At 41.2% G+C, this 112,492-nt stretch overlaps 2 protein-coding genes and 2 long non-coding RNA genes across 9 annotated transcripts; 2 read left to right on the forward strand and 2 right to left on the reverse strand.

Moving 5' to 3' along the window:
- Window positions 1-5,425: 5,425 nt before the first annotated feature.
- LOC117664875 (uncharacterized) lies at window positions 5,426-41,536 on the reverse strand. Its single transcript, XM_034416248.3, has 11 exons — window positions 39,420-41,536; window positions 37,086-37,199; window positions 29,236-29,288; window positions 28,276-28,318; window positions 25,866-26,023; window positions 24,773-24,811; window positions 22,697-22,894; window positions 21,904-21,945; window positions 10,377-10,421; window positions 8,502-8,537; window positions 5,426-5,528 (listed from the first exon to the last, which is right to left on the reverse strand). The coding sequence occupies exons 1-11, from the start codon at window positions 41,484-41,486 to the stop codon at window positions 5,489-5,491; spliced, it is 2,835 nt and encodes a 944-aa protein (XP_034272139.1). The 5' UTR covers window positions 41,487-41,536; the 3' UTR covers window positions 5,426-5,488.
- LOC148114132 (uncharacterized) lies at window positions 20,170-26,066 on the forward strand. The gene is made up of 3 exons (XR_015734222.1): window positions 20,170-20,288; window positions 21,403-21,468; window positions 25,512-26,066. It is a non-coding gene; the product is annotated as an uncharacterized LOC148114132 (long non-coding RNA).
- Window positions 27,288-36,997, forward strand: LOC117664876 (uncharacterized). The gene is made up of 3 exons (XR_015734220.1): window positions 27,288-27,514; window positions 28,312-28,407; window positions 36,574-36,997. It is a non-coding gene; the product is annotated as an uncharacterized LOC117664876 (long non-coding RNA).
- A 13,221-nt stretch (window positions 41,537-54,757) lies between the features above and the next one.
- On the reverse strand, window positions 54,758-94,004 carry PLEKHM1 (pleckstrin homology and RUN domain containing M1). Of its 6 annotated transcripts, none has more exons than XM_087894017.1 (14): window positions 93,953-94,002; window positions 92,749-92,820; window positions 88,606-88,648; window positions 77,893-77,988; window positions 75,347-75,591; window positions 73,217-73,855; window positions 71,780-72,200; window positions 70,115-70,355; window positions 69,006-69,926; window positions 63,838-63,983; window positions 62,870-63,063; window positions 61,838-61,901; window positions 58,887-59,044; window positions 54,758-55,537 (listed from the first exon to the last, which is right to left on the reverse strand). In XM_087894017.1, the coding sequence occupies exons 4-14, from the start codon at window positions 77,944-77,946 to the stop codon at window positions 55,420-55,422; spliced, it is 3,201 nt and encodes a 1,066-aa protein (XP_087750143.1). In that variant the 5' UTR covers window positions 77,947-77,988; window positions 88,606-88,648; window positions 92,749-92,820; window positions 93,953-94,002; the 3' UTR covers window positions 54,758-55,419. The 6 variants fall into 6 exon arrangements, with proteins under 6 accessions (XP_087750143.1, XP_034272143.1, XP_034272142.1 ...); XM_034416252.3 differs by lacking the exon at window positions 93,953-94,002 and adding an exon at window positions 93,508-93,560; XM_034416251.3 differs by lacking the exon at window positions 93,953-94,002 and adding an exon at window positions 93,047-93,560.
- Between the last annotated feature and the right edge of the window lie 18,488 nt (window positions 94,005-112,492).

Below are 112,492 nucleotides of genomic sequence, written 5' to 3' on the forward strand. Positions count from 1 at the left end.
TGAATGGCGGATAAAAGACTTGGAAAAGAGAGACTTTCACTTTGCAATTAGAGATGGCAGCGAGGTGAACCAGACAAGAGACATTGTAAGCAGATATCAGAAGTATACATTGAATCCCTCTTGTAAAAAGATACAAGCGAGAGACTTTTTTTTTCTTTTTTTTCTATTGAAGAACTGGAAGATACTGACTTTATTTAACACAAATCTCTTTAAAACTGCTAAAATTGGAGTGATAAGATGGATTGAAGAATGAAGAAGGAAGATCACGAAAGTAAAATCCAACTGTTTAAACGTGATATAGTGGATAAATTTTATCTATTATATACTTAACAATATATGTAATTAGTTCATTTTATTTTTATTTACTTTATATATTTAAACATAGAGTTTATTCAATTTTGCTTAAGTAAGTAACATAAAACAACAACAATAATAAGAAATATTGTAAATTATATATACTCATAAATAATTCTAGATATTGAACGATTGATAAAATAATAGTAACAAGTGTCATATCTGTTCAGATAGTTAACTATAAACTTTAGATCTAGGTATTGATATTGCTTAACAATTAGAGCTATTATAGTACATACTAATTAGATGGTTTAATATTATCTTTTTCTACTTTCTCCCCTTTTCTGGAAGTAATTGGATAATTTCTATAGAAACATATTGATTAATTGAAACTGTTTAGATTAAAATTATATATACTTATATAGATATTGTTTAGACATAATTTTTATAGCAAAATTAAATAATTGTAAAATAAGCTAATTGAAGGTTCTAGATTGCATACAAAAATCATTGATAATTAATTGTTTAGAATAAAAAGTGTGATTTATTAATCTTATCATCTGATATATAAATATTATACTGAATAGGGATAAGAATAGAGTAATGAATTGCTGAACTATTGTACTTTCCCCCTACTCCTCAACTGATTTACCTAACCCTTATATAACGATATTTTCAAGTGAAATTATCAGAGATACACAAACTAGTCACTACAGAACAAAAAAGTAAGAAAACAGACAAGACATTTCATATACAGACTCCTTCCCTCATTCAATACAGTGTATGAGAATTTGGGAAATTGTAAAGCGAAAAATAAAGATGACAACAACAGCCCCATCAACAATAACCAAGACAGGGAAAAAATTAATATCAAATCAGACAGCCACAATATCCTCACCAGCACAACAAAAAACAATTGACACAATGCTATCTTCAGATAAAGAAAAAGCCTCCACTACATTCAATATACAAAACATCCAATCGGTCTTAGCCATGATCCAGGAGGGGATGAATAAGATGCAAGAAACGATAGTGAACAATCACGAGGAAACAAGAAGGAACCACGAAGAATTGAAATTAGATGTAGGAGAAATAAATGACAACATTTAAAAAATGGACGACAAGATTGAAAAAATACAACAAAATATTGTAAAGGCAACTTCTCTTTTCTGAACATATTATGTTCATCTTTGAAAAACCCCTTTCTGCTTCTGCTGAAATTACAGCAATTGTTCTGATAATATTTTGAACACTTTCAGGAATTGCATATTTCTGGGAATTTTAAAAAACATTTATCTCGATAAACATTAATATCAATTTGGTAATTAAAAATGTTATTAAATTCAAGCAATTGTTCTTCAGCTGCTTTACATGGAACTACTACTTTTTCAATATTCAATATTCCAGTATTCTGGCTCCAAAAAATTGAGAAATTGTAATTTATTCCTGTCTTGAAATTGGCTACAACTTGTTTTTAAATGTTCACAATCCATTAGCCTTTTATTCAAATTTGTTATGATGTTTTCTAAAAGTCTTTCCTGAGGAAGCCCAACAAATCGATGATTTTGTACAAATTTTATATTTTTGAAGGTTTCTGAAATAATTAATTCGTCAACTTTTTTTTCCATACGAACCCTTTTACTTTCCAAGCATTTGAAATGCTTTGACAGATCTTATTACAAGTTTTTCTGCCTTTATTATGTCTACATTTCATGCTTGCAGTGCATTTGAAAGAAGAAGAAAATTGTTTAAAATATCAATAATCAATGCCAAATCAGTTATAAAATATATATTTGCAAGACGGGCTGCCATACCTAAGTACTTTTCATTTGAATGAAAATAGTGACATAGCTCTGGATAATCAACCACACAGCTAGGGTTGACCTTAAACTATGGGCAGCGCATCTTGGTCCTAAAACTCTACCAATCTTTATAATTTCAATTCCAAGTTGTTCGGATATTTTGGTAAGTTCAATTTGGTTCGTATTGGATTGATGAAATATACATACATACCAAGTATACATACTTAGGTCCCAATTTCTTTGATTTTTGGGTAGTCTCTAAGTACTTTGTGAACAAATATACTTTATCAACTTCCATGTTTATGCTGGTTTATGCACAATACTGAAAAAAGGAAGAAACTCCCCCGGAAGAAGAAATAATAAAGAAAATCTTGACTTGTGCAGAAATGGACAAGCTGACACTAGAACTCAAAATAAGGACGAGACAGAAATACTATAGAATTTGGAACGAAGTGTACCAATGGTTGGAAAGGAGAAAAGGAGTTGGAACAAAAAAGAATTTGGATTTTTAAAATGGATACTGGATAATATTTAGACAAATATGTAAATGAGGACAAGGACAATATGTATATAAGAACAAAATTGTAATGTATGTTAAATAGTAATTATTTATGTTTTGTTATGTTAAAAATATGTATAGACATGATAAGACCGGGATGGTCACGCTATGCCCAATGTTTTTAATGTTTGTTTAATAAAAATTATTTTTTAAAAAAACTTCCAGTGTTGCTCCCTCCCACTGGTATGCAAAGCCAAAAAGGTTGGGGAACTTTGTCTTAAATGATAAAGAATATAAAGGCATTGACCTCATTTTACATAGGATCAGAAACTTCCTGTCAGAACAGCAATTCTGCTCAAAACAAGGTATCTCTAAACCTATTTATAAATGTAATTTTCCTTCATTTTAGACTAGAACTAATATTTAGGGCTGCAGAAGAAACAATTACAACTGTCTGCCTTTCATTGAAGACCTCTATACTGCACGGGTCAGAAAGAGGATTGAGAACATATCTCCAGACTCCTCACATCCTGGACATAAACTGTTTCAACTTTTCCCCTCAAGATGCTGCTATAGGGCACTGTATGCTAAAACAACTAGACACAAAGACAATTTTTGCCCTCATGCCATCACTCTACTAAACTGCCCGAAGATGTCTCCGTGGTCATGTGACCGGCATGACTAAATGGTAAAGGTGCACGGAATGCTGTTACCTTCCCACCAAAGGTGGTCCCTATTTTTCTACTTGCATTTTTTACCTGCTTTTGAACTGCTAGGTTGGCAGAAGCTGGGACAAGTAATGGGAGCTCACCCTGTCACGCGACACTAGGGATTTGAACCCCTGAACTGCCAACGTTTTGATCGACAAGTTTGGCATCTTAGCCACTGAGCCACCACATCCTTATAGTGGATGCTTAAGAAAGGTTTATTAATGAGCAGAACCAACAACAGCATGTAGTTCTGAGTCCTTCCCTGGATGAATGGATGGATTTTTATACAGTTCTAAGATGCTCCAGAGGGTTGCTTATTTTCAAGCCTAAAAGAAAATAAGTCCCGGAGAAACACAGCAATAAAGCATAAAAAATGCAAATAGTCCAGATTTTTCTGCAGACCACCAACATTTTCTCACAGAGCACCAGTGGTCGACGGACCACCAGTTGGCAACCACTATTTTAAAGCATCCAGATCTATGCACATGGTCTATTTTATTGGAGGATGGGTGAGTTTAGCTGCAGGCCAAGCTGCACACAAAGTAATGTAGTGAGGTCAGAACATTCATACATAGAAGCAAAATTGCAAACGTTTATCCAGGGCAAAGAAATCAGAGCCTTGCCAAAAGTAACTCAGAATTTAGAGGCAAACCAGGGGTGGGGATGGGGTGATGGGGGGGAGGAGATGGGTTGTCAGTAGAGGACTCTAGCAGAGATACAGAATTATTTTCATTTGGAAACCAGGCACCCTCTCTGCTGCACAGCTGCAGTTATAACTGAATACCTGGGATGCAAAATCAACAAAGAAGAAAAACAACAACAACAGTGCAGCCCAAAAATGGAAGATTACATTGGAAAATAAGACCAGCAAGTTGAGATCGGATGCAAGCAAATGTTGGAAGAAATATTCTTCTGAGTTCAGCTCCAAGCGGGGAAAAAGACATTGGATTCATGGAAGTTGCTTGGAAAGAAGGTTTATTGATGAACAGGATCACATGGCTGAGTTTCTACTTGAAACTCAGCTCCCCAGATGAAAGAAAAGTAGCTGAAGAACAAGAAGGAAAGAATACCTAATCAAGAAATATCACTTAGAAACAAAGAAGATCAAGGAAGCACTGGAATAATAAAGCAGCAAATAAGTGCTATAGTTAAGAAGATCAACTGTAGTTTCTGTGTTTCTTTTCCTGACTTCAGATAATTTTCTGGGATTGGGGAGGGGAATGAAGGGGAGATGGGAAATGATCTTGTTACGTAGGTTCAAGGATCAAGCCCAATAACTCATGGAAGTCATTTCTTTTCTAATAAATATATTTATGGTTTCTATTTTTCTTCTTAACAGGTATCATGACAGGAGAGATAGAGCAAGGTGAAGGAGCAGGATGGGGCTTTTATACTAAGGAGGCGGAGTTAAGGTAAGGAGGAGTTATGAGGGGATGGTTATTGGAAAAGGGAATTAATATTTACATTCTCTCTCTATATATATATCAATCAATCACAGGGTTAGTCATTTACATATGACAGATCTTACTACAAAAGCTTTATCAAAGATTTCAGATGATCCTGACATGTGAAGTGAGGAAAATAGAATGTTTTCACTGAAAAAAGAGAATATATAGCTAATTTTGTTATTTTGCTATCAAATGAGTATTGTTTTATTCCCCAGTCTTTTTTAATATGTTACATTTTTATTTTGAACTGCAAATGTGAAATCTTAGTCACACTGTGAGTCTTATTTCACTTCCTGCTACTTTTTTTATGTTACAGTTTATAGTCATAATTTTAGTTAGATATAAAAAGACCTGATACTGTATTCCACATTTGGGAATCTAAACATATTATTGAAGATTTTACAGAGATCCAATAAATAAATGAATGCATACATATGAGGGTAATCCTGCTGCTACACAAATGTCATGTGAATTTTCTATACATTTGTAAAACATCATTCTGGCACCAGGAAACCTATAGATTTTATCATTGGTAGTCACTGGGACCATGAGTAATAAGTACCTTAGCCCAACACAATTGCAGTTGCTCCAGATGGGGGAATGGCTATTCTGAAACATTTTTAAGCCTCAGGATAAGGATAACAATAAAAAAGGTACAAGTCAAATAACATATTTAATTAAAAATTGTGCTTTAATTAATGTACAACTTATATCCAATTTATATGCAAAGTATGGTTAGTATTCATCTTCCTCTTCGTCTTCCTCTTCTGAACTTCTGTAGATATAAAAGGAATAAAAGATGATATTACAATGTGTTTATAAAGCTACATATTCTAGAAAATAGAATGGACATGTTGGTGTTAAGAAGCAGAGAATCAGCAGTGTTGTCACGGTTTGCTTTTCCTACCAGTTTTTCCTATTGGTGCTTATCTTGTAAGAGCTTTGTTTGTACAACACACAGCCTCATGGGAAGTGAACTCATTTACTGAATTAGCCCAGTTTCCTGGGTGGGCACAACACATGGCACCATAAACTAGCCAACCACATTTTGACCTAGTATCTCAAGTGAACCCAGTTGAAATATGGTTGCCAAGAGGACAATTTAGATCCTGACTAGATATTAACAATTCTAGGAGCTGTTCTAAGAGGATTCTAACACAGAACGCAGGATGAGAAGCAATTTCAACAACACTCTGGTAGCCCACCTCTCTAAGAGAAGAGGGCTCAATAACCACCCATAGTATCTTCTCACAACAGCTACTTTTAGTCTGGCAGCATTATTTTCTATCTATGATAGGGATAGGATAAGGGATAAGTTAAACCCTAAAGCTGTGATGGCGAACCTATGGCATGCGTGCCAGAGAGCCCTCTCTGTGGGGATGTGCGCTGTTGCCAGCTGCTCTTTTGGTTTCTGGCACATGCATACATGCTGGCCAGCTGTTCTTTGTGCGCACGGAGTCCCAGAAACCCAGAGACCAGCTGGCCGGTGCGCATGCGCATGCATATGTGCGTGCCAGCCAGCTGGTCTTTGGGTTTCCAGTGCTCTGGTGTGCACATACGTGCACACGTTCTGGTTTGGGCACTTGGTGCCGAAAAGGTTCACCATCAGTGCCCTAAAGTGAGCATAAAACAAGATTCCAGAAGCCTCACACTGGCCTTCCAACAAGACTGGGGAAAAAAACTACCATGCTCCAACTTCTCTATCTTGACAAACTTGAATAAAATTGATTGTTTATAACTTTAATAAATGTTGTAAGCCACCTGGAATTATCTATATGTGAGTTGGGTGGCTGTAAACATTTGTTTAATAAATAATAAATAAATGAAATGCATGACTATTTCTATGTCCTAGCAAACAAATATCTGTCTAAATAAAAGTTATCTCAATAGGTAGGAAGAATAAAATGCAACTAATTTTATTTAGTTGGATGCAACTAATAAACAGAGTACTGTTTATTCCTAATAAACCTGTGTTTGGAAGGATTCTTTTTCTGGCATCCAATTGTAAATTTACTTAGGAGTAAAACACATTATATTCCCAGGTGTTTATCCGTGAATTGATTATAAAGGTCAGGATATGTATTTTTGTGTCAAACCCAGAATTGTAGCAGGCAGAACATAATACTATATTACATACTGAGATATTTTAACGAGTCCTTTGAGTTTTTTTTGTTTATTTGTTTTTCACTTCCTACCCTTTTTTAACAGCCCTGACATCTTTTTTTTTAGTTTGCCAACTCAGCCTCATTTCGCACCTTGCAGTACTTTCTCTCCTGAGTAGTACAGCTAATCAGTAGGATGCAGTATTGCAGGCTAACTCTGCCCACAGCCAGGAGTTACATCCTGACCGGCTCAAGGTTGACTCATCCTTCCATCCTTCCAAGGTCAGTTTGCCCCAACAATATTGTTGGGGGGTGTTATTCTGACACTATAGACATCTTAGAGAGTGCTGTAAAGCACTGTAGGATGGTATAGAAATCGAAGTGCCATTGCTTCTGCTAAATCTGTTGCAAGATTCTTTGCTAGAAAGCAGCAACCGATTTCTCCATTTCCAGATTCTATTAAGCCAAGCTAATATGAAAATATCATTATATATTTTAACATACATTGGAAAATATGATCCCCTGAACTGGATATATTAAGAAAATCTGGAACATCAGGTATTCATGTGCAAATTCTTACATTCCTTTGCCAAATTGCAGTGTTGCTAGGCTAGATTTTTCAAAAAGGACTTACATTTTGTCTGAGGAGATCTAGATCTAATTTTTCATATCCACCAAATATTCTTTTACTTTGTATGTCCTGAATTCTAACAAAGAATTCTAGGGAAAAAAGCCTCCATCCCTTCTTCATACAGTATTTTTATCCATTTGAGATAGAGAGGAATAATAGTTTTATTGCTTTATGTTTTATTTTAGATTTCATGCTATTTTAATTAAGCCATGCTCTAGCAGAGGGCTTTATTAATATATCAAGCATTTCCATTTCTAAAAAGAGCCATTTGTCCATAAATTACTGTGAGTTTTCTGACTGTTCTTCAAAGAGCCTTGATAGCACAGGGGTTTAGTGCACCCTGTAATTAACACAGCTGCCTGCAATTTCTGCTGGTTCGAATCTCTCCAAGGCTCAAGGTTGACTCAGCCTTCCATCCTTTCTAAGGTAGGTGAAATGAGGACCCAGTTTGTGGGGGCAATAAGCTGACTTTGTATAAAACATACAAAAGAATGAAGGCTATTGCTTAACGCATTGTAAGCCGCCCTGAGTCTCCGGAGAAGGGCGGCATATAAATCAAATTAAAAAAAAAAAAAAATTAAAAAAAAAAAAAGAGCAAATATAGGATCCAATTAAAACACAAATGCAAAAGCAAAACTGAAAAAGTTTTGACATTCTGGTCCTTAACTGAGGACAATAAGTGCTATGGTCTAACTTCAAGAAAACAAAAATATTGTCTCAGTTCCTTAATCTCTGCCATGAGCTTTAAAACTTGATGTGGTCAAAAATGTCCACTGCTCTTTCCGAAATTGCCAATCTTTTAATATGAAGGTTGCTTCTGCTCTTTTCTAGTTTTTCTCCTTCCTTTTCCTATTTCCTACTAGAACATCTTTCTATTGTTGCACACTGAAATAAGCAAGTTATGAGATGTTTTACACATTAAGTATCCTACAAATGTGGATCAGAAGATGCATTTTGAACCACTTCAGAAATTCTTAAGAGATATAATTCTGATTTGTACACTGTAGCTACTTACGTTTTCTTTGAAGTGCCTTCTTCTGTTTCTGAAGTGCTGTTAAAGAAATTAAAAGCAGAATTTAATATTGCTCTGGCAGCAGTTGAATAATTTATCATTCCCTTGGCCTAGTCATTGATTTGTTTATTTATTCAATTTAATTGCCACCTGTCTTGTTTCAAAGCGACTCTGGGAGGCTGAAAGCATTAAAACTGTAAAAGATAAATATTTCTAAGATAATAAAAATGGTTATAATCAAAGACAAAGTTAATAAATAAAAGATAACTAAAAGATAAAAGATGGGAGGGATAGAAAAGGATGTATAGTGGGAGAGATGATGGGTTGTCTCTTAATTCATTAACCACCTCCAGTTAAATTCTCTCCTGTTGGAGCCCCTAGCCATCTGCCAGAGCCAGGTCTTCAGGTCCTTATGGAAGGTCAGAAAGGTGGGAGCTGATATCACCTCAGGAGATAAGATGTTCCAATGGGGAGGAGCCACAGCAGAGGTGGTTCTTCTCCTGGACTCTGCCAGCCAAACTTCCTTGACTGATGGGGCTTGCCGCTTGCCTCTTCTGTTGGCATAGGTGGGGTGGGCTAGCCTCAATGGGGTGAGACTGTTCCTCAAGTGCCCTGGACCTATGCCTGGTCTTTAAGGATAATAACTAATACTCTGAACTGCATCCCCAAGCAAACCAGCAACCAGTACAGTTCATAGAGCAGTGGTATAACAGGGCCCCCAAGAACTGCATTCACTTACAGCACTTATACCTGTAGACTCTTGTAAGTAAGCTTGCTTTTTGTATGGGTCCTCCATGCACTGGATCTACCACTTTAGTCCTTTCTTTTCAAATACTACTTGTTATGTATCTAATTTTGGAGGGAAAATTAAGCGGGAAAATAATACGATGTTGATTGGCCAGCACCCTGGCCAAGATACTATATAAAGGGAGCTGTCAGCCTGCACAATTGCTGGATTCTCACTGTATAATAAAGAGCTGTTGTTATTAATGACCTGGCTCCTGGCTCCTCACTCGCCCAATTTAACACTACTGCCATTAGACTTGCAAAAATATGTCTTTAATCTCACCGTGTGGTCTTTTCTGTTGGGTTTGGGGGAAAGTCAACTTCATATTTAAGCCTTCTTATCCAAGCCCCGGCCAAGTTGGAACATACTTTGCAGGTAAATGAATTTGTGGCAGAAGAGGTCAATCCTTTTTTATGCCCAGCATCACAAACATTATGCAAGGCATTTCTCCAATCCTCCATTGTGCCAGCAAGCAAATCAATTTTGTAGCATCATTAACTCAATTAACTTACAGCTAAAGAGAGTAAGAGGATATCATAAAATCTTTCTTAATGGGCACAAAAATTAATTAAGATTTATTGGTGTGGAGGTGCTCTCTGCTGTTCGAATTTGGGCAGCAAATTATTTTGGGAGTTTCCTGTACTCAGCTAGGAACTTTCATTTGGGTTTGTGAGGAGGGGAGCTCTGGAAAGAATGCTGATTTTTGCCTTGTATTTTCAACCAGGTTAGCGAGTGGTAGAACTGGGAGCAGTCTCTGCTTCCTAGTTCTGCTTCCCCCGATCTGAATTTTTAACTCAAAATGCTCTTAGAAGCTGAAATATTTCAGCTACTAAAAACGGACCCTTTATTTTTTTGTGATGATTTTATACTTATGGTACAGGAGAAATTAGGATATTAAAATTCTGTAGGCAGTGCATTTTATATTTAGTTTGTATATGCAAAGGTTTTTGGGTGTGTAAAGTTGTTAATTTTAATAACAATGAAACTGCAATAATCACAGTATAAATTAGATGTTGTTTTAAACAAATGTCTCATGTAGAAGTATCTTAGAGGAAAAACAGTTATGTTAAAGAACAGACTGAACTACTCACTCAGTCTTTGGAGTGGCTTCACTAGTGGGCGACTCTTTTTCAGACCTGACAAAGAATAGACAAACATTTTAACAGAACAGAGATTAAAAATAAATGTGTCTAAGCTTATCTCCCTCCCAGGATGGGAAGGAGGGATGGCTCATTTGTTTTCAAACTTCTTAAAATAGAAGGAAGTTTTATTTTTTTAAAAAAAAATATTTTTATTGTACTTTTTTTTTTTTTTTGCAACACAATTTCAAGTTTGGAACAGTGATATACTGGTTGTATCCACAATTTTTTACAATATGCATACAATTATTCCTCCTAGTTGTGGCCATTTAACTCTTATACATACGATATCGTATTTATATCTATTGTTTCCATATTTCTTACATAAATCTCTATATATTTTATCATTCTAAATATTTTAATTTACACTTTTGTACCATCTTGCCATTGTATTGCTTACAGTAAGTATTCTTCTATTTATCATACTTCTATTTATTTCTGGTTCGTTGATCATCTTTCATCATTAATTTTCTAAACTTTGCATCTATTGTCTAACCAATTGTATCATACATCCCAAATTAAATAATATTCTGTTTCTCCTTTGTCTTTAATTTCCATCGTCAACCTATCCATCTCAGGGCAATCTAATATTTTCTTTATTACCATTTCCTCTGTGGCTATATTTCCATTTTTCCAATTTTGTGCATACATTATTCTAGCCGCGGTTATTACATGTAGCATAAAACACTGAGTTCTTTTATTATATTTCCTTGGTAGTATGCCACATAACAATAGGTCTGGCTTTAAGTCTATTTGTTGTTTTACCATTTCCTCTGGCCACTTTTTTATCTTTGCCCAATACTTTTTCGCCGATGAACAGGTTCACCACATATGGTAGTATGTTCCCTATGTCTGTTTACATTTCCAACATTCTGGTGACCTATTGGAGAACATTTTTGCCAATCTTGCTGGTGGTAGATGCCATCTATAGAACATTTTATACAAGTTTTCTCTATATGCTGCAGACATTGTCAATCTGTAATTTTGCTCTCACAGTTTTTGCCAATTACCTAGTTCTACAGTATAGTGTACCCAAAATTTTTGCCCACATTATCATAGTTTCCTTTACTATTTTTTCTTCCATTTTAAACCTCAATAAGTAGTTGTTAATTTTTTTATCAGTTTTTCATCTGTCCCCTGTAATACCCTGTTTAATTCTTGTGGTTCACTATAAAATCCATAGTTTTCTGTATCCTTCTTGTACATCATCTGTATTTGCATATAATGCCACCAATCCAAATCAACTCCCTGATTTTTTAATTCCTGTCTCATTTTTAATTTCTCTTGTTCATTTAGTATATCTTTATATCTTGAAATTTTATCCAGATCCAACACTATTAGGAAATGGCTATTTGTTATTGGTCAGGCAATATATAATCCAACAATGTATGTTTGCAGTCAAAAAGGTATTATATTGCTTTAAGACTGTATTGCATCATCCTGTATCCTGATTGGCTAAGCCAGTGGTTCCCAACGTTCCTAATGCCGCAACCCTTTAATACAGTTCCTCATGTTGTGGTGACCCCCAATCATAAAATTATTCCTAAAACCATTGAAAGTATGTGTTTTCCGATGGTCTTAGGTGACCCCTGTGAAAGGGTCGTTCGACCCCCAAAGGGGTCGCAACCCACAGATTGAGAACCACTGGGCTAAGCTCTGTAGCCAATGTACTTAAGGGAAGTCTGAATCATGGCTTGTGTGGACACTACACCATTTTACCTGCTTATTTGCTGTAACTCTCTACCTGATCTCTCTGCATGATCACTGTTTGATCATAGCTACATGTTGCTTTCTACTATTTATTGAATGTTTTTGTATTGAACTTGTTCCTGTTTTGAAACTCAAGAAGAACTGTTTTATTGTGTATGACTACAACTGGTAAGAAGACTTTGTACTTGAAATATCCCTGGATTGATCTTTTAACTCTCGTCCTATCTGTCTATGACTTGGATTGTTTTTGGACTTTGCTTTACTTTTTCTTAAAAGTAAAAGACTACCACAACTCAGTGTGTTTGTATGTTAACTGTGATTGTTCATAACCACTCCCAGTCACTTTCATGCGTATACTCAAAGGGTACTCTGCTCAATAACCCACAACATCGGTTATGAGCCAAGAATATCCTTAACAAACACGTTCGGCTATATTAATGCTTCCATTGTTGATAGCCAGACTGGTATTTTGCTATAGTGGTTCTGTTTGATTTCTTCCCCATATTAATAACAGAGCATTTCTAGTTTGATGTCTTTGAAAGTAACTGTGTGTTTTGCTTTTTCTGTCCCATATAAATGTGTGCCATCCCAGTTGTAAATCATGTCCTTCTATTGCAAAAATTCTTTTGTTCTTTAAATTTATCCACTCCTTTACCATGTAAGGGCTGAGGCTTGATAGTACAGCTCCCAGTCTGGTAGCCAGTGGTGGGATTCTGCCGGTTCTAGGCGGTTTGGCCGAACTGTTTGTTAAATTGCTGGCTCACCCCACCCCTTGCCCCGCCTCTCCACACTACTATTTATTGCCAATAAATAGTGGTGGGCGAGGGGTGGGTGAGCCAGCAATTTAACAAACGGTTCGGTATTTTTTTGTAATTTTATTGGCCCCCGGAGCTTCAGCATAGGCTAATTAGCCCGTTGATTAGATCGGCCTCCCGACTCTCAGCTGATTTTCTCTCAGCTGTTTTGCTCAGGGCTCTGCTGCTTGCTTGCAAAGAGTGCTGGAGCAGATTTTTTTTCCCCCTAGCTATGCTGAAAATCGAAACTGAAAGTAAAGCAGGCTGTTGGCTTTGCTGTTGCTGCAACGTTGGAAAATTAGGTAGGCAGATTTCTTTTCTTTTTCCTCACAAAAAAAGGTAGGTGCAAACAATGGGAAATTTAGGGCAAAAGAGGAGAGTTCAAGATTTTAAAACACAAAAGAAAAAAAGCTCTATTTAACTAAGGAATTGTAATAATTGAGATACTATTAATTGTATATTGTGTTGAAAGCAGAAATTGTAAAGTTGTGGTTTGGAGGAATATATGGGGGAAATTATTTGGTTTATTATTATTGGTAAATATAATTAATTGACTTGTAAGAAATTGGATTGCATGGAAATAATTGGAATATTCATGTTCATATTGATTAATATACAAAAAAGATAGTTATATAACTAATTGATTTATATTAAAATGTTGAATTTATATTAAACAACTGTAGTATTACATAATTAACCAATGTGAGGATGGATATAAAAATAGATGACAATGGGAAGGGGTATAATATAGAATAGAAGGGAAAAATTGAATTTGATTAAGATTAGAGATGAGGATGAAGGGTAATATTGTTTTTTAAAAAAAATACTGTAGATAAGGAATAAATATGGCAAAAAGGAAATATAGAACTTGTAAATTTAATTAAAATGACTAAACACTGTTTAAATTTGTGAACTGGCCAAATATTCTGTTCAAAGAAAATAAATTGTATGTTTGTGTGTGTGTTTCTAATTATTGCTATTTATTCATATTTGTTGTCTTTTATTCTTTAAAGTTTAACAATTCATTCTTTATCTTAATATCTTTATATTTGTTTGGGTTGCCTTTCTTCCCTTTCATCTTTTTTATTGTACAGCAATCTTTTTCCTCAAACCTACCACCCCTCTCTTTTCTTTCCTTCTTACTTTCTTTCCCCCCCGCTTCTTCTCCTCCCTACTTCCTCTTCCTTTCTCCTTCTCCTCCTCTCTTCCTCCCTCTCTTATCCTCACTCCTACTCTAATTTCCCTTCCCTTCCTTCCTCCCTTCTCTTCCTTCCCTCTCTCTCCTTCTTTCTTCCATCTATCTTCTCATTCCTTCATCCCTCTCTATTGCTGTATCCTTTTGTGCATATGGATTACACAGAGGGCTGAAAAAGTTATTTTTGACTGGTCCTCGCACTTTTGACCACTCCTTGAACTTATGACTGTCCTCACATTTTACGTTTTTAGCCCTATCTTGTCACCATGGTGAAGAGAAGTAGTGGTGAAATGACTGACACAGTTGTTAAGAATGCCACAACAGGCATAAATGTGATGAAGGTCATAAGTGCGAGGACCGGTCAAAAATGTGGGAGGACCAGTCAGAAATGACTTTTTTCAGCCCTCTGAATAGTCCCTATGTGCATATGGACTAGTCAGAAGGCTGAAAAAGTTATTTTTGACCAGTCCTCGCACTTTTGACCAGTCCTTGAACTTACGACTGTCCTCACATTTTATGTTTTATGCCCTATCTTGTCACCGTGGTGAAGAGAAGTAGTGGTGAAATGACTGACACGGTTGTTAAGAATGCCGCAACAGGCATAAATGTGAGGATGGTCATAAGTGCGAGAACCAGTCAGAAATGACTTTTTTCAGCCCTCTGAGTAGTCCCTATGCACATAGCCACACCCACCCAGTCACATAATCTGCTAGCCATGTCCACCCAGTTACATGACCACCAAGTCACACCCCCATCTAAGCCACGCCCACAGAACCGGTTGTTAAAAAAATTGAATCCCACTACTGCTGGTAGCCCATCTCCTCCCTTATTTTTGCTGTCCTGTAGCATTTTTAGCTTAATTCGTGGTTTTTCCCCTAACCAAATAAATTTTGTTATTAGTCTATTTAAGTCTTCAAAGAAGTTCTTCCCTAATTTTAGCGGAATTACTTGGAATAGGAATAGAATTTTCAGTAGAATATTCATTTTAATTGTAGCTGTTCTTCCTATTAATGAGAGTTGTAGTTTTTTCCATTTATCCAAATCTATCTTTATTTGCTGCATTAATTTAGTATAGTTGTCGTCTTTGATTGATGTACATCTTGCTGTTAACCAAATTCCCAAATATTTGTCTTTTTTGGTCACCTGCATGCCTATCTTTTCCATCAATTCATTTTTCTGTTTATTTGTAAGGTTCTTTGTTATTATCTTGGTCTTATCCTTATTTATTTTGAGTCCTGCCACTGTGCCAAATTCTTCTATTTTTAAAACTAATTTAGGTCCTGTTTCTAATTAGGGAGGTCTGGAAAGACTAATTAGGGAGGTCTGGAAAGAATGCTGATTTTTGCCTTGTATTTTCAACCAGGTTAGTGAGTGGTAGAACTGGGAGCATGTTAAGGGTGTTCAAGGATCGCGCCCAATAACTCCAGCAAGCAGGTATTCATCAAATCAAGTAGTATTTATTAACAAAGCATCTTATCATTACAGGTACAGATCTGGAACTGGTACAGGACCGCATGGCTGACCCTTAAGTACCCCCTGGGCGTGACTAAGGTAAGGAGAGGTTATTGGGTTAGGGTGGACCTTGGGGGTTGGCTTGTCCAACCCGCCTGCCTCTAGCCCTGGGTCTGAGGCAAGGCATTTATTCCTGACAAAACCCCCTCTAAATGCCTGGCCGAGGTGCTCTTGGATGGTGTGTACCTGGGATGTCCTTTTTGAGAGGACACCCAATTTTGATGTCAGATATGTATGCTGTTTGTTTTGCAATGGTTTTGTTAGAATGTCCGCTGTCTGTTCTTCTGTGTCACAATGTATAACTCTTATGAATCCTATGCTTGCGAACTGTCTAACGTGTTTATACTTTATGTCGATATGCCTCGACCTCTGACCAACTGCTTCAGCCTTTGATATTTCCACAGCGGCTTTATTGTCCTCGTGTATGGTAATTGGATAGTTGGGTTCAGCCCATATGTCCGTGAGCAGGTCATCAAACCAGACCAGGTTGTTGGCAGCTTTGGACAAGCATATGTATTTGGCCTCTGTTGTGGATGTGGCTACCAGATCCTGTTTGCCCGTGTACCAATGTACTGGGCTGTTGTTGAGGAAGAATACGTAACCTGAAGTGCTCTTCCTGCTTTTCACGTCCCCAGCCCAGTCAGCATCAGCGTAGCATGTGAGTGTGGGTCTTGTGGTGTTCTCGGGCTCTAGTGATAGGCAGGCATCGGCGCTATGCTTTAGGTATTTCAATACCCTTTTGATGGCTTCCCAGTGATATACAGTGGGGTTACCTACATGTCGAGATAGCAAGTTAACTGGCAGGGCGATATCGGGCCTTGTCCAGTTCGCAATGTATAATAGGGAGCCTATGGTGGATCTGTATAATGTGTTGTCTTTAAATGCCTCAGCCTCATTGTACATGTCCTTTATGAAGTCTGGTTGCATTGGTGTCTCACATGCTTTGGCGTTTGTCATATTGCATTTGTGTAACAGTTCCAAAATTTTGTCTTTCTGTGATAGTTGGAAACCTTTGTCAGTCTTTGTAATTTGCACCCCCAAGTATTTATCCACCTTACCCAATATTTTCAGTGAAAAATGTTTCCCCAGCTCATTGGCGAAGTCATTGCATTTGCTAGACTGATCGCCGATATACAGTATGTCGTCCACGTATATCAGGACATATTCGAGAGAGTTGCCTGACTTCTTAGTGAAGAAGCAGTTGTCGGCCGAGGTGGCTGAGAACCCCATGGATTTCAGAGTCTTAGATAGGCATTCGTACCAGCATTTCCCCGATTGTTTGAGTCCATACAAGCTCCTGTTCAGGACCCAGGTTTCCCCCTTCCTGGTGCTTTGGCTAGGTGGCGCTCTCACGTATATCTCCTTGTCGAGCTCAGCGTGCAGGTAAGCGGTTTGTACATCGAATTGGTGTACTTCTAGCCCAAGTAGTGATGCAATTACCAACGCACATTTTACGCTCTCAGCCCTGACTGTGGGGGAGTATGTCTCAGTGTAATCATCAGGGTACTTTTGAGCGAACCCTTGTGCCACCAGTCTAGCCTTGTAGAGGACTTTATTTCCCTCTAATGTTTTGACTTTGTAGACCCACCTGGTGCCTATGGGCGTTTTATCTGCTGGGACTTCAGAGGGGGTGTATACGTTTAGTTCCCTCAGGCTGTTCATTTCCCTTTCCATGGCTTGTTCCCATTTTGCTCTTTCTCCCTCTGGTAATTTCAGCACATCCTCATATGTGTTGGGAGTTAATTGGTTAGTGTGGAGGGATAACACGTAGTCCCCTAACCTTTTTGGCGCTTTGCCCCTGTTTGCCCTGAATGGCCTGGCAGGGGGTGTCTCGGTGTCATGTAGATACCTAGCTTCTTTCTCTGTGAGTGAGTCCACTTTGATGCATGGGTGGTTCTCCTTCCACTCCTTCACTTGTACTTCCTGTCTCTTGGGTTTGCCCTTTTCCTGCTCTGTGTCCTTTCCTGTGTTATGCCATATCTCCTTTTGGCCATCCCCTGGTCCTTCCTTGCTAAGGGACACCTCGTTGAGGTGTATCTTGGACCAGTTGGTATTTTCGTGGAAGACAGCTGTTTGTGATACCACAAACCTGTTATTGCTGTCTATGAATCTGTATCCCTTCATCCCTGGTTCGTATCCCATGAACCTCAACCTTCTGGATACTTTGTCTCCCTTGTGTCTCAATTGCTTGGGGATGTGCACATCTGCTGTGACCCCGAATATATGTAAGTGTGACACCTGTGGTTTTCTTTGGTACATCAACTCATATGGAGTTTTATTCAGTACGCTGGACCATAGTCTGTTCAACGTGTAGTTTGAATAGATGAGCGCTTCTGACCAGAAGTGCTGCCCTAAACCGGCATCCTCTAGTGCGCACCTCATCATGGTCTGCAGTGTTCCATTTTTTCGTTCTGCGACGCCATTTTGGAAGGTGGAGAACGGCGAAGTCGTGTAATGTACTATCCCGCGTGCCTTCAGCCATCGCGAGAAGTCGCTCGACAAGAATTCAGACCCCCGGTCTGTCATTATTTGTCTGATCCTAGTGTTATGTTGTGTTTCCACCCTTGCATAGAATTCCTTAAATTTTTGGAATACCTCGTTTTTGTGCTTTAGAGTGTACACGAAGCCATAGCGGCTGAAATCATCCACTATGGTCAGGAAGAACCTCTTCCTGTATTTGATGGAGGGCCTTAGTGGCCCCACTAGGTCCATATGTATGAGTTGGAAGATTGAATTGGTCGTGCGTACTGACTTTTTGGGCCTGGGTTTGGTTCTTAATTTGGAGCTTTTACAAATAGAACACTCAAGATAGTTCTCACAATTTTTTATTTTTACACCTTCGGAGCATTCCATCATTTTCTGTACCACAGGGAAGCTGATGTGCCGTAGTTTTCTGTGTAATAGGTGTGCACAGTTGTCATGCATTAGCTTCCCTATCGCTGGCTTTTCCTTCCTAGATGTCCCCTGCTCACTTGAGTCACTAGTGGTGTGAGTGTGGCTGACCCCCTCTGCTTCCTCACTTGTGTTGTCTGGGTTGTTGGGTTTTGCTTTCCGGTGGTTGTTTACCTTGGGTTGTGTGTCTCTGACTGGGTGGAAAAATGGCAGGTCCCCACTGATCACTGTTTTCCCTATGCTTTTACCCCCTCTAGTTACATGTGCCTTTCCTTCTTTGAATGTCACCTCGACATTGTTGTCCTTGCTCAGTTTTAGTGTGGCAAGGATATTATAGGGTATATTTGGCACTAATAGCACCTCCTGTATTATCCCTATCCCTGGCACGTATGCGTTACCTTCCCTGTCACTTGCACATTGTTCTGGTTAGCCACTTTTATTATAAAGTTTTCTTCTGTGAATGAGGTTAGTGAGTTACGGTCATATGTGGTGTGGTTTGTGGCTCCTGAGTCCAGTAGCCATGTGCCTTCCTTCCTGTCCTGATCTTTGTGTTGTTCTTGATCTCCCAGTCCATACAGTGACCCAGTCTGGCTCTCCCTGGAGTTGTCCCTGTGATTTCTTCTGTCCCTGGGGCTAGGGGAGTCTCTGCGCCTGTGTCTGTCCTCTGGTGAGCGTCTGTCACTGTATCTTGCCCTTTGTTCTGGTCTGTCCCTTCGGTGTGACCTTCTCCCTGTCCCCTGCGTTTCTAGGGCAGTCCCTTTTGTAATGGTTTTTTGACCCACATATGTAGCACTCTGTGTTACTGTGGCTCCTACCCTGTGGCTCAGTCCTTCTGCTGGGTCTCTGCTCCCTGCGGCTTAGTGAGCGGTCTTTCCTGATGCTGTCTTCAGCTATGAGTTTGTTTGTTAGTAATTCTAGTGTGAGTTTCCCTGACCCTAGGTTGTCTATCTGTGTGATGAAGGTGTCCCAGCTGGGGTCTAGGGAATTCACAATAATGCTTATCATGGTTCTTTCACTTATGACCTCCCCCCTTTGGGTCAGCTGGGCCCTGGTGCCATTTAGGGACAATAAATGCTCGCTCATTGGGGTCCCTGCTTTGAGTTTGGTGGCATAGAACTCTCTGGATAGTCTAGTGGTGCTTGCTACGTTTTGACAGTAAAATAGTTTGTGCATCCTCTGTATTACCTCTAGAGCAGTTAAGTGGTGGCTAATGCTAGGGTAAATGCTGGGGGTAATGCTAGCAATAACAATATAATATGCTTTATGGTGAGTGCAATCTAATTCAAAAGTCCAGGGTTTTTCTGGGGGATCAGTGACTAGGGATAATAGGTCTTCCTTCAGCAGGGTGACTTGGAGCTGCTGGTTCCAGTCCAGGAAATTCTCTCCATCTAGTCTTAGTTTGGGAAAGTCACTTGGCAAAGTCCCTGAATTGTAAGTTAAATTACTTACATTGTGTCGCTGTCCATGGTTCCTCACATGAGGATGATCGCAATAAGGCAGGGGGATGACTGTGGCAAGTCTGAACTGACTTGCTTCTATGTGCTTGCATCGCTATAGCTCTATGTCTCGCTTCGTTTCTCTTGCAGGGAGGCATTGCGCATGCCTGAAGTTCATTCCAGTCCAGCCGCCGTTGAGTGAGGAGCTCGTCTCGGCGGCTCCCGGGTGAAGGCCCCAATCTTCCGGATGGACCTTCGGTTCTTCCTTGGTCGGCCTCGCTTGGTCAAAGTCGTCGCGGATCGCCGTCTGGAGCCTCGAAAAGCGGTGAGGATTGCTGGGGAAGGTCGGAAGTCCCGCTGGGGCCGCGAATGGTCCCGGATGGCCCGGCCTCACGTGGGTGTCGCCTCCGGGTGTCGGGCCGAGTCCCCTGCCCGCCGATAGATGTCCCCTGCCTGCGGATGGTCCCGCGAGTCCTGGACCTGGTCCCGGTCGTCGGTCCGGTGAGTGGTCCCATCACCCTCGGTGTCCCGTTCCTATGGGTGGGCTTCCTGGGAGTCCTGGGTAGTGTTGGGTCTGCGCGGTGGCGATCTGCTCCCCTGGGTGGGCTCCGGTGCTGGCCCTCCTCGCGTTAGGGTCCCCTTTGCGCTTTGGCTTGGCACCGGGGTGTGTGTCTGGTAGCTTCATTTTGTCCCCTAGGGCCGCGGTGATTAGTTCGATTGCTTGGTTGGCCTCGGGCTCGGTAGGCGGGCCCGTAGGTTTAGGCTTGGGGCTTTCCTGTTTGTTGTGGTAGTTTTGGGTGTAGGCCCCGATTCCCGCCATGAGATTTAAATCTCGGGAATCTATTGGTGGTTGGTCGGCCATCTTTGGTGACGTCACCTCCCAAGATGGCCACCGTAAAAAAGGCGCGAATTCTTCTTTGGCCTTTTCGGTGGGTTTCTGGTGGGGGCAGTCCTTTCTTACCGCGTCTTCGTCGCTGTAGTCGGACTCGTCTTCATCTTCCTCACTCGCTGCTTTGCAGCCTTTGACCAGGCTTCGGAGTTCCGCGATGAGATCGGTGTTGCTTTGTGACTAGTCTATCAGCTTCAGAAGTTTTCCTTTTAGGTCATGCATTTCTCCTGTCGGGCTCTCGTGTTCCTTCCACCCCTCGTCGCATCTGGTCGGGGTGCATGGGTGGTGGAGTAGGCCGCTCATTTTGGGTGCCTCTCCTTGCGTGTCTTCGGGTTGGGCAGGCCGTTCTGCCATCTTCTTGGTGAATGCCCTGGTGTTCACCCTGTCTGTTGTGGTCCTTTGCATGTTCTGGAGTATTAGAATTGGGCTGTTAAACCATCCTCTGCTACCATATTGTTAAAGGTGTTCAAGGATCACGCCCAATAACTCCAGCAAGCAGGTATTCATCAAATCAAGTAGTATTTATTAACAAAGCATCTTATCATTACAGGTACAGATCTGGAACTGGTACAGGATCGCATGGCTGACCCTTAAGTACCCCCTGGGCGTGGCTAAGGTAAGGAGGGGTTATTGGGTTAGGGTGGACCTTGGGGGCTGGCTTGTCCAGCCCCCCTGCCTCTAGCCCTGGGTCTGAGGCAAGGCATTTATTCCTGACAGAGCATCCTCTGCTTCCTAGTTCTGCTTCCCCCGATCTGAATTTGTAACTCAAAATGCTCTTAGAAGCTGAAATATTTCAGCTACTAAAAATTTTTTTTGTGATGAATTTACACTACCAGTGCAGGAGAAATTAGGATATTAAAATTCTGTAGGCAGTGTATTTTATATTTAGTTTGTATATGCAAAGGTTTTTGGGTGTGTAGATTTGTTAATTTCAATAACAATGAAACTGCAATAATCACAGTATAAATTAGATGTTGTTTTAAACAAATGTCTCATGTAGAAGTATCTTGGAGGAAAAAAGTTATGTTAAAGAACAGACTGTACTACTCACTCAGTCGCTGGAGTGGCTTCACTAGTGGGCGTCTCTTCAGACCTGACAAAGAACAGACAAACATTTTAACAGAACAGAGATTAAAAAGGAATCTTCTGTGGCTAAACTTGTGTCCTTAAAGGATGGGAAGAGGGGATGGCTCATTTGTTTTCAAACTTCTTAAAACAGAAGGAAGTTTTAGACTGGTTTTTCTGAACCTCAGGAACTTTAAGACATTAATATTAAGCATGGCTAGGAAATTCTGGGAGTTGACATTCACATGTCTTAAAGGTCCTGTGATTGAGAAATTCTGCTGTAGATAAATTGTCCTCTGGAACATGGCTAGCATGGGCTCCAATCTATTGGAGAATTTTTTTCTTCTTGACAAATTAAACAAAATATCATTTTATCCAATTTGCTTGCCTATAGATCAGGGCTTGGAATTTCAAGAGCCCTCTCTTAGTATAGCAACTATGAAGCATAACCATTTTATAGAAATAACATTTATAAATTCAATAGCACCAAGACTTCTATATCGCTTTATAGTGTTTTACAGTTTTCTCTAAGCAGTTTATAGAGTCAGTATATTACCCCCAACAATTGGAATTCTCTTTTTACTGACATTAGTAGGATGGAAGGTGAAGTCAATCTTGAGCCAGTCAGGCTCGAATTCATGGCAGTGAGCAGTGAGCTAGCCTGCAATACTGCTTTTTAACCACTGCGCTACCATGGCTCTTTCATAAATTCAATGAATTAGTGGATGTATCTTCAAGTAAATAAATAATATCCCACACATAATGCTGTAGATACTCACAGTTTCTTTGAACTAGCCTTTTTAACAGGCTCTGGAGCTGGAGCTGGAGCTGGAGCTGGTGCTGGTGCTGGTGCTGGAGCTGGAGCCGGAGCCGGAGCTGGAGCCGGAGCCGGAGCCGGAGCCGGAGCTTCAGCTTCTACTGCTGCTGGTGCTGGTGCTGGTTCTGGTTCTGGTTCTGGTGCTGGTGGCATTAGATCTCTAGAAGACAAAATAGAAACAGTGATTAATCCAAGTTTCAATAGGTTTATAAAGATAAAAGTTGTACTCTTTTGTTTCCTTATGTGAACCCAGCATTTCACATTTTCTCTAAAGGGAGAAAATAATGTAATTGCTTATGAGCATCCCAAGATGGCTTTGCTGCAAAACCCAGGTGTTGCCTGCATGTTAGAGAATGCATTTGTGCACCACAAGTCTCACCTTCATTGCATCTCAAGTCCAGCTTTTCCAAAATGTCTAAGCAGACTTTTCTTCTCCCCCCACAAGCCTTTGATTCTTATACACATTTATTTATTTCATGTATTGTCATTCTGCTTCATATTCTCATTCTGCTTCACCTCATTCTGCTTAATTCATAGTTGAGAGTGGGAATTTATTAGTCCAATTTATATATTTTTTATTAGTCCAATTTATATGCTGCCCTACTCCATAGACTCAGGGTGGCTTACAATGCATTATAGCAATAGCCTGCATACTTTTTTGTATATACTTGCTTATTAGGGCTTTCGCCCCCTCCCCCCCAAGTTGGCTTATTGCCCCCACAATCCAGGTCCTCAATTTACCTACCTCGAAAGGATGGAAGGCTGAGTCAACCTTGAGTCTGGTGAGATTCGAACTTGCACTAATTGCAGGCAGCTGGCAGCTAAGTGCTAGCACTTAACAGCACTTTAGTCCACTGCACCACCAAGGCTCTTAATTAAATTAAATGATAACTGGGTTAAACTGTTGGACCAGGTATGGGGAGACCCACATTCAAATCTCCACAAATGTCATGGAGTCCTCTGAGTGATTTGGCGCCAGTCACTTCCTGGGATAAACCTACCTCACAGGACTCTCCTATATGCCATCTTGAGTTTACAAGAAAAAAATGGTAAAACATATATCGAACAAATAAAAACATAAACAAATATTTCCTTAGCATTGGTACCAGAAGCGGATTAGCTGAAAAATGTTTCTGCCTCTTCTACATCTCAAGATCTCCTGTTAACAATCCTATAGGAGAAGATGCAATAAAATAATAAACTCATTTTAGCCAATATAAATAGGTATTTGTTACTGAACAAAATAGGGTCTCTGGTTTTGGTTTTGTTGCTGATCCAAACATAAAGGTCTTCTATTGCAGTTCCTTTAGAACTGATATTGAGCCTGAAAGCTTTTACTAGTTGAAGGCACATCTGTTCACCCAGATGTTTGTTTAATTGGTTCTGCACCCTTGCTGCTCTAGGTTAACAGGTTCTGGGGGATTTAAATAAAGTTGTGGGGCAGATTTATTGATTTAACAATCTTTATTTGCGTGCGAGTCTTCATATTGATGCTCATTCCTGAGAACTGCCTGGACTCGTCCCTGCAGTTTTCTTGGAAAGTTTTCAGAAGTGGTTTGCCATTCCCTCCTTCCCAGAGAGTGACTGCTCAAAGGTCACCCAGCTGGCATAATGCCCAAGGTGAGACTAGAAATCACCATCTCTTGGTTTCTCTCTTGGTGCCTAAACCATGGCACCAATCTGGATCTCTATCAATTGTGGCTGTTTCTAAAATGTTAATTTAATTTTATACTTGCTAAAATATGAGGCAAATATAGTTACATTTGGAAATGAAATACTTTATTGCAGGGCATAAGCCCCTATAGACATAGCATAAAATACCTAATATATTCAAAATTACAAAATTCAATGAAGTACCATAATTTATTCTTACAATACCTTTAACTCTGCTCAGTTACAAAATTAGGTTGGAAACAATACTCTAAGAACTTCTAATAATTTCCTCTCAACAAAAATGCAGAAGGCTTGCTATGGTGCTTGAAAGTTTAAACAGGAAAACAATATTAGTAACCCTTTTGTAGCACATGTAGTTACTTACAGTTTTTCCACGGGAAGAAGCTCAGGGATTTGTGGAGGTCTGATAAATAAAGAAAAACAGAAAAACCAATAACTATAAGACCACAAAATGAAAACGAAAACCAATCTTCTCAGTCATCCCCTTGGGATGTACCACCATCAGTTTCAGATATTCTTTTTCCATCCCTGCACCTGGATAAAAGCACAGGTACTGACAGCCTTCCAAAAGGCTTAAAGAGTGAGGGCTTGCTAAATCTTTTGGGGGGAAGTATTCCATAAGGTAGGGGTAGCCACAGGAAAAGGCACACTTCCAAGCTTCCACTAGAGGGCAAGACTTCAGGGAAGGGACCTGGAGCGTCCCCACCCTATTTGAGTGGTAGGATGGGCAGGGAGAAATGACCTTGCAAATATCCTGGTCGCTGCCATGTAGGGATTTAAAGGTGACAACCAGCACCTTGAATTACATCCAGAAGAAAGCTGGAAGACAGCACAGCTCATACAACAGAGGTATAACATGGGCAAACATAGGAACATCCAATAGTGCAGATGCACTGGTGCTTTTTGGATCAGTTGTAGCATCTGAGTTGCCTTCAAGGGCACTTGAAATGATCTTCAAGGGCAGCTCCATGTAAAGTGCATTGCGATAATATAAATTTGGACAAATCCAAATATGCCCAAAGAATTTTGTAATGAAAAAAATAAAAATGTTCTCTAACTCATAAAATGGGACTATTCTCTCTGTAATTTTACTTGTCATGCAGGGGCATTTACTGGAGAAAGCAAAGATATATTGGAAGAGGTAGTGGTAAAAGGATGCCAGGCCATCAAAGAATACAGTGGCTGGACACCATCAAACCTGACATTAGCCAGAGCAGACAAGATCAGAAGATGTGGAGAAACCTGGCCCATAGAATCAAGAAGAATTGGACACGACTGAATGCATCATGATCACCATGCTCATATTTTTTCAGTTTTTTTCTTGTAATATGTGCTAAGGAAAAAAAGAAAAGAAAAGGAAGGGGAGGGGAGGAAAGGAAAGGAAAGGAAAGGAAAGGAAAGGAAAGGAAAGGAAAAATAGAAGAGGAGAAAAGAAAAGAGAAGAGAAGAAACAATACCTTGCGCTAGCCCATGTATATATGTTTTCCTCTTCGGAGGACACTTCTGAGGACTCTTCATCATGTAATTTATTAATCATGCCTTTTTTATTTACTTCCTCTATAGGTTGATACATATCTTTAAACCAAACAGGTTTTTCAAATGATGATGCTGAAGTCTGAGAATGAGGAAAGAATATTAAAAATGATCATAAAATTTCAGTCTGAGATTTTAATTTTTGCATTGCATTATCATTTTATTTGTATCTCAAATTCCAGTTCCTGGAATAGAGGCTTTAGCTGAAGGAATATGTGGCTAGCAAATTAGAGTAATTGTTAACTCCTGATTAGGTGTCCAATTAGACAAACACTAGTTTTATCTCTTATGGTAGAGAATCCTGGAACATATTTTGTACTTCTGCCAATTAATGTTAGTAGCCAGTAAGCTTAGTAGTTAGTAGCTGTAGTTAAAAGTATTCCCAAGGCCTAGCATTCCTAAACTTTGCAAGTGGTCTTGGGCTTAATATGTGTTATTTAGTTATGATCTATGAAAGAAATGTATGCCTTAATATTGTTTGGGAATGAGGCTTTTATCAATTATAGAATAACAGAGTTGGAAGGGACCTTGGAGATCTTCTAGTCCAACCCCCTGCCCAGACAGAAAACCTTATACTACTTCAGACAAATGGTTATCCAACATCTTCTTAAAAATTTCCAGTGTTGGAGCATTCACAACTTCGGCAGGCAAGTTGTTCCACTTATTAATTGTTCTAACTGTCAGGAAATTTCTCTTTAGTTCTAAATTGCTTCTCTCCTTGATTAGTTTCCACCCATTGCTTCTTGTTCTACCCAAATGAACCAAATTCATTTGGTTGATACAACTCTGGTTTAAGTGAGTTGTGTGCATCACTATTGTGTGCATCACTATTATTCCAATGGGATCTTTTCAAAAGACTAGCTTTGCTTCATGCACACAATTTTTCAAGTTTATAGATTTGAAAGAGCTGGAAAAGATGTTTACAGTGTACAAAACCTCCACAAACCATGTTTGTTAATCTTGTTATATTTAAGTTACAACTGGTTGTAGCAAAAATTTTCTTCTGAAAAGATTCCATACGAATAATAATTGTGACATATTCCAGAAATAATGTTCTGATCATCCACTGTTTGGCACAATGTGGGAACTACAGTATGTCATAAAAATGTCTTTCAAAATGATTCAAAATACTGCTTTTTTTCTAAATGATCTAGCATATGTTTGGATATTTGAAATTGTCAGTCATCTAGAAATCACAGGTGTAGGGCAGGCTGGGCTCAAAACCATTGACTATTACAATGGCCATCTTCTCATTCTACACAGAGAAGCTAGAGTGGTTCTGAGTTACTTCTACATGAGCAAAAAATAAGGGTGCCTCCTGTTCCTGAAGGCAACTGATTTTCTTACAGGATCCAGAACAAATGGTGAGAAATGGGGGAAACTGGCAAATTCAGGAGCAACAGCTGGGAAGCTGCCATCTTTATCCACATTACTGTCAAAATGGAGTGATGGCTTAGATGACTTCAAAACAGAAGTAATTTTAAAACAGGAACAGTACAGAGAGTATAACAGATGGCTCTAGACATCAGTTGTCAAACACTGCAACACAATCCTAACATCTATGTACTCAGAAGTAAGCCTCATTGAGTTTAATATACTCCCAAAATGACAGGATTATTATTCATCCATCCATCCATCCATCCAGCTAACCAGCTAACCATCTAGCTATCTATCATCTATCTATTTAACAAATATATGTAACTGTCCGACTCACAAATAAGTGATTCCTGGGGGTTTGCAAAATTTTAAAAAACCCACCACCCTGTCACATTTTCATTTTTATTATTATTATTATTATTATTATTATTATTATTATTATTATTATTATTATTATTATTTAATCTTTAGTGAGATTCACAGCCTTTGAGGCTGGTTAATAGCTCAGCAGCTCGAGTCCTAACCAAGGACCTAGGAACTGTTAAGGTATCGTCGGAGGATGTAAGCTGTTCCGAGTAAGGTGGTTTTTTGTAGAGTCAAAATGCTCAAGTCCGCCAAATTTAGAATTTCTAAATAGCGGGGTAGCCCTTTGGGTATTGCTCCAAGGGCTCCAATTACAATCGGGACAACACACGATTTCTTTTTCCACAGTCGCTCAACTTCAATTTGCAAATCCAAATTTGCAAATATAATAATAATAATAATAATAATAATAATAATAATAATAATAATAATAATAATTATTATTATTATTATTATTATTATTATTATTATTATTTAATTCAGGCTTTCCTAAGCCATATTTGTAATACTTTTGGAAATGTGGGGCCATGCTTTTCAGATCCAATAAGACAACTAAGTAGCAGATCACCAGTGGTTGCTTCTGCATTTACAGACCTGTTTTTCAAGTGTACCTTTCTCCATTCTATCCAGAGGTGTCCTTAAACAAATAATTAAAAAGAAAAATAGTGAGATCTTAGCCTGGATAAGAACCCTTTGGCAATGTGCAAACAAAATATGGCATCAGTGGTGAGTTTCACATTTTTTTACTACCTGTTCTGTGGGCATGGCTTGGTGGGCATGGCTTGGTGGGTGTGGCAGGGGAAGGTTACTGCAAAATCCCCATTTCCTCCCAATCAGATGGGACTTGGGAGGCAGAGAATAGGTGGGGGGGGGGCAGTCAGAATTTTTACTACCGGTTCCCCAAATTACCCAACATTTCCGCTACCGGTTCTCCAGAACTGGTCAGAACCTGCTGAAACCCACCTCTGTATGGCATACATTTCTGTGGCGGAGTATACAAACTCTTATTTAAATGAAAGATGTATTTATTTCCATTTCTCAAACTGGAGTCAAAAAGGCCTTTTCAGTCACAAGAGTCTTCTGTGCATGTACAAGCAGTGTGCAGGCAGTAGAAGGCTTAAGTGCCTGGTATGCTGAAGCACACACCTGCAATTGTCTCCAAAGATTAAGAGTACATGTTGCAGGTAACCATGCATCTTTTTGGGGCTTTACTTATTTTTGGCTTTGTTAGCATGCATGCCCACCTGGCAATCTCAAGTTTAATGTTTGTTCAGCACTGAAAATAGTTTAAAGTTGCCAAGACGAGAGGGGAACATATAGTACCAGTTGAGGAATATAACAGGAAGCCAATGCTTTACATACAAATTCAGCCAGCAAAAAAACAGATAATTCAGCCATGTTCTCAGTGTTTTCAACTTTTACTGTGCACTAAAACCTGTTTTTAAAAGTGAAACTCACAGGTGCTTTGCCAAAAAATCTTGAGACTGGTCCTCATAAAGAGGATTTTCAGAGCAGAGAGTTGCAAATAACTAAGTATCTCCAGGCAAGAGTTACCGTTTTTCCAGAGGGGTCCCTTCCAGTCCTTTGGCAGTTCGTTGACAATAGATCTGTTTAATCCAAAAAGAGAGATGTGATTGTGAGGGATAAATGTAAAGATTTTTCACAGCGAGGAAAAAGAATCAACGATTGGCTAGAGAATAATGTTTTTTTCTCTGTTTCTCAGTAAGAAACTCTTCCTTTTCTCCATCTTCTGTGCGTAAAAAGGTCCACGGTCTCCAACATGGTTTGATAAGCCTCATAAGAAGGTCTTATGGACCAAATCAAGCCTACCAACCCAAAGTTCCCTATTGGACTTGGAGGTGAAATGAATCCAACTCTACACACCCATTTAGTTATCTCTATTTGACCCCCTCACCAATAATTTTAGAAAAACCAGTCCCACCCTTTCTTGTGATGTTGCTATGTCACTGTCACATCTGCTGTGGCTCTTTGAGGTTGAATGTATTATATTAAATCCTGCTGCAGGACTGTGATCTCCCTGAGTTAATGTTTAAGGAAATGTTAGCTCTTCACGAAAGCAATATTTTGAAAGTTGGAAAAGTTTATTTATTCATTACTGGGCTTTGCGATATAGTGGGTATAATGTATATGGTTTTGGGGGAGATTTGAAAGACAATGGGTCAATTGTGATTGGTTAGCTTCTGGCCCAGCAAGGTATATAAAGGGAGCTATGTTACTGTATCTTTGCTAAAGTCACACACTATATTAAAGAGCTTTTGTCACGCACTACCTTGCTTCTGCCTCCTCAATCGCCCAATTTAACATTGCCGATGAAGGTGGGATTGAGACAACGAGAAGCAAGCTGAGAAAGAGCTGACAACGACGGATTCAGCCAGGCGGACGAGCCCCATACAGAGCAGGACTACCACGATGTCTGCGTATGTACCACTAACGCCTTTCAATCCAGCCAGAGAGAAGTGGGGGTCATATATGGCTTGGTTCGAGTGTTTCCTGGAGGCCAGCAATCTACGGGCCTCTCCAACAACAGGAAGCGAGCACTATTCCTGAGCCACTGTGGACCAGAGGTTTTCGACATGGCTGACTTGCTATCGGAACCGACCCTGGTCCAGACGGTATCGTGGCAGGCCTTGCTAGCTTCACTGAAGGCCCACTACGCCCTGGTACCCTCCAAATTCATCCAGAAGTACGAGTTCCGGCAATGGCTGCAGCGAGAAGGCGAACCGATCAGCACTTACATGGCCACCCTGAGCAAGGGAGCGACGCACTGTGAGTACCGAGACCTTGATGATGCGCTCCTAGAGCAACTAATCTGCAGTGTTAGAGATATTCCCCTACAGAGAAGACTGCTTGCCAGGTCCAATCTAATGCTCCACATCGCTCTTGACGAGGCAAGAGCACACGAATCCTCCACCAAGGCTGCAGAGACCCTGCAAACGGCCAGCACCATTGCAAGCGATGTCAAGGTCAACACGGGTGCACCGCGAGGCAACCCAGACCGACAACAAGGAAGAGTCCAACAAAGACGTCTTCCAAACAGAAAGGCACAAAAGGGAGCAGAAAGAGCGTCGAGAGAACTGTGCGAGCTGCAGAGGTTCCCATCAATGACAGAATTGCAAGTTCAAGGGCGCCATTTGCACTGTGACAAAAGGGGACATTTAGCAAGGGTCTGCCGGGCGAGTCTATCATCCAACCACAAGCAAAGGAGCGGAGCCAGCCAATCAGAGCCGGTGCGGCACAAGAGGACCAACAAAGATGGTGATTCAAAAAAGGGTGCGAACTTCTGGAATCATGAGACCTGCAGCACCAGGGTCGGCCAAGCCAGCATGTAGACCAAAAAGAAAGTCCACACCATGGTGGAGATAGAGGGGAGCCCTTGCGAAATGGAGATCGATACCGGATCATCTCTATCCATCATGTCCTGGACCACCCTGAAAGCGGCGATGCCCAGCTTGAAGAAGGGTCAACTACAGCCTCAGCGGCTTCGGGACTACCAAGGAAACCACATCCCTGTGGAAGAAGTAGGCACGTTCCAGGTTGAGTATGGAGAGCACCGAAAGAAGCTTCCCCTCACCGTGGTCAGCGGGCATCTACCGAGCCTCCTGGGTCTGGGCTGGTTTAAGGCCCTTGGAATGGGATTCACCAGAGTCCACAGTGCAAGTGGCGAGCCAGCAAGGAGTGGCAGCAGCCTGAGAGACAACCTGATGCAAGAGTTCCAGGACGTGTTCGACAACCAGCTGGCAAGTACGTGGGGACCCCTATCTCATTTAATCTAGACCCTAATGTAGCCCCAATCCGACTTAAGGCTAGACGAGTGCCCTTCGCACTAAAGCCTAAGATAGACTTGGAACTGGACAAACTAATTAAACAGGGGGTCTTAGTTCCAGTAGACCACACCATATGGGAGACCCCTATCATAATACCCATCAAGCCTGACAGGTCTGTGTGCATCTGCGCTGATTACAAATGCATGATTAATAAGGCTCTCCAACAGAGCATTTACCCTATTCCAATCGTGCACCATTTACTCCATTCGCTGGGTCCTGGCAAAATCTTTGCTAAACTTGATCTTGCGCAGGCATACCAGCAACTGCCAGTAGATGGTGCTACTGCAGAGGCACAGACTATAATAACTCACAGAGGTACCTTCAAATGCACTAGGCTACAATTCGGAGTCAGCATAGCCTCTGGCTTATTCCAAAGCATGATGGAGCGCCTGTTACAAGGACTTCCAGGGGTAGTCCCCTATTTTGACGATGTCCTTATCAGTGCCATAGACGAGAAACAACTAGGGGACTGACTAAGGCTAGTGTTAGACAAATTTAGAAGCGCTGGCCTCAGGGTCAAGCGAAACAAATGTATGATAGCAGTACCCTCTGTTGAGTTCCTGGGGTACCGGGTGGGCGGAACTGGCATTCACCCCCCCCGAAAGCAAGATTAGGGCCATCAAAAATGCGCCAACCTCCCAACACAAGTTGGAGCTACAAGCCTTCCTGGGCCTCCTTAACTTCTATGCCATATTCCTGCAAGACAAGGCAACGGTAGCTGAACCCCTACACAAACTATTAGCCAAAAAATGCACCCTGGGTTTGGGGAAAGACTGAGACTGCCGCTTTTGCCGCCATGAAAAAACTTTTGTCAGCGGACAGTTTTCTCATCCAGTACAATGTGACGCTTCCACTTGTACTAGTCTGTGACACGTCCCCTTTTGGAGTAGGGGCCGTCCTGAGCCACAGACTATCAAATGTACTAGAGGCGCCCATCGCTTACTATTCCCACACCCTGTCCAGTGCTGAGCGGAACTACAGCCAGCTGGACAGCCAGCTCCCGTCTCGGGAATAAAGAAATTCCACGAATACCTGTTTGGGTGGAATTTCGAACTTGTCACGGACCACCGGCCACTTTTGGGCCTCCTGGCAGGGGATCGGCCACCCCCACTGCCTTGTCTCCACGAATGACTTGCTGGACCATCTTTCTAGCAGCATATTCCTACCAATCCAGACTGAGTTTGGGGTATGCCAATGCCCTCAGCCGATGCCCGCTATCGGACATCCTGGAAGACTCAACCCCGGGAGCACCAGTCCTACTCATTGACATTTTGGACTCAGCACCTCTCACTTCTGCCAAAATGGCGAGAGCCTCGGCTCGGGACTCTGTTCTAAAGACTGACTTCCGGTTGGCTCTGCGAACTTCGCTGACACTCCTTTGTGGGCGCCCGAGCCTCGGCACCATAAAAGCCCTAGAACAGCCGAAAAACAGCTGTCTGGGGCTTGGAAACCCTCTCCCCAGGCAAAGGGGAGAGAGAAGAGCGGACAGGCAGAGGCAGAGCCCCCCAAGCGCCCTAGGAGAAATCTTGGGGCGCGAAAGGTGAAAGCTCCCTAGAAGCCTGTCAATCTGCTCTGGACCTTGGGACGACTCCGCTAAAGCGGAGCTAGAAGCCGCGACCATTCCAGCAACACAATTTTAAATTTGGGCTTGGAGTGCTGGCAGAGCAAAGCAGGAGAAAAAAGAAAAAAAATGCAAGTAATACTTTAACTCCGTTTTTAAAAATGCAGAAAATGGCGCCTAAGGGCGTAAGTAAAAGCTACTAGTGAAAGTGCTTGTTAACGCTTGTTAATGCTTGTAACATTGATACAGCTACTGGATTACATCCTAAGAAAAAGATTTAAAGTGGAAGCGGCATGGAAAAGAACTTGGTATTGACCTCAATTAATTTATACCTTCATACTGTGTGGAAAATAGTTGGATTTGTCGACCTGATAGCTGGATAAATATCCCATCCTCTCAGTTTTAATTGAATTTGGTTTTAATTGGGTTGTTTTTAATATCTTGGGCCGAAATTATTTAATTGTTTTTTAAATTGTTTTTAAATTTTATATGCAATGTTTTATCTTGGCTGTACACCGCCCTGAGTCCCACAGGAGAAGGGCGGTATAGAAATAAAATTATAATAATAATAATAATAAATATAAAGTGAAGACTGAAACATGGCTGACATCTGGGCTGGAGAGTCACTGTTTGGTGAATCAGCAAATTCTCAAGTTGTGACCGTAAAGGTTTTTCAAGAATTATTAGACTCTTTTAATTCTGTTCTTTTGGAAATAATTGAAAGAATTTTTCAAAAATGTAGCTTGGAGAATTGTAATGATTTGCTGGCTGAGAAATAGGAGGAAATTAAACAGAGGATTTTGATTCCGGAGGACAAAGACACTGTCAGGCTGGAAATGGAGGTTGAAACAGACGCTTCCACTCAATTAAAAGAAAACCAACAAGTAGACTCTTTATTGCAAGTTGACAAACTTTATGGCAACAACTCTTGGTTTTACAGACAAAGGAATGAAATGATTGATTATACAAACAGGAGGAGTCGAAATGGGGGTCTTAAACCAGAGAAAATGATTTTAAGAAGAGAGCGAGTTTTCAAGATACATCAACCTCACATCAAAATTCAAAAATTTTTGAAGAGAAGATTAGGGGGAGGAGCAATGCTGAAAGAATTATTGAAGAAGAAGGATTGGAAAAAATATAGAAAGAAGGGAAGAATAGAAGATTAATTCTTTTTGGGGGGAGGATTTTAGTAATAAATTCAAAATTTTAATTAACTGGTATTTTTAAAGGTTATTCTAATTATTCTAAGATGATATATATCATTCTAACAATGATATAAAGGAAGTGTTTTCTTACAATTAGTTTTGGATATAAAAACGATTGCTTTTTAAAAGTTATGGAAGTATTAAAATGGTTAAGTGAAAATTTGAAGGATATCTTCCTGCAGGTTTTGAAATTTAATTGTGAAATAAATTAAGAATGTTTTTTTGATGTATTAAGAGATTTTTAAAATGTTTAAAATAAGATTATAGTATCTTAAAAGGTATATGAGAGAAAATGTCTAAGGTTTGAAAATGTTCAATTTTATGAAGGATTAAAGAGGATAAATGTTAAATTTAGAATTTTATTAGGGAGTAATGCTGAAAAGGAACGGTGTTTGAGGCTGAGGAAATGAAACTTATCTATGATTTTTAATGTTGGTAATATTGTAAAATTATTGGATTATACATCCAAAAAAGGTCTTTATATTTAGGAAGATATAAAAGGGAGGTTGATGAATTTGTAAAAGAGGAGTTAAAGAGTGTGAGGGTATTTTGAACTCTGTAGTTGGTTAGTATATTTTAGCTTATGCTTGTTAAATGTAATACCCTGTTTTTGCCCTGGGAAGTCGGGGGTGGGGAGGGAGGGATAAAGGTTGGGTTGGGAATAAATGAATAAATCTGAAAAGAAACTGAAAGAAAGTATCTACGATTAGAATACAGGAGTTGCTCAGATACTAAAGGAGGAGAATATTCCACAGCAAAGAAGTTAGAAAGGAGAGAGGAGGAGAGGGTAGGAAGAGGAGAGGGAGGGAGACGAATGGAAGAAAGGAGAGGAGGAAGGGAAGGGGACAGGAGTAGGAGAGAAGGTGAGAAGGGGGAAAAGAAGAGAGAAGTGGGGGAAAGGAAAAGGAAGTAGGATGAGGTAGGAGAGGAGGAAGGAGAAAGTAGGAGAGAAGAGGAGGGAGGGAAGGGAAAGAAAGGAGGAGAAGAAGGTTTGTTGTGGAATGAGGGAAGAAAGAGAAGAAGAGCAACTCCGAATGTAATTAAAATGCCTTATTTTAATGCTTTCTTTAAGGGAAACATGTATATGTAGGATTTATTATGTATAAGAAAATGTACATTTTCTATTATGTGGGGAGGGGGAAAGGGTGGGGGGGAGAAAATTGTTTGTATTTCTTATAAAACTTTTCAATTAAAAAAAAAAAGACTGTCATGAGTTGGGTCACAAGGGGGTGGCCGGGAAAGACTGAAGGCGGGGTATTTAAATTGTTTGCCTCCAAGAGGAATGAATTGTCTATGCAAGGGGGGTGTTTATTGTGGGATGATTGTGTCGTTGTTCCCTTATGCTTAAGAGAAAAGGTTTTGCGCATGTTACATGATGGGCACCCCGGGATCGTAAGGATGAAGGGGTTAGCTAGGAGTTATGTTTGGTGGCCACGAATGGACAACATCATCACTGAGTAGGTGGGGAAGTGTCAACTCTGCCAAGAGTCCAGGCCAGATCCCCCTACAGCACCAGTCAGGGAATGGGAATGGCCCCAAGGTCTCTGGGAGAGAATCCACATAGACTTCGCAGGCCCTTTTCATGGCCAAACATTCTTAGTGATCGTCGATGCCTATTTGAAATGGCTCAAGATCATCCTCATGCAATCCACAACCTCCGAAGCAGTAATCAAAGTGCTTTGGAAGCTCTTCACCACCCATGGACTTCCCGATACCTTAGTATTGGACAACAGGTCCCAGTTTACCGCAACCCAATTCGAGGGGTACCCAGCAGAGTTGGGAATCAGGCACGCACTCTCTGCACCTTTCCATCCAGCCAGTAACGGGCTGTTTGAAAGGTTCGTGAGAACGGCCAAAGAGGCACTCTCACGGTTGGATGCAGGAGACTGGCAGGCCAGGGTAGATAAATTTCTGGCTGTCCAGCATGCCACACCATGCAAAGCCACAGGGCACAGCCCGGCCAAGCTCCTGATGGACAGAGGGTTGCGGTGCATTCTTGACTGACACCCCAACTATTCCCCAGACGGGTTCAAGGGGGTGGACAAGAAGTTGAGGGAATTCCAGATAGGAACACCAGTGTTTGCCAGAAACTACACGAATGGGCTCCTATGGGTAGCTGGGACGATTTCGGATAACAAAGACCCCAAGTCATATACCGTAGACATGGGAGATGGGAGGATCTGGTGAAGGCATATTGATCAACTCCGGAGAAGGTTGGCCATCGAACCAGAACTGCAAATCCAAAGTCCAAGCCCTAACTACCAAACTCTTCCCACAACAGTTAGCTCAAACCCGAGGAGATCGGAAGACTTATCTGGGAACTTCGATGTCCAGCGATGTCCCAACGAGATTCCTCCCCCAGCCGAAGAGATCAACGCCCCCAAAGTAATCCAGGAGGTTCCATTGGCGGAGCTGGGAGAAACAACGTCCCTCTGACCAGCTCGACGCCACGCCTCAGACTGAACTGCGCAGGTCAACTAGGCGTAGGGAACGCCCTGGTCACCTGCACGATTTTGTATGCAAATATACACTCTGAGTGCCTTCTGGGAGGGGAGGAGTGTAATGTATATGGTTTTGGCAGGAGATTTGAAAGACAATAGGTCAATTGTGATTGGTCAGCTCCCAGCCCAGCAAGGTATATAAAGGGAGCTGTGTTACTGTATCTTTGCACTTCACACACTATATTAAAGAGCTGTTGTCACACACTACCTTGCTTCTGCCTCTTCGATCGCTCAACTTTACAGTGGGTTAATAAGTTAATACAAGGATCTCTAGTAAAATACTTTATCTTACCTTAATTAAAATCAGCATTGCAATAATAATCATTACCAATATTGTCAGAGAAAAAGCCAATTCGAAATGAGTAATGTTGCCATTCCCGTATTTTGGAATTCTCTTCCTTGCTATCTGCAAGGTTAAACAAAGTGAAATAGAAGATGTGTTCATGTATTGCAACATTTTCTTCATCCTGACTAATGATATAGAGGACAACTTGTACTCATCAGTATATATCGGACTATTCTGTAACACCTTAGTTCTCAGATAATGTTAAGCTAGAACTTGCTTAATTTGAATGTCTTAGCCCAGTGATGGCTAACCTTTTTGCCATTGCGTGCCAAAAGCGGGGGGAGTGCAGGGAGGGAGCGTGTGCGTGTGCCCACACCCATAATTCTATGCGCCCTGCCCCCATGCATGTGCGCGTGCGTGACCCCTTGCGCTCCCCCCACTTTTGGCATGCGATGGCACGGTGGGCCCAGTAGGCCCATTTTTTGCCCTCCCCAGGCTCCAGAGCCTTTCTTCCGGAAGTTGGCAAACGGGCCATTTCTGGCCTCCAGAGAACCTCGGGGGTGGGGGAAGGCCATTTTCGCCCTCCTCAGGCTCCTAGAAAGGCTCTGGAGCCTGGGGAGAGAGAAAAACAGGCCTTCCCCACACACACACCCCAGGCCCTCCGTAGGCAGGAAACTGTCTGTTTCTCTACTTCTGGTTGGCCCAGAAGGCCTGAAAATCAGTTGGCCAGCGCGCGCATGCACACTGGAGCTGAGTTCGCGTGCCCACCAATATGGCTCTGTGTGCCATCTGTGGCATGCGTGCCATAGGTTCGCCATCACGGTCTTAGCCCATATCCCAATATAAAAATTTAGCAATAACTATAATCGAAACCCATTTCTTGAAGATACTGTACTAATCCATAACATGTTTTTAATTATGTTTTATTATCTTGAACTTAGAATCCTGATTTATTATTCATTTATACTTTGCCATACCAGAGGCCCTTACCAATTCATAGTAAACTCAAGACAAGACAAAGGCAAGTTTCAGAACTTTTGTTCCCCTCCATGCAGTCTTGTAATTTTCCTTGGCAAGTTTTCCCCATCTATCTTGTCTGCTGAATACCAGACAGATGGAAGAGTCAGAAGTCTGTATGCCAAAGCATCTATTAGCTCCACAAAAACTGACAAAAAACCCATTGGATTATATCAGAAAAAATAGGCAGAATCTTAAAAATGCAAGTTCATAATAAACCCACTTTGGAATTATTACAGTGAACACACAAATCATATATTTTATTAAAAATAAGTTTATAAAACATTAACAAAATGTTCATAAACCACTTACTAAAGTGGTTTACTTACTATAAATATAGATGGGAAAAGTATTGTTGCTGCTAGGACATGGGAGAAAACATATGTGTCAGGGTAAAAAATATTTTTTAAAAAGTAGCCAGGAATTAGGTAAACAAGCGGTGATTATTTCTTTATGTACAATGCTGTATATGGATTATTACAAAAATCTCAACTAAAGTAAACCTTATTTATTATTGTTTGAATAGAGATATGTACTGTATATTATTGTTCAAGTTTCATTTTTACCTACTGTTTAGGAAACTTTTGTCAAATTTACTATTAAAAAGAATTTAGATGTTTATTACAGCATCCATTTTGTCCCTTTAAAATAGTGTGTCAAAATTCAAAAACAGAAATTAAATTGATAAAACCAGCCAGAGACAATGGCCCACCATCATCTTGTGCAGGAAACATTTGACTCTACCATTGTTCGGTAAATCTTTTTTCTTTAAAGACCAGTTATCATTGTTACACAAAAGATATTGCAGACTCTTGCAATTCTTTCAATCCATAAAAAGGTCCTTTCCCCAGGGGGGAAAAAAAGTGCCATATATTTGGGTCTACTTACCCTTTAAAAACAGTTCTACCAATCCAGTTTTCTTAAAACCATATAATTTTATCTGAAATCTCTGTTTTAATTCTGGTGAACCCCATTCTGCTTTTCTTAGTTTTCACATTTCAGTTACTTTACCTTTGTGCTATATGCCACTCTCCCCAGATGCTGATTAGCATCTGTAAGAACTTTACATAAATACACATGTCGCTTTTGCTTGAGAATAGACATGGGAATCATACAGAGAAATGGTGTTTGCACATTACTATAAGCCATCTAAAAGGGGTTTTACTCTAGAACAGTAACTGCTTTTACAGAAATGAATGTGCAAATAATTTACACCAATTTGGTCTCCTGGAAAGAAAAAAAGGAGACATTTCTAAGTAATCAAGTCTTGGTCAGACTCCTAAGAGTGCACTTGTTAGGACTACTTATCTAGATTGATTTTACCTTATTAGGGGGCTTCTTCATTTTTCTGGAGCTTGCTGTAGGAATATTGTTTTCATTTTTAGCCGGCAAAAATGGAAACTTCCTCAGAGCAGATAACCTCTTCAAATCTGCTGATCTAACAAATTTTGTCAGGAAAAAACCAATTGTATTGAACAGTTCAGGACAAGACTTCTGGATATTGGGTTCTTTGCAGTCTATTTTGAGGACACGCATAAACCTGACAAATGTGTTCCTGACAGCCTCATTGGGAAAGATAGTTGCCAATCTTTTTTGCCACTCAGATTCAAAGGCATAACGCCGAAGAAGAAAATTATTAGTGGTTGACAAAAAATCAAATGAAGGTGGAGCAGAGGTAAAGTGTCCATGATGCTCCCAATATGTCTCATCAGGCAACAGTTTGTTCAAAGTTTCAGACCCCTTAGTAGTAATTCTGTGCTTGCTTCCTCTAATCATTAAGTGTTTGAGAAGATTTTCCTTTCTTCCTGAGTCTTCTTCTTTCTCCGAAAGTTCCTTCTCCAAAAGTTTGTCAGTTATTTGTTTGTTCTGAGTGTTTTTCTCTTTTGCCTGTTTGCTGATTACAAAGTGCTTTACATGGCTGGGCCTTGCTGACCTGTTGCCAGATTTCAGAATAAAGACCACTTTACCAGGCTGTTCCTCACCACCATCATCCACCATAATAGAAGAAGTCAAAGTGGGCAGCTTAGTCGGAAGATGTAAAATGGAGCGTTTCTGTAAGGAGTGAACTGATGTTTCAGGAAACCTGTTAAGGGATTCCATTTGGATCTTCAACTCTGGAGTTTTCTCTTTGTTTTCTCTTATTTTTTCTTTGAGAGTCACCTTCGGCCACCTCTTAACCTTCAGACCTTCTGAAATATCAATAGCCACTTCCATTTGGATCTCAAACTTGGAGGTTTTCTCTTTGTTTCTTCTTATTTCTTTGGGAGTCACCTTTGGCCACCTTTTAACCTTCAGAGCTTCTGAAACTTCTGTAGACACTTCCTTTCTAATATCCAACACTGGAGCTTTCTCTTTGTGTCTTCTTATTTTTTCTTTGAGCATCATCTTCGGCCATCTCTTAACCTTCAGAGCTACTTGTCGCCCTGCAGAGATCCACCATTGTTGAACCATTTTATGTGAAGCACTTTTTTCTTGCTCTCGTAGCGGTTTTCCAATGGTTTCTGCAAATTGTAGACCATTTCTTACCAAACAAAGAAAAAAATCCTTTTCCCTTGAATTTTTTCCACCCTCCTGATCTTGCTGTATTTTTCTTTGATACCACTTTAATCTTTTCAAAGGGTTTTTAGTCCTGAGCCTTATTTCACTGGAAGTTTCTGAAATTTCTTTAACTACTTCCTTCGGGATATCCAACTCACGAGTTTTCTCTTTGTTTTCTGCAATTTTTGCTTTGGTAGCCAGAAGCACTTGTCGCCCTGCAAGTTTCCACCGTTTTTCAGCTATTGTATGTGAATTATGTTTTACTTGATCTTCTGCAAGTTTTCCTGTGGTTTTTGCTAATCCTCGCCTCTTTATTGGTAACCTAACAGTTAAGTCTTTTTTTCTTGGATTTTTTTGAAGCCAATGATCTCTCTGTACCATATTCTGATGGTTCTTTAACCCTTCTAGATAGCTTTTAGTCCTCAGGCTGATGTCCCTAGAAACTTCCAACATTTCTGTAGTTAAATCCTTTTGGACTTCCAACTCTTGAATCTCTTCCTTTTTGGTTATTTTTGCTTTGGGTGTCACTTGTAGGACATTGGATGATTTGTACAGTTTTTTCAGCAGAATTTCATGAGATCCCTTTTCATCTAAATATTCATGAGGGTTTGATTTAGTTAATCTACTCCATAATTTTAAAATTGATGACCTAAGAAATTCAATGGAATGACCAATTGTCTCCTGAATATGCACATTGTCATAACCAGGAGAAATGGTATTCCCTTTGCAATTAATGTTTGAGGCTGGGCTTGGAAGTATGAATCCATCCAATCTTTCAAAAAATACCAGAATTTCAACCAGGAAAATTTGGGTCACCAAGGGGGCAACACATCTCATGATACTCTTGCTCATTTTACTCAAGTGAGGGATGCCTTGGAATATTGCAGCCAACAATTGAAATGATTCTATGCAGTTACCAAGCAACCACATGTTATTCCATATGGAGGCTGCAGGACAATGCCACTTTTGTGATATCAGTTTACCATGATTCCCGACATCATAGAATTCTCAGAACCATGACAACCATATAGGTAGTGGCCTCTTTTATAAGTAATGAGTTGATTTTATGAGATCACACAGATATTTGTGATTAATGTTTTTGGATCAGAGTCACAGTAGGGAATACCATCTGCTTCCACTGGAAAATCAGATTGTAAGGCCTGGCTATCATTCTCCAGCTACTAAAACAAATTACTACACATTACTTATAGCTAGAAAAAAAGGGGAATATGCAGCTGAGGAAGGAAAGTAGTAGGACTTTAGCTTATATACCTCCCCATAGTGCTTCACAGCACTCTCTGGGCAGTTTACAATGTCAGCATATTGCCCCTAACAGTCTGGGTCCTCATTTTACCAACCTTGAAAGGATGGAATGCTGAGGAAATTCTGAGCCGTTCATGATCAAATTCCAATTGTGGACAGAGTTGGCCTTCAATAGTGCACCTAAGATAATCATCCGTAGATAAACATAAATTCCTGTGAAACACACAGCTGTCTTCCTTCACCCAAAGTTTATTTATTGTATTTGTGTCACATTACAAGCAGCCCAAATCCTGGGAGTTTATATGATAAGTACATCTGTGGGACAATTTACAATAGTCATGGTAAATCTAAGAAACATAAAATCAACCTTGAGAATATTAAAAATGACAACTCAGGAAGAAAAAAAAAAAAGCAGTAACAGCAAAAGTGACCCAAAGTAATTTAAATGTCTGAATAAAATCTGGGACATCAGCCTGATTTCCAAAGGAAGACTTTTCCAAAAAATCAGTTATACTGAAAAGCAATCCCTCCTGGTTTCATATTTATCTCAGGGATATTTGTGGAGAAGAGGGAACATGATGATGGTATGTGCATTTAAGTGCCATGGCAAACAGAAACACCATTTTATCAAATGTCCTAACTAGTAAATGATTGCCGGTGGCTTTGGGGTGATTAAATCATCACATGCTCATCATTTTCCTATAATTGCTTTTGATACACATACCTCCCCAGAATTAACCTTTGAAGAAAAGGAAAAGCCAGCACAGAAATAAATAATTAAGGACTTAATTTAATGACTAATTTAAATTACTTGCCTGCATAATAGATTGCCTCCATTTAAACATTGACTGATCTATATCCCTGACAATTCGTATATCGAAAAACTTCTCTCACACACATAAACACAAGCATACAGACCCTAGCACCCCCATACAATTCTTTCTTAATCCTGACAAGAAAAAGAGGACAATAGAGGACAACAGGGGAGCTAGACTGGAGAGAAAGGTGAGGGAAAAGCTTGGAGAAAGGAAAGGAAAATGTAACTGGAAAGGGAGAAAAGATGTTACAAGAGGGGATTTCAGCCCAATTGACTTTACCAAGCCTAATCACAAGGGCATCCATACTTTTCAATAGCAGTATGTGCATCTCTTTCTGTTCAATAGTTTCCACTATTCTTAGTAGCCCATTCCCTCAATTTGCAATGAACTGGGTGTGGGTGTGGGGGAAATAATCGCCCTATTGGATATTTATGATAGAAAGCTGTTATCTATTTTATTGAAAATATTTGCTCTTTGTGAAAAAAATATATGGGGCCAAGTATATTTCTATTTCTATTAGTAAGTAATTTATTAGAAAAATATAAAAATAATACTATCCACTCAATCATTATTCATTATAAGTAGGCAATTAGTCTTTTTTTTGGAAGAGTGCTATCTTCTATTGGTAGCTTGCATTTGGTAGCTTCACCACCCAAATGCTCTAAAAACAAGAAGAAACAATCTCCAGTCTGGATAATGTGCTTAGGAGAGAAGAGGATAACTTTCTAGATCAACAAAAAGGAAACAGAATCTTTGTCAATAATCTGCTATTCTCCTTCCATGTTAAAATCACACAAGATCTTCTTTTCTCCTACAGGGTCTAACTGTGAAAATGACTATTCAGTTGCCTAGGAAGAGAGAGAAGAAAGATCTTGATAATTTATTTTACAAAGGCTGAATTCTTCACTTCTCACAGATTTTTAATACAGTAGATTTCTAAACATTCCAATCTCTTGGTGCTTTCTGCAGAGTTTAACAGAAGCTGCAAATCGCGGAATGGGCTCCTTCCATTCTTTTTCCATCAACTTTCTCTATAAATTTTCACATGAATTTCTTGGATTGACATAGGATATTATCTATTGTTGAAAGAAAAATCAATCTGTTCAGTTCCAAGCCGGGAAAGGGGCACTGGAAATAAAATAGAGGCTAGCTACTTAGGAAAGTAGGTCCATTTATTTATGTTGACCAGAACCACCAACAGCATGCATTTCTGGGGCAGCTGATTAACTGGTTGAATCAGTGGATGCTGCTGAGGGTTGTGCAATGTCTGAAATGCCCCTATGAGTTGTGCAATGTAGTGAGCTCTGTGTCGTTTGCTATTCTAATGGTGGCGGCTTAATCATATTATTTCCTAAAGATCACGTCCTGGTCTTAGAATTTGGGTGGAGAAGGAAGTAAATTTTAATCCCATCACTGGAGGTGAAGGTGTGTTTTGTTTGTGAATAGGCACATTAAGAAAGACTGGCTATAAAAACATGTTTCTCCTTTCCTCCTTTGGGGAAGTATGATGTTTTGCTTCTTAATATTCCCCAAAATATTTCATTCTCAGAGGGCGGGTGGGAGGGATTCCTATACTATGAAACACAAATTCTCTGTCTTTCAGATAAAGTTTGGTTAAAATATCATACAAAACATCTGTAACTATTTTAGTATGTTAATCAACCCATCATAGTTTATAAACTGTAGCAGATGCAATTACTACAATTGCATTAAAAAGGGGCTTCTCATTCAGGATTTTTGAACTAAAATTAACAGTACTTATTGTTTCTAAAATGCAAGAGTGTTTATAATCAATGACTATAATCTGTTTATAATCTGGTTAAAAGTAAGATTTAGAATTAATTTAGGTGTGATATGAAAAAATCACCTAAATTATGGCTAAAGTTGGTTCTCAGAAACAATCAACAATAATGTGCCCCAGAAATGGGAGATTCAGTGAAGGAATAAGTCAACTGGAAAATATTGGCGTAAGCATAAATATCAGCAATGTAAATAAGCCAACAAAATGAGCCAGGAGTTCCATTGATGCAGGAAAGATGAGAGGAGCCAGGGGATTAAATCATTTTGTGATTTATGATGTGGATAAAAACAAAGTTTCTACAAAGGCAAATAGATAACAAGGCCCAGAGAAAGGGTATGTGGAAGCATTAAATTAAATGCATTGGGAAGAAAAAGTAAAAGTGTAGAGCAGATAAATATGTTCACAATAAAGAAAAGAATATATTAATTCAGGCCGTTCAACTTCTACTCTCCAACTCGTCAATGATGATATTCGTCTATTGTATTCGAAGAGGACCTTGACATCTAACAGGTTGTGGGCTACCCACGATGTGTCTGCAGGTGGCTGGTAAGGCCTATATGGGCACAAAATGTTCTGCCAGGGCAGACATGTGTGGGCACGATTGTTGCAGCATTGCAGTTCTGGCTTTGTGGAGTGCTCGCTTCTCTTGTGCTATGGTTATTCTTCTGTCCTCTGATGTCTGGCAGCCTTGGTGGATCAGCGTGCGCCATGTTGATTAATCTTGTGCCAGGGTTTCCCAGGAGGTGGTGTCGATATCCAGGGACTTGAAGGAGGCTTTCAAAGTGTCTTTGTATTGCTTCTTTTGTTCCCCTTAGAGCAATTCGCCAATAGCTGCTAACTGGAATAACGGAAGCTCTGGTCCAACTCATTGGGAGGCTGAAAATGCTACTTTAGGTGACATGAACAATATCTGAGGCAGAGTAAAAAGTTTTAGAGAAAGTGTGTATAAAATAAATTTAAAGGCCTGCTTTTATGCAGTATGTTAAGCTTCAGACAAACCAGGGATGGGTTCTACTTACCTTTACTATCAGTTCTCAGTGGGATTGCACATGCATGCTCACTCGCACACACACACTTCTGCGCATGTGCAGATCGCTTATAATGATATCCAGGGCAGTGGACTAAGCCTCCCGCCAGTTTTACTACTGGTTCTTGCAAACCGGTCCAAACGGGGGCAACCCACTGAGACAAACCATATACAAATATACAAATTTAGAGCAGGGGTGTCAAACTCAATTTCATAAAAGTCTCCAAACTTGGAATGGTGTGTGTGTGTGTGTGTGCATGTATGTATGTATGCACAGCACGCCAAAGGAGATGTTCTTCTCCCAATCCCAGACATTGTTGGCATTTCCCTGTCTGGTGCATCCTCCCAGCAAAGGAGGAGGCAGAGGACACTGCTGCTGTGTGTGGAACTGTGGAGGAGAAAGTTTGCAGGAAGCAGTTTCCTTTGCCTTGAAAAATCTCTGGAGAGCAAGAGCAGGCAGCAGGGGAGCAAGGCTCCCTGGTCCTGCATGAGGGAGGCTGGCTCTTGTTTCCAATTATGTGTTCTTTAAAGCACATGTATTTACAATTCTTTACTAATGCTTTATTAAGTTTGGGGAAATTATTGGATTGTATAAATATGATTATGTGACAAAAGCAAACATTTCTTTCCAACATCCAAGAAGCCCAGAAATAGAGTTCAAAATGTCTGAAATTTCCATCCAAAGTTTAGTTTTTGCAGGCAATGCTGGTTAGATCCCTAGGGCCTCCTTGTGGGGCTGTCCTTTGGGGGGAGACCAAAGCACCCATCCATTCACTTCCAGATATTTTCCACAAAGCCTTAGAGCATAGTGTGCTTTGGTGGCCCAGGGGGCAAGGGGATGGGAGTTCATGGGAGAGGATGCCCATCAGATGTTGGGTGTCAGTGATTTAACATGTGTGGTATGCCAATGAAAGGTTTTGGCTTTTGGGCTTCTGGTGGGTATCTCCTGTGCCACCCTCACTGTACCCTGGAGCAAGGCCTTCCCCTTTGTACTTCCATTCCAGAGCCCTGGGCAGCGGTGGGCAAGCACCCAGTCCAGCCCTCCAGCACTGGGATCCTGCAGCTGACCCCATCCCATTCCAGTCCAGCTTCCTCAAGGGGGCATTGGCTTACCTCCTTCCATAAAGGCAAAGCTGTTGCCAGAGCTGGGATGCCATTTTTTCCTCCTCACATCAAAATATTTCAAGTTTGCCCTGAAATTCTATTTTGTTTTTCCTTTTAAAATAGATGAAAGTAATCCAATATGTTTTTCCTTCCTAGCATTTCAGACTTTTCCCTCCCTGCTTGGCTTGTTCTTCTGCTTGTACTTTTGCCAAACTACATGATGGTTAGAAAAACCTTTCTTTTCCTTGCAATTCATTCATTATTTAAGCTGTTTTGGAGCAGCCTTTGAGATTTCTAGCTGGCTTGCAAAAGATAAATCAACACTTTCCTTACAATAAAATATAAATTTTAATGGTGAAAATGTCAATGAGCAAGTACTGGAATTTCTTCCATATAGATTATCTTCCCATCTAGAAAATAATGTGTTTAAAATTAATTTCTTTTGGAAATTTCTTTTAGAAACTCTTTCACCATCAACTAGAGCAGAGGTTTCTAACGTTAGTGGGACTGGGTCTTTCTCTGGTTTTGCATACTAGATAAGAACAAAGTTCTATTTGACCCAGAAATTTGTTTTAAACTGGCTGAATAAATCCTGCTAGAAGTTTACAAGCAAGATAGCATTCTTAGTTTTTCTATTTCTTTTTAAAATAGAGTTTAGAATTGTATATCTACTCTGCAGTTTTAACAATACAATTTACAATTACCATATAGCTTTTCTTGTCACCTCCATAGTCCAATTATGTATCAAAGAAGCCAAAGATTTATATAGTAAAACACTAAATATTTTATATTTTCCATTTTGTTGACAGTCATGAGCTATTAACCAACACCTAATTAAATATCCTGATCACTCTGATCATTTTATTTAAACTTTTATTTTCAGATTGAAATTATTTTATTTCTTTAAGAATGCCCTAATTTTGTCAAGTAACATGTAAGATATGCAGCAGTTTGATTTGTTTATCTAATTGGCTAATCAATATCAGTTTTAGGTATGTAAGGTGCTTTATAGTCATTGATTGAATAAAGATTATTTTTCATTCAGAAGAAATAAAATTGAAACAATATAATACCCAAAAATTTATCTCCCCCCAATACTTGTTTTCTCAACTATGTAAAATGCTGAAATAAATTTTTTGAACAAAAAGTTAATACAATTTATTTTGCTATTGTATTTAGATTACAAAAATCACTGAATGTCTTTCAGCTTAATGCATAACATTGCTCTCTTAGAAAAACTTACCACTTCCCCATAGAGGAAGGCTACTGATGTCAGACACCACTTTCCTTGTATTGCTTTGTTTCATGAAACAATGAACTGAATTTGGCTACTCTAATAAAGAGACAGAAAACACATGCCTTCAAATGGGGAAATTTTTAAAAAAATAAATCCATGTTGCTAGGGTAAAAATGTATTTGTAAACGTACTCAGGCTTAAAAGTTACAGAAAATGTACAGTTGTATACAAAAAGAACTCTTTTAGAACTTTCCTTATAAATCTGGCTTTTGGACAAGTACATACAATGGATAGAATCAGGTATGCATTGTTGTACACAAGGAATTTATTTATTGGATGAAAATGAAATGTCTTCAAGGAAAAACAAAGTCCATTATAGGCTAATTCCCCCCCCCCACCTTTCCAAAGGGCAATTGGACTTTGTTTTTCCTTCATTACCTCAGTAGCAAAAAGTTCTAAATATCTCTTTACTGCCATCTATTGGCTATCTAGATATTTGCAAATTCAATATCCTGGCCCTACTGCAACAATCCTTGAAAGCCTGCTGTGAAGGAAACATCGTATATTACACTGGAGGGAGGGGGGGGGCGGATATAAATTAAATAACTAACATAAAAAAGTAAAACTGGAGGCAGATTAGGTGAAATGTGAGGAATATGTAAATTCCAGAATCACCTACAAAATCTAGTTAAAAGAAAAGCAAACAATTTGATATAAACAGGATGAAAACAATTCTTTCAGATGATAAAACAAGGATTTTATAGTACATTCAGCCTCCATTTGGTACTGTGTAAACTCTGCCATATCTCACAGCATCAGCTGTAATGCTGGCTGTAAAATGTCTCCAGGAACACTGACTTGAAATGATTGGGTGGAGGGTACAATTTCAAAGTCAGGTTTTCATTGGCAATCATATCTGAAGTCACAGAGGAAATCTCCCTTCTAGACAGTTTATGACGTTTTGCTTGTGTCTTGAGAATAGGGCTGGCTGGTTACCTGCTAATAGTAACCTTGCAGCTAGAACTTGGTAACTTTCTTCAGCTGGATAGCTTCCAGATATTGCAGGTTCATTGATTTCCAGCCAGGACATTAGCTACTGCTGATGCATCCAGTTTTCGGTTTCAGCCCTCACATACCATTTTCAGTGCAATTGCCCAGCTTTAAAGGGCATTTCCTCCAGACTGCACACAAACTTCACTTCCTGCCTATGTTTGGCAGGTGTTGCCATTAAAACCACATCATCTTCCTATCTAACTCAATGCTGTATGAAGCCAATATTAATATATGTTTCTTTGTATTTCCTAAATTCTTAACATTATTTAATAGCTTTCCTGACATATTGGCAACACTATGGGATTTTCCGAATGCTTATTTTGTTTTCTCCCTGTTAAAATCAGACTTGCTCTAATAACAGTAATAAGGAACTGCTAAAATTGAAGTTGCTCTCAAATTGAGCTCAACTTCGGGTGCTGTCATGGATGCAACCACATTGTTTTCAAGCAGTGCCATGGAAGTGGCTATCATTGCTGCTTTCTCAGCTTTCCCCTTCTCCCACCCCACAACTTCTCTGTCTAGTCTAAAGCCCTGGTATTTTAGCAGTCTCCATCCAGATCCAACTCTGCTTAGCCTTTCCAATCCCTCAGACAGCTAGATAGTGCCTCTTTAATGGAAACTATCCTTGAAATCTGCTGTCACTTTGAAAGTCCTCTTCCCAAGTATCTAGCAGGCAACATTTCTCAGTTGTTAGCTTTTATCACAAGTCAATTTTCCCCCTCTGTGAATGAATGGATAATGCTAAAGTGTTGCATAACTTTGCAGGCTACTTTGGAGACTTGTTCCTAATGAGGCAATGTTGAGTCTTATCCACATGTACCACCCTCCCTGCTGCAATGTTTCTTAATCTCAGCAAATTTAAGATGTGTGGACTTCAGCTCTCCAAATTCTCTAGCCAAGATGCTCGAAGTTTTTGTTGCAATTTCAACTTAAAACTGGAAGTTGCAAGCAGATCCATCTTTCTGCAGATCAAAGGTGAAAACGTTATTTTAGAGCAGGGTGGGCAAGCTTTTGTGTGGCAGCGACTACTTTGCTGTCAAGTGGTATTCTAGGGATGAACTCAAGAAACAGATGTAGTCAAGAACAGAATTGTGGGCAAGAGTAGATGGGAAAAAGTGAAAAGTCAACCCCCCTTCTCCAAACACACATCCCCTTCATTGAACCAAAACAAAATTTCAGAATTGAGTTCCTATTTTGATTGCCACTAGCGATAAAAAAAAAATCACACATCCAAACAGTTGTTGCCTGATGGCAGGTAGATTCACACAGCCAGGTTATGAAAACTTATTAACCAACAATTCAATCTCATGAATATTGCACAGATATATCAAATGCATTTGAAGATATTGTTATTTTGTCATTGGTACATAATGATCAAAATAAGACCAAAACTCATTGGCTGATAAATTTTTTGGCAGGTGAAAAAGGAAGAAGAGGCAAATCTTAGATATATGAGGTACAGTCTGTAGATTAGAAAACAATTCCTTTTGGAGTTATGTATGTATGTATGTATGTATGTAGCTTCTATGCTGCCCATTCCTAGGCATCTTAAAATCAATAAAAGCAACAAGGTAAAGCATTGAAATAATAAATATTTAAAAATTGACAAAGATGGCAAGGAAAGGAGAAATATGGGAAGTGAGGTCTTATCTTAGTCCACTAACCACTTCCAGAATGACATGTTCACATTGCGGCCCCAGTTAGTTGGCAGAGCCAGTTCTTCAGACCTTTTTGGAAGGCCAAAAGGGTTGATGTGAGTCTCACCTCAGGGGCATTAACTTCTACAGGGTGGAATCCTCAGCAAAAGACACTCTTCAGTTGGAATTCCTTGACTGAGGGGGGTCTGCAGAAATATGATTGGCAACATATCCTAATAAATGTTGAAATTCGTACTTCATTTGGGAGTTCTTTTAATGGAATGTCAATTAAAATATGGATATAAAATTATATGCATGACTACTTTCCTCTCTTTCTTTCCTGGAGGAACTCGAAAATCTGTTTGAAGAACTCCACAATATAACTATATAACTTTGGAATTAAATTTAATCACGTGATCTAAATAAGATGGAACAAGGAACGGAAGTGTATATAGGAATATCTGTGGGTGTGTCTTTTTCTCTGCGTAGACTGTCTATTAATTAAAGTTAATATAATACCTTATTTTGTACATGGATCCTTGAGAAAATTGTACTCCCCAAAGCAAATTGCTGACAGATGCAGAATTGGAACCCAAACTAATACCATTTATCATATGGTGTTTCCTGTTTCTTGACTGAAGCTATGTAATTAGCTTTGCTTTATGGAAAAAAAGGAAGTTTGTAGGAATACAAAAATAAATTCTTTAAAAATATATGGGTGATCATCAATGGTGGGTTGCCCCCAGTTCGGACCGTTTCGCAAGAACCGGTAGTAACACCGGCGGGAAGCTCCGCCCATCGCCCCGGATGTCATCATCGGCGATCTGCGTATGCGCAGATAACACTGGCAACGAGGGTGGGATGAATGGAACGGAGGTTGCATTGCTGATTATTGTGAGCTGACTCACTCAGAGCTGACTCACAGGAGCTGATTTAGTTGTTGCCATAGATGCCTAAACCTAGATTGCCTGGGGCTTAAACTGGTTCCAAGGAAAATGGCTGCATTATTATCATTTGCTCCATGCAACCCAGCCTCTGAGACATGGGATTCCTATCTTGTTTGTTTTGACTACTTCCTTGAAGCAAATGATTTTGCTGAGATCACTGACAATAGGAAGAGGGCACTTTCCTAAACTTAGGTGGCCCAGAGATTTTTGAGATGGCCAGGGCTCTCCTCGCTCCATTGACTGTTCAGTCTGTGCCATGGGACGTGCTGCAGAGCAAGATATGGATGTATATAAAATACATACTTATGTACATTACATATATATATACACATACACATACACATACACACACACACACACACACACACACACACACTGCTCAAAAAAATAAAGGGAACACAAGCAGAAGACATCCAAGATCTGAATGAATGAAATAGCCTTATCAAATACTTTGTTCGTTACATACAATAGTTTTGTGTTCCCTTTAGTTGTTTGAGCAGTGTATAAACTACTGTATGTAAAGAACAAAGTATTTAATAAGGCTATCTCATTCATTCAGATCTCGGATGTCTTCTGCTTATGTTCCCTTTATTTTTTTGAGCAGTATATATAAAACATAAAATTATAATTATAGATAGATACATACACACACACACATATACATATGTATGTGGTGGGTTGCTACCGGTTCACCCCGAATCGGGCGAACTGGTAGCGGTGGCAGTGGGAGGCTCTGTACAGAAGCGTTGTGTGTACTCATGCATACCCGCCCACAAGCAAATCGGTAGTGACAGACAAGTATGTTGCTGCCCTTTGGAAGGCAGCCCTGTATTGTGAGTTATTTATTTTATTTATTTATTTTATTTTATTAAATTTCTATACCGCCCTTCTCCCGAAGGACTCAGGGCGGTGAACAGCCAAAAGATAAAACACAGAGATACAAAATTTAAAATAGATTAAAACAGATTAAACAATTTTGCTAAATTTTAAAAATATCCCATAATTAAACAAATTAAAATTAGTGTTTAAAATTTAAATTTTAAAATTTTAAAAGGGAGAAGATTTAGTTCTGGGACCTAGGTGATGCTCTCTTGGACAGAGTGGTCTATGGTGTGAGGAATGCCAAGCTACAGCGGCGCCTCCTTACAAAAACAGACCTCACCCTGCAGATGGCACTCGACAAGGCACAAGCAACTGAGATGTCTGATCAGTCAATGGTTGAGATTCAAAAATCAATCAGCCTACTAGCATCACGGAAACCAGTTACTGTGCATCACGAAGATGCTAGCCACTATGAATCAGCAGATGAGGACGATGATGTTCATTGCCTCAAATACTCCAAGGGGAGGAATGTGGCCACAGGAAAGAGGCAACCAGCATGTGTTGGTTGTGGTGGCAATCATCCGCAAAGGACATGTAAGTTCAAGAATGCCATCTGCCAAAGATGTGAAAAGAAAGGACATTTGCCTAGGGTCTGCTGTGCAAACCAACTGACAGCTACCACTGCAAGCCCAGAAAATTGCCCTAAGAGAATGCAGAAAAGACAAAAGAGATATGGAGAGGACTGTTTCACCATTTCCAGAGGCACCTCTAAGGCAGAAACAGTCATATTTCAGGCTAACCTCTCCTCCTGCAAGAAGGTCCATGTCACGGTCGTGATTGAGGGGTCCCCTATGGAGGTGGATACGGGGTGGTCAATGACCATCGTATCTTGGAGTACATTAAGGGGACTGATGCCTAAAATCTCAAAAAGACATATGGTGGACTTCCATCATATTCGTCTCTGAGATTACCAGGGGAACAGCATCCCTGTCGTTGACCCTGGCACTTTTAGAGTATCTTTTAGGGACTTTTCAGGCCCACTGCGACTGCTCGTCGTGGATGGCTCCCTACTGAGTCTCCTAGGATTGGACTGGTTTTCCATTTTGGGTCTGGGCAGATATACGGGCACACCCATCTCATTTAACCTTGACCCCCCCCAAGTTGCTCTGATCCGAATGAAGTCACGAAGAGTACTATTTGCCTTGCATGCAAAGGTTGATGAACAACTTGACAAGCTCATCAACCAAGGAATTCTGGAATCTATTGACCATGTAAAATGGGAGACTCCAATAGTGACCCCTGTGAAGCCGGATGGTTCTGTCCGCATTTGCACAGACTATAAATGTACATTAAATAAAGCACTATAGCAAAATGCATACCCGGTGCCTGTGGTCCAACATCTACTGCACTCTTTGGGTGAGGGTAAGGTCTTCGCTAAACTGGATCTGCCAAGCCTATGAACAGCTACCAGTTGATGATGCCACAGCGGAGGGTCAGATGATTGTAACACATTGAGGAGCTTTGAGATGTCGCCAGCTACAATTTGGGATGAGCATGGCACCAGGACTTTTCCAGAGCCTGATGGAGCATCTCCTGCAGGGCATCCCAGGTGTTATCCCCTATTTCGATGATGTTCTAGTGTCAGCGGCCAACAATGCCGAACTTCCTCGACCATTTCCAGGAAGTTGGCCTCAAGCTTAAAAAGAAAAATGTAAGATCGCTGTTCCACAGGTAGAGTTCTTCAGCTACCTTATTGATGCCCCTGGGTTACACCCTACACAGAGATAATTCTGGCCTCACCTCCATTCTTCACCCAGAACATAACATCATTTTGAATCTTCATTTTTACTTAATCAGTTTGCTTTTGAACTTTTATTGGATTTAGAGAACCCTTGGAATGGACATGGTCAATGATTGAGGCTCTTCCAGTTTTACAGTTTTTAAGAGGCAAAATATGTGTCCTACTTCTGTAGAAACCTGAGACCAATCTTTTTACTATAATACTCTCTAGGAAAGGCAAGTCCTTCCTATTCTGGCTGTAATATCATCATCTGCCTGGGGACAAGCATGTGCAGGGACCTGTTTTTTGCTTGTGCTAGTGATTGTAGGATAAATTTCTCAACTGCTATGTATTTTAATTTTTGTATTGCTGTAATTGTTGGTATTTGAAGTATTTTAAATTTGTTCACTGACAAGAGTCACTTATTGAGTAGGGCAGTTGTACTAATTGAATGAATGAATGAATGAATCCAGTTTTTTCCAGAATCTAGGTTTCAACTTTTTCTCTTTAGTCTTATTAGGATTGTCTGTGGCACACATTCCTGAATACAGGATGTTATTGATCTCTGGGTGAACATAAATCCACAAGAAGCCTATAGTTACTTTGCAAATAAGTGTTGCACAGAAGTAATAGATTCGTAAAAGACATCTGTTATTTATTCAATAAAGTTAATTATCTGCATAGGAGAATAAAAGAAAATATTAAAATCAAGTTTGAAATATGCTGACTGAGCATTTTTTAAAAAAGGAGGAGAATAATAATAGCTTATTTATAAGAAGGTCACTTTGCTTGAGGAGGACACCAAGGATGGCATGCCTTTCTAAAGAATTCAGCAGCTATTTTGGCACAAGACATTTTAAGAGCAGTCTGTAAAGTGTAGAAGGCACAAGAAATCTGTTGGAAAGTGCATTTGTTAAAAGTAAAACAACATTCCCTTTTTCCAGCAATTTAAATCAAGAGACATCCACTAAAGTCAGTCTTCTTAGGAGTTCTTGCTACGTATGCCTTTAATATCCAGTATTCACCAAATGTCAGGATAAGGATGAATTTGCTTGGGAAGGAAGGAATAAATGAAGATTAATGACAATAATGGGTGAATTCAAGGAAGTATCTCTGTGGGTTCCTTTCCCAGAGCTGATGGCAAGGTGGTTGTTAGGACTATAATCCAGACAGAAGGTGTCCAGCTGGCAGTATTTTTCCATTGCTCCTAAGCTTCTGTCTTCCAATTGCCTTCTGGAGAATTCCAGAATCTTATCCAATTCCAAAATCTTATCCAAAGGACTGGCACAGTTGAGATCATTTCCAAAGGAATTCTTGCAGTTGCTGGTGATATTTCTGCCGACGGACACAACGAGGGCAGAAACTGACAGTTGCCTGACAACTATTGTGGAAGACAGTCTTGCACTCACTACACCTGCAAGGAAGAAGAAGTATAACAATTCTAGAAGCAACTCATCATCTGTGAACAGATCACAGGTTCTTGAGAAGGTCACATTAGAGCTCAACAGCCAAGTTGCAATTGTAGTACAACCTATTGGAAGACATTAGATATTCTCTTTCTGTATTATTGGCTCCAAAGGCCAGCCTCCCTCTTATAATATCTTTACATCTCAAGCATGAAACTGGAATCACAAATAAAGTTGTTGTATCCCTGCTGCTAGACTTCCTCGACTGAACTCTTGAAACAACTTTCCACTCAAGAGATTCCAATTATGTAAGAAAATAAGGTTGGAAAAAACCTATGTTTTTCCCTTTGGTACTCAGACATCATTTCTCGGGAGACAACAGATAACTTTACATAGTGTTTCTGTCGCAATCATTATCAGGTCAAAAGGAATGATGGGGCAGATATAGAAGGAAGCCCCGGACAGCAGCTGATAGGGAAAAAGCAGAGTCTAGGGCTGTAAAAATTGCATTTTTAATAGCACGTAAGGGGAATATGTAACTAGAAATTCAGCATATTACTTAAAATGCATTTCAATTACATTAGCTATGAAATAAAATGTGATGAAATTTAATTTTGGTTAGTTTGGAGAGTATGCACCCTCCAGGGTTACATTAGGTCAGTGTTTTTCAAACTTGGCAACTTTATGATGTGTGGACATCAACTTCTAGAATTTCCCAGCCAAATATGCTGGGAGTTGAAGTACACATACTTTAAAGTTGGCACATTTGAAAAACACTCTGTTAGATGGTTAAGTAATTTTACTAGCTATAAGGCAACTTTAAAACTATTTAACAGGTAGAGGGATAAAAGTTAGATAATTATATAGCTGCCTCTTTCTTCACATTTAGGCTTACATGCTGCTTAACTTTTTTCCTCTGGGAACTCTCCTTCTGCCTGACAGCCAAGAAGGGATTTTGAGATTACTTCCTGTCTAAGCTGTGTTTATTAAAATAACAGATCATCACTGCCTATCATTCCAGAAGGGTCCCTCAAATGATGCATACCTTTTGGTTGACTTTGCTGGCCACTGAGTGTGGTTGTGCCTCTGGCTGAGGAGGTATGCACAAGAAAATTATCGTATTTTTCAGAGTATAAGATGCACTTCCCACCCCTCAAAAGAGGCTGAAAATTTGGATGCGTCATACTCTAAATGTAGCCCCGCTCACCTCCGCCTACCCTTGCATCCTCTTCCTGGCTGCAGATATTGCCACAGAGAATGGTTTGCGTTTTTGGGCTCTGCGCTTCAGGTTTTCAGCTTCCCAAATGCTCTGTTTGAGGGTTTGAAAAGGTGTGGCACGTAGCCCAAAATGACACTGGAACAGCTGCTTATCAGCCCCAATGCTGTGCGTACGAGCACAGCAAACTCCCTCTGATGATCAGCTGTGCTTTATAAATTGCTTATTAGCCCCACGCTAATAGCACGCACGCTCACAATCAGCAAACTAATGTGCTGAAGCTGACCAGGCTAAGGACGCTAGTCAGATGAATACCTGATAGGCAGAGGCAGAATTCCCCCCCCCCATTTTCCTCCCCAAAAACTAAGGTGCATCTTATACTCTGAAAAATACGGAATCTCCAGCTGCCAACTAGGCAGAATGATGATTAAGGAAGTGGCTATTGCTGTGCTGCTACCAGAATCAAAAACACTCCCCAAAGTTACCATAAAGAGGCTTCCAAGAACATCCTGTTTCACAGGTAAATTGTCTGGCTCAGGAAGCAGGAAGTAAGTTTGTCTGAGCTTGGAGACACTCTTCTTGCTCTAAGACAGAGCCAAAAGGGAAGATCGGCATGTGTGTCATTGCAGTGTTGTAGTTGTGGGGGATGAACAATTATATCTAAAGGCTACTAAAAGACGGATCTGGTGAATGAAATCTTTTCAGGATTTTGACTGCCTCATGGAAGGTGAATCAGCCTTCTTCTGATTGCCTTCCCCAAACTGGAGACTCTCTGGATGTGCTTTGTTACTGCATATATAATCTAGTGGGCTAAAAACATGCCAAGCTGGGGAAGGATTTCCTACAAAACTGGAAAAAACATGGTGGGCTACGGCAATTCTTTTAATTTTTTTTGTATCCTCTCTGTAATCTCTGTCAAAAGGCCTGACCCCAACTTGAACAAATAAATGTTTTCTAAGAATGACATTTATATGTTTATAAGCATTCGGTTACTTATCATTATAACAAGTTTTAAGGACTTCATTAACATTTTAATCAACTATCCTGACTCTTACCTGTTCTAATTCTGAATATGCTATGGAAATATGGACTTATTTATTTGCAAATGTACCATATTTTTCTGAGTATAAGATGCACCTTTTCTCCCCTAAAAGGGGGTGACACCAAATGTAGCCCCGCCCACCTACTGGCTCTCACCCTTTGGCCTCTGCCTCGCAGCAGTTATCTCCTTGCAAGCAAAGAGCAAAACAAAACAGCTCCTTTCAACTTCAGCACAGCCTAATTAGCACAAGTTGATTGGATCGGCCTCCTGACTCTCAGCTGATTTGCTCTCAGCTGTTTTGCGCAGGACTCTGCTGCTTGCTGCAAAGAGGTAAATTGCTGGAGCAGATTTTTTTTTCCCTTGTGCTAATCAAACTATGCTGAAAACAAAAATGAAAGTAAAGGAGGTTGTTTGCTGTTTGCTGCAACCAGGCAAAATTGCTGGGAGGCAGAGGGAGATTTCTTTTTCTTTTCCTCATCAAAAAAGGTAAGTGCATCTTATATTCCGAAAAATACGGTATTCACAAATATACCGCCCCACCTGGACAATGCTATTCTGATCAGCTTATTTAAAAAAAAAGAAAAAAGAACCAAAATAAAACTACCATGAATAGCAATAATAGATAATAGGCAACTTGGCTAACATTTGTACCCTCTTCTAGTGGTACATACATTGTCCCAATGGGCAAATGACCATGTTTTTTAAATTTTTCTAAAGGCCAGCAGGATTTGGGTCAATTCAGCATTTTGTATGTGTGTGTATGGTGGTGGTGGTAAGATCATCCCAAGGCACTGCTATTGAGAAGGCATGCAATCTAGGTCCTATCAGATGGCACTACTTCAAAGAGGGGATCCAAAGTCTGCCTACCATATTAGAGCAAGTAGGACAGGCAGCTGTCTTTAGGGATGTCATGGGTACTGTCCTAAGGGGTAATTCAAATAACTCAGTCCTGTACTATGTAGAGTCAAAAATCACCTCCCGATGTGCTAACATAATGAGCTCCAAGATATGGTCAATATATACAGGAGAACGCAATTCTATTTTAGTTTTCTTAAAATGTGTATTCAGTTTTAGAGGAAGGGACATGTGTAACACTTACCTGCTGGTTGTATCAAATTCAAAGGGAAAGATGATATCATTCTTGTTGCATATTTGACAGATGAAGCCCCTCTGAGTACAAAGATCACAGCTGTACACATGGTGGGAAGCAAATTGGATCAGCGACTGAAGAAAGGTTTCAAATATACCATCTGCTATCTAAGAAGAGAGAAGGGCCATGAGCAGTTGGTGGGGAACAGGGAAATCACTTCACATTTCTGCCTTTGAACTCTCAAAATATGGAATACATGTTGTTCAGCAAAAAATGGCCAAGGGCCTTATGAGTTAAAACACTTGAAAGGCATGAAACAGCTGATTTTGGCTGGTCCATGTCAAAATCAGAATACATTGCGTTTCATGTGTTTTTCTTCATGCATGAATTTTAACTTTGTAATATATATGGTCATGTCCATGTAGAAGTAGTTCAGAGGAGGTTAGGTAAGGAATATGGAATGGACACAGGCAGCAGCTGATTGCTGGCAGGGAAGGGATGGTGTTGAGAAGATTGGGGATAGGATGGCAAAATATGCCATGGTAGAATAAGAAACAGATGCAGAAATAAGTTACATTAGCAATGATAGCCAAGATGACAGAGGTAAGGGAAAGCACATGAAGGATTATGGAGGAAGATATTAGGAGTGGGTCGGAATAGTACAACCCACTGCGGCCAAGTTGCCACAGCAAAGTTGCTGTGGGACAAGTCGCAGAGGAAACTCACCTTTGGGCAGTTCCACATGGGGTAACTCAATGCCTTGCTCCTACCTAGCAAGCCTTCCTGGTTTCACTGCATGGGAAAGAGGCCTAAGGAATTTGGTCCTCCTTTTCATGGAAGTCCCCAGCCCCCGTCCCTCATTGTCTAGACAGGCAAATTAATGAAGCATTGACCCTCTAGTGAGGGTTCCCCAGAAATTGTGCTTCACACACCCACCCCTTGGATGGCTGTGTTGCCCTCACTCCCTGCTGGCGCCAGATGGATTTCCTCAGTTCATCCCCCTAATTACCTCAAACAGAATTGGCAGAGCAGTGCCTTCCTTTTCACCCAGGCAAGCGGTGTCCTGATGGACTGGGTTGGACTTGGGGAGCCCAGATCCATCCCCTCCTGGTCTCCTTTTCTTCCTGTAGCCAGGAGTTCCAGAGGCTCTGGGGAAGGGAGATCCAGTGTAGGCAGGGAACGAAGGCAGCAGAGCCAGGTGGACAAAGTGCAATCCCTGGGGAGCACTTGGGCAGGGTGCAATTCTTCATTAATTTGCCCATCTAGACAGTGGCAGTGACTTATCAGCTCTGGCACCGCCTCTCTGAGCCAGACTGCAGTGTGGGAAGATGGGGTACCCCTGGATCCAGGGATTGACCTGACTCACAGTGGAAGAGAAGGAGGTTCAGCATTTTCCCACAGTCTCAGCATGGCCAGGGCTCTCAGGGTGATCTGGTAGGGCTTGGGGGAGGGGATTCAAAGGTTGGAATAGCCTCAGGATCTTGATACTTCTCTCCAGAGGCACAATGCCCACGGGGCTGGGGTCTTCCATGAAAAGGAGGACCAAATTCTCCAAGCGTCTTTTCCATGCAAAACAACCCAGGAAGACTTGCCAGGTAGAAGCAAGGAGTTGAATTATCCCACATGGAATTGTCCCACAGCAAGTTGTCTTGTAGCGAGTTGGCTGCACTGACATGGCTGTGGCGAATTGTCCTAGACTTGGAATGGGTAGATTAGTGGAACATGTTGATCTTGGACATTGGCAGCAGCAGCAGGGAATGCAGGCAAGGGAAGATGCTGGAAAGGTAAGAGGGATTGACGGTATGCGACATACTATACAGCGAGTTAAGAAAGAAAAAAGAGTGAACTCTTTTTGCCCTGTAAAAGAAACAGGCATCCTTTCAGATTTTATTTCATCCAAATCCCATAAATGGTGTGGGGATGGTGCAGTGACTCAGTGCTTAAGACGCTGAGCAGGGAAGCTGACAACCCATGTTCCAGACACAAATGCCATGTAATGGGATGAGCTCCCAACTTTGCCCCAGGTTCCTTGCTAACCTAGTAGTTCGAAAGCATACAAATATAAGTAAATCAATAAGTACAAATTTGATGGAAAGGTAACAGTGCTCTGTGATGTCATGCTAGCCACATGACTGTGAAAATGTCTTTGGACAGCGCTGTTTCAATGGCTAGAAACAGAAATGAGCAGTGCCCCCTATAGTCGGCATCAACTAGTGGAATAAAATCTGCAGGGATTTCTTAAACCCTCCAAAGAACTAAAAAATATTCTGGGTTTTGTTTTTGCTAAACTGAAGCTGTTCCAAAATGGTTGGCAGAACTTCCAGAACACAGAAATTTGTTCTAAAATTGAAACAACTTAGTTTTTCCATTTTGTACATACATACTTATATTTAAAACCATTTCAGCAGCTGTTAATGCAGAAATTAGGGCGTGTCAATTTTTTCAGTTTTCAATTTCCAAACATTAGGGGTGTTCAAAAGTTGTGACATGCCTTGGGGATTGTAAGGATATTTTGGTTACTTTAATATAATTTAGATGTGCTTGGTAAGTAATTACATAAATATCATAATTTTTTAACATTGTTTCATGCAGATCCAATGCAATTAGCAAAAAATTTGCAATATACAGGACTAGGAAAAAAATTGGTAAGTAGAAGCAAATTGGCCAGAGAATTCCTGGAGAGTTTAGCTGTCTATTTGCTATACTCTTCAGATAGGACAAAGTTATATTGCATCCGAACATACACAGACCAGCTCTCAAAAGCTTCCTGCTTCCTGCTCTGCACTGAATGATACAACATCTAATGGTGCATCAAATAATTTCTATGTACTAATTTGAAGATTGCTAGGCTGTGATTTTGGGGGATCCAGCTTAGAGGGTGAAAAAATGGGTAATATTTTCTTGAACTGAATTTCCACTTGCTTATAGATTGAAACATTTCTTTTTTCTGGATCTCCTACCTGCCTCAGGTCAGCCACACTGTATTTATGGGGACACTCCAGGAGATAGTGCCGGTGGTCAAGCCTTCAAAGAACAACATCATTAGTATATTAAAATTTGTTCTCCACTGCATCCCAGGAGTTTTATACAACATAAAATAAAACCCTGATGAGACAACAAGAACTTTTGCTTCATTTCTCATGCTCCATTTCTGCGCACAAGCTGATCTCTTAGGCTTTTTCGTTCATTCTTATTTTACTGGGTGCCTCTCTTCCCAACCCTTACCTTCATCAAGCCATTGTATCACAAGATACTTGACCCATATTTCTTGATCTCAGAAATATATCACTGCTCTACCCCTGTGCTGGTTTCTCTCCATTTTTCAGAGATCACAAGAAACATGCCGACAGTACTCAGGGCCAAACTAGATACTGATACATTGGGATTTTTTCTTTTAATTTTCTAGCAACATTTTTTCTACAATGAGAATGCACACTATATACATCAAATTACACCAGTTTGGGATTAGCAAACCAGATCCAACAACACCCCCAGAAGTCTTTTGTGTCATCCAATACAGGTCCCAATCCTCCTGACTTGAAGATATGGAAACAATATTGCTCTTCTTTTTTCTCTCTCTCTCTCTTGCAATGCTTCTGGAATCCATTTGGGACCAGACCACTTTTCAGAGCGAAAGAGACAGAAAGAGATAGCAAAAAACTAAAATTTTGCTATGTCCAAAACAGCCAACACTGAAACAGAAGTATTCCACTGCTCTTGCTGAGTAACCACGTGTGATGAGGATGGCAATAAGCTTGGCAATGTGTACATAAAAGAACTTCTGTGGAGGCAGCTGTATCTATCTGATGAACAAAAGTGGTGCAAAAGGCAGCTCCATGTGGTGGTGAGCATCCAGATCCACATACAATCTCTGACTGAATAGCCAGCATCATTTGGAAGCAGAATGCTTACTTATTCTTGTGTCGGAAGGCTGGAGTCAATTCAGACTAATATACTGATTTGTAGAAGGCCCTTTTATGCCTCTGGCTCACCTCTTACTGATCTCCTTCAGGGCACCACTGCGACAAAGGACAAGATAATCACCCAGTAGCTTCAGCTGCTCGCGATTCTGATAGATCTGTTTCATTTGCTCTACATGGTCATAGAGGGTTTCATTCACCAGCTTCAGGTCAATCAAGGGTTGATTTTGAATTTTGGCTAGGAATTTCAGAGCCTGGCAACAAATCTGACAGAGACAACAAGATGAGAATGTTCTTGTAAAAGCCCCTGAATGACATCTAGGAAATGCAAAAGAATATTATAATTTATAAAGAGAAATTCATTGGCTCACATTCCAGTAAGTATCTTCTTATAATTTGAACTGAAGGTTTGTTTGTTTGTTTGTTTAATTAATTAATTAATTTGCTGCTCATGTCGCTGTGGGGCTATTCCAGAGAGTTTATAATAATAAAAGGGAAGAAAATGAAAAGAGCCGAGATTGTGCCTTGAGAAAAACATACTTTTTCTTTTTACTGAGCTTGGCCATAATTAGGGGATATAAAAAAAAAACCCAGAGTAACAGCTCAGAAGTTGAAAAATCCTAACCGGAATGGTACCTTACTCATAGATTTCTCACTTTATGGTCCTTGAGTTAAATCAGTGTTTCTCAACCTTAATAAATTTAAAGTGTGTGGACTTTGGTTCCCAAAATTTCCCAGCCAGCACTGGGGAATCCACCTGCTAAGGATGAGAAACACTCAGAGGGAGGGAGGGAGGGAGGTCACATTTTGCTAGTCTGCTTTTTTAAAACCTGCACTTATTTGCGCTCACTTGCAATGCAGATAGGGCACAAAGGAAGGAGATCCTTACAGATATTCTCAAGCTTTTCTCTTTCATAATGAAAACTACGGTCATTTTGTGACTATAGTTGTGCAGGTGGGATTAAAAGAGACATGAGAGACAATTTCACATAACAGAGTTTATATACTTTATGCCCCTCTCCCACCATAACAGGACGTACCGGATATCTGGAAAGATCCCAGTTATGAATTAGACGTGAAGGTATCACAGACTCTTCATCTTGGTGGCAGTTGTCACAGTAATAGAGGCCAGTGAATGAACACAGCTTAGGCTTCATAAAGAAGAAACCAATCTGCCTGGAGCAGCCTGGAAAGGAGAGACAAAAAGTAAGATCATCTTAAATTGCCGGAATCTGACTGTTGGGTATTGGAGAAACTTCTGTATTTAGACAGCCTCTTCCCCAGCTGCTGTCTCCAGAAAAGTCAGTTTTCAGTTCCTGTAATTCATTTGCTGACTAGGCCACTGCCTATAGTAAGAGGAAGATATTAGAGCTGAACCAAGACTCAGCTATTGCTCAGCCTTGATCTCTAGATCTTTGTTTCTCAAGTATGGATGTGCCTGTGTGTAATACGTATACACACACATTCACACAGACCTCCTGCCTTTATTACACAACCACATATTTTTATCTACTGCTTAATATATACCAAGCAAGAGCCCTCCTTTTTATTTTATTTTATTTTATTTTATTTTATTTTATTTTATTTTGTCGAGTGCATATTAGATAACATATATAAGTATAAGAATAAGCATGAATTGAATACATAAAATGAATACAATTAAAGGGAACATTAGGACAGGGATGGTAGGCACACTGATGCTGTTATGCACACCCCTTACAGGCCTCTTAGGAATGGGGTGAGGTCAACAGTAGACAATCTTAGGTTAAAGTTTTGAGGGTTTTGAGATGAGACCACAGAGTCTGGTAGTACATTCCAGGCATTAACAACTCTGTTACTGAAATCATATTTTCTGCAATCGAGTTTGGAGCGGTTCACTTTAAGTTTGTATCTATTCTTTGCTTGTGTATTGTTGTGGTTGAAGCCGAAGTAGTCATTGACAGGTAGGACATTGTAGCAGATTATTTTATGAGCTATGCTTAGGTCATACCGAAGGTGGCGTAGTTCTAAATTTTCTAAACCCAGAATTTCAAGTCTGGTGGCATAAGGTATTTTGTTGCAAGCAGAGGAGCAGAGGACTCTTCTTGTGAAATATTTCTGGACATGCTCAATTGTATAAATGTCCGATATGCAGCGCGGGTTCCAGACAGATGACCTATATTTGAGAATTGGTCTAGCAAATGTTTTGTATGCTCTGGTTAGTAGTGTAATATTACTGGAGATAATATATAATGTAATATTATATATTACATTATATAATATATAATATAATATATAATGTAATATTTTTCTTGTGTTACGTTTTTTATTTTTAGCAGAAAGAAAGCCCAAGGCCAAAACTATCTTTGGAACAGAACTATTTGTTGTTCTGATTTTAGTGGCTAGAAATATAATAATGTATTTTACTGTAACTGAAAAGAAAGATATATCGCTTCAGAGATCATGAAATTTGGCCTGACCTTTCATAAAAGTGTACCTCTTGTCCATTATTTAGTTTTATTATCAGATTTATTACTAAAGGTGTAACCCTTAATTTTTCTCTTGTTCACGAAATTATCTTAGGAATAAAATGGATCCCAATATTTTCTGATTAATAGAAATTCCTGCACTTCATTGTAAGAGGCTCATAGGCATTATCTCACCTCTAGACTGAGCTCTATACTGAAGGATTCTTGGACCTTTCTCAGTTATCGAAACTGGATATTTGTTAAATAATTATAGATACAGAAGTCGTCCAATGTGTTCTGTCCCCGTCACACAGACACAGACACAGACACACACACACACACACACACACACCGGCAGTGGACCAAGAGTTAAAATAAACCAGCAGACAAGAATTTCCTTTGATAACATAATTGGCAGCAACCCAGTGACTGCTTGTCAAAAAGGGAGGTTTATCTCCTCCGACCGAAACATCAAAGTAAGTCCACAAAAGCCAAAGAATTGTCAAGTTCAGTCCAAAAATCAATCCAAGCAGAGCATATAACAGTGATGGCTAACCTTTTTGCCATCGTGTGCCAAAAGCGGAGGGAGCAGTGGGGTCACACGCACGCATGCCCACATCCATAATTCTATGCGCCTCGCCCCCCCATGCTCCTCCCACTTTTGGCACGCCCAGTAAGCCTGTTTTTCACTCTCCCCAGGCTCCAGAACCTTTCTAGGAGCCTGGGGAGGGTGAAAATGGCCTTCCCCACCCCCCCAGAGGCCCTCCGGAGGCCAGAAACAGTGTGTTTCCTGACTTCTGGTGGGCCCAGAAGGCCCCAAAATCAGCTGGCCAGCGCACGCAGGCATGCCGAAGCTGAGCTCGCGTGCCCACCAATATGTCTCTACGTGCCACTTGTGGCACCCCGTGCCATAGGTTCACCATCACGGGCATATAACAAAGTTTCAGAAATGCAGAATGACTTGCTAGCTTTCAGTTTTGTCCGTCACAAAGCCTCAATGGCCACCACACCCCCTTTTATCCCGTGGGGTGTGGTCCAGTGACTCAGTTTAATCTCTGGCACGCCTCCTTCTCTGCTGCGCGCGCTTGTCTTTCCAACGCTGTCGGGGATCCAGCCAAGACTTATCTCTGTCGCTGTCTAACTGTGGCTGCTCGGAAGTGCCTGGCTCCTGGCCTATCTCTTGGCCTTCGGAAGACACCTGAGGCATTGCCAGAGAGGAGGGTCCTGGGGAGGGAGGCCTTGCCAACTCCTCTCCTTCACTTTCGGAGTCTTCTCCCTCCGATAAGACGGGCTCAGGGGTCGGAGTCACAACACAATGTAGTCCAATGCAAGCAATGAAAAACTAAAAGCCAAATGTGTTATTCATTCATTCAGTCAAACAAACAAACAAACAGAGAAAAGTGCAGTCAAGTCACCAAGTAGATTAATCTAGTCTACTTAGAGATGACAGTGAAGATTATGAACTAGAGAACAGTATCCACAGATGACGTCACAAACTGCATTTGCTCATAAAACCTGCATGTCACACATTGCCTGACCTTCCTACATCTTTCTTCTTGTGGACTTATAACCGCTGAACTGTAAATAGGCCAGCTTTTCGCTGAGTCAGAGATGAGTTCATGTTAATTAGAGATACACAAAGTCACTTCCAATAATCTATGCATGTGCCTTTACGATTTTTCAAACTTTACTTTACCATCTTCTCTGGCAAATAGCCCTGAAATCAAAGTGTAGTTTTGGCATTCAAAATGAATCAATTACAAAAAAAACAGAACAATCAGACATTTCAGGACTGACTCCACCCCCCCTCAATTATCGCAGCTTAAGAATTTCTTATTATTTCTATTAGTTAAATTAATATTTGGTCATAAGAAGAATGAAGAGATCTAGTGAAACAAAGGCTTACAGTAATAATTACAGTGGGGCAAAAAAGTATTTAGTCAGCCACCAATTGTGCAAGTTCTCCCACTTAAAAAGATGAGAGAGGCCTGTAATTGTCATCATAGGTAGACCTCAACTATGAGAGACAAAATGAGAAAACAAATCCAGACAATCACATTGTCTGATTTGGAAAGAATTTATTTGCAAATTATGGTGGAAAATAAGTATTTGGTCACCTACAAACAAGCAAGATTTCTGACTCTCTCAGACCTGTAACTTCTTCTTTAAGAGGCTCCTCTGTCTTCCACTCATTACCTGTATTAATGGCACCTGTTTGAACTTGTTATCAGTATAAAAGACACCTGTCCACAACCTCAAACAGTCACACTCCAAACTCCACTATGGTGAAGACCAAAGAGCTGTTGAAGGACACCTGAAACAAAATTGTAGACCTGCAGCGGGCTGGGAAGACTGAATCTGCAATAGGCAAGCAGCTTGGTATGAAGAAATCAACTGTGGGAGCAATAATTAGAAAATGGAAGACATACAAGACCACTGATAATCTCCCTCGATCTGGGGCTCCACGCAAGATCTCACCCCCGTGGGGTCAAAATGATCACAAGAACGGTGAGCAAAAATCCCAGAACCACATGGGGGGACCTAGTGAATGACCTGCAGAGAGCTGGGACCAATGTAACAAAGGTTACCATCAGTAACACACTATGCCGCCAGGGACTGAGATCCTGCAGGGGCAGACGTGTTCCCCTGCTTAAGACAGTACATGTCCGGGCCCATCTGAAGTTTGCTAGAGCATTTGGATGATCCAGAAAAGGATTGGGAGAATGTCATATGGTCAGATGAAACCAAAGTAGAACTATTTGGTAGAAACACAACTCGTTGTGTTTGGAGGAGAGAGAATGCTGAGTTGCATCCAAAGAACACCATACCTACTGTGAAGCATGAGGGTGGCAACATCATGCTTTGGGGCTGTTTCTCTGCAAAGGGACCAGGACGACTGATCTGTGTACAGGACAGAATGAATGGGGCCATGTAGCGTGAGATTTTGAGTGCAAACCTCCTTCCATCAGCAAGGGCATTGAAGATGAAACGTGGCTGGGTCTTTCAGCATGACAATGATCCCAAACACAACAAAGGGGTGGCTTCGTAAGAAGCATTTCAAGGTCCTGGAGTGGCCTAGCCAGTCTCCAGATCTCAACCCCATAGAAAACCTTTGGAGGGAGTTGGAAGTCCGTGTTGCCCAGCGACAGTCCCAAAACATCACTGCTCTAGAGGAGATCTGCATGGAGGAATGGGCCAACATACCAGCAACAGTGTGTGCCAACCTTGTGAAGACTTACAGAAAACGTTTGACCTCTGTCATTGCCAACAAAGGATATATAACAAAGTATTGAGATGAATTTTTGATATTGACCAAATACTTATTTTCCATCATAATTTGCAAATAAATTCTTTCCAAATCAGACAATGTGATTGTCTGGATTTGTTTTCTCATTTTGTCTCTCATAGTTGAGGTCTACCTATGATGTCAATTACAGGCCTCTCTCATCTTTTGAAGTGGGAGAACTTGCACAATTGGTGGCTGACTAAATACTTTTTTGCCCCACTGTACTTGTTTAACACTTTCAGTTTAAATGATTTACCACTACCCAGGATTAATCTGAAGTTATGTTAGCATTAACACTGCAATAACAAAGACCACCAATATCTTGTGTTCTAAAATCACATTAACTACAAATAAACACATGCAGAAGTAAAATCCTCAATCTCAGTTGTTTAATTGAAAGAGAAAATACATTTTAACTTACTAAAAAAAAGGCTTTGTGTAAGTTATCTTTTTGTAAGCACCCAGATATCCCTACCTGCACATATGAAACTTTGGCAGTCCAGGCCTTTCTCCATGGGGATGGCAACCAGATACTGCAGCAAGTATCCATTTTCCTTAACAGTATTCTTCAGGATTGCCTGTGAATTGCCATCCAGATTGCCCCCAAGTGTGAGGGCCTCCTCAGCCATTTCCAGGTAGGACATGAGCACCCGGCGGACCAGGTCTCGCCAATCAGTTGCCTCCTCTGCATTCTCAGCTCTCAGCTTTAGTACTGCTTTTGAAGTGATGATCTTGAAGAATGCAGGTCCACCCAAGCTCACATCTGGCAGGATATCCTGGATGGTCTCAATTCCAAAGCTGTTGTTCAGTATCTTTTTATCATTTTTGGCTTTGAAGCATTTCAAAGCTTCTAAGGACAAGGAGAATACCAAAGGGACCCATGCTTTTTCAACCTCCAAGTACAAGACAGATTCCTTGACTGCATCTAACTCAGGGTTCAAGGCACATGACCAGTCCAACTCAGTTGGGCCAGTTCTACTGTACACCGAGAAGGAAGGCAAGTCACCAGGTGGTCCACCTCCAAAGAAATCCTCAGAATCCTCTGCAGCCTCAGGGCACTCTAGAGTTTCCCATCCTTCATCCGGCTGTAGCCTATACTTTTTTAGGGCCTCATGCAGCCGGTCCAACCAATCCTCTGCTTCATCCCAAGAGGAAGCCCGAAGATACAATCGTTTGTTGGAAAAGACCAGCTCAAAGCGCCCATCACTGTGAGCCCGTCCTAAGGACTCACATCTTAGCAGAGAACAGTTTTCTACACATACTCGCTTCTCATAGTCTACAAATAGCCGTAACTCTAGGGGTGAGAGCTCACAGAAAAACTCTTTCCAGATGCCCATAGCTCCTCGACGTTCCAGGGTCCCCAACTTCAGCAGACCGCGAAATGGATTGGAAAGACCTACAAGTGAGGAGAGGAAAAGCTTTATGTACTCTCTAGCACAAATGACATTTCTGTAAAGCAGAAATTTCTGTAAATTTCTGTAAAAATGGATGATGCTTCCATTATTATAAATTCTTTTAACCACCATAGAAATCTCTCCTCCCATTCCACTTCATCCTTTCTCTCTTAGTCAAAACACAAGTTACCTATTTGTCTCCGATGAACAACGCTAAAGCCCTTCAGCTCCTTCCCAGGAGGCAGTTTGGGTTTGCTGAGCTCTGCTGAAGATACAGAGAGCTCGCCTGGATCTGGGACTCTCAATGGCATGGCAGGTTGGCTACTGGTAAGCCTCTCTAGTGAGGTGCTGGGAGAACTGGAGAGGCTTTTTTCGGTTTCCTCAGGAGGGGAAGGAAGGTAAAAATCATCCTCAGTGATCCAGCTTCTTTTCTGTTGGGAAATAATAAAGAAGCAAGATAACATTTGTGCTATTACCCAAACAAGTATTCTTCTGGTTTTCAGTTTATTGAATTCAAGCAGCTGGGCTGATGCAAGAAAATATTGTCCTTTGCAGGACAGCCTCCTCTTATTGCTATCATGGAAGTCTGCACAGAATGTATTTATTTTTCGCATTGCTCAGATTTGATAGCGCCCAAACCTACAATTTAAAGCACCAAGAAAAATGGCCATCCAATTTAAACAACTCTCTTTAAAAAATTCAGCCTGTGACAAATTACTATTTAATTTTTAAAATTCTATTAATTTTGAATACTTTAAACACGCAGAAATATAAGTAAAACTGAAATCTGTTTTTTTTTTAATTTTCATATCATCAGGAATAATTATTACAGACATTTGGGAATGCCTGGGAAAATATTAGACAGTCTTACAAAGGTATTCCACAGTTTTTCTTCTGTCAGTGGAATAGATGGGTGATATTTGGGAAAAGTGATTTGGGAACGGTGACATCATTTCCTATTAAATATGACATACAGACTGGCTCAAAAACCAGGAATAAGACACTGTAGCTAGGAGGAAATGAAGCCAAGGACAGGAAGTTTCAGTGCAGCTGCAGGAAAAGCATTTCCGGAGCTGTAAAGGAACTTCTTGATCAACATAATTCGTTTGTCATGAGGTCCCTAGCTGGTGAATGTGACAGATTTGCCATTTCTCATTTTTATAAAAATAAAATAAAAATATGGTAATGTTTACATGTATGCTAAATCTATACACGTACAGGAAGTGTCTATTTGTATTTAAATAGATTTGTTTGTAATTTTCATATCTTTTTTTCATCTTAGATTTGTGTTAATTTAGTTACCTGATAGTGTTTATTAATCATAGTTCATTAAATACCATTTTTTTAAAAAAATTAGGGAGATATGATGATGTTCTCAGGTCCCCAAACAAGGAATTAATATCCCATGATAAACAATTCACTCAACTTCCAATGGGCTGTTTTAGGGAGATTTTTAAAAATCATTTTTTAAAAAAAAATTAATGCTTTTGGGAAGCTATTGAAAATTAATGTCTATTTGGCATGCTGGAGGTACACATTTTGGCAACATAAACAGCCTTCCAGAACTTATTGAACTATGGCAGAAATACGAAGGATGGCCAAGGACCACCTTATTATTTAAGGAGAGCCAAAAGCCTCACCAGACAAGGCAATGCAGAGAAGCGTACCAATTTTTTTAAAAATGTAGAGATACAAAGATGTTCTCAGGTCCCCAAACAAGAAGTTAATATCCCATGATAAACAATTCACTCAACTTCCAATGGCCTGTTTGTTACTGCCAATTTTTGGCAATGTGGCCAGAAAGAGCCTCGGAAGCTGCAAAAACATATCACAGAACAAAACAAGTAGTTCTTACAGGGCAGTTCACTGGTGAGACTGGTGAAAGAAGCTGGTCTGTTCCTGGAAAACTTCCTTCATAACCATTGACTTCACTGGTCCAGGTTTTAGCTCCTCTCTTGATGTTGCAATGAATTTGGGTCACATCCGCAGGTTCTTTGGTCACAATTATTGTGGCTGGCGTAGAGGTCTGTTGGACACTGGTACTACGAACAGATTCTCCACTCTTAGGTAAATTGGGAAGCTGTGAATTTGTCATTATTGCAGGTACCGTGATGTCAACCGGACCTTTTGCCATTACAGTATGAGGAAGGTGCACAGTGCAGAAACTGGTGACAGGGCAGGGGCATTCTGGTGGGGAAGACTGAGAGACAAGGTGTGCTTCATGAACTCCTACAGATTCCAACTTTCTCTGTGTCCTGGTAAATTCTGCTAACACTCTGGAAAGAAATATAAAGATTTAAAACATTTGCAAGAGAGAGATCATCTCCAGTAATTCTATCTCTCAATGTACCACATGGAGTCCAGAGATAAGTATCAAAGATGACTGAGGTTTAGTCACATATAATTTAACACATTCAATAACTGTTAATTTGCTCTTTCAAGCATCACAATAAACTGTTTTAATACATGAATAGAATTGATGCATTCTATACTATGTGTTAAGTTGGTCTAAAGCACGGGTGTCAAACTTGTGGCGTCATGTTGACATCATGTGATGTATCGCAATATTTCCCCCCTTTGTGGAGCTGCGGTGGGTGTGCCCTGCGTGTGACACAACCAGTCCGTGGGCTGCCAGTTTGACACCCCTGATCTAAAGGATTAGAATAGACAAGTTAAATATCCAGCATACACAGTATTTTGAGAGTGAAGCTTCTAGGTGCAGACAAAATATATAGGAAATTGGCCATGTGTTCAAATTGCCCCTTAGTTGTGGATTTACTGAGTGAATCATCCAGACAAGAGTACAGCTTTCTCAAGCTTTGAAAATGGTGCCACTGTCAAACCTATCATTGATAAACTCTTACTGTCATATATAAACATTAAACACTTCCAATGTTTGCTTGTAGATAATGTAACATATTAAGTATAAAAAACCCCATGAACTACTGATTATGCTTCTGTGAGGTAACATAAATGCTGAAAAGAAAATCAGAACAGTTGTCATGAATGAAATGGAAAGACTGTTTAACCAAGGGAGCACCTCATGCGTGGTCAAAGAAAATTTGCAGAAACAGGACCAATGATAGAAGCAAGTCTTTTGAGCAAGCCTCCATCTGAGGCTTAGAAAAAAGGCAGAAAAGATATGCAGGTTGATTTCCCATATTGATATGCAACCACATTATTAAGAATCTAGGAATTGTTATTCTAATATGCTGAATCCCACTAAAATTCTGCCTTAATTTTTGCAGAGTTAAGGTATTACATAGTATATCACTTTCACTATTATACTCACTCTTGGAGGTCCTGGTCCAAGTCTGCTGTTGCTGTTGTCGTGTCAACCTCAGAGTCATTGGAGATGGGCTCTTTCTCCCTAGCTGGGCTGGTAGTGCTTGGAGAATTGGCTGGGAGAAGAATGTCAGAGTCAAGGCTGGAAGAGAGCTGTGAGGAACCAGTTGTGCTGATGCTCAAGTTGGAAGCTGTGAGTTTATCTGCCTGTTGATTTTTAGGGACAGGCAGGATGGCTGGGTGAGCTTCCACTTCATGAGAGCCAGAAGATTGTGAGAGAAAACTAAGTGACTCCTTTCTTTGAGATTCCAGCCCCACAAGAGGGTCCAACAGTTCCCAGGCAGGACAAAGGCCTGATAAGGATAAAGGTGTGATGGTCCACTCATTCAATACTGCTGACTTGTAGGAGAGGTCAAAAGCCAGAGAAGACAAGCCCTGCAGATAGCTGAGGAGAAATTCAACCTCCTCAGTATCCAGAAGCAGAGCAGGTGAATGGTAATATTCAGAGAGTTGAGACTTTTCATGAAGCAAGAGTTTTAGGTAACACTCCATCAGGCCATCATTCAGAGCCAGCCTCAACCACGCACGACATCGTCCCACATCTGTATTGATGAAGACCAAGTTTTCCAGTTCAGAAATTATGTTTCTGAAAGAGAAGAAATAGCCAGGGAGGGGAAAATACAACATCCATTAAAAGGATAGCTCCCAAAGACAAGAGAAAACAGAGTTTTGGCCAGTGGTAAAAGTTGGGTTTGATGCATTCTTGTCTGATGAAAACATCAAGAGGTAAAATGGTAAAGGAATCCCCCTGGCTTTTACTCCACTAATCATTACCAATGCTTATCTTCCATTTCAACAATTATTGTGCCAGTGCTTCCCAAAGACATTTCAATGATGTGGCCAGCATGATGTCATGGAGCGGTTATCTTCCCACTGAAGTGGTACCTATTTATCTAGTCACATTTGCATGCTTTCAAATAGCTAGGTTGGAAAGAACTAGGGCAGACATGTCAAACGCAAGACCTGCAGGCTAAATCCAGCCCGCGATGTGGTTAGATCTGGCCTGAGGGGCCACCCTGGAGACAGTGAGGGGCCGGCCCCTGCCACCTTGGCCCCAATGCGCCCCATGGCTACATGTCTCCATGGGCCAGATCTAAGGCTGATCGTATTCCTGCCTGCATGGCCGCCACAAAGTTGTAGTAGAGCAGCACATAGAGCCCCAGCAGTGCTGCGTCAGGCAACAGTGCCTCCGTTGCCTCCTTGGTCTGCGCCAGCCCGGCCTTGCAGTCCGCAAGGCTTTCCTTTCACCGGAACCGGCTCTGCCCCCGAATGGGAAAGCCACGGCTACACTCTCTCCCCTCATCCCTTCCTGTGGAGGGAGGAAGGAAAGAAGGAAAGAAGGAAGGAGATGAGAATGAGAAGAAGGAAGGAATAGTTAAGTCTGTTCACTAGGAAGAAGCTTATGGAAAAGTTTGCCTGCAAATATAAATACAAATGACATGTGAATGCTTGCCTTTCAAACAGGAGGTAGATAAATGCTTGTCGTTAGAAACATTTCCATGCATTTATATTAGGCTGTACTCTAAAAGACCTTTCAGACAAATATGTCATCAAGATATTCAAAGCAATGTAATCCTATCCCATTTCATCTATCAACAGCACAGATTTAATATCTTACAGCTGTGTGTGTCAGAATATTCAGGCAGATTAGCCAGCTGATAGCAAAGTAAGGAGGAAGGAGTGGGTGTGAGAAAGAAGGGCTTGTCTTTAACCTAATGAGAAATGCAGAAGGAAGGAAGGAGGGAGAGAGGGAGAGAAGGGAGGGAGGGAGGGAGGGAGGAAGAAAGGAGATGGGAATGAGAAGGAGGGAGGCAGGGAAGGACACCCCTGTTTTAACCAATGAGCCATTTTGCTGCCCCATCAAGAGGTAACTGAGGCACATATAATTACACCATGGGTTTTTTTTAATCTACTAAACCCATAAAGATGAGACAAGTTCTCTAGCATTCCACACATCAGATGATTTTCTGCACCCAAAAATCTCACTCTTACGTCATACTATATACTCACCATGTAAATAAATATTGAACCCTACTGTAACTTCCCAGATCAAAATTGCAGCATTTCTCAGTCTCACCTGTGAGTAATAGATTTTAGCAGAGTCCAAAACACTGGCTGAGGAAGTCGTCGCTCTCCATGTTTTTTCCCTTTTGCTCCAACCTCTGCTTTGATGTGCTTAGCGTTCAAACCATGCACAAACACAGCCTCCAATACACAACAAAGAGTATTAGCATCTTGATCATCACTTGTTACAACAGCATCAGAGGTCACATAATGCTTCTGCAGGGCCTTGATGGAGTTCACCAGCTGCTTCTTGATCAACTAAAGTAACATAAATGCAGGACGTCTTAGGTTGCACCAAGATTAAATAAACCATCCCACTTCCAAATTACTATTAATACTGTGCAAACACTGGCATATCTCAATGGGTGAATATAGTAGTAAGGTCTGGGCAATGCAGTTCAAGAAAGATGCTAAAAATAGAAAGTATATGAAAAACAATAATGCAGCAAATAAACTAAGTCTTATTTGAAATGGATCATTTGCTTTAATTTTGATGCAGCATGGGTTGGAAACATTCAAAGTTTTGGTCTCAGTTAATAAAAATACTTTTAAAAATTATTATATTATGAATGATCTCTTGAGGCAGAAGACAGGAAGCTGATTAAAGACATTTCAATAAGAGCCAGTATCCCTGGCTCTTATTTTCTTAAAGGTGATGCAGACTAAAAGCACTATTTCCAACATCTACTCTTTCAAGTTATGCAAAGTGCTTCACTTGGAGCCGATTTTTAAAATACCACATTGAGCAACGTGTTTTAATCAGCTTCCATTTCTTTCCAAAGTTACAGTACAATTCATAGATTTTCTGCTATTGGAAAACCAGTTGTTTTTATTGACAAGTAATAAATAAATAAAAAGTGGTGGTGGGGAAGGTAAATTTTGTAATTGTACCTAATTTTCCCTATTCACACTGTAACCCCATACTGCAGTTTTCCTCATTTTCCTCTGTCATAATGTTGAAGCCCAGTAATATAATAGTCCCTTTGTTCCCTTTTCCCATCTTACTCACTTCTCTTGTGGGAGATTGGGTTGTTGCTTTGATAATGGAGCACTCAGTTGGTGTGGGTGGAAAACTATGACCATCCTAGACCAAGCCAAGTCCAAAAACGCTAGGGAATTTTTAGAAATCTAGCAGTCTGACAAGTTAGCCATTAATAGACACATAGACATAAACAATATCTATATACTATGCAAAAGAGACAATCAACAAGCCAAAAAAGGAACAAAAAGACCAGAACACTTCCCCACCATCAATCCAAACCCAGATAAGCATGGTTAACTCCAAGATTAACATCAGACCAACAATCAAGTAAACAATAGTTCAATCTAGGAATTGCAAACAAGTCAACAGTAAACAGCTCAACAAAAGAACCTCTAAGACCACGCCCACCAACAATGACAAGATAAGCCACCAGAATATAAACAGAGAGCAAGCCCCACTCCTTACTAGCACTGATGATGTTGCCTAGTTCGGGTAATGAAACATCTGCAAGAAAACAAGCTCAGAAAGCAACAATGACCTCTAATAATAGTGTTGTAAAAAAAGGTGGTTTAGATGATGAAGATGGGCTTTAGAGGAAAATACATGAAGGTATTAATGGGAACATAAGAAAATTAGAGAATAACTACCAATTAGCAATACCAATTAGTACCAATTGGTATTAATAACTACCAATAATGTTAGGCTTTGCTTTGAAAACTGGAAGGTGACCCAATGTGCTGTGTCCAGAATAAATCGATCTTTAAGATTGAATTATGTATAATTGACAGAAATATCAAATTCTTCGACTTACGACCACAATTGAACCCACAGTTTCTGTTGCTAAGCAATATAGCGGTGATAGTTAACCTTTTCGGCACCAAGTGCTGAAACTGGAGTGTGTGCGTGTGTGCCGGAACCCATAAGACAGCAGCTGGTTGGTGCGCATGTACTCTTCTGCATTCCGGACAATGGTCTCTTCCAGGTTCTGGTGCGCACATGCACCAGAACCCAGAAGTGCAGCTGGCGACGGCGTGCCTGCCCACAGAGAGGGCTCTGCGTGTCACCTCTGGCACGCATGCCATAGGTTTGCCATCACGGCAATATAGTAATTAAGTGAGTTGCATGACCTTTTACAATCTTTTTTGCCATAGTTGTTCAGTGAATCACTGTGGTTTTTAAGTGAATCTGGCTTCCTCCATGATTTTGCTTGCCAGAAGCCAGCTGGGAAGGTTACAGTGATCATATGACCCCAGAACAGTGCAACTGTCATAAGGACATGCCAGTGGCCAAGTGCCCAAATCCTGATCATGTGACTATGTGACCATGGGGATGCTACAGTGGTTTTAAGTGTGAAAACTATTCATTAGTCACATTTTCAGTAATATTGTAACTTTGAATGTTCACTTAACAAATGGTTGCACATCAAAAACTACCTGTATGCCATCTATCCTTAGAAATTATACCATTTCCATGTTAAACTCAGCTCTTTAATCTGACGAAATTCTTCACCAACTGGGCATGTCCCTATATCCAAAACAGCCTTTTTTCCAGATATCAGTTCAAGAATCTGTACTCACCTGGATAACTTCCTGTGCTCGGCAGCCATTCCTAGTTGTGTGGTTGGAATGCATGTCTAGCTTTGTTTCTGTCTCACACTGACATCACATGATAACCTGAGGAAAAATAAACACAGAGTAGAATTTTTACCAGAGCGCCACATAAGCAAAGCATAATTACTAGTAAATAGTCTAGGCTATGTGTCACTTTCCTACTTATTTACCCAAAAGTAGATATTAGTGAGTGAATATACATTTGAGTATGGATGGGGAGAGAAGAGTTGGCAAGATCTTTCCAACTGTCCTTCCGATTTAGATTTGCTGAGTTGTGACAGAAGCGTCTTTATTTGTGAAGAATAAAAAGAAATATTTTCCATGATGGTAATGACTAAAAAACCTGGCTTATTATTGAGAGTTTGATTAGACAACTTTTTGGTTCTTCTTAATAAAGCTTTTAATGACCAGTAATAATTCCTCTCTCCCTTAAGAAGAATAAAAGAAACTGGCCTAAAACATGCAGGTGCCACAACATTATAAGCAGAACATAAATCAGCCACAGAAACACATTTATGAAGCAACAGTTCTAGGTGACTCAAGCAAATGTGCACTGCCCTATATAGTTTATCCCAAAATCAACCAATAATAAAATTGTTTCACCACCCCAAATTTCATGATTTGACAGAAACCCACTTGAAGAATCTAGAAGTATTTGAAATGTGGATTTACAGATGGCTGCTATGTATAAACTGGGTTAACAAAATCACAAATGAGGAGGTGATAAGCCACCTGGGAAAGCAAAGGGAAATCATCAAAGCCATTAAAAAGCAAAAGTTAGAATATTTTGGATGTGATGCGACACCCAGAAAAATATGGCATCCTTCACTTAATCCTCTAGATTGAAGGCAAATGAGGTCCAGGAAGAAGAAGAACAGCATGGCTTCAAAACCTAAGGGACTGGTTTGGACAAAACTCAGCACTTTTTCATGCGCTGTTGACAAAAATAGGATTGCCAACATCCAATGATGGATATGGCACAAGAAGAGAAACATACTTCCAGCAAGTTTTTCAAAATTCCTGGGAACTTGATTCCCCACAATACTTAGTAAAGTGTTAAATTTCTTGTTACATTACAACTCCCTTCCTTTTTTCCCTCCCTTTATTTCATTTCCTCTGAAGCCCACTTACCACAGCTAGAGCCCCAGGATGTTACAACTCCTTTCCATTCTAAAACAAAACACAAACTGATACCATGATGATCGAACACCATGTATTTCATTGAGATGGGTGAGTTGTCTGAATAGGGTCACAGAGGCTCAGGAGACCAAGGGCAAAAGCTGCATTGCTCCTCTGGAGTAGGGGTAGAATGGAGAAAATAAGCCCCTGATCTTGAGGTTCATCTTGTCACAAGACTTCCTGAACTCTGAACACTGCAGTTTTAAAAGCTGAGCGCAGCAATCACACTGTGAATTTCTTTTAAACTCTGACCTCCTATTGATGGAAAGAAACTTCACCTCTTCATATTTGCACAGACTAGGTTTCCTTCCATGGACAGCAAAAACATAATGTAGTATAGTGCTCACATCTTTGGAACCTCACAAATCCAAATTAAAATCTGTTCCTGGCTGATTCACTGGATGGGCTTTTAAGACTACCCCCCCCGTCCCCACCGCTTTCCATTAAAATATATTTGCAGCAGAATTGCTGATAGGTTTATTTTCCAGCATTATGGGAAAAATTGGGACCATAGTCAAGTGGTAGAATGCTACTCTGCAAACAGAAAGCGGAGTTCAATACTTAGCAACTCCAGCCATAATGCTTTGAAAATCTCTGAATAAAACCTAGTGATTTCCTGCACAGATTGGCACCTAGGCAACTGCCAGCTACTTTAAACTTCAACTCCTGTCAAACCACTCAGTCCAGTCAATGGCAAGGGAATGTGGGAGTCATTCATCATGAGGACCCAGTTTGTGGGGGCAATAAGCTGATTTTGTATAAATATACAAAAGTATGAAGGCTATTGCTTAACGCATTGTAAGCCGCCCTGAGTCTCCGGAGAAGGGTGGCATATAAATCAAATTAAAAAAAAAAAAATCATTCTAAATAGCAAGAAATTGCCTAGTCAGGCCTGGACAGTATTAATCTAGATAGATCATTGACAGAAAGCACTCACAGCACTTTTTGAACAGGTAGAGAGAGCAAAGGTTGGTACTTAATGACAATGCTCCAAATTTTATTTTCCGGGTCTTAAATCTAATAGAGGAAAATGTATTATGAAAATGTATCTGTAAGCATACAGGATGATTTTCTTTCCCATCCCCCAACTATACTCATTTTATTTACCGAATTAAATTGCCTACACAATTTATATTTTCCTGACAGCCTCTTTTCTGCCACGCACAAAGACATGACAAAGCAATTTTGAAACCTTTGTGCCCAGTTTTACAACACTTTTTGAAATTGTTTCCTTGAACAGAGTTCAAATTTGAACTATTTGTAGTTCAAATTTGTGCAAAAATCTCCACAATTTTTTCTTTATTATTCTCAAGTACTGACTCTGAATACTTATAATTAACATTATGTTATTATAAAGTAGCCAACATAGGATGAGAATCTAGGGAAATCCATTTGGAAGAAAGGACACTGAATGCCCATAGATCTATGTATTTACATATGTTACTTGGAAGAAATGATATTCAGTTACTTAGATAACTTTCTGTAAACTCTCAAAAACTAAGCAGGGTCAGACATGTTTAACACTGAGATGAGAGACTGAGATTAGAGATGAAAATTGAGGCAACAACCCCAGAATAATGTTGCCAACAACATGAATCCTGAGATTCCAATTTGAGATAGACTATGTTTTAAGATCCAGGTATAAAACACACTGCACACAAAAACTCTGTCCCAAAATACATGAGCAATAAGCAAACCAGTATCTTTCCTCCATTATTTCAGATATATTATCACACATAACAAGCTTGTTTTCAGGATGCATTTAGGTCCTATCTACACACTCCAGACACATCTGAGGGCCCTTTTAAATGTTTACGCATGAACAGGGATGAGAACATATGCTGCTTGACACAAACACTTGTGGTTTGTGAACTGCTGAATGTATTGACAAATCTGGAATTTCTTACTGTTATCTTGGCTTCTCATTCTGAAAAACACCAGGCAAAATGCCAATACGAGCAACAGCTCCAAGGCACAGTTGGAAATATAAGGAGATATTGAAAGAAACACTATTGGGGAACAGAGAGGGGGAGCAGAAAGAATCTTGTGGCACAAAGCAGTGCAAGCTCTCACTATAATGGAGCCATAGCTTTCTGAACAAACACAATAGCAAATACATACTATATCTCAATGGACACTAATAACAATGCTTGATCAGACTGAGTGTGAGACACAGTGCCACCTGGTTTAACCATTTGTTAGAATTGAACCGTTAGATTAAAACCAGTGTCTGAGGGTATAAAGATGCCTACACTTATCTGATACAACCCTTGTCAATTTTGAAACGGTTCAGGCCTGATGCAGCCATCTTTCCATTTCTCAGATTGCCACACAGTGTGGCAGGGGGAAAGTCTGGAATGTCAGCCCAGATGACAACAACAGACCATCCCAAGGAAACCAAGGTCATCTCAACAGGTGCTGGCTAGAGAATGAGGGAAGTTGCCAAGGAGATACCAGAACACCTAATTGGACAATGTGACTTTTGACCATAAGGGAGGGAATTATCTTTGCCTTAATTATACTGAAACCGCAAGAAATATTTAGAGCTAATTTTATTTCCATTTGTACCGAAATGACATACTCAATAAAACAGTCCTTTGAGAAAGCTGAAAATCTCAGAATGCGGATTGGTTTGGGTTCATCACTCGGAACCTTGACAGCTCTCTGGTTTAAAAGCAGAAACTTTCCAAGGCATATTGGAATCATTTTTATCTTTAAAAATAAAATAGTCCAAATACATGATAGGCAAAACTGCATCCAAATGTATAGTGTGAGTACAATCAGACCTGTAGATCTTACACTGCAAACACAGATTCTGACATGACAGATAATCAGTCGCACCACTCCACTTTCCTTAATCTCACAGACTATAAAACAGCATTAGCTGTGTCTGCTAGTCATGTCTCAAAATTAGTACTTTGAAACAACAAAGATCATCTCAAGGGTGGTCCAATTCCTCCTTCTGTGGATCAGCTCTCTTTAGATGGGAGCAGATGATAAGATACCAAGTCAGCATTTTTGGACAGAAAACTTTTAAACAACTAAAGCTAAATCACTCAGTAATCACTCATAACCTGGAAACTTAAGCTATTATTTCCCAGGCATGATTGTGTATTGTTCCACATAACATGATGATAAAGCTTTTCCCATCATCTGATTGAAGCTGCCTTCTTGCATTTTAAGTTATGATTCACTATGCTGAAAAGGAAATTTATCAGATGCTGAGCTTGATCTCTATGATGATGGGGAAGAGTTTAAGAATTTTTTCTTTTTATTACATTTTTATTTTATTCAAGACAAGATTAAAATAGAAAATTCGAAAGAAAAAATCCCAGAGAAAACAAAAAAAGAAAAAATAAGTTTAAAAAAACACAAAACAATCAAAACATTTTAAAAAGGTGCATCAAAACAACAACAACAATACATATTATATCTTCTAGTTCAATACTGATCCTACATTAGTACATTAGTTCCCACCTCTTATGATACAGGCCTTCCCAAAAATTTTAAACTATTAAATCTACTTGCAGATTATTGACTGTTTTCTATATGTTATATTAACAACAAAGTAGCTAACAGGAATAATAATAATACCAAAACAAAATTAAAGTTTCAAAACATTTTGTTAACAAAATGTTATTGTATTCCACTCATAGAAAGTTTACCAATGCATGTTATCTATCCCAAACCAAAAATTCAATAGAAATAAACACCAGATATTTTGTAAATTCAAAAAATACGGAATCCAGTGGTGAGAGTCTGAGAGCTCTTCTGCGGCCATGCTTCCATACAGAAGGGACAGAACAACATATACCAAAAAGAAAAAAGAAAAAGCAATTAAGAGTCCAGCAAGGGGTTGAAATAAGTCAGCATTCAACCACTAATAAACTTTCAAAGCAAAAAGCAAAATAAAACAAATTCAAAATGTGAAAGTTAATACTCATGCATGCTTAGAAAATGAAACTGCTTGGCAGGCAAGTGTATATGCCAAGTGACATTGATCGCTTCCAGAGGAAATTAGAATCTTCAAGACCCCTCTTCGCATCTGGGTTCACAATTGTCCAAAAGTCGTCTTCGGTCATTACTAAATGCTCTCATTCAATTCAGGAAGCAGCACTACCAAAGACCCAGCTTTGGCAGTAAAATCAGCAGATTGTCGATAAGAGAAAAAAGAAACCCTCATTGTGCAGGAGCCATCTTGAGAGGAAGGCTCTAATTTAAGAAATCTTTTAATTTACATGATCAGTGATGCCAAAAAGTTCCTCTCCCTTTTTACACAAAGGAGACTGACAGAAAAGCCCTATTTCCTATTCAGCTTGCTCATCCAAAGAGAAAATGCATCAACTCATTCATTTGTCTAAAATATGTATGCATTCATGTACTCAAATATGAATTCACGTATGCATTTTCAGTTAGAAATATGGAAATATTTTGATTTAAATAGAAATATAATTTGTTTGCCTAGTATGGAAAACCGACTAGGTAATCTTCAGGCCTATTATCCCAGTGATAAATTGAATGTTGCGGTCCTTTTTTGAGAGGTTTTTGGTTGTGTCTGAACTTGCTTGTTTTCTTGAAGATGTTTCATTACCCAAACTAGTAACATTAGGATTTATAGCGGAGGTTGTCATGCAACGTCTAGAAGCCATAGCACTTCCAGAAATACAACCAAAAATATGGATCAGATATGAAGATGGCACCTTCACCATAATAAAAAACGACCAATTAGAGAACACCCACAGAACCAGCAATAACACTTTTAAAGGAATATAGTTTACTAGCAAAGAAGAAAACAACAACTTGCTATTCTTCTTTGACATCCTGATCAGCAGAGACCACAAGGGCAAACTAGAAATGCAAGTATACAGAAAAACTACCCATACTAACCAGGTGCTCCACTACCAAAGCAACAACCTAACTTCCCACAAGAGAAGCTGCTTAATGACTTTATGCTACACTGTGCTACACACAGTGTAGCAACCGGGAACAGCAGAAAAAGAAAATAGAGCATATTCATACAACATACAACATATTCCAACAAAATGGATATCCATGCAACTTTATCAAAAAGTGCCTGGCCATTCAACCCAATACAACCAACACAAAACCTTATACACAAAGAATTACACTGCCATACATCAAAAGTATCTCACAGATCACCAACAGACTACTATAACCACATGGAATCAGCATAGCACACAAGCCAACTAAAGCCCTTCAAAACATCCTAAGCAGACCAAAAAACCCAACAACCCCAGAAATAAAAACAGGAGTCATCTACAACATACAATGTAAGGACTGCAACAACCACCAAATAGGACAATCAGGCAGAAGACTGGCAGAATGCATCAACAAATACCTGCCGTGTTTCCCCAAAAATAAGACCCACCCACCCCAAAATAAGCCCTAGCCTGATTTTTTGGGGGGTGGGCCTAATATAAGCCCTAACCCAAAAATAAGATCGAGGATGGTTGTAGACAGCACAAGAGGCAGCAAGCGTGTGGGGGCCGACGGAGTCCAGCAGCAGCCACAGCCTGTTGGCCCCTTGGCGCAGCGCAGATAGGTCCGAGCAAGGAGGGAAAGGCGGTGGGGGGGGGAGAGAGAGAAACTATCCGGACATGCTGTGCGGCTGCCTGCCTCACAGGAGGCTCGTGCGAGGCTTATATGGTGGCACTGCCAGCAGGCAGAGGCAGGGGGGAAGGCAGGTGATCCTGATGTCCTGTGTGAGTGCCTGCCCTGGCGGAGCTGTGGGCAAGCCAAGAGATGGTGGGACAGAGTGGATGGTTCGTTAGGATTGCCTGCCTCCCCCCATGTCTCTCCTTCCGTCTGGCTCTGCCATGCACTTTTTGCCCAAAAGGAGACTGGAAGCTTTCTCTGCTTGCAAAAGGAGCACTTTGCTCCATTTCAAAGCGCCCCATTTGCAAGCAGACGAAGCTTCCAGTCTCTTTCATTTCTCCATCCAGGCGAAAAGTGTTTGGGCGCCTATGGGGTGCTTGGGAATGGAGCAAATCACTTCCAAACGCCCCATACACGCCTAAACAGTTTTTGCCCAGAGGGAGACAAAGTTTCCTCTGCTTGCAAATGGGGTGCTTTGAAATGAAGCTAATCGCTCCGTTTCAAAGTGCCCCATTTGCAAGCAGATGAAGCTTTCAGTCTCCATCATTTCTCAGTCCGGGTGAAAATGTGTCTGCCCTGGGAAACCCTGTAAGCCATTGTGGCTGTGGGCAAGCAGATGATAGGAGGGAGTGGGTGGGCAGCCATAAAATAAGACATCCCCCAAAAACAAAACCTAAGTACAAAAATGCCAGGGAATTTCTAGAAGCCTGGCACTCTGACAAATCAGCCATCAATAGAAACAACATTAACAATACCTATAGACTATGCAAAAAAGACTATCGCCCAGTCCAAAAAAGAACAAAAAGACCAAAACACCTCTCCACCAGCAATCAACACCAGAGCAGCACAGATTATCTCCAAGGTTAACATCAGACCAACAATCAAATAAACAATACTCCAATCAAGAAATTGCCAAAGAAGCCAACAGCAAACAGCCCAACCAAAGAACCTCTAAGACCAGACACCCCCAACAATGACAGGAAAAGCCACTAGAATATAAACTAAGAGCATGCCCCATTCCTTGCTAGCACCGACAATTACCTTGTTTGGGTAATAAAACAAGCAAGCTCAGGGAGCACCAAGGACCCCTCATGTCAAACCTGAGCTACAAATATTTTCCTTTATTTGTTCTTTCTTTTTAATGATCTTTTATTTTTGCATGATACATATTTTAAACAGACTTCTAGAGATCATTTTACGGTACTTATAGTCCTGGTTGCTCTTACTTCTCTGGGTTCTTTTGCTATTGCTCTTTCTCGTTCTGAACGTTCCTTTTTCTCCTTTTCACTCTGATCTTGTTATATTTTCCTTCTATTGTTAATACTTTTTGGCCCTTGTGTACTAATTCACCGCTTGTTTCCTGTTCCCTTTCTGTGGTAAAATAATTATCATAAAAGTCCCAAGGTCACCCAAGCCTAGAACAGTGACACATATCTTAGAATCTACCTAGATTTATATAGACTTAGATTTATAATTAATCAATCTTTATTATGATCACAGACTAGTAAATAAAAGCATTGTAATAAAAATAATAAAAAATAAAAGGACAGACTAATATATTGCAATTGGTGGTGGATTAACAGTGGGCAGTTAAAATTTACCTAATTTTACAACATAGCAGAATTTGGCCACATTCAGAGAAACTACTTCATACTGCTCTGATAATAGTAGTCATATGTAAAAAAGATCAGCATTTCCCCAATATTTTATTAGGTAAGATGTTACAAATTGAGACTGTGAGTCCTTATAGAAGATGCAATACAACAGGATATGAACTATAGTTTCACTGTCTCCTTATCCACAGAGATTCCAAGCTAACTAAATAATTTGACATTCTTCAATTGATTTAGAACCTTCTCTATTCCAATATTCTCGCTTACCCATTTCAGACTTCAGACAGTAAAAACTTCAGAAGTACCTACTAACTGAAAAGATCTTGTATTTGTTTTCTTCAGAAATGAACCTATGATGGGAAATAGCAGTGACTGTTGATTGATAGCTGTTGTTGTTGTTGCTCATAGCTTCATAGCACTCTGGACAATGTTGACAGCCACAGAGTAAAGAGTTTGATAAACATTCTAAACTTTGCAAGTGACAACTACCTTACTCTCCATCACATGTCTAGGGAGACTATTATGAAACGAAAGATTCCATGACCATCAGCCAATAGTCTGAAGAAAATATTTTCAAAAACAAACTAGCATTCAACATTCAGAGGACTCCTGAATGTAGCATTCTGTATCTAAACTGTCCTTATTGGCTTTCTTTATAAACTCTATAGGATCTGAAATAATTCTGGAGGAAAATTCCTGATATATTTCTTGCTACACAAAGCAGTGATTCAACTGTATATTTTCTAGAAAAATTGCCTCTTTCCTTCTCTAAAATAATGTCAAGATCTCTCAAAGTATTCAATATTTTTAACCCTTCCTACACTAACTTGGCATGGGAAACAAAAGGAAAGCTGGGATGATTCAGATGAAAGGCCCTTCTACTCTCACATTCGATTCCTACAATGGCCAAGTACACGCCAGTGGAAAGTCTTCAAGGAGACCATGAATATAATAGAGCTTTTTGCTCTTCTTTCATAGCAATTGACATTGGAAAGATCTCTTATGTAAAAAAAAAATAGAAATAAGCGATTCCCATGCCAACTGTAGGATTTGTGGGCACATAAACTATGACAGGTGGGTGTGGATTATTAGGGAAGGCATTACAGCATGAATACAGGCAGTGTCTCATGACACATTGGTGATAATGACCCATTGGTAAATGGCATAATTTTTTCCAATTCTAAACTGGAAAAATTACATTTTTAAAGGAAATTTGCTTCACTGACTGTGGTCTACTTACTTCCAAATTTCCTATTCAGTCATATAGAAAAGGGAAAAATGATGCAGAGAGTGCCATTCACTGTACATAAGAGGACCTCTGACAGACGAGGTCTGAGGCCTAGACCAGCATTCCTAGGAAAGCTCAAAGGCAGAATATGCCAGTAATTCCTGTTCCATACCAATTGATATTCAGAGGCACAGTGATCCAACACTGAAGTGAATCTATGCCCATCCTGTTTAGAAGACATGGATAGCTAGATCTTCCATGGAATACTTGTATAAATTCTGAGTTGTATTGTTTCCTTCAACATGTCAAATTATTTTCCTACCTTAAAAAAGTGTTTTGATGGCATAGCATGCACAAAGCATGCACAATAGTGAAAGCAGAGAGTAATACAGGAGGAAAAAGTGCAAACATCTATCCATTCATTCATTACAGGATAGAAATATTATAGTATATTCCACCCCCTGAGTTTAAATAGCTTACTCAGACAGAAAGTAATAGTAGAAAATAACACGTTTGTAAGACAATAGGAATAAATTAATGGGAAAGATATTATTTATTCTTTCTAAACAGTTCTCAACAAATTCTCACCATCAGTATCCCCCATTCCATCTCAGAGAGAACAGGTCTCTATTATATATTGTATACATTTAATGCTATTAGGGAAGTGACTAAGTAATTAATAGCTTGCTAGTCTGCAGAGAAAAGTACTGTCATAAATTGAGCCTAAACATGGATGATTCTTCCTTTCTCCTCTCCTCTTTTTTTCTGAACACTTATCTTTTTTTTAAGCAAAGAAATCTTTAATCTTAAAGAAAAAGAAAATTAAAAAAATTAAAAGTACAAACTAAGAAAGAAAGGGAAAAAAATAGTCTTACATTTTATACTTATCAATAATCACTGTTTATCAATGAATTCACTACTATATGAACAATACAAGGTATTGTTGTAAAATAGGAAAAAGCTATGCTGTAGTAACACATATTGTTATATCCTTTGATGAATAGCAAACATTTATTTTCCAAAAGCAATTGACCAGAAACCTACCTTTCTGGCAAACTTTTAGAGTGGGTGATTTTAATCAGAAATTCTGTGAAAGAAAAAAATTAACCAACTGATGATCACAAATCTTAATGGGACCTCACAATTCTGATTTGAAAGAAAACATATGCAAAATGCAAATGAGCATTTAAGAAAGAATGAAGTTTAGTTTAGTTTGGCATAAACAAGGGAGAAAAAATTGAAAAAGGCAATTGAGCAGTTTTGTTTCTCCATTTTTTAAAAACTCAGTTTCTGGTTCAACCTTTGTATCTTGCACAAAATTTATGAAAGCAGATTGCAGAATCCACATATTCCCAGCTCATACTATAATTTCTTTGCTTAAAATAGGATGGCTTCCAAGGCCCATTAAAGAGGTGGGTGGTGGGGGATAATTTTGCCTCAATATAAGTCATGGCCACAGTGACTAAAATGTTCTCAGGATCTATGGAACAAGTAACTCGTTCATTTAAAAATATACACACAAAACAAAACAAAACAAAACCTGAAACAGCATAAAATATATTTAGGAACAAACTATTTAAGCATTCATTTCCACAGCCATGGATCTTCACTTATCTTGCCCTATTGTAGTATCAACCGTTGGGTTAATCAGCAAAAGAAATCCCTGGGACATTGTTTTTCCAAAAGACTAACTTTGCTGATAATTCCATATAGGTACAGAAGTAGCAAAGCCAGTTTTAAAATTTTTACATGGAAACAGCCTAGGTAAAATCGCCCTTTTCCCCCTGGGCCTCCCTCAATTCATTGTCCTCCAATTAGCTACATTCATTTTGTTTTGGGAATGATCTGAGTGCCTCAGAGTTTTCCAGTGTTTGAGCTTGGGATGTTTTATTCTTATTCTTATTCTTATTCTTATTAATAAACTGATGTAAACTGTTCCGAGTAAGGTGGTTTTTTGTAGTGTCAAAATGTTCAAGTCCGGCAAATTTAGAATTTCTAAATAGCGGGGTAGCCCTTTGGGTATTGCTCCGAGGGCTCCAATTACAATCGGGACAACACACGATTTCTTTTTCCACAGTCGCTCAACTTCAATTTGTAAGTCCCGGTACTTTGTGATTTTTTCTTGCTGCTTATCTTCAATTCGTGCATCACCAGGTATTGCAATGTCAATGAACCATACTTTTTTCTTTTCAACTATTGTTATGTCAGGTGTGTTGTGGACCAAGTGCCTGTCAGTCTGAATCCTAAAGTCCCACAAGATCTTGAGTTTCTCATTCTCTAAAACTTTCTCAACCTGATGTTCCCACTGGTTTTTGCTGTACTCAAATCCAAACTTCTGGCACAATTTCCAGTGAATGATTTTAGCAACACGGTCATGGCGTTGTAGGTAGTCAGTTTGTGAAATTATTATTATTATTATTATTATTATTATTATTATTATTATTATTATTATTATATTTCTATACCGCCCTTCTCCTGCGGGACTCAGGGCGGTGTACAGCCAAGATAAAACATTGCATATAAAATTTAAAAACAATTTAAAAAACAATTAAATAATTTCGGCCCAAGATATTAAAAACAACCCAATTAAAACCAAATTCAATTGATGTTGGGTCTGTCCAAGGGTTCAATCGGCTCACTTGCATTTCTCAATTCCCTCCCAGAACCTCCCTCACATTCCAATGCCTTCCCTTCCTGATTTCGGTTGTCTGGTTGTGAGTAGGGGTACATAGCAAGTCAGCCATGACACCTGGGTTTTATTTCCTGAGCACTTGGCTGTGTTCACATCTAAGTTCGCAACATATTCATGATGCTTAATTTTTAAACTAAATCCGATTTTCTGAGCGTGTATGCGCATCAAACCATAATCCAACCACAAATAATAAGCTACAACATGATTGTCTAGTATATGTTTCAGTATGTGATAAAAACCTGCCACTAATGGTCTGCCAAGTCTTGTGACTCAATAGGAAACTGAAGGTAGGATCAGAGGCCTTGCTTCAAACTTCTCTGTATATTCTAGCCCCAACCACTAAATCTCTGAGAACACTGCAAATTCTTCAAGCACATAAAAAGTCTGCCTCTGCTTCAACTTTTAAAGCAGCTGCATCTTCTTCCAGATTTATATAATTGCTTTGTAAGCACTTTCCTGTACATGCCTCATTGTTTTTCTGGTGAAAAACCCAAAGTAAAATAGTTGTGCAAACATATACTTGGAATAATTGAAAATTGGTGCCCTGGCTGGAAAAAAGAAAGAGTTGCTTTAAAAATTCAAAGAGATGGGTTTTTTTGTATGAGATTCAACATACTGCAAAGAATTTGCCCAAATTTAGTCCTTAACTTTCATCTGTTTGGGAGTTACGTCTAAAGCCTAAATGAGTGGGAAAGTATTTCAGATGATCCAGCATAAAATTGTAGGAATACTGGAGTAGGAGTATCACATATAACTTCTTTATATAGTACGTGTTTTTGTACCCTAATCAAGCCTAAAAAAGACTTAAGGTGTTTCAAAATATTAGAAATGGGCACCCACTTATTTATAAACTGCATTTCCAGACAAATAGAGCAGATAGGGGAGGAGATGGCTAATTTACTAGAAGCATGTCATATTGTATTCCTGTGGCATCCTATTGGGAAGGGCAGGTCATTGGACCTGGGAGAAGCAAGATGTTTTATGTCCATTTGCAGCTGTGTCCTCAAATGCTTAGAAGCCTGACTTTTCTATCCAGTAACTGGGAGGAGAGGAAGGCACCTATGGTCACTCAGCTTTATAAGTATTTTAGCACTGCAGATTTTAAATCGACGATCTAATCCTCTTTGGTAAGAAACAGCTTTTCCTCAAGGCATACTGATGAAATAGTAACACAAGACTAATGGATAGAAACTGATCAAAGAGAGATTCAACCTGGAAATAAGGATAAATTTTCTGATAGTGAGAACAATCAACCAATGGAACACCTTGCCTTCAGAAGTTGTGGGAGCTTCATCACTAGAAGCTTTCAAGAAGAGACTGGACTGTCATTTGTCAGAAATGGTGTAGGATCTCCTGCTTAGGTGGGGGGGTTGGACTAGATGACCTACAAGGTCCCTTCCAACTCTGTTAATCTGTAAACTGACTAGTGAAATAAAAGCCTCCAATCGAGGTATATAATGATGGTTACTGGCCTGTGGGAACAATGCTTCTCAAGAACAAAGCAGCTATAGTGTTACTCTAAGGTGTTCTTGAAGGTAATTGTTTGTCAGCAAACTTGCAATAGGCAACAAACAGGTAGCCCTAGATTTATGATTCTGTTCCTAAGCAAGATGAGTTTTGCGCCATTTTACGAGCTTTCTTACCACAGCTGTTAAGTGAATCACTACAGTTGTTAAGTAAATAACCTGGTGGTTGACTGAATCTGGCTTCCCCATTGACTTTGCTTGCCAAAAGTCACAAAATGTGATCACATGACCCCAGGACACTGCAACTGTCACAAATATATGCCAGTTACCAATTTTGATCATGTGATGAAGATGCTGTAATGGTTGAAAGTATGAAAAATGGTCATGTTACTTTTTTCAGTGCCATTCTAATTGTGAGCAGACAAAAACACAGACAAATGGTTGTAAATAGAGGACTACTTGTATACATAAACATTATGCTTTTCTGAAGGATCTCTTTCAGCAATGATCTCACCAATTTAATGGACAGAGAGAAAGACTGCCCTCATAGCAAAAGACTACCCAAAGAGAGTTTTAATCTTGCTCATATAAATGAACATTAACTGGTTGTAGCACTGTATTTAAGTTTACTTCTCTGTAAATAGAAAGAAAATAAATATTTATTGTGTTTTTGCCTAATTTGAATATATCAAGAGCTTTGTGTAAATTATACCAATGTGGAAAATATGCAGGTTGACAGCAGCCTAGAACAAAGATTTTTTAAATGAGCTAGCAGATTATTGTAAAAACTGAATTTGGAGAGTTAAACAAGATGGAGAACGAGAATATATTATCTTCATATTTACACAGTGAATATATTATATGACTGTCAGGACTGGAAGAGATGACACAATCAAAAAAGGGGTTGAAATATTTTGAGATATGCAGACAACAGCACTTTATTAATTTAAAGAAGAATTAAAAGATATTATGAAATAAAGATGGAATGTGAAACATCTAATATTATGAAACCAATAAAAACCTACTTACTTAATGAATTTGCAGTTGATGATGAAAAGTCAAGATGTTAGATAATTTCTTTTGAGCTCAAAATAGATAAACCTGGACACATGCAAGGGAAATAAATAGAAAATTAATTCTAGTGAAGCACACAACCATAAACATAGACAAGACCTTAAGGAACAAAAATGAAGACAACGCTGATTTATTGGTGGTTTTTTTCAGTAGCAATATCGTTATGAAAGCTGAAGAACGAAAGAGAGAAAGAAGACAAATCCTCCTGAATTTAAAAAAAAAAAAAAAAAAAACACCCACTAATTTCACAGACCTTGTCAATGGTTCAAGAGGATGAACTGATTCCACTTAGCGAAGCGGGACTAAGGAGAAGGCAGGGAAGATTCCTGGAACGTCTCTAAGAAAAGCTGCCGGTCGTCATCGGGGCAAATCAAGGCAACGAGTATTTCTCTCTCCTGTCACCACAACTGCCGGGCACCAGGCTGAGCAGGAACTAGCAGAGCGCTATCCCGACTGTGATCTCTTCCCCCCCCCCTCCCGAACTTCCCCTGTATCTCGGGACAGAGGGAAGAACCACCTTGACCCCAGCAACGTTTCCTTCCCACCACCTACCTTTTAACCGCCTTTCCCTCACCTTCCCCCCCCCCAAACCTTTCCCCGCTTGCGCCCCCTCAACGCCACTTCGCCTTCTTCCCCCAACAGTCTCCCTATCGACTCCTTTCCCCCCACCAGGGGGCGGGGCTTGGCGGGACAGACGGGGGGGAGGGACCTCACCAGCTCCGCGCGCGACCCCGACGAACCTCGACGGGGAAACCCGGAAGTGAGCTGCAGCAGCGGCCTCGTTCAGCGCAAGCGCGCCTCTTACGTCATCGTGCCACTTGGAGCTTCAAAAGTGGGGAACGCTTAGAGTGAACTAGGCCTCCGTTTCAGTAGCTGCTTCTCTCCCGCTCTGAGATTGAGAACGGCAGCTTCAAGCGGAGGAAGTGAACCAACGAGATTACTCCAACTACTACTAGTAGTAACACGCTTTTGCCTCCTCCTTTTTTTTAGACCGGTCGAACAAACACACACACACACACAAATACTATTTCATACAGGGAATAGGAGGAATTACGGACTACTCTGAACTGTGCACAACAAATACCGCAAAAGGTAGCGACGCCGACTAAACTTCATGGTTAGGCACATTCACCATCCGTTATCAAATGCGCCCATTTACCTTCGGCATCGAAGCGGCCTGTCTGCTTCCAGGATCTATTGCTAAGGAATGAGGGGCGGGGCGGAAATGCCATTGTGATCCCGCCCGGTCGCCACTTTTCGCAGGCGGACGCCTGTCCCGTACTAAGGTGGGACTTGCACTGACCAGCTCTGCCTTTTTTAAGAAGGCAAATTATAGCAGGAAATCAGCCCGTTCCTCGCTACCATAAGATCCATTTGGAATATGTCCCTTTGATGATATTCAGGCAGCGCAAGTATACTAGGCTCCCCCATCAAAGCTATGATCCTGTCCTGGATTTCTCGGTCACATTTTACAGAGAAAAAGCTAGTTTTTCGTGAGACTCTTAAAAATGATTTCTGATGGACTGAATGCGCAAATCAAAAAGAATTACCATCCCATTCTAATTAGGAGAGCATCGCTTTATTTGTTAGCTATTTACTTAGTCAAAATGTAGTATCTTCCCTTCCTCACTATTACAGGCGCTTCCAGGTCAAAAAATAATTAGGAGGGCATTCTTGCTTTCTAAAGTAAAGTTCGGGTTTAACAATTTTTCTTCCTTCAGAGAAATCCTGATGCTTTTAAAAGATACCTGCCAGACAAAAATACAGAATGTGCAGTGTAAGAAAGCTGTATTTGATTTATAAAGCAAAACAACAACAGAATATAATCTGATACAAAAAGATTTATCCATCGATATTGACAATAACTACAATCTGTGCCACGTGTTTCTTTTCATTGCTGATGGAGGGGGTGGGCAAGTGCTGAATTTTTGCTCATCAATGCTGAGGATTGTCAGGCAATGCTGAGGATTGTCAGACTCTTAGGCAGCTAGATGATTGAAAGTATGAGAAGATCACCCCTACTCTGGTCACCTTTTAGTTAACTGGTTTTTCAAAATCAAATTGGGATTCAGGTGTAGTTTCAAAACAGAAATTATGTAGCTGGATTACCATGGATGAGAAAAAGATGGGAAATAATCATACTGATTCTTATCAATTTACTATGGATTTGCTGATGGATTCTTATCAATTTACTTTTTGCTGACTCTGCTTACCCCTTCCCCTCCAAAGCCCCCTGCAATTCCATTTAAAGCAAAGAATGGAAACCTCCTCATTAGTTCACAGGACAGCTCAAGGTTCGCCCTAATAAAGGAATTGCACATAGCACATGGAAAGAGACCCAGTGCAGTGAGGTGCCTATGGCAACAGACTAGAATCCAAGAGACTGCGAGCTCTAGTCCTGCCTAAGGCACAAAGCCAGATGAGTGATCTTGGCCAGTCACCCTCTCCCAGTCATAGGAAGGACACAGTGGCAAACCATTTCTCAAATCTTTTCAAGAAAATTGCAGGGACTTCTCCAGATGGTCTCCAGGGATTAACGTCACTATTCTCTACTTTCCTACTATTTTGGGATTCATATAAATTAACAATCAGTTCTCTACCCTAATGACCGGCTGGGTAGGCATGGCTGGGTGGTCATGTGAATGGGTGAGTGTGGCCAACTTGACATCACTCATGTTGAGGGACGCCTCGCCTCGCCTGGACTCTTCTCGCCCATCCCCTCCCATCCCCTCCTCACCTTGCCTTATTTCATGCATTTAATACTTAAATAAGAACAATGAAACAGGTATACAAAACTAGATTTTGTTGTAAGAGTTTTAAAATATTAATGAAAAACTATTATATATTGCCAGACAAAAACTAATAAAACTGTTATGTAAGATATTTCCATATTGCTTTTTGATTGGCATCTTCACTTGCAATTTTCCTCACTTTTACATCGGCCGTTCCCACTTCTACGCATGTGCAAGATGGCGACTTCCCTATGATCCTGGTGATCCTGGGGAGTGATTATGGCTCCAGGGGGCCTTTGGAGGGCTGAGTTTCGATCGTTGCAGCCCTGGCCCAGCTGGAGGAGTGTCGGGGCTCTCTGTTGAGGGGTCTCTGGCTTCTCAGAGTGTCCTTGAGGCTCGCGGAGACCGTAGGACGGCGAGAGCGGCCCGAAGGAGGAGGGGCGGCGGCAGACTTTCCATGCGAAGGCGGCAGAGCCAGGATGACGGCGTCAGCGCCGCCGCGGTGGCGGCGGTGCGGCACCCTCGCCGGGATCCTCGCCAGCCTAATCCGCCCTGGACATGTGCTAGGAGTGGAGGGGGGGGCGAGGTGAGGGCGGAGAGGCTGGCGGCGGCGATGCTGGCGGCGTGAAAATGACGGCCGCCAGGACAAGGAAGAAGCCGCCACAGTTTGGAGTGTGGGAGCGTCGGAGAGGTTGGCAGTTGCTCGCTTGCTGTGTTGGATCTCCTGGGTGACCGTGGGCATTGTTTGGCCCCTTGGTCGTCCCAGAGACCTCCATGAGGATTTATGGAGGCTGGGCGAGGCAAGCAGCATGGTCACAAGGAAGATCTGGGAGGGGTTGGGGAGAGCTGGACTATGACTGAGGGGTTCTCCCCCTGTGGCGTTTGTTGCCTCTGCTCTCCTTTTTCACCCCCATCCCCCTGAATGTGGTGATGCCATGCTGCGTATGCCTGCTGAACAATCATCTCCGGGTCTAGATGCCATCTTGACCTCCCCGAAGTTAATGACGGTTATGATCTCCGCTGTTTGAGCCTGCTTGGACTATGTGGACTGACATGATCCCATTCTTCCCTCCATTGAATGGAGGTTTACATCTGGGGATTCAAGTCCTGGTGGAGTGGGTCTATAGCTGCTGTCTCAATTCAGGCTTTTTGGATGATCGTGGTTGACCAGCCGCCGTGAGAGGGGGGCTGAGTCACCCTCTGCCGGATTGAGACAGCATTTTACTCCCACCATTGCCGTGAGAGGGCAATGAAGTCCCACATGCTCCATTGGAACTCTATTGAAGTCCGGCATTTCACTCCTTCTGACTGTGATAACATCAAATTGGCCCCTGGCTATTGGCCATGGACTATCACCTCCCTTTGATGTTCAGATGTACTCGGTGAATGACCTTCATGCCCTGCGAGATTCCCCCCTCTCGCAGGTCTGGCCCTCTTCGTTATCGAGGGCCTATCTTGATGACGGGCGTTGGAGCCCCGAGAGATGGCATGCGGCAAAGAAGAGTTTGAGGGGTTTTTTAAGTGGGTTTTTTAGTGGGTTTTTAACAAAAATTTTAAGGGGTTCGGGCGGGATTAGGGTGGGTTTTGGAGGAAATCCACCAGGTTCAAGACCAGCCTCAGCGAAGGGCTACGACACTAGGGACGTAGAACCGGAGGTCGGGGAGGGGGTTGGAGTTCGATTTAAAGAGGGCTGTCCCATCAGTATAGTGAGTGGGAGGGGCAGATATGGCGGAAGCTGGGGACCACATCATGTTCAGGGAATGCGCACTCGCTATCTTAGAGTGATTGCACACTCCGGTCCCCAATGCTTTTCTCGTTCCCCAGGTTGTCCAGATTCTCAGGGCCAGAGCCTTCGGCTGATGTTATGCAACGCCAGGTCCGTTGTTAATAAAGCCCCCCTCATTCACGATCTTATTCAGGAGGGGAAGGCGGACCTGGTGGGCATTACGGAGACCTGGTTGGGCCAGGAGGGGGGAGTCCCCCTCGTGGATATATGCCCACCAGGCTTCCGTGCATTTCATCAGCCGAGGGCTCAGGGCAGGGGCAGGGGGGTGGCGGTTATTATAAAGGAAGGTCTGGATCCAAGGGAGACCACTGTTCCACAGATAGCCGGATGTGAGTCCCTCTTTGTGAAGTGGGGTCGTGGAGTACAGATGGGCTTGTTGGTCACGTACCTGGCTCCCTGCCACGTGGCAACGGCCCTGCCCGAGCTGCTTAACGTTATAGCCGAGGTGGCGGTGGACACCCCCAGACTTGTCATCATGGGGGATTTCAACCTGCCATCTATCGGTGAAACGTCTGAAGTGGCTCGAGAGTTCATGGCTTCCATGATGGCCATGGACCTTACTCAGTTAATTCATGACCCCACTCACACAGGGGGACACACTCTGGACTTAGTTTTTGTCTCTGGTCAGTGGTTGAGTGGCCTTGATACAGGGGATATAGCCATTGAACCCTTGTCATGGTCTGACCACTCGCTCCTTCGACTGGACTTTCTAACCGCTACACCCCGCCGCAGGGAGGCGGGACCGACCAGGGGGTTCCGCCCCAGGCGCCTGATGGACCCTGATAGGTTCCAGATGGAGCTTGGGCCATTTCCTGAGATTCTGGCTCATGACTCGACTGAAGACCTGGTGGCCGCCTGGGATAGTGCGGCTGCCGGGGCCTTGGACCGAGTCGTGCCTTTGCGGCCTCTGACCCGGCACCGAACTCACCTAGCTCCTTGGTTCTCCGAGGAGCTTAGGGAGATGAAGCGCCGGAAAAGACGCCTGGAGAGTAGTTGGAGGACCAGCCGCTCCGAATCTGACCGAACACTGGTGAGGTCTCATATTAAGACCTACATAGTGGTGATAAAAGCGGCGAAAACTAGCTATTTTGCCGCTCTTATCGCATCATCAGATAATCGCCCGGCCTCCCTGTTTAGGGTGACCCGCTCCCTCCTCCATCTGGAAGTGCGGGATGACCCCTTGCAGGGCCGAGCTGAGGATTTTGTGCAGTATCTGTATGACAAAATCGCTCAGATTCGGGAAGGGCTGGCCTCTGACTGGGTATGTCCGGACGGGATGACTGAGGCAGGTCTTGAGAGTGTTATCTGGGGGGAGTTCGATCCTGTGGCTCCCGAGGACATGGACAGGGTCCTGGGATGGCTGAACGCGACCACATGTTTATTGGACCCGTGTCCCTCCCGGTTGGTACTGGCTTCCCGGGAGGTGACACGAGGCTGGCTCCAGAAGATTGTTAACGCTTCTTTGAGTGAGGGGGTCCTGCCGGCCGCTTTGAAAGAAGCGGTTGTGAGGCCCCTCCTCAAGAAGCCCTCTCTGGATCCGGCTGTTTTGGCTAACTATCGTCCAGTCTCCAACCTTCGCTTCGTTGCGAAGGTTGTTGAGAGTGTGGTGGCGCAACAGCTTCCCTGGTACCTGGATGAAGCTGTCTATCTAGACCCGCTCCAGTCCGGCTTCCGGCCTTGGCACAGCCCGGAAACGGCATTGGTCGCATTGGTGGATGATCTCTGGAGGGCCCGGGATAGGGGTTGCTCCTCTATCCTGGTCCTGTTAGACCTCTCAGCGGCTTTTGATACCATCGACCATGGTATCATGTTGCACCGGTTGGCGGGGTTGGGGGTGGGAGGCACCGTTCTGCGGTGGTTCTCCTCCTACCTCTCTGACCGGTCGCAATCTGTGTTGACAGGGGGGCAGCGGTCGACCCCGAGGCACCTGGCTTGTGGGGTGCCACAAGGGTCGGTCCTCTCGCCCCTTCTGTTCAACATTTATGTAAAGCCGCTGGGTGAGATCATCCGTTGCTTCGGGGTGGAGTTCCACCAGTACGCTGATGACACCCAGCTGTACATCTCCACCCCAGGCCACCCCAATGATGCCCTTGAAGTGATGTCCCAGTGCCTGGAGGCTGTGCGGGCCTGGATGGGGAGAAACAGGCTCCGACTCAACCCCTCCAAGACCGAGTGGCTATGGCTTCCGGCGTCCCGATATAGCCAGCTGATGCCATCGCTGGCTATTGGGGGTGAATCACTCGCCCCCACGGAGAGGGCTCGTAACTTAGGCGTCCTCCTGGACGCACGGCTGTCTTTAGAAGATCATTTGATGGCCGTGGCCAGGGGGGCTTTTTATCAGGTTCGCCTGATATGCCAGTTGCGCCCCTTTCTAGATCGGGACTCCCTACGCACAGTCACTCAGGCACTCGTCACTTCCCGCCTGGTCTACTGCAACGCTCTCTACATGGGGCTCCCCCTGGGATGCACCCGGAGGCTCCAGCTGGTCCAGAACGCGGCCGCGCGGGGGATTATGGGGGCGACGAGGCGCTCCCATGTGACACCTCTCCTGCGCGAGCTGCACTGGCTCCCAGTGGTCTTCCGGGTGCGCTTCAAGGTATTGGTGACCACCTTTAAAGCGCTCCATGGCTCAGGGCCAGGGTATTTACGAGACCGCCTTCTGCCACCAATAGCCTCCCACCGGCCAGTACGCTCACACAGAGTGGGCCTCCTCAGGGTGCCGTCCACCAGACAATGTCGGCTGGCGACCCCCAGGGGGAGAGCCTTCTCTGTGGCAGCGCCCACCCTCTGGAACAACCTCCCCCCAGAGATACGTACAATAACAAACCTCCGGATTTTTCGTCGGGCCCCGAAAACCCATTTATTTCAGCTAGCTGGGCTGGCTTGAGTTAAATTTTAAATTGATTTTAAATTGGGATTTTTAATTACGGCCAAAATATTTAATTATTTTAAACAGTTTTTAGATTTTGTATGTCTTGTTTTTACTTTGGCTGTTCACCGCCCTGAGTCCTATATTGGAGAAGGGCGGTATAGAAATTTAAACAAATAAATAAATAAATAAATGAAAAACCCTTAACCATTTTTACACTGTAGGAGTAGGATCCCATTCCTTTTCCCCCCCATTTTTTATTTTTTTTATTTTTTATAAAAATGTCAAATCAATGTGTTAACAGTGTGACACCTGGGCACCAAACATTCCAATGCAAACAAAACTGATCAGATTGAATATTATTACATGCAATCAACATATATAATTCCCATAATAATATACATCTATTTTAGGTTACAATCTTTCATTATCCATCTATTTCTCATTATTACTTTCATTTTATCAAATAAAAATGTAATACGTTAATATTCTCTTTATTTCTATCACTTGGTCTAGCTTTTAATCATATCACCCTATAAAAAGTTTTTCCCTTCTTTCCTGTCTAACTTCTAATCATGTCACCTGCCTACAAAAAGAGAAAGAAAAAAGAAAGGGAGAGAGAGGGAAGGACAATTTAAAACAGCAATTGAAAAAAGGAATCATCCTTCCATCATCACTTGCCTGCTTTATACTTTAATTGCTATGCTTTAAAAGAAAGAGGGGGAAAAGGAAAAACAAGTCAAAACAACAATAAGGAAAGGAAAAAAAAAGAGATCCTCTACCCATTGTCTCTTGGCCGCTTCGATACTTCAATTGCTATGCTTTTTTTTTTTTACTTGTCTCTTCCATTCTTCTCTTGAGTCTCCCTTTATTCTTGGATGTCCAATCTAAATATTCCTCCCACCTCTACCCTCTTCCACTGCCTATTTTCTAAAGTTTTTACTGAGGCCCCTGCCTCCATTTCAAATGTATTTTCCAACTTGCTTAGTATGTTTTCCTCCTGGTTTAATTCATCAATCATTATTATTTTCATTATGATCTCTCGTCTTCTTTATTTCTTCTTTTGGCTCCTCCCTTTCATGGGCATTTTGGCTGTAGTCATCATCCCTGGTATAGTGTTTTCCATTTTTTCCATAATATCCTTAAATTCTTTGTCCATAATGTCTTTTATATTTTGCAAAAGTAGATCCATCTTCTAGACCAGGGGTGGGCAAATGTGGCTCTTTTACAACCTGTGGACTTCAACTCCCAGAATTCCTGAGACAGCCAAGCTGTCCTAGACAATTCCACTCATTTCTTCTTCAGTATCTTACTTTATTTTTTAAGAAAATTGATTTTTATCCAACAGTCCAAGAAATATTTATTTAGTCTTTAAACTATCCTTCAAGGAGTACACTAGTCCCAATTCTTTATATTTCATAAGTTAACACTCAGTTCAGGGGTGGGTATTACTTACCTTTACTACCGGGGCCACGCGCTGGGAAGCTTCTCTCCTGCACTCTCCTCCTTCTCCCACTCTCGTGACGCCCTGGCCGGCTGTGGCTGAGCTGGGAGCATGTGCACGTGCGGGGAGACCCTGCTTAAGCGAGCCGCTGCCTGCCCCACGCATACCTTTCCTGAGCTTCAGAGCTTGAGGAGGGTCTCCCCAAACATACGCATGCTCCTGGTTCAGCCACAGCCAAGGTGTCATAAGAGTAGTAGTAGGAGATCGGCGATGGCCGGATTATTAGTGCAGGAGAGAAGCCACGTCCTGCTAAGACCCTCCTAAGCAAGCGACCACCCACCCCACATGCGTCTTTGCTGCACTTTGGTGCCTGCTTTAGAAGGGTCTCCCCGAAGCTGCCCTGTACCTGCCTCCGCGCCAAATGTGTGCGTAAGACAGCCTTCGCTTCCTGCTGCTTTGGGCTGGAGTCAAAAAAAGAAGAGGGCCAAGGGCAGGGCCAACCAGTGATGGGACAGGGAGCTGTGGCAGAGGGCCTGTTGTGGAGGTTAATAAATCAATAAACTGTGAACCTCTATCTCTATGAGATTCTACTTATACAAATGAGCCTCTGAAGCAGCCTACAGCAAATGTTTTTATTTGCTGTACAATTTATTTATACACAATAAAAACATAATATATATACAATCAATAAATATCACTAAGTTACTATTATAAATTATACTGTCAGCTATCTATCTAGATACATATCTATTCTCTCTAAGCTATGCTATCTATGAATATTCTTCCTCAGAAGAAATACCACTTTATACCACATAACGGACTTCCAGACTGCTCACAGTTATCTAAAGGAAGATCCTAGAATATATTTATTTATTTATTTATTTATTTATTTATTGAATTTCTATACCGCCCTTCTCCCGAAGGACTTAGGGCAGTGAACAGATTAAGATTTCGTATACATTTAATTTTTTTTTTATAAACAGTAATAATAATAGTAGTAATAATAAATAGAGTCAACTTGGTGTATCTGCTAAGATCTTGGCATAGAATTTAGATGTTTATGCTAGCCCTGCTTATTGAAACAGAAAGGTCTTCAGGGCACGTCGGAAAGTGCGAAGATGTGGGATTTTTCGTATTCCAGGGGGTATTTTGTTCCAAAGTGTAGGTGCCCCCACAGAGAAGGATCTCTCCCTTGGAACTACTAGATGACATTGTTTTAATGATGGTACTATGAGTAGGCCTACTCTGTGAAAGCGTATTGGTTGGTGGGATGTTATCGATTGCAGCAGGTGGTCTCGTAAGTACTCAGGTCCTAAACCATGGAGCACTTTAAAGGTAAGAACCAACACCTTGAAGCGCACTTGGAAGGCCACCGGAAGCCAGTGCAGCTCGCGTAGAAGAGGTGTTACATGTGAGCGCCATGTTGCTCCCATAATTACTTGCACGGCCGCATTCTGGACCAGTTGGAGCTTCTGGGTGCACTTCAAGGGGAGCCCCATGTAGAGAGCATTGCAGTAGTCAAGTCGGGAAATGACGAGGGCTTGAGTGACTGTGCGTAATGAGTCCCGGTCTAGAAAGGGACGCAATTGGCGAATCAGGCGAACCTGATAGAAAGCTCCTCTGGCCACGGCTGTTATATGATCTTCTAAAGACAGTCGTGCATCCAGGACGATGCCTAAATTGCGAGCTTTCTCTGCGGGGGTCAATGACTCGTTCCCAATAGTTAGTGATGGGACTAACTGGCTGTACCGTGACGCCGGCAGCCACAGCCACTCAGTCTTGGAAGGGTTGAGTCGAAGCCTGTTTCTCCCCATCCAGACCCGTACGGCCTCAAGGCACCGGGACATCACTTCAAGGGCATCATTGGGGTGGTCTGGGGTGGAGATGTACAGCTGGGTGTCGTCAGCGTACAGCTGGCACTGCACCCCAAAACCATGGATGATCTCACCCAGCGGCTTCACATAAATGTTGAACAGGAGAGGCGAGAGGACCGACCCTTGCGGCACCCCACAAACCAGGTGCCTTGAGGTCGACCTCTGCCCCCCAGCCAACACAGACTGCGACCGATCGGAGAGATAGGAGGAGAACCACCATAAAACAGTCCCTCCCACTCTCAACCCCTCCAACCGGTGCAGCATGATACCATGATCAATGGTATCAAAAGCTGCTGAGAGATCTAATAGGACTAGGATAGAGGAACATCCCCTATCCCGAGCCCTCCAGAGATCATCAACCAACGCAACCAATGCTGTTTCTGTGCTGTATCCAGGCCTGAAGTCGGACTGGAACGAGTCTAGATAGACAGCTTCATCCAGGTACTGTGGGAGCTGTCGTGTCACCACACTTTCGACAACCTTTGCTAAAAAGCGAAGGTTGGAGACTGGACAGTAGTTTGCTAAAACAGCCGGATCCAGAGAGGGCTTCTTAAGGAGGGGTCTCACCACCGCCTCTTTCAAGGCGGGAGGTAAGAACCCCTCGCTCAGAGAAGCGTTAATAATTCTCTGGAGCCAGCTACGTGTAACGTCCCGGGTAGCCAGCACTAGCCAGGAAGGGCACGGGTCCAATAAACGTGGTCGCATTCAACTTCCCCAGTAACCTGTCCACGTCCTCAGGAGTCACAGTATCAAACTCATCCCAGATAATGTCCTCAAGATCTGCCCTCGTCATTTCATCCGAATTAACCCAGTTAGAGTCCAAACCTTCCCGAATCTGAGCGATTTTATCGTGCAGATATTGTGCAAAATCCTCAGCTCGTCCTTGCAGAGGGTCTTCCCGGGCTCTCAGCTGGAGTAATATTATATTATATTATATTATATTATATTATATTATATTATATTATATTATATTATATTATATTATATTATATTATATTATATTATATTATATAATACTAGACAGAAAATCAAACTGAACAGCAAGATGATGAGCAAATTGAATACCAAACTGAAGAGCAAGGGTTTCTGTTAAGAATCTCCTTTTTTACTGTTAATTGTGACAGTTAGGGGATGGCCCTGGAGATTCAAACATATTAGCTGCCCTCTGATTGGCCCATGCATCTGTACATTCCAAAAGCCATTAATAGGCACAGCTATAGAGAAATAATTTTTCTCTAACAGCCCAAAGAGCCGCATGTGGCTCCAGAGCCACAGGTTGCCAACCCCTGCTCTAGGTTCACAGAATAACAGAATTGGACCTTGGAGGTCTAGTCCAACTCTCTGCTTAGCAGGAAATCCTATACCATTTCAGACAATTGGTTGTCCAATCCCTTCTTTAAAACTTGTCAACTCGCAAAGCACCCTAGCCTGCTATCAATTTGCCATAAGCAAGGGGGATGGGAAAACAAACTTGCAGCTGCGGCAAGGCAGCACATCAGTCAAAAACAGAAGCACATTCCAGCCATATCTCTGTCAAGGCCGTCTCCTGGGGTTATTCACAGTGTCTGGAGGGCAGTGATACCTACAACTTGCGAAATTGCTTCATTGGAGAATGTGACTGATGACACACCTTGGGGGGAGGGGGGAAATGGGGTCAGAGCTGTATCGTAAATTATGTAGGGTCAGAGTTGGCTTCACGTGGAAAGTGCCGACATGAAGCTCCTAATAAATAACTGGATTTCTTTTGAAGCTTGGCTCGAGGCTCATGATTTAATTTGGGCATTGGTCAGAACCCTGACACATCCAATATTGAAGAATACACAACTTCTGGAGGCAAGTTGTTCCACTGATTGATTGTTCAGTGAACAATCTGTCAATCAGGAACAACTGTCAGGAAATTTGTCCTTAGTTGTAGGTTTGCTTCTTGATTACTTTCCACCCATTGCTTCTTGTCCCTTTAGGTACTTTGAAGAATAGGTTAACTCCTCCTTTTATTTTTGGTGGTAGCCCCTTAGATATTGGAACACTGCTATCACTGCTAGTCTGTCTATGTTTTAGCTGTTCTCAGTACTCTTTCTGGAGTTTCAACATCATTTTCATATCATAGCAACCAAAACTGGATGCAGTATTCCAAATGTAGTCTTACCAAGGCATTATAAAGTGGTATTAACATTTCACATGATCTTGATTCTATTCCTCTGTTAATGCAACCAAGGACACCTTGGCTTTTTTGGCAGCTGTTGCACAGTGCTGGCTCATATTTAAGTGATTGTCTACTAGGACTCTAAGGCCCCTCTCACAGTTACTAGTATTTAGCCAGGTACTACCTATATGCACATAGTATTTGTGTATTTGGTTCTTCTTGCCTTAATGTAGAATCTTACTTTTTTTACCATTGAATTTCATTTTGTTAGATAGCACCCAATGTTCAATTCTGTCAAGATCCTTCTGTATCTTAAACCTATCTTCTAGAGTATTGGCTATTCCTGCCAGCTGGTGTCATCTGCAAATTTGATGAGTTCCCCACCTTTTGCACATCTACATCATTGATCAAGATATTGAAGGGTACTGGACTAAAATAGAGCCTTAGGATATTACATTGCATACTTCCCTCCATGAAGTTACAGGTAAGGATTACACATTGAGTGTGGTTGATCAGCCAGTTACTAATCATCTGGTGGGGATGCTGTCTAACCCACATTTTTCTATCATCAAATAATACGTTGTGATTTACTTTATCAAATGCTTTACTAAAGTCCAAGTAAATTACATCCACAGCATTTCTCTGATCCATAATTTTTTCACTTTGTCAAAGAATTTATTAAGATTTGTCTGGCATAATCTGTTTTTGACAAACCCGTGTTGGCTTCTAATTATTATTTCTAGGTTTTCACAGATTTGTTATTTGATTATCTTTTCAGAATCTTCCTAGGTTTGATGTTATTGATGTCAGGATGATAAGACTGTAGTTTTCTGGTTCCATTCCCTCCCCCCCCCTCTTTTTTTTTGAAGATTGGAACTATGGTAGTTCCCCAGTTAGATGTTTGGTGCCATCAGATGTTGGGCCACTGCCACCGAGCCACCGCCTCGCTCGTTGCTCCTGCTGCATTCCTCACCTTCTCCCCCCCAAGTTATGGCAAGCCCCAGGTCGGGGCTCAACAGCAAAATCTTTGAAAGATATAGTTTAGTGGTTCTGAATCACATTTGGTAGTTCCTTCAGATTTGAATTTATCTAGGGTGGACAGGTGTTCTTCTACCATTTTCTTGCCTCTTTTAACTTGTATTCATAATCTGTTTTTTATGGTACTGTTGTTGGTAGGTTGGACTGCTTTTTTCTCCTTTTGGGTAAAGACAGGATCAGTTGGGACTGTTGCTAGGATACTAGCCTCTCTGCTGTGTAGCAACCTCACCACCTGAGCTGCTGAAAGCTCTCTCAGGGTTGGCAGTGGAGTTTCCCAGATTTATGTTTCTGGGGGACTTCAATCTGCCATTCCTGGATGCAGCGTTGGAAATGGCTCAGGAGTTAATGACCACCAATGCGGCTATGGGCCTATCCCAGATTATTACAGGTCCGACCCAGGACAGTGGTCACATGACAGATTTGATTTTCTTGGTGTTCTGTCCGAGAGAACAAACAGGACGCAGAGGCTCAGCTTTGCATAACACAACTCTTTATTTAACAACAACAATGCCTTGCAAGAGCCTTTCCATCAGGGTCTGGAAGATCCCCGGGGCGACGCAAACTCCAAATTGGAGCGGGTCCATTTAAATGCACCGCGGTGCGTGACGATGGTTTGAGCCAAAGCCGTAGCTTCGTCGACCAGAAGCTGCTGGTAGGCTTGCGATAAATCTAATTTGGTGAATATTTGCCCATGGCCGAGGGAGTGAAGTAAGTGGACGACAGGGACTGGGTAAGGGTTGCCCTGCAACGCCCTATTGAGGGTGCACTTGTAATCAGCACAAATTCTAATAGACTCATCCCTCTTAAGGGGAATCACTATCGGGGTCTCCCAATTGGAATCATCGACAGGCACCAATATTCCTTGAGCCACCAACTTATCTAATTCCCTATCCTGTGGCCAGAGAGCTAGCGGCACCCTTCGAGGTTTAAGGCGGATTGGCGCCACCTGGGGGTCCAAATTGAAAGAGATTGGACGCCCTGTATATTTACCCAGGCCGACAGCAAACACATCAGGGAACTCACCGGCCAACACGGCTGTAATGTCAGGAGCAGTTGAATGGACACTGGAGACGTTGAGATTCAGTGCGGCAAACCAACCAAGCCCTAGAAGGCTCGGGAAGTCGGCCTTTACTACAATCAAAGGCAACTTGCCGGAAAATGCCTCATAAGACACATGGAAAGTGTCACAGCCAACAGTTGGAATGGCCCGTCCCTGGTAATCTTTGAGAGACACGGGACAGGGTTTGAGGCGCCATTTAGAAGCATGGGGCAGCAGCCGGGAGAGCGTTGACCACAAAATCAGGGACCTGGAAGACCCGGTATTGACCTCCATCCGGCAGGCAGCGCCTTCCAAGGCGACGGTGAGGTAGATCTTGTTAATTGATGTTGTGGAAGTGGCGTGGTTCACTGTGATGTCACAGGGTTCCTCAAGACGGGATACCTCGTAGTATTCAGTGCGGCGCGCCACCTTCCTGCCCGGGCAACGGTTCTGCGAGTTCTTGGACGGAGCCATGGCGGCGGGAAGAGCCGCTTTACAGACCCACGACAGGTGGCCTCGCTTGCCGCAACGGCGGCAGATGGCAGTTTTAAAGCGACAGTCCGCCCTATTATGGTCGCCGCCACAGCCCAGGCAATTGCCAGAGGGGGATTTGGGCATAGGCGGTCCCCTCTTTCGCCGGTTCGTCTTAAGACGACTAACCGCCCCGTCCTCCTCAGATGACTCATCGGTGTCAGAAACTTCACAGTGGATGGAGGAGGGGTTTCCGGCAGCCACGATGCTGGTCTGAAAGCATTGGATTTCAGTGGCTGACTGGTCGGACATTTCCTCTGCCCTAGCCTTGTCCAGGGCTGTTTGAAGGGTGATGTCCGAACCGGCCAGCAATCGCTGTTGGAGCTTTAAATCTCTCACGCCGCACACTAACTGGTCCAGCAGCATTTTGTCCAGCTCGCGGAACTCGCAGTGCAGGGCAGCTGACCGTAGGGAGGCTATATAATTGTTGACAGATTCCCCCGCCTTCTGTGCCCTTTGCCAAAAGGCGTGGCGCTGCGCGATGCGGGATGGAGCCGGGGAGTAATGTTTTTTCAGTTTATCAAGCAACGTCTCCCATGGCACATCAAAAACCTGTTGAGGAGCTGCCAGGGCTCTGGCAGTTCCGAAAATGTTGTTCCCGCATGAGCTAGGGAAGTAGCCCCATTTCCGTGCACTTGACAGTCCTGTCAAGTCGTTCGCTTGGAGGAAACACTTGAACCTCTCTATATACGTGTCCCAAGTCTCCGACGCTGGCACGAATGGGGCAAATGCTGGCAAGAAGGTGGACATGGTGAAGAAATGCTGGAGTTGTGATCAAGTAAACGACGTTCCATCACTTGTAGCTTAAGGCGCCTGTAGCTGAGGTGGCTCAGCTCTGAGATCACGGCGCCACAGCCAACACCTCAGGACGATCCCACCTTCGTCACCGCTCGGCTTTGCATAACACAACTCTTTATTTAACAACCAGTCAACTTCTAACATGCACATAACAAAATGAACGGATGCCCGGCTGACAGCTGCTTAAATAGCAGTCTGTCAGTCGGAAGAAACCAATAGGAGAACTGAGTTTTTCCCGCGATGAGCCTGCTCGCGTCTTAACCAATTAGAGCAGGGCGGTAACAGTGATGTCAACGAGTTGGATGTAACTCCGAGGACTTAACACTTGGAGCAATGGATTTAAGATTATCCCCCTTTTCATGGTCTGATTATGCCCTTGTGTCTCAGAGATTCTTGTATACAACCCCCATCTGCAGGGAGGCAGGACCCATTTAGTTGATCTGCCTCCAGAAACTGATGGATCAAATTAAATTCCAAAAGGAACTGGGAAATATCCCAGAGGTGTTGCTCTATGGTCCTCCTGAAGTATTTGTGACAGCCTGGAATTTAAGGGTGGCTGCAGCTTTCAACAGGAGCATGCCTGTGCAGCCTCTCTTAATCCATTGCTACAGACCTTCCTATGGTTCATGGAGGACTTTGAAAAGGGTCATGAGACACTTAGAGACTGCTGGAAAAGATAAAAAATCGGACATGAGTTAGAGCTGCTATTAAGGCCTACATTATGGCAGTAAGAGTCGTGAAACAGTATTATTTCTCTGCTCTTTTTACATCCTCAGGATATTGTCCTGTGGCCCTGTTCTGGATCATCTGATCTCTCCTGGTCAAGGGGGCTTGGGTAATTATTTTGCCATGCCAAGATATTTGATGGACAAAGTCATTTGGATTCATTCCCAGTTGGATCCCATGAATGGAGCTGATCCAAGTGAGATGCCTAGGGAGAGTTCTTGCCTGACTATCTGGGAAAGGTTTGACCCGGTTGGACCTGAGGAAGTGGACAGTGTTCTCAATGCCATTATTGCCACCCTCTGGCACTTAGATCCTTGTCCCTCCTGATTGCTGAATGCCTCTAGGATGGTGACTAGCAGATGGGTCCAGGCAGTGATTAACACATCACTAGAAGAGGAAACATTTCCAGATGCTTCTAAGGAATCCCTGGTTCACTCCCTCCTTAAAAAACAGCATTAGATCCCACCTGCCTGGATAACTTTTGTCCAGTTCCCAAAATCCCCTTTCTAGGATAGGTTGTGGAAAAGATGGTGACCTGGCAGCTTTAGAAAGACCTGGATAAAACAGATTATCTGGACCTCTTTCAGTCAGAATACAGGCCTGGTTATGGAATGAAAATGGCATTGGGTCATGCTTGTAGATGATCTTTGGTGAGAGCGGGATGACCATCCTTGTTCTCCTTGACTATCCAAATTGCTCCATATCATTCCTTAGCATTTAGTAGACAAAATAGGCCTTTTAGACTTCAACACTCCTTTGTGCAACTGAATTTTTGATTTTCTCACTATTAGCCCCCAGCTGGGAGTAATATTTCTAACACTAAGTTCTTCAGCACAGGTTCTCAATAGAGCTGTGTCCTAAGTCTGCTCTATGTGTGTATGGTTATATATTTATTTTTCTTTTGAGAGTAGGCATCAGAATTTTGATTTTTTTAATTTGTGTCAGTGTGTTCACAGAAAAAGGTGACAATAAATTTCTCTTCTCTTTGCTTCTCTTCTCTACTCTTCACTTCACTTCTCATCTATTATGTTATGTTATTATATTGTGTATTGTATTGTATTGTATTATTATTATACATATATATTATATATTATCTCTCTTATCATCATCTTATCTTTCAGTAGCTTTCATTGACCATAGTATACTTTTGGCTAGGCTAGGAGAGCTGGGGTTGGGTGGCACAATCTTGCGCTGGTTTAGCTCCTTTCTCCAAGGCTGGTCCCAATTATTATTAATAGGGATGAGAGATCCAGTCCTCAGACTCTATTTTGTGCCTTGCCTCAGGGCCTGGTACTCTCTCCAATTCCTTTTTAACATCTACATGAAGCCAGTTGGTGAGATCATCCATCATCATGGGTTGGTGGGTTGAGTTGTCATCAGTATGCTGATAATACTCAGTTCTGTATCTGTATGTTATGACCCAATAACAATAGCAATGGCACTTAGGCTTATATACTGCTTTACAGTGCTTTACAGCCCTTTCTAAGTCCAAGTGATGCAGTTGCTGTTTCTCATGCCTGGAGACTGTGGGGGCCTGGATGGGGGAATGACAGGCATTGACTGAACTCTGGCAAGACCAAATAACTTTGGGTGCATGGGGGCTCGAGATCTGTGACTTTGTCATCTTTAATTCTGGATGGATGGTACTGCCCCAGACAGATCTAGTCTGCAATTTGGGGATTCTTCTGGACTCGTGACTCTTGCTCAAAGAGCAGCTGGCAATCATGGCTTAGAGACCCTTTACATAACTGGATTGTGTACCAGTTAAGACCTTTCCTGGATCAGGAGTTCCTGTGCTTAGTCATCTCACAACTGAACTATCCATGTTGTGGATATTCCAACTACTGTATTCCACCTGGTGGGGTGTAGAAGTGTCTTCTCTGTTACCACACTTGCCCTCTGGAACATCTTGCCCCCCCTCCCCAGATTAAGGTTGGCCCCAACTCTCCTGACCTTCTGTAAGAGCTCTGGCTCTGCTAGTAGGCCTGAGACTTCTTTGTGGGTAACATCACAGTGGAGGCAATTGATTGACTAACAGCAGATCCCATCACCACCATGCTATCCTCATCCCACCCTTCCCATCTTTTAATCGGACTGCTGTGCTTAGCTGTGTGTTGTTTCTTATTTGTGTTCTTATCTTGCTTCCACCTTAACAACAAACTAGCATATGAAGCCTTCAGCTACCACCCTCAGGTCATCAGTGTTAGGGCTGGTCTACTCTGCAACAGAATACTATGCCTTTATGGCTTATCAGCTGCCATATTAATAAGACTCAATGACACCATGGGGATTATAAGTGGATATATTAAAATCACCCCAACTTGCTGGCTTCCTTTTCTGAACCATTTAGCATCACTAGCTTTACAAAGACAAAATGCACTAGTAAGAGAATACCAAAAAATTGTGAACTACTCACTCCTACCAGTACATGCCATCTTTCCTCATTTTTTAGCCAGAAGAAACCAGGAAACCCACACTGGCATCCATATTAACATCTGCCCAACAACTTTAATATCAATTCTCAATGGAAAGCCAAATGGTCACTGAACTCCCAGACATAGGAAGCCATATAAATGTTCCCACAAAAAGGTGCTATGCTTTGCACTATCATATCAACATTGGACAATCCTGAATAGGATTGACACCTGACAAATTGTTTGCCAGTACTCTCTGTATAAATGGGGCATAGTATACTCGCTTTGGTGTGACTACAGGGTCC

Source organism: Pantherophis guttatus, chromosome 4 (genome assembly GCF_059756535.1).
Source record: "Pantherophis guttatus breed Tessera chromosome 4, ASM5975653v1, whole genome shotgun sequence".
NCBI classification, from domain to species: Eukaryota; Metazoa; Chordata; class Lepidosauria; order Squamata; family Colubridae; genus Pantherophis; species Pantherophis guttatus.

Bases quoted from the DNA above. Each gene is read 5' to 3' on its own strand.
- LOC117664875 (XM_034416248.3), bottom strand. From the start codon at position 41,486: ATGAGCAAGAGTATCATGAGATGTGTTGCCCCCTTGGTGACCCAAATT. The intron at 37,200-39,419 runs GTAAAATCAATC...TTAACCTTGCAG, and splicing joins TGAAGAAGCCCCCTAATAAG to ATAGCAAGGAAGAGAATTCC. The intron at 26,024-28,275 runs GTCTGTAAATGC...CCTCATTCTCAG, and splicing joins AAGGTACACTTGAAAAACAG to ACTTCAGCATCATCATTTGA.
- PLEKHM1 (XM_087894019.1), bottom strand. From the start codon at position 77,946: ATGCATTCCAACCACACAACTAGGAATGGCTGCCGAGCACAGGAAGTT. The intron at 73,856-75,346 runs GTGAGACTGAGA...CTTCTCTTTCAG, and splicing joins CTAAAATCTATTACTCACAG to AAACATAATTTCTGAACTGG. The intron at 70,356-71,779 runs GTAAGAACTACT...ATTTCCCAACAG, and splicing joins TCTCACCAGTGAACTGCCCT to AAAAGAAGCTGGATCACTGA.